The sequence below is a fragment of the Budorcas taxicolor genome, chromosome 21 (genome assembly GCF_023091745.1).
Source record: "Budorcas taxicolor isolate Tak-1 chromosome 21, Takin1.1, whole genome shotgun sequence".
Classification (NCBI taxonomy): Eukaryota; Metazoa; Chordata; class Mammalia; order Artiodactyla; family Bovidae; genus Budorcas; species Budorcas taxicolor.
The window spans coordinates 71,783,702-71,905,479 of NC_068930.1; the positions used below are offsets into that span (position 1 = coordinate 71,783,702).

The 121,778-nt window shown below is 43.1% G+C and overlaps 1 protein-coding gene across 7 annotated transcripts; it reads left to right on the forward strand.

The window, feature by feature from the left end:
- The first annotated feature begins 4,249 nt into the window (after positions 1 to 4,249).
- On the forward strand, positions 4,250 to 115,077 carry MARK3 (microtubule affinity regulating kinase 3). Of its 7 annotated transcripts, none has more exons than XM_052659984.1 (19): positions 4,250 to 4,382; positions 30,892 to 31,083; positions 46,664 to 46,717; positions 76,803 to 76,851; positions 79,110 to 79,175; positions 82,765 to 82,835; positions 87,471 to 87,527; positions 90,007 to 90,243; positions 90,402 to 90,521; positions 90,766 to 90,865; positions 91,390 to 91,502; positions 92,004 to 92,157; positions 96,433 to 96,650; positions 99,393 to 99,496; positions 105,271 to 105,432; positions 106,134 to 106,391; positions 110,320 to 110,346; positions 111,595 to 111,639; positions 114,190 to 115,077. In XM_052659984.1, exons 1-19 carry the CDS (start codon positions 4,332 to 4,334, stop codon positions 114,533 to 114,535), a joined length of 2,424 nt encoding a protein of 807 aa, XP_052515944.1. In that variant the 5' UTR covers positions 4,250 to 4,331; the 3' UTR covers positions 114,536 to 115,077. The 7 variants fall into 7 exon arrangements, with proteins under 7 accessions (XP_052515944.1, XP_052515946.1, XP_052515949.1 ...); XM_052659986.1 differs by having other exon boundaries at positions 92,052 to 92,157; XM_052659989.1 differs by having other exon boundaries at positions 114,212 to 114,376.
- Positions 115,078 to 121,778: the final 6,701 nt, after the last annotated feature.

A 121,778-nucleotide genomic window follows, 5' to 3' on the forward strand; every position in this document is an offset into this window, starting at 1 on the left:
TTTAAAAAAGAAACCGAATATTTAAAAAGATAATTTTATTTATTCACTTTTATTTACTTTATTATTACTTTGTAAAATAAAATATAAAATTACTCTTATTTACTTTATTATTTTATTTACACATTATTTATTTATTCATTTTTGGCTGTTCTGGGTTGGTTGCTGCAGGGGTTTTTCTCTAGTGGCAGCAAGCTGGGGCTACTCTAGTTGCGGTGTGCAGGCTTCTCATTGTGGTGGCTTTTCTTGTTGTGGCGCACAGGCTCCAGGCATGCAGGCTTCAGTAGTTGCAGCTCTCAGGCTCTGGAGCAGAGGTTCAATAGTTGTGGGACATGGGCTTAGTTGCTTCGCAGCATGTGGAATCTTCCCGAATCAGGGATCAAACCTGTGTCTCCTACATTGTCAGGAAGATTCTTTACCGCTGAGCCACCACGGAAGCCCCTCCTTCTCTTCTTGACTTTATTTATTGTAAGCGCTCAGCCTTCTGTTCCTTATCAGTTACACAGCAATGACAACAACACGCTTGCTCACACATGCTGAGGAATGGATCCTGGATCCCAGCAGTTCCCATACCCTCTCACATCAGAATTGTGCTTGTGAGTGCTGTGGTGTGATGGGCAGGCAGAAGCAGGTCTTTCCACCTCTGTCCGAACTGGGTGTGGTGCAGAGAACACAGGCGTGGGGATCAGGAGATCTGACCACTTGACATGATAGTATTGGTTAGGAATGCACTGAGCTGCAAGTAACAGCCAGCCTAAACTCTCCTGGATTTAACAAACAGGGGCTTATTTTTTCTGGCATAAGAAGTCTGGAGGAGGGCAGTTTCAGGACTGATCCAGTTGCTCTTTCTGGTGCTGGGATGGAGTGGGTGCTAAACAGATTATCCCACCACGTGCCCATAGTAGCTGTGGAGAAGGACACAAGTCTGGGGCTTCTGAAATCAGGGCCCATTCTGGCTCTACTGCTAATCAGCTGTGCAACTTCAGACAAGTCACTTCCCCTCACTCAGGCTCAGTTTCTCTTCTGGCCTACAGCAGCAAGGGGAGGACCAGATTATCTTACATGAAAGCAGGCACTATCTGTGCAAATACACAACTTGGTGTATTTAGTTACATCTTTTCAGTTCAAGGAGCCTGAGATAAAACTTATTTTAATATGAAGACAGGAAGGGCTTCCCTGGTGGCTCAGTGGTAAAGAAGCTGCCTGCCACTGCAGGAGACATGGGTTCGATCCCTGATCCAGGAAGTGCCCACACGTGACAAGTGAACTTGTGTGCTACAACTACACAGCCTGTGCCCTGGAGCCCGGGAGTCACAGCTACTGAGCCCACGCGCTGCAACTCCTGAAGCCTGAACATCCTGGAGCCTGTTCCCCGCAGTAAGAAAAGCCGCTGCGATGAGAAGCCCATGCACTGCAACTGGAGAGTGGTCCCCACTCGGCGCAACGAGAGAGAAGGCCACGCGGCAATGAAGACCCAGCACAGCCAAAAATAAACACGTAAATTATTAAAAAAATATGAAGACAGGAAATAGGAATATGAACAAGGACAGAAGACATGTCAAGAACAATTTCCAGATCCTACCCTTCCATCTCTTCCAGACAGATCCTTAGATGTACATAATTTAGGCTGCAGAGGGCCCTTCAGACAGAAAAGTGGGTGGTGTTTCTTTTTTTCTCCTCCTCCATTTTGCATGTCACGTGTACACCTTGCCTCCCATTTCCAGGTCTTTATAGTACAATCATATCATTTGACACAAGTGCTACGAAAATTTCAAAGTGTTTCTTTAATTCTAGCCTTTATGAAAACCAGAAGCATCTTGTTGAGTACTATCAGTTTCATTTCCTACCTCTTGGCATTCACTGACTCATTATTTAATGTGTGCCTTCAGTGAAAAAAGCGTTGAGGTGGAAATCTCATCCGCCAGCCACTTCTCTGGCCAACGTGGAATGTTCTGAATCGTCCAAACCCTTTCTCTCAGCTCCTGCCCCAGGCTGAAACCCTTCTGTGGGTCCTCCGGGTCTTTATGCAGCTGACCTAGTTAACATTCCTGTCATCAGGAGTGCCATGCTGTGTCCAAACCTGGCCTGGGCCTGGCCTAACCCTCCAGTCTCACCGCTCACCTCTTGACCTTTACCTAAACTACCACGTTGCTCCTCATCCGTACAGCTCATCCGGCTTGGCATCCCTTTTCGGCCACCCGCACCTGGCTAACTCGACTCATGCGTTTAGATGCAGCTTCACCACCACTCTTCCAGGAAGTTCTCCTGACCAACTTCCCAGGTTAGGGGCCAAACACGCCTACAGGGACCCTCACAGTCTTGTGCTCACCCGCATTGCTCAGTTGAACTGTGTGAAACACACGTTTAACTAACAAAAATCCAACCATCTCTGCTCGGCCAAAGAAAAGAGAAGGACATTTTCATTCAAACAGGGCAGTCTTTGGCCTGAACACTTTCCTGAGAGGAAGCGATGGAAGCCCTGACTGCATCTTAGTACTCCTATGTCCTAACATTGTGAGCATCTGTCCTTTCTGGGAGTGATTCTGGTGTTTAAAGACATATATGTCTCACAGGGCAGGAAATGTCCCAGACAGAGCAAGAGGAGTCACATCCTGGGGGACCAAAGGAGAAAACATTAAAAATAGAAAAAGAAAAGCAGGACATACCCACTACAAGCGCTTTTCTTTTATGGAAATTTTAGGATATGAGTTCAAATCCCAGCCTTGCAGCTAACCAACTTGAGTACTCCGGTCACGTCACTGTAACCTGTTTAGACTTGGGATCACTAGGTGTGTCTGCCCATCTTAGAGGGTTACCCCGAGGCTTGAATGAGGTAACAGATGTCTGGAGCCCACAAGGTAGACGCTGTTCACTGACTCCAGCTCATTCCGCCCTGCCTTCTCAGAACCCCACACCGAAGCATTCCATCCACCGCCGGCCAGACTCTGGGCAGGCCCACGGGACACATTCAGAGGCTCAGGAGCTAGGAAGGGCTCCAGGGGAGGTTCTATTTCCAATGTCCCAGTCTGCAAGGGTCCACCAAACTCCGCCCCAAGGTGGGACCCGGGGACGGAGTCCGGTCATAACCCTCCCCCGCGACGGGGGTTAGGCAGTGGTCTCAGGGGGACTCTAGGGCCCGGGCCCCCTTGTAGCGCTCTTCCTTCTGCAAGCTGCGTCCGGGTCTCTCTCCCTTCCGACCGCGAGTTCCTCGTGGGCGGGACGGGCCTGCTGCCCTCAGGATGCTGAGCTCAGCCCAGGGCTGCTCAGCGTGCTGGGGGCGGGAAAGGTGACTGAGTTCACGGTTCCCGGGTCACCGTTAACGATGCAGGAACTTGGCTCCTCCCCGCAGCCCTGGCCCCCAAACGACTGTCACGGCTCCATCTAGATGCGGCGCGCTCCCAGCTTTTGAGGGACGCGACCTCGGCTGTTGCACACAGCAGACGCTCCATCGACGCTACAAACGCCAGTCCAGCAGTCTTAGCTCAGGCCGCCGCCCAGGACCATTTGCCGACTCCTTCCCGAGGGCCGCGTGCTCAGGAACCCGCTGCCCTGGCCGCCCCAGCCGTCCGCCGGTACCAGCCTGCCCTTCCCAGCCATGGGTTCCGCCCCCTCGGCCCGGGAGTCGCCCCTAGCAACAGCAGTCCGGCCGGCTTCCTCGGGCCTCGCTGATTGGCCGAACTCCGGGAGGCGGCGGTGTCGTCACTTCCGGCATCCGGAGGCAGCAAAGGAAGCCGAGAGGTGGCCATCTTGGGTCCGTGAGGCTCGAAGGTGCCGGGAGCGGCGGTGTCGGCAGCCACCGGGCGGAGGCTGAGGCGGAAATCGAGCCGGAGGGAGAAGAGCAGCCAGGCGCAGGCGCCGCTTCCGCAGTCCCCTCCATGGTCGGCGCCCGCAGCTCGCGGGGACCTGTCTCGCACTCCACATCCTCTTCTTCAGGGGCCGCCGGCGGCGCTGTGTGGAGGCTCCGGCGCTGAAATCCGCGGCGCGACGGGCGGGGGCGGAGGCGGAGGAGGAGGCGAGGGGGTCCGGGCCTGCGGGGCGCCCTGAGGCGCGGGGACGCCCGCGGGCCGAGCCGCAGCCCGCCGCCGCCGCCGGCCCGGCCCCGCCACCGCCGACCGCGGGGCTCCTCGGCGCGGCCGCCGGGGCCGCGGGAGCATGAGCCCCGCGACCCTCCGGGGGACGGCCCGGGCCCGGCCCGGGTTCTAGACGGCCGTGGGGGAGGGGAGCCGCCCTCCCGCGGCGCCGCTCCGGAACCGCCGGCGCTCGACGCCGCGACGCCGGCCCCGGGGCCGCGCTGTTTTGTTTCGCCCTCGCGTTGTGAAGTGAAGTGAAGTAAAATGTCCACTAGGACCCCGTTGCCGACGGTGAATGAACGGGACACTGAGAACGTGAGTAACCTCGGCGGCCGCTCGGGTCGGGTCTCCGCGCGCCGCCCCCGGGAGCGCGGCCGCATCCCTGTCCTCGCCACCCGGGCTCCGGTGGGCGGCCCGTTTCCTGAACGCGCGGGGCGGGAAGCGCCTCCGGGACTACGCCGGGGGCTCTCTCGGAAGCGAAGCGTGGAGGCTGCAGCGTGGCCGCCCGCCGTCCTGAGAGGCGGTGCCGCGCAGTGGGCTCTCGGAGCGTGTGTCGGGTCTCCGCTACTAGACGCTTTTCAGATGAAGCAGGCAGCTCTTGAGAGGCTCTCGGGTTAAAAACTGGTTCGCCGTGTTGACTCAACGTACTTGATTGAACCAAGTGGACTGTGCTTTATGCCTCGTTCCGTAAATCGTCTGGAGCTGAGTTTAGTGACAGTCACTATAAGTAAGCGCCCTCTGAGGGATCTTTTCGGCCCCCTTAGGTGGAACTCCAGAGCTATTCAGAAGTTCTTGGAGAGAGTTTAGACTTAGCGAGGAGTAGCCGCGTTTCCAGACGACTCTGTTTTGAAGGAGTTGGTTAAGCACCTTTCAAAGGAAGGTGTGTAGTCAAGCTGCCTGCTTCGCACTGCTTAGGCGAGGGTCACCCACTCTGGGCTTAGCTCTTCTCCTTCCTCAAAAGAGCTTGGCTTAGATGAGCTCTCGGGTCCATCCTGGCACTCACATTCTATGATTCTGTAAAAGGAACCCTGGCTTTTGTTCGTGTGAACTTTTTGAAAAGGCAAGGAACACAGTTTTAGTGACTGACAACTTGTAGTGAGAATTCCACTGGAGAGATGCTGATCCTGTCCCAGTGCGATTGGAACTTTTGTCTAGCTCTGGCTTCAGGACTGTCCCAGTCTAGCTGTGAGTTATCGTCTGTTAAAAACCAAAACATCTATGTTGGGGGTGGGGAGGGAGGGATGGACTTGTACACACTGCTGTGTGGATAACCAGCAAGGACCTAATGTATAGCACATGAAACTGTTCAGTGTTGCGGAGCAGCCTAAATGGGAGGGGAGTTTGGAGGAGAACGGATACATGTATAGATAAGGCTGAGTCCCTCTCACCTGAAACTGTTCCAGCATTGCTAATCGGCTATACCCCAATACAAAATAAAAAGTTAAAAAAAAATCTAGAAAATAACTTGTAAAGAAACTTCACTGGCCTTTTATTATAAGTGTTATGAGGTAATTCCTGGCAAGAAAATGCTGTCACTTAGGAAAAGATTCCTTGCTCTGCGTGTTATCATGTTTTCAATAACGTCCTGAGACCTTGTGACTTAGTGGTATCAAATACCTTCATTTTAGTCTTCAAAATGCCACTTAATTTCCTGGATAACTATTAGGTGCTTTAATCTGTTAATGTAAATCTTGGCCTAAAGCATCGCATTGGTATTTTAATGGATGATATTTAATGTTCTTTAACCTGGTAAATCAGTAGCACAGTGATGTATGTACCTTTCCATGACATGGATTAGAAAATTACATAAACAGTAATAGAAAATCTATTACTAGAATAGAACTAGTAATAGAAAATTTATTAGTAATAGAAGATCTATTAGTAATAGAAAATCAAAAGGTGAATTGGTGAATTCATTTTCTCATAGAACCTAATTCTTCATTGTTTTCTTGTTCTTTGACTGTGTAGAGTGGAGCAAGCAAAAATGTGAGTTAACTTGCATCATTGATTTTCACTCAGAGAAGCACAGTCTTACATTGAACCAGAGCAGGAGGTCCATACTTTGTATTTTGTTACTATTATTATTTTTCTATTTTTTGACTGCACTGCCTGGCATGTGGGATCTTAGTTCCTTCACCAGGCATGGAACCTGGGCCCCCTGCAGTGGATGAGCGGAGTGTTAACCACTGGACCACCAGGGAAGTCCCAGGAGCTGCATAATTTCTAAGTAAACTATAATCAGAAACAATGATAGCAGATTTGTGATAATGAAGGGTTTACACCAAATGGGTCTTCACTGGTTCTCTGTTGAATTTGTTGAATTATGGTGTAATCTTTTTGTGTGTCATTAGAAATTACTAAGTTTAAAAAAAATATGGGGTATGGAGTGCCTTTATTCTCTTGGAATGTATTTAAAATTGGATTTCTGACAGTGGTAAAATAGAGGTTTGTAGCACATCATTGCATTATTTCACCTTGCCGTCTTTTTAACTCTGGTATTGACATGTTCTGAAAGTAGTTGTATATCTTTCACAGTGTGATACCTTGAGTGGTGTTTCATGTCTGGCATATACAATATTATTTACCCGATACTCCTGAACTGAGTATGAGACTTCCTGCCAATTGAGTGATGAGAGTTCAAGAATGAATGGGCGTTCTCAGTTTGATGGGCAGCTCTTTTAAGTTGTGTATGTTGAGATAGAACATTCACTCTTCCCAAGTGTGCAGTTTGATGAGTTTTGACAAATATATAGTTATGTAATCACTATCATGGTTAGAGAACTTTCCATTGCCCAAAAAGGTGCCCTGTGCTGCTTTACAGTTCCCTTTCCCCAGCTGTTGGCAACTATGGTCTGTTACCTGTCTCTGTAGTTTCTCCTTGTCTAAAACGTTACTTGAATGGCATCAAAGAGCCTATAATCTTGTGTCTAGCACCTTTAATTTGGCATTATTTTTGAGATTTGTGTTTGTGTGTATATCAGTTCATTCCTTTTTATGGCTGAGTAGTAAGTAGTTCATTGTTTAGGTATGTAACCGTTTTTTTTTTTTTTTTAATCTGTTCACCAGTTGATGGACAACTTTGGCTGATACGACAATTAGCTTTGTCTTTATATTTTGTAAGAAGATTCCATTTTGCTTACCCCCGAAATCTTATTTAAATTTTAAATAATTATATATAATTGTGTAAAGAATGGTGCTTATAGGTCAAGAATAATAAAAGGCAGATAATTTGCAAAAAGAAAAATCTCTTCATGCTGGTACACTACTCTATTTTCATTTATTTGATTTCCAGATTTGAATATCCACCTTTAGCTGATAGACTGTTTCCCTTTAAAACTTAAAAGGATAAAAAAAAAAAAGCCTCAAAAGGACTAGTCGAACAGTTGGACCTAATGAGGATGTTGAGGCTCAAAAAGGTGACAGGAGCGGCTTGCAACTATTGACTTTAGCAGCACAGCATCTACTAGGCCTCAGAGCTCCATCCCAGTCCTCTCTGCTTTTTTGTGTATCAGACTGTTTCTCTAAATTTTATGTAGTAATTATTCAACTAGGGAGATGCTGTTGTACCAATACATAGAGTATAATTAAAAGTAGACTTTTAAAAATATTTTTCTATGGAAAGCAAATAGAGAATTTAATAGGTATTTATCAGTGGTTCTCAACTGGGGACAAGTTTGGCCCCCAGTGGACATTGGACAGTGTTGGTTTTGGTTGTCATAACGGAAGAGGGTTGCTACTGACCAGGAATGCACCTAAACATTTTACAATACATAGCACAGTGCCCCTACCCCTCAACAAAGAAATAGCCAAAATGTCAGCAGAGCCAGAGTTCTCAAACCCTGTGGTGTATAGTTAGCACCCCCATTCCTATGTACTCAGCAGCTCAGTGACCAGACTAATTTTGTATGTTCTGTCTCTAAGAATCAAGCTCAGTACATATCATTTCATCTCTAAAGCTTTTAGAAGAGGTAAAGCTTCTTTAAAAATGTAATCTTAATCCTTTGTCATCATTTTTTAATATCAAATACCCAGTTAGCAGTGTTCAAGTTTCCTCAGTTGTCTTTTTTTTTTAACGGTTTGTTTAAATTAGAATCTATATTGGGGTCCACGTATTATAGATGGCCAATAAGTGAAACAAGGTGCTTTTTTTTAAAGGCAGCAAAAAGTTTGCATTTTAGTTTATGTTCCGCAGTTGACCTACATAGAGGTCATGAACAAATTATGTTTGTGTACTGGTAAATTTGAAATGTATTTTCCACTTACATTTCAAAGCATATGACACTTCGTAAGTAAGTACTTCCAGAGGCCCTGGAGTACTTTGCCAGGTAAACAGGTCCTGGTGTGCGTGCACATTGTGTCCTTACTTACTGCGTTGTTTGTTAATGCAAACAGTCATCACAATTTCTTATCTCTACGAAATAATAAACTGATGTCATTGTCTAGCCAGCCACTGGCTGTTTGACTATTACCCTGCTCAGACCTGAGTGCCTAATTGGTGTGTGGGCTCCATGGAGGATATACCTGGGAACTATATCACTCCTCTGCCTTTGGGCTCCCAGTCCCTGCAGAACACAGCACCCCGAGCCTGCTAACTCTCAAACTGGAGCAAACACTGCCTGGAAGGCTTATGGAATCTCTGATGGCTGGGCTTCACCCCCAGACCTTGATTCTAGCTTTGGGGTCCTAGAGTTTGCATTTCTAACAAGTTCTACCAGATGATGTTAATGCTTCAGATCTAGGGACCACACTTGAAAGAATTGCTATGTTAGTATTCAGTGAAGGCTTGCTGACTAAATTATGTTCCTTTAGATTGTATTGTGACTAAAGAAGAGATTTCGGTGGTTTCAATAACATTTTCAGGTTCCTTGAGTTTTAAAATTGGTACTTTGTTGAAAGTGAGGTTATTGAGAATAAAAATAGTTACTGGTTGTTGATTACTATGTATCAGGCAACAGTACTAAGTACTTTATACAGTATTTAATTTAAAACATGTAGTGTGATTTCATTTAATCTGCTAACTTCCAAGCACAACTGTCTATTGAATCAAGCTGTTTGGGCCTTTAAAAAAAAGGTTGCTTTCTGAAGAATTAATATTTTTTATTGGGTCGAAGTGTTTGGGAAAAGATCTTATTCAGTTTGAGAGTCGTTTTCGTTTGTTATGTAAATTAGGTGAAGGTGGAAATTTTCAATGAGTAGAATATTTGCCGTTTAGATTGTGTGTGTGTAGGCTTGATTGTGTCTGACTTCTTTGCAACCCCATGGGCTGTAGCCTTCCAGGCTCCTCTGTGGAATTCTCCAGGCAAGAACACTGGAGTGGGTTGCCGTTTCCTACTCCAGGGGGACCTTCCTGACCCAGGGATGGAACCCACGTCTCCTGTGCCTCCTGCAGCGCAGCTGGGTTCTTTCCCGCGCCTCCATCTGGGACGCCCTTTGACTGTGTAGTGCATGATTATTTGTATTGTACTTACTTTTAAGAGATTCATACACAGTTTAATATGAATTAATAGTACCTGTGACCTTTAATTTCAAAGAGGATTGCTCTGGATTCTAAAACATGGCTAGATTTTATCCCCGGAATTTGTTTCCAAGCTGGAAGTAAGGGTCAAGGAGTATAGCCACTTCTGATCACCACTGGGAAGATTGAAGTATAAATTCACTTGTCTCCTATCCATTTTAAACTTTCAAAATAATGAGAAAACAGATCTCTTCCTTGGGACTCTCCCAACTTTAATGTTGTCTTACATGGGAATTTAAAGAATGTGCTTGGAATTGGTCTACAAGTAGTCACAAAGGGTTTGTGCTGACCCACGTGCACCTGCCTGTACAGTAATTGAGAGGGCAGCTGGCGGCACTGGAAGAAAATGACTTTTGAGGCAAGTCCAGCTTTTTCTTCAAACTAGATTCTTTAGCACTGCCCTTAGGTCACCTGAGCTGCTTGGCAAAGGTTGGTTAGTCTTACACAGTGCTGTGTAGCCTAGACAAGGCATTGTTTCTACCTTACTGTATCTGGGTTACCTGGGATCTTGGTGTTCACAGCTGAAGCTTGAACAAAGCTTAAGATGTTTTGTTTGTATTTCTCACTAATAAGCAGTTGCTTGGGGGTGGAGGTTAAATCTTGTGGGACTTGTATTGCTTATTCACCTAATCATGTCTTTGACTCTCTGTGACTCCATGGACTGAGCACACCAGGCCTTCCTGTCCCTCACCATCTCCTAGGTTTGCCCAAGTTCATGTTCGTTGTATCGGTGAAGCCATCCAGCCTTCTCATCCTTTGACGCCCTCTTCTTCTGCCCTCAATTTCCCCCAGCGTCAGGGACTTTTCCAGTGAGTCGTCTGTTTACATCAGATGACAAAAATACTGGAGCTTCACCTTCAGCATTAGTCCTTCCAGTGAATATTTAGGGTTGATCTCACTTAAGATTGACTGGTTTGATATCCTTCCTGTCCGGGGGACTTTCAGGAGTCTTCTCCAGCACCACAGTTTGAAGGCATCCATTCTTTGGCGTTCTGCCTTCTTTATGATCCAGCTCTCACAACTGCACGTGACCATTAGGACATTTTATATGAAAATCTATTTTGGGAGAGTTTCATATGAAGTTTGAGTAAGCTGAACTCAAGGGTCTTATTCTAGAATTTTATATAGCCCCATTCTTTTTATAGTCAGTACCTTTATGACTTCATTGACCACGGTAGCAGATTAAAATGAGAATCCCAGAGAGGAGTAAACGTAGAACAATTTCCTAACATAGCCTTCTGCCCTCAGCCTTACCATTCTTTGTCCGGAAGCATGATTTAAGCTGGGCAGGCAACTTTGATTGTTGAAGGCACATGAGGTGTTTTTGGTGGCACTCCGTTCACATACTGTCTCCACCTCTTTCCGTGTCTTCCTTCCTTTCCGTAGCCCTTGCCTGTCCCAGACTTGCCTTGGTATTCATAGGCATGTGTTAGCTTCACTAGTGGAATGGACTAAAGGAACTTATATACTTTTTTTCTTAAAAGAAGGTTGCCTTCTAGACATTAAAGATTTTCAGTGATAAAGAACCTTCTACATACCATGGTAATGTATTCTAGTTACTTTTTATGTTTGTTAACTTAGGTCAGGTGCTTCACGTTTATTTCCTGCTTATTATATAGTTATCCTACTTATTGCTGTGAACCTAGCCACTCCACAACTTAGTAGTGTAAAACAACAACTGTTTCATTATACTCACAGATTTTGTGTGAGGAGTGTAATTCAAATGGGAATGACGTGTCTGGGACTTCACTTGGGATATCCGGAAAGGATTGGGGATTTGAACAGCTGGGTTGAAAGATGCATATCCTAAGTGAAAGTGAAAGTTGCTCAGTCGTGTCTGACTCTTTGCCACCCTGTGGACTACATACAGTCCATGGAATTGTCCAGGCCAGAATGCTGGAGTGGGTAGCTGTTCTGTTCTCCAGGAGAATCTTCCCAAACTGGGGATCGAACCCAGGTCTCCTGCATTGCAGGCAGATTCTTTACCAGCTGAGCCACCTAAGACCACTTCTTAATCTGGCACACTGACAGGTATTGTCAAAAGGCTGCTGGGGCTCTTGGTCAGAGCCACTACGTGGGCCTCTCCAGCCTGGAGACCTCTGATTAGACACGAGGTGGCTTGATATTTCAGCAAACAAAACAGAGCTGCTTGTCTTTTACGGCCTATCCTCAGAAGGCATGTAGTATCAGTTCTTAGAATGCTGAAGCAGTCATGGGCACCCAGACTCGAGTGGAAGGGACCGAGCCCTTTCCTTGTAATGGGAGTCAGAGACTTTGGGGTCATGTTTTCCAGACACTGTAATAGTAACTCTTGGAGTTGATAATCTGACCTAGCATTTTTTGTGTGACCTTTGAAGTTATTTAACTTCTTCATGCCTCATCTATAAAATCAGATTTTACCTCATCTATAAAATGGGATTGGTGGTAGTAATCACCTCATGGGGCTGTTATAAGATAATACCTTCCATGCCGCGGCCTCCCTTACCGCGCTGTTTTCATCTCCTGCCTTGTCTCACTCACTGCATCCATGGACCCGGGGCCTTCTCGCTGTTCTTTGAGTACACCAGGGACACTCCAGCCTCAGTGCCTTGGCGCTGGCTCTTCTCTTTGTCCGAACACTTTTCTTCCAGGTACCCACATGGGTAATTCTCTCACCTTCTCCTCTTCTCAAGCATCACCTCAGTAAGCCTTGCTCTAGCCATTGATGCCCCTCCCAACCTAACCCTGATCTAGTTTTTTTTTTTTTTTTTTATCCCTATTGTGTTGTTATCTTTAACACGGTATATAGTTTATATATTTCTTAGGTTTATTGTGTTTTGTCGGTTTCCTCTGGCATACTGAACACTCCAGGAGAGCAGGAATATTTGTTTTGTTTATTGATACTATTTCAAATACCTAGAACATGCTGGTCATTTATTACAGGTGATCAGTAAATAAATATTGGTTGAATTAGTGATTAAATGGGACAGTATGGGTAAAGCATTTAGAATGGTGCCTGACACATAATAAGTAATGGATAAATGCTAGCCGTCATTAGTGCTTGTTTATTGGTCTTTTCATCTCATATCTGTGTTGTCACTTCTTTCATCTCTCGTGTCTTATGTCTTTGGCCTCTTCTTTCTGTATGTAGTTCCAATGAATTCATCTTCTTTCTCCTTTTTTAAAACCTCAGATAGCTTTCTTAAAAGGAAGCTTAATGGAAAGAGTCTGGGCTTGGAAGTCAGAGGTAAAGATGGGAGCCTAAGACTGTGGTTGAGGGAGAGATTCTGAAGACACTTCTGATGTAGAGTGGACCAGATGTGGAGCCCAAAAGGAGGAGCAGCAAAACGTGAGAGAAATTCGGATTTGGAGTTAGAGGCTTGCGTTTGAACCTGGTCTTCCAATACTAATACAAGTAATCTGACCATGGGCAAGTTAATTACTTGTCTGTGCCTCATTTAGAATTTTTTAATATAATTAAAAACTTACTGATATAATTGACATGTAGCATCGTATTAGTTTCAGGTGTATAGCATAATGATTTGATATTTGTATATGCTGTGAAATGATCACCACAATGAGTCTAGTTAATATTCATCACCACATATAATTAAGGGTTTTTTTCTGTTCATGAGAATTTTAAAATCTACTCTTTTAGCTACTTTCAAATATATAATTTAGTATTAGGTATTCGGTATTATATAATGAGCATGCTATACATTACATCTTTTTATTTAACAGAAGAGAGTAACATCATCTATTCAGGGTTGTTGTGATTGAAGAAACTGAAACTGATTGAAGAAACCAAAAACTGCTTGGTCCAGTCTGCTCCACATGATGAGGATTCTGCATGTAAATGTCAAATTCCCTCTTCAGGTAGCTTTTGTAGTGTTATTCTAGAAAACTGGGTAATCTAAAGTCTGGTTTATTATTCAAAGTTACTGACCCACCTTTCTAGTTTTGTTTTTTTCTAACTGTGCACCTATTCTCCTGACTATTCACCTAGCAGTTCCACACCTTCTGGTTGCCGGGTCCTGTGTTCTAAGAATATGGAGCGAATTCTTACCATCAAAGAGCTCTTAGTCAAGTACTTCAGTGTAGAAATTAACTAAAGCAAGGGGATGCAAGACAGAAGTGCCAGCCTAGTCAAGAACAGAAAGAGAAGAAATTTCCAGCAGTCACAATGTCAAGGAATTTAGCCAATTTATTTTCATTGTTAGAGGTGTGTGAAAGAATTGTGAGAGGTGAAATCGGCTAGACCTTCAGGTTAAGGGATGTCTCTCCCAGTACCCTCCAAGCTTTTTAAGCTTTCCTAGTGCTCATGTCTGGCTTGAAATGGCCTTTATCTTCCTTTAAAACTCTGCTCCTTGTCTTTCAAAGACTCCATCCTCTTTCTTTTCCTTCCTCTTGGACACCCATTTTTCCTTCATCTAGCCTGAACGTGATCATGTTGTCTGAGTGCTTAGAGCTGCATTGTCCAGCACAGTAGCTACCAGCTATGTGTGGCTACTGAGCCCTTGACATGTGACTGGTCTGAGTTAAGATGTCTTGTGAGTATAAAGTATATTCCAGATTTTAAAGACAATATGAAAAAAGGAATGTAGAATCGTACTCTTTTTATATTAGGTGTTGAAATATTTGGGAATACATTTTAAAAAATAAATTAAAAATTGAATACAATTAACCTATCGCTTTAATAGAAAGATGAAAGCTCCACACATTTCTCACAAACCTGTTGGGTGGTGCTCGGAGTATTCGCACTTTGATTTTCTCATGGGGCAGGGATTGCCCCTCGTTTCAGTTACTGTTCTCCGTTAGCTCCCCAGCTCAACTGTGTGCATATGTTCTATTTGTTTTATTCCTCTGGAGAGCCTGTTATTTAATGAGTACTTAGCATATAATTAACTGGTCTAAAGCTACTGAGTCACTTTTCTAGAGCTACAGTTTGTGCTTTATTCTTCTGAGAGTAAATCAAGTAAATTAATTTTCAGTATGTTTCATTATTACGATGCTTCATCTGCTGTACCAGTAATCAGTTCAGTTCAGTCACTCAGTCGTCATGTTCAACTCTTTGCACCCCATGAACTGCAGCATGCCAGGCTTCCCTGTCCATCACCAACTCCTCTCATGTCCATCGAGTTGGTGATCCCATCCACCCGTCTCATCCTCTGTCGTCTCCTTCTCCTCTTGCCTTCAATCTTTCCCAGCACCAGGGTCTTTTCAAATGAGTCAGTTCTTCACAACAGGTGGCCAAAGCATTGGAGTTTCAGCTTCAGTCCTTCCAATGAATATTCAGGACTGATTTCCTTGAGGATTGACTGGTTTGATCTCCTTGCAGTCCAAGGGAGTCTCAAGAGTCTTCTCCAACACCACAGTTCAAAAGCATCATTCTTCGGTGCTCAGCTTTCTTTATGGTCCAGCTCTCACATGCATACTTGACTACTGAGAAAACCATAGCTTTGACTAGACAGACCTTTGTTGGAAAAGTAATGTCTCTGCTTTTTAATATGCTGTCTAGGTTTGTCATACTTTTCTTCCAAGGAGCAAGTGTCTTAATTTCATGGCTGCAGTCACCATCTGCAGTGATTTTGGAGCCCAAGAAAATGAAGTCTTTGTCACTGTTTCCATTGTTTCTCCATCTATTTGCCGTGAAGTGATGGGACTGGATGCCATGATCTTTGTTTTTTGAATGTTGAATTTTCAGCCAGCTTTTTTACTTCCCTCTTTCACTTTCATCAAGAGGCTCTTTGGTTCTTCTTCGCTTTCTGCCATAAGGGTGGTGTCATCTGCATATTTGAAGTTATTGATATTTCTCCCAGTAATCTTGATTCCAGCTCGTGCTTCATCCAGTCTGACATTTCCATGATGTACTCTGCATATAAGTTAAATAAGCAAGGTGACGGTGTACAGCCTTGCTGAACTCCTTTCCCAATTTGGAACTAGTCCGTTGTTCCATGTCTGGTTCTAACTGTTGCTTCTTGACCTGCATACAAATTTCTCAGGAATCAGGTCAGGTGGTCTGGTATTCCCATCTCTTTCAGAATTTTCCACAGTTTATTGTGATCCACACAGTCAAAGACTTTGGCATAGTCAATAAAGCAGAAATAGATGTCTTTCTGGAACTCTCTTGCTTTTTCCATGATCCAGCGGATGTTGGCAATTTGATCTCTGGTTCCTCTGCCTTTTCTAAATCCACCTTGAACATCTGGAACTTCTTGGTTCACATACTGTTGAAAGCCTCACTTAGAGAATTTTGATCATTACTTTGCTAGCGTGTGAGATGAGTGCAGTTGTGCGGTAGTTTAAACATTCTTTGGCATTGCCTTTCTTTGGGATTGGAATGAAAACCGACCTTTTCTAGTCCTGTGGCCACTGCTGAGTTTTCCAAATTTGTTGGCGTATTGAGCATCATCTTTTAGGATTTGAAATAGCTGAGCTGGAATTCCATCACCTCCACTAGCTTTGTTTGCAGTGATGCTTCCTAAGGCCTGCTTGACTTCAGACTCCAGGATGTCTGGCTCTGGGTGAGTGATCACACCATCGTGGTTATCTGGGTCATTTAAGATCTTTTTTGTGTAGTTCTTCTGTGTATTTGTGCCACCTTTTTATTTATTTATTTTTTTTTAAGTTTTTTATTTTTTTAATTTTAAAATCTTACCTGTGTTCCCAAACATGAACCCCCCTCCCACCTCCCTCCCCATAACATCTCTGTGGGTCATCCCCATGCACCAGCCCCAAGCATGCTGTATCCTGCGTCAGACATAGACTGTGCCACCTTTTTAAAAAAATATTTTCTGCCTCTGTTAGGTCCTGTTAGGTCTTAATACCAGTAATAAGTGTTTTATTACAAACAAAACCAAGTTGGCTGATTTTATGCATATGAACAATAATAGTTCCCTTTCCCTATTTTCATATTCTTGGAAACATTTTCATAAACTCAGCTGCAGAAGCCACATCTTGATGAGCGTGAGGCCATTCTCTTTATTCCTGTTAATCCCTATATAGCTTGTCCCTTATCTTCCCAAGATGTTAGTGTTCTTATATGTGTTCTTAAACGTATGTATTTTGTGCTTTGTGTAAATAGTCCAGTCTCATCTATGTATCAAACCTGTCGCCTCTAACTGTAGAATAGCACTTCTGTGGTATGAGTCTGCCATATTTTACCTACTTGCCGGGGGGAGACGTCTGCTGCATACATGCACACACACACAGTGCGACGATGAACATCTTCATACATGTCTCCTTGTGGAGCCGTGTAAGAAAATCTTGCAGATGTGTAGCTAGGAGTGGGTTTCCTGGGTCACAGGAAATGTCAGGCACTTGTGGCTTGCTCTTCTGGATGGCTCCGTCAGCCATACTCCCACTAGTAGTGCACAGGGGTTTTGTAACGCTGGTTCCTCCATCGTTAGAATTCTCCAGTTTTCTAATTTTTTTTTTGCCAGCCCTAAGTATAATGTGATACTTCATTGTTAATTTGTGTTTCTTTATGATTTTTCAGCTCAGTTCAGTCGCTCAGTCATGTCCGACTCTTTGCAACCCCGTGAATCACAGCACGCCAGGCCTCCCTGTCCATCACCAACTCCCAGAGTTCACTCAAACTCACGTCCATCGAGTCGGTGATGCCATCCAGCCATCTCATCCTCTGTCGTCCCCTTCTCCTCCTGCCCCCGACCCCTCCCAGCATCAGAGTCTTTTCCAGTGAGTCAACTCTTCGCATGAGGTGGCCAAAGTACTGGAGTTTCAGCTTCAGCATCATTCCTTCCAAAGAAATCCCAGGGCTGATCTCCTTCAGAATGGACTGGTTGGACCTCCTTGCAGTCTAAGGGACTCTCAAGAGTCTTCTCCAACACCAGAGTTCAAAAGCATCAATTCTTTGGCGCTCAGCCTTCTTCACGGTCCAACTCTCACATCCATAGATGACCACTGGAAAAACCATAGCCTTGCCTAGATGGACCTTTGTAGTACATCTGTATATTTCTTGGCTTTGGGGGCCTTTTATAAAATGCTGTTTTTTCTGTGTCCCTTTTCTACTTGATTATTTATTTCTTGTTGATTTTTAGATACTCTTTGATTTTCTAGGTATTAATCCGATGTAGGTTTTAGACATTTCATGTATCTTCTATCATTTTTGTAGAAGTCCCTTTGGACAGAAGCTCTTAATTTTGGTGTAACTCACATGAATGTTTGCCTTAAGTTTGTGCATTTGAGCTTTTGCTTAAATATCTGGCTCACAAGGATATTTTCTTAAATTTCATTTTATACTTCACATGTGGGTTTTTTTAGTCCCTTTAGATTAAAAGGGCACCTCCCTTCTGCGTGGGGACGTAGATAGGTGTCAGGTTCTTTGTTCCTCTGTGGCTGATCAGTGAGCCAGTTTTCCTCCTGCTGCCCACTCAGTAGTCCGTCTTTTCCCTGCTGGGTTATAGGATTGCTTTCATTGTATCTCGTGTTCCCATACATTCAGTGGCTTTTATCTTGGTGTTTAGTTGCATTGCCTATTTTTCTGTTGTGCCAGTAGCCTACAGGTTTTCTTTTCTTTAACAATTACTATCGCTTTAGAGACTATTGCAGTCTTTGTATCTTTATATGTATATGCTTATCAAACTTTTCATGTTAAAATCAGTTTTGACTTAAAATTGTGAGATTAGTACAGAGTACATGTGTGCTCTTCACTCATCTCCCCTGATGTCGAGCAAGCACTTAGATACCAGTGAGCCAGTGAAGTCGCTCAGTCGTGTCCGACTCTTTGTGACCCCATGGACTGTAGCCTACCAGGCTCCTCCATCCATGGAATTTTCTAGGCGAGAGTACTGGAGTGGGTTGCCATTTCCTTCTCCAGGGATTGAACCCAGGTCTCCTGCATTCCAGGCAGATGCTTTACTGTCGGAGCCATCAGGGAAGCCCAAACCGTGGTACAATTATGAAAACTAGAAAATTAACACTGGCCTAATACCGTTAACAAGGGCTGCAGAACTTACTTGAATTGTCACCTGCTTTTCTGCAGGGTTCTTTCCCTGTCTCAAGATCCAGTCAAAGATCCCACAATTTAAGTGTGTCTAATGTTGTCTCAAAATTAGGTTAAGGTTACATCCTTTTGGCAAGAATGCCACCGGAAAGATGCGTCACCCTTAGTGCATGCTCCTGAGGGTACAGTGTGATGCAGGTGTGTCTTGTTACTGGTTTTAACTTTGATCACTTCTTATTTCTGAGCTTTAACTCTTTTTTAAGGCTGACCTGGTAGCCATGAAATATTTGTCCGTGTACACTTAGAGTTCAGTTCAGTTCAGTCGCTCAGTCGTGTACGACTCTTTGCAACCCCATGAATCGCAGCATGCCAGGCCTCCCTGTCCATCACCAACTCCTGGAGTTCACTCAGACTCGTGTTCATCGAGTCAGTGATGCCATCCAGCCGTCTCATCCTCCGTCATCCCCTTCTCCTCCTGCCCCCAATCCCTCCCAGCATCAGTCTTTTCCAGTGAGTCAGCTCTTCGCATGAGGTGGCCAAAGTACTGGAGTTTCAGCTTCAGCATCATTCCTTCCAAAGAAATCCCAGGATTGATCTCCTTCAGAATGGACTGGTTGGATCTCCTTGCAGTCCAAGGGACTCTCAAGAGTCTTTTCCAACACCAGAGTTCAAAAGCATCAATTCTTTGGCGCTCAGCCTTCTTCACAGTTCAACTCTCACATCCATACATGACCACTGGAAAAACCATAGCCTTGACTGGATGGACCTTAGTCGGCAAAGTAATGTCTCGGCTTTTGAATATGCTATCTAGGTTGGTCATAACTTTTCTTCCAAGGAGTAAGCGTCTTTTAATTTCATGGCTGCAATCACCATCTGCAGTGATTTTGAAGCCCAAAAAAATAAAATCTGACACTGTTTCCACTGTTTCTCCATCTATTTTCCATGGAGTGATGGGACCGGATGCCATGATCTTCGTTTTCTGAATGTTGAGCTTTAAGCCAACTTTTTCACTCTCCTCTTTTACTTTCGTCAAGAGGCTTTTTAGTTCCTCTTCACTTTCTGTCATAAGGGTGGTGTCCTCTGAGGAGGTTATTGATATTCCTCCCGGCGATCTTGATTCCAGCTTGTGTTTCTTCCAGCCCAGCGTTTCTCATGATGTACTCTGCATATAAGTTAAATAAGCAGGGTGACAATATACAGCCTTGACGTACTCCTTTTCCTATTTGGAACCAGTCTGTTGTTTCATGTCTAGTTCTAACTGTTGCTTCCTGACCTGCATACAGATTTCTTAAGAGGCAGGTTAGGTGGTCTGGTATTCCCATCTCTTTCCGAATTTTCCACAGTTTATTGTGATCCACACAGTCAAAGGCTTTGGCATAGTCAATAAAGCAGAAATAGATGTTTTTCTGGAAGTCTCTTGCTTTTTCCATGATCCAGCGGATGTTGGCAATTTGATCTCTAGTTCCTCTGCCTTTTCTAAATCCAGCTTGACCATCAGGGAGTTCATGGTTCACGTATTGCTGAAGCCTGGCTTGGAGAGTTTTGAACATTACTTTACTAGCATGTGAGATGAGTGCAATTGTGTGGTAGTTTGAGCGTTCTTTGGCATTGCCTTTCTTTGGGATTGGAATGGAAACGGACCTTTTCCAGTCCTGTGGCCACTGCTGAGTTTTCCAAATTTGCTGGCATATTGAGTGCAGCACTTTCACAGCATCATCTTTCAGGATTTGAAACAGCTCAACTGGAATTCCATCACCTCCACTAGCTTTGTTCGTAGCGATGCTTTCTAAGGCCCACTTGACTTCACATTCCAGGATGTCTGGCTCTAGATGAGTGATCGCACCATCGTGATTATCCGGGTCGTGAAGATCCTTTTTGTACAGTTCTTCTGTGTATTCTTGCCATCTCTTAATATCTTCTGCTTCTGTTAGGTCCATACCATTTCTGTCCTTTATCGAGCCCATCTTTGCATGAAATGTTCCCTTGGTATCTCTAGTTTTCTCAAAGAGATCTCTAGTCTTTCCCGTTCTGTTTTCCTCCTCTGTTTCTTTGCATGGATCACTGAGGAAGGCTTTCTTATCTCTTTTTGCTATTCTCTGGAACTCTGCATTCAGATGGGTATATCTTTCCCTTTCTCCTTGGCTTTTCGCTTCTCTTCTTTTCAGAGCCATTTGTAAGGCCTCCCCAGACAGCCATTTTGCTTTTTTGCATTTCTTTTCCATGGGGATGGTCTTGATCCCTGTCTCCTGTACAGTGTCATGAACCTCATTCCATAGTTCATCAGGCACTCTATCTATCAGATCTAGGCCCTTAAATCTATTTCTCACTTCCACTGTATAATCATAAGGGATTTGATTGAGGTCATACCTGAATGGTCTAGTGGTTTTCCCTACTTTCTTCAATTTAAGTCTGAATTTGATAATAAGGAGTTCATCGTCTAGCCACAGTCAGCTCCTGGTCTTGTTTTTGTTGACTGTATGGAGCTTCTCCATCTTTGGCTGCAAAGAATATAATCAGTCTGATTTTGGTGTTGACCATCTGGTGATGTCCATGTGTAGAGTCTTCTCTTGTGTTGTTGGAAGAGGGTGTTTGCTATGACCAGTGCATTTTCTTGGCAAAAGTCTATTAGTCTTTGCCCTGCTTCATTCTGCATTCCAAGGCCAAATTTGCCTGTTACTCCAGGTGTTTCTTGCCTTCCTACTTTTGCCTTCCAGTCCCCTGTAATGGAAAGGACATCTTTTTTGGGTGTTAGTTCTAAAAGCTCTTGTAGGTCTTCATAGAACCGTTCAACTTCAGCTTCTTCAGCGTTACTGGTTGGGGCATAGACTTGGATAACTGTGATACTGAATGGTTTGCCTTGGAAACGAACAGAGATCATTCTGTTGTTTTTGAGATCACATCCAAGTACTGCATTTCGGACTCTTTTGTTGACCATGATGGCGACTCCATTTCTTCTGAGGGATTCCTGCCTGCAGTAGTAGATATAATGGTCATCTGAGATAAATTCACCCATTCCAGTCCATTTTAGTTCGCTGATTCCTAGAATGTCGACGCTCACCCTTGCCATCTCCTGTTTGACCACTTCCAATTTGCCTTGACTCATGGACCTGACATTCCAGGTTCCTATGCAATATTGCTCTTTACAGCATCGGACCTTGCTTCTATCACCAATCACATCCACAGCTGGGTATTGTTTTTGCTTTGGCTCCATCCCTTCATTCTTTCTGGAGTTATTTCTCCACCGATCTCCAGTAGCATATTGGGCACCTACTGACCTGGGGAGTTTCTCTTTCAGTATCCTATCATTTTGCCTTTTCATACTGTTCATGGGGTTCTCAAGGCAAGAATACTGAAGTGGTTTGCCATTCCCTTCTCCAGTGGACCACATTCTGTCAGACCTCTCCACCATGACCCGCCCGTCTTGGGTTGCCCTGGGGGCATAGCTTAGTTTCACTGAGTTAGACAAGGCTGTGGTCCTAGTGTGATTAGATTGACTAGTTTTCTGTGAGTATGGTTTCAGTGTGTCTGCTCTCTGATGCCCTCTTGCAACACCTACCATCTTACTTGGGTTTCTCTTACCTTGGGCGTGGGGTATCTCTTCACGGCTGCTCCGCAAAGCATAGCCACTGCTCCTTACACTTCAGAGTAAGTTTAAAATTACTCATAAACTACTGGCTGGAAATGTTGAGATTGCCTTGAACTTTCAGATAAATTTGGGTAGATTGTATAATTTTATCTGTCCAAGAGTGTGGAATTCCCATTTTACAGTATTTAGAGTATCTTTTATGTCTTTTATTAAAAATTTAAGGCTTTGTCCAGGGAGTTCTTGCATAGTCTTAAGTTAGTTTCTATTTACTTTTTAGTTTTTATTGCTATTATGAAGGTTATTTTTTAGTTAAATTTTGTGGTAGGTTACTACTAGTGTAGGGAACTTTTGTTATAGGTTGATCTTGCACCTTGCTAAGCTCTCTCTTGAGTTCCAGTGGTATTTCCAATTCTTTTGGTTTGCAGGTAGTTTATATCATCTACAAATAATGACATTTTCTCTCTTCTTAAGATTCTTATAAATTTTTCCTAAAAGTATGAGCCATGAGCTCCAGCTTTTTGTTAAATAATGGTAGTGATAATAGGCAGCTTTGTCTTGTATATGATGTTAAGAAAATGATTCTGAGTTTCTCTGTTTAGGACTTTCCTGGTGGTCCAGTGGTTAAGAATCTGCCTGCCCATGCAGGGGACACAGGTTTGATCCCTGGTCTGGGAAGATTCCACATGCCATGGGGCAGCTAAGCCCATGCGCTGCAACTGCTGAGCTGTCATGCCGTAGGGTCTGCTCCGCAACAAGAGAAGCCACTGCAATGAGAAGCTCATCCTCCACAACTGGAGGGTAGCCCCAGCTCTCTGCAGTCAGAGAAAGCCCATATGCAGCAGTGAAGACCCAGTGCAGCCAAAAAAGAAAAATAAAGTCTCTCTGTTTAGTGTAATATTTTTTGAAGGGTTTTTGGTCTATGATTTTTGTCAGATTGAGAAAGTTCCATTCTGTTCCCAGTTTGCTAAATTTTTTAAAGCACAAGTGATTAGTCCTAACAGATCTGCTTCCTTCAGTGAATGAAGTAACTGCTCAGTTGCTTTCAAAAGTAAATTTTGACTTTGTGAGTATCTCTGAAGTACAAAATACTTGAGAAGCAGCTTTTTACTGTCATAGTTTGGCTTTGTAGATTCCACCCCCACCCCCGCCCCCGCTTTTGTAAATTCCTCCCCCAACCCCACCTTTGAAAATCCTGCCCATGTGTTAATGAGGTGGCGTGTTATTTGAAGGATTAGAAAGGATGTGTGGGCACACATTTTATAGGAGGCCAAGCTCTGTTGAGGAAGAATTCAGATACAGCATAAAGTTGCTGTAGACATTTAAACCTGATTTCTTAAGTAGGCCTCTCAAATTTCAGGTTGGTGCTTTAGCAGGTAGATCCAAGGGCAAACCTGGAATCATACAGTTTAAAAAATCATATAGTTAAAAACATTTTTTTCAGTGTGCCTGTGTCTAAGGTATATTCTCATTTGTGTCGTCATAAGCACAGCAGTTCATGTTCTGCGGCTCTTTCTCCCTCTAGGTCTCCTTTACTGGAGTGCAGTCGTTCACAGTGTTGTGTTAGTTTCTACTGTGCAGCAGAGCGAGTCAGTCATACACGCCTACGCTCTGTTTTAGATTTCATTCCCATGCGGATGCTTACAGAGTTTTGAATCGTTTCCTGTGCTAGGCTGGTTCTTGCTGGTTGTGTGTATATGTCACTCCCGGTCTCCTCGTTTGTCCCCCACCCGCCTTCTCCCTCTGGTAACCATAGGTTTGTTTTCTACATGTGTATTTCTTTTTGGTAAATAGGTTCATTTTTACCATTTTTGTAAGATTCCACATACAGGTGATAACACCTAATACTTGTCATTCTGTTTGACCTACTTGACTCGGTAGGACAGTCTCTAGGTCCATCCATGCTGCTGCATGTGGCGTTGTTTCATTCTTTTTTTTTTTTTTTTATGGCTGAGTAATACTGCGTTATGGGGCTTCCCAGTTGGCGTGGTGATAAAGAACCAACCTGCCAATGCAGGAGACGCAAGAGACACAGGTTTGATGCCTGGGTTCCATAGGGTAGGAAATGGCAACCTGCTCCAGTATTTTTTTTTTTCTTTGTATTTTATATTGGTGTATAGCTGATAACAACGTTGTGATAGTTTCAGGTGGACAGCCAAGGGACTCAGCCATTAATATACATGTATCCATTTCCCCTCCAAACTCCCCTCCCATCTAAGCTGCCCTCACATTGAGTAGAGTCCCCTGTGGTGCACAGTAAGTCCTTGTTGGTTATCCTTTTTTTTTTGAAATTAAGTGTCCACTTTTAAATGATGGGTGTATCTAAGAAGCCATAACAAGGAAAATTAGGAAATATTTGTAACAGAATAAAAATGAGAAGATGATTTAGCAGAATATGTTGCATGCAGCTGAAACTGCTTGATGTGGTTAAGTACAACGGGGAGTCTTGCATAAGGCGTGAAAATAATGGACAGTAGCATAAAATTTTGTGAAATTTGAACAAAATCTGTACTTTAGTTAATATGGTGTCATGTTAATTTCCTGTTTTGTTTCTTTTTAACAACATAGTATTTCTTTATATTCTCAGAATTGGATTAAAAGTTTTAAACCTCATTCAAGTTTTTTTTTTAAGTCACTAAGATAATAAACTTTCTAGAGTTTTAGTAGTAACCGCTTCAGTATTCCTCCTTAGAAAATTCCATGGATAGAGGAGCCTGGCGGGCTACAGTCCATGGGGTTGCAAAGAGTCAGATAGATTGAGCGACTGAACACACACACACACTACTCTGTTTTATATATCTGTTTCATTGATGGACATTTAATTGGCTTCCGTGCTGCAGTGAACATTGGGGTTTTTGATGATGACCGTTCTGATTGGTGTGAGGTGATACCTCTTTGTGGTTTCTAGAGCTCTTCTACATGTAGACACATTTTTAAAGAAGAACTAATATGTATAACGAAACGGAGTGCATTCCTCATTCACGCTTTTTATTGCTTCTTTCTTCAGTATTGATACGGCACCTGGGACAATTTAGTAGTGCTTTGGCTAAAACTAACTCACTTATACCGTGGCTTAACCAAATAAGGGTTTGTCTCACAAAACAACTAGACAGCCTCTAGTTTCGGTTCAGCAATTCAATATTGTTGGAGTTGGTGGTTTTTAAAAATATTTTTGTCTTTTCTCTCATGTTTGAGACCTGCAGCTACAGGGTAACTTACAGAGCTGTAGCTCTTGTGGTTGCATTCAAGGCAGCAGAAGGGAGGAAGAGGCCGTATTAGTTAGTGTACCTGTCTGCCTTTATGAGAAACAAAATTTTTCCAGGACCACCCAGTAGACTTTCACTAATGAGAACTGACCAGAACCAAGCCATGTACTACCTCCAGCTACAGGGAAGTTTGGGGAAACAAGAATTTCACTGGCCATGTTTCCTCCCCAGAGTCACGTCTGGCTTCTGTTAGATAAGACGGGAGGCATGGATGTTGAGGAGATACCTGCAGTATTGCTCCACTCCTTAACAACATTACCTAGCAGCTTAAATATTTTGCATTAAACAGAAACTTCAGTGTGATAGTGAACACTTTATGAATTTGTTAATACTTCTCTCTTTGCCTTAATTCTGCATAATTTTTAGTAGCACTGCCCATGTTCTAGTTTTCTTGGTGGATAAAGTGGTTCAGCTCAATTCTCTGAGAGAAAGATCTGGACTCTCTTACTCTTTAATGAAGATTAAATTAAACAGCTTTGAGTGCCTGTTGGGTTTTTAGTGCTTCCACAGAAAGTGGCTACTATCAATGTCACTTTTTGTTGTCACCTTAGGGAGAAAAAAATTTATGGATAAATTGGCTAATAGTACAAGAATTTATTTGCTAAAACGCTAGGGAATTATTTCTTCTTTGGGGCTACTGATGGATGCGTGGGGAGGATGGAAGCCAAATAGAATCAAAATGCAGTTTAATTTGCTTCTGTTCTGAGAGAATTTTTTAGTTAACAACCTTAGATTTTAAAATTTAAGGAGTTTATCAAACTAAATATTCTGAGTTTAACGCAATAGGAATTTAGCAAACATCAGCTATTTCAATCTGTTATATGAGTTTATACTCTTGTGGGAAAATACAGGTTTCTTTTGGGGTTTGTATTACTGTTTATTTGCCTGAGGGTGTATTATGTAGGCTAGGTTATGCTGTGGCAACATACATGACCAGAATCTTAGTGGCTTAACATTGACTCCATGAAGCCTGATTTCCATTTCCAGGCCGTTTGGTCCTATGATCCTCACTCTTCGGACAAGATACTAAATTCAGGAGAACAGAAGAATACAGGGCTTGAGTCAAGCACTGTCAATAAATACTTCAGCATGAAAATTACGTATTCACTTTCACTCATATCTCATTGGCATTGGCCAAACTTGGGCAAATGACTGTGTGGAACCTCAAGTTGAGTGAGTTTCTCTAGGAAGTCTGAGTAATGTGGATAAGTGTCGATAACAAAGTAGCAAGATAGAGACAGATACAAGCAAAGTACATTGGGAGTCCAAAGAAAAAGCAGTTCTGCTGGGATGCAGGAAGAGTCAGGGAAGATGGTGACAAATGACTCAAGCATACGGGAAAGAGTAGGATGTCCTTAGGTTTGCATGGAAGAAAGGGCACTCAGACTGAGGGATGATCACGCTAGAGAATAGTGGTGATGTAGCGGCTGAGGAGTAATGGCTTAGATCAGAGAGGACCTTGACTTCATTTAATGTTCGTGCAGCAGCAGTCCGTAGTGGGCACTGTTACAGTTTCTGGGAATATCTGATGATGAACAACAGACAGAAATCTCTGTTCTCTTATAGGGCACCTACTAGTGGATGTAGTGCTAAGGAGTTAGTTTGGGGGGCGGTTGTTCGTGTTTTGTTTTTTTTTTTATGTTTTGGCTTTGCTTCACGCAGCATGTGTGATCTTAGTTCTCTGAGCAGGGATGGTCTGGGCCCCCTGCCGTGGAAGCACAGTGTCTTAACCACCAGACTGCCTGAGAAGTCTCAGGAGTTACTTTTTTATTGTAAATAGATTGTAGAGTAAGCAAAGGTATAAACTTCATGCCTGTGAATTTCAAGGTTCTTCTAATATTTCTATTTTACATGTAGTAGAAGACGGTTGATTTGTGCAAAAGTTAATATTTTGTCTACTTAACTGTGCCACACTCCAGAAAATTAATTTTCTATAAACTAATTAATACATGAAGGGTTGAATTTATGAACATATAAATTAAAAGTGTATGTTTGCATTTAAAAAGCTTTTATAACCAAAATTTTGAATAGTAGTTTAATAACTGTTTTCATTGCATAAATAGTAAAACCGCTAGCCATACACCTCATGGTTACAGGGACTTTGTTTTATGTACTGCTGGGTTTCTGACACTCAGAACAGTGCCCAGCTCATAATTATATAAAATTGATTATACATTATCATTCAATAAATATTTGAATAGAAGAAAGAAGTTTGGGAGATAAAAATTTCTTGTAATTTAACCATCTGAATGCTACGGTGATTAGTGTTTTGATATCATTTATTTTGTCATTCCAATATTTATTAGGGCTTCCCTGTGGCTAAGTTGCTAAAGAATCTGCCTGCAGTGCAGGAGACCCAGGTTTGATCCCTGGATCAGGAAGATACCCTGGAGAAGGAGATGGCAAACCTCTCTAGTACCCTTGCCTGGAAAATCCCATGGACAGAGGAGCCTGGTGGGCTGCTTTCCATGGAGTCACAAAGAGTTGGGCATGACTGAGCAACTAACACTTTTCACTTTCCACTGTTTATTAAGTACCTGTTACATATGTCAACTACTGTTCTAAGATACAAGGAATAGTAAATTACTGTCCTTGTTTTTATGAAACTTCTGTATAGTTTGGAAATAAGCATATATCAAACACATTTACCAAAATTATTTTAAAACCGTACTTTGTTGCTGTTCGGACTGCAGCATGCCAGGCTTTCCTGACCTTCACCACCTCCCAGAGTTTTCTTTAAACTCATGTCCATTGAATCGGTGATGGCCATCCAACCATCTCATCCTCTCCTGCCCCCTTCTTCTCCTGCTGTCAATCTTTCCCAGAATCAGGGTCTTTTTTACCAATGAGTTGGCTCTTCGCATCAGGTGGCCAAAACATTGGAGCTTCAGCATCCAGTCCTTCCAGTGAATATTCAGGGTTGATTTCCTTCTAAAACAGCCCCATAGCTTTGACTAGATGGACCTTTGTCAGCAAAGTGATGTCTCTGCCTTTTAATATGGTGTCTAGATTTGTCATAGCTTTCCTTCCAAGAAGCAGATGTCTTTTAATTTCATGGCTGCAGTCACCATCTGCAGTGATTTTTGGAGCCCAGGAAAGAAAATCTGTTACTGCTTCCACTTTTTCCCCTTCTATTTGCCATGAAGTGACTGGATGCCGTGATCTTTGTTTTTTGAATGTTGAGTTTTAAACCAGCTTTTTCACTCCTCTTTCACCCTCGTAAAGAGGCTCTTTAGTTCCTCTTCTCTTTCTGCCATTAGAGTGATAGCATCTGCATATCTGAGGTGGTGGTGGTTTCTCCCTGCAATCTTGATTCCAACTTGTGATTCATCCAGCCTGGCATTTCGCATGATGTATCCTGCATATAAGTTAAAGAAGCAGGTGACAATATATAGCCTTGACATACTCCTTGTCGTATTCCTTTCCCAATTTTGAACCAGGCAGTTGTTCTGTGTAAGGTTTTAAATAGCTGTTGCTTCTTGATCTGCATACAGATAGCTTTCTCAGGAGGCAGGTAAGGTAGTCTAATACTCCCAGCTCTAAGAATTTTCCACAGTTTATTGTGATCCACACAGTTAGAAGCTTTAGCCTAGTCACTGAAGCATAATAGCTGTTTTTCTGGGATTCTCTTGCTTTTTCTGTGATCCAGCAGATGCTGGCATTTGATCTCTGGTTCCTCTGCCTTTTCTAAATCCAGCTTGTACACCTGGAAGTTCTCGTTTTACGTACTGTTGAAGCCTAGCTTGAAGGGTTTTGAGCGTTACCTTGCTAGCGTGTGAGATGAGTGCAGTTGTACACAATGTACATTCTTTGGCACTGCCCTTCTTTGGGATTGGAATGAAAACTGACCTTTTCCAGCCCTGTGGCCACTGCTGCGTTTTTCAAATTTACCAACATATTGAGTGCAGCACTTTAATAGCATCATCTTTGAGGATCTTTCAGTAGCTCAGCTAGAATTCCATCACCTCCTCTAGCTTTGTTTGTCGTAATGCTCCCTAAGGCCCATTTAACTTCACACTCCAGGATGTCTGGCTCTAGGTGAGTGATCACACCATCATGGTTATCCTGGTCATTAAGACCTTTTTTGCACAGTTCTGTGTATTCTCGCCACCTCCTCTAAGTCTCCTGCTTCCATTCGGTCCTTGCCATTCTCTCCTTTATTGTGTCCATCCTTGCATGGAATGTTCCCTTGATATCTCCAGTTTTCTTGAAGAGATCTCTAGTCTTTCCCATTCTATTGTTTCCCACTACTTCTTTGCATTGTTCATTGAAGGCCTTATCTTTCCTTGCTATTCCTCGTTTGTAATGGGCTATTTTCCCAAAATTCTCATTTGAAAATTAGAATCTTTTTGCTACAGGAATAAAGTTGTTTAGATTTGTAACCAGTTTTTAAAAGTCTTTTTAACTTAAAATGAAGAAACGTATCTCAAAACTTGGTGCAGGAGCGACAGAGATTTACTTAGAGGAATATAAAAATGTAGATGGAAATTAACGTGGACATTCTGAAAAGGATATCTTTTGAGGAATTCAGAGGTTGGTGGCACAAATTCTTAAGCTTTCACTGTAAAACACTAGTTTTTTTCATTTTTCCTTGATAAGAATGTGTTATAAAGTGTAGTTTCTTACGTTTATCACCTAGAATCAATCTTGTTTTGACCTACAGTTAGAGAGAGAACGTGAGAAACAAGGGACGTTTTCCTGGACAAAAACTTTGAGAGGAGAAAGGGATGGAGGTGCTTGACAGTGTCCTGAGAGGAGAGGAAGCAGTTAGCGCTCATGCGAGGTAGGCAGTGGGGTGTGGCAGCCTTTGGGTGCCGGTGAGGAGAGAGGGAGTGCTGGGCAGCTGGCGGCTCATGTATGCAGAGCTGTCCCCGCCAGGCATGTGTAACTGGAGCACCTTTCTATTTAATGTGGTTAGAGGCGTTTATAATTTGTTTTACCTTTTTGGAGTATGTTGAGTACTGTATTCATCTGTTCAACAAATATTTATCAAGGGCTTTAGAGTCTGGCACACATTGTCTTAAACATCACTGCTAGCCGCATAGTTTAGAAAGAAGTTGGGAATCCATATTCTCTTTGGATTTCTCACTAGTGATTTGGTGGTGAATAAATCTCAAGGTATCCTCATCTGGTGAATGGTGATGTTACCTGTTCAACCTATATCAGAAGGTGTGTTAAGTATAATATGTGCTGGTATATTTAATAGCATGTGGGAAAGTTAGGTTCTTTATGACTGTAAGGCAGTCTTCTTTCTCCTATTTTATAGTATAGCCACATACAGAAAATAATCTCATCTATCTGAACACCCAGTTGAAGTTCAAGACTGGTATTTCTCTTCTCAGCATTTTATTTTCCTCATGAGTTTATATCACATGGGCAAGTCCCCATAAAGTGCCATATGTATTGGGATTAAAATTAAAGCAGTGATGTTTTGTTTCTTCAACTAGAGACTCTTAAACCCTGTCAACTGCTGTGGGTTCCTCATTTCCTGTCCTTTGTTGTCTGTTTGATTGTAGCACACGTCACATGGAGATGGGCGGCAGGAAGTAACCTCTCGCTCTGGGCGCTCTGGAGCACGGTGTAGAAACTCTATAGCTTCCTGTGCAGATGAACAGCCTCACATTGGAAACTACAGGCTGTTAAAAACTATCGGCAAGGGGAATTTTGCAAAAGTGAAGTTGGCAAGACACATCCTTACAGGCAGAGAGGTAAGTAACAAATTATGCTTGATTTCTGTTAATACACTTTTCTGTTTATTTCCATGTGAGAGAAAGAGGAACACAATGTATATATTTGGACTTTCTGTAAGCTAATTAAACATTTTTTAAGAATAGGAAGCTTATATATTAATTATCCTGGGAGTTCTTTTACTTTCTCATTTCTTTACCTGTTGTAAAGATTACATATTGAGTGTTTGAATGATCTTTGCCTTTATAAAGAGGTAGCATTCTTTTTCAGCAGTAAATGTGTACCACCACAGTAAAAATGTTTAACTTCATTACAAGCTCATGGTACTTGGAAAAATCAAGTGTTGACTGTTTTTATAGATTTATCCTCAAGAAGCTTCTTCATCTCCCGAAACATTTATCTCATAGCTTATGTTTGATAGGTTATTATGGAGAAAGGCACATGCTTTCCTAATTTTTGTCATATTTGCTTTCTGCTTAACCACATTCCATGTTTATCAAAAACACTTCCATTAAACTGCTCCTTAATTAACTCCCTCCTCCCATTCTTTTTGTGCAGCATAGAACTGTTTGGTTTTTGGCTGTGCTGGGTCTTCATTGAGACACACGGGCCATTTGCTGGTGTGCAGGCTTTTCTCTAGTTGTGGCACACAGGCTGAGTCGCTCTGCGGCATGTGGGGTCTTGGTTTCCCATCCAGGGATCAAACTTGTGACCTCTACATTGAACAGTGAATTCTTAACCACTGGACCACCAGGAAAGTCCCTGTTCTGCTTTTTTTTTTTTACATAGTTTCTTGGATTTGGATCTTTGTACCTGCTGTTTCTTGCCTAAAATACACTTCATCCTTTTGTGTTGGAGTCACTTCTTGGGGAAAGTAGTGATTGACAGACTCCCTTTCCCCAGGCATGGCACTCATGTTAAAAATCACGATACTTTTTCCCTAGATAGCATTTTTACCATTACAGTTACATAAATAATATGTTTTACTATTATAAGTACAATTATATTACAAATTGCTTATTTATCTGTCTTTCCCCTCTAATCTATAGGGAAGACATCAGCACTTAACCATATTTGGCACATAGCAGATACTCGTTTAGTCGATAAAGTTGTGTCTGACTCTTTTTCGACTCCATGGACTGTAACGCCCAGGCTCCTCTGTCCATGGGATTTTCCAGGCAGTGGATTTTCTGGAGTGGATTGCTTTTTCCTTCTCCAGGGAATCTTCCCAGACCAGGGATCGAACCTGCATCACCTGCATTGACAGATGGATTCTTTACCCCTGAGCCACCAGGGAAGCCTTATTAAGTACTTAGTAAATTTAAAAAAAAACTTTATTTTGTATTCGGATATAGCTGATTAACATAGTGTTGTGATAGTTTCAGGTGAATAGCAAAGGGACTCAGCCATACGTATCCATGTATCCGTTCTCCCCCTGTACTTGATAAATATTTATTGAATGAACTTAATGTTACTTTTGAAGGAAACTGTAAAGAAATGATTCCCATGTAGTGGAGCCTCCTGAGATGTGTGCCAAGGCAGTGTTAAGATGTGCTGAGGCCTGCGGTCCACTATGCAAGGGCCTGCTGGAGCAGGACCCACCCTGGGTAACTTCCTCTGTGTTCTGGGACCTGAAGAAGGTTGTGCATCATTGGTCTATTCTAACTGGAGTCTTAAGTAAAGACTGTAACTAAAAATTTGCCTCTTCACATTTCATCTCAATTTTAGTGGCAGTTCCCTGGTTAAGACTCCATAGAGATGCCGGGACTGCTTTTGGAATCAGTAAATAGCCTGAGTTAGTGGAGGTTTCTTTGCTGCCCGAGATCCAAACTTTTTGAAATAAGGAACAGAACCTCTGAGTTTATTTCCCCCAACCAGTTTCAGGTGGTTACTTGGCCAGTTTCCTTATACAGATGGGAGATGGTGGGTTAAAAGAGGAGTAAGATAGACAGACCCTCTCCCCTTTTACGTAACTTACGTGTGCTGGAGTGAGACTTGCCATGTTTACATCTAGTGTGTTCTCTCCGGAAATGCTTGAATTTGACTAGATAGTGGCTAACTTAAAACACTTTTTTTTTTTGAGGTCTGAAAAAATTGATTTTACTTTTTCCCCCCTATCGTAGGTCTTTACCCAGAATCATGTAAAATATAAACATTATAGGAATTCATTATGTAGAAAATAAAATTCCTTAAACTTTCTCTCTTCTCAGAGGATCACTTTGAGCAGTTTGGTATACATTACCACAGTTTTTTTATATACACAGTAATTTTTGTTTATTTTAACAAGAAAGGACATAATGGTAGTTTTTCTTAGCAAGTACTCTATCACGCCTTTATCACATCTGAATTTTAGTGCTTCTAGATCTGACATACTCTGTTTAATGGGACGTTGCCTTCTAGTGTGTGGTGGCACCATAGTTTACCTATATTGATGGGCATTGGGTGGTTTCTGATTTTTTTGCTATTGCAAACATCTGCGCTGAATGTCCTTAAACATAACTTTCTGTCCTTTATTAAGAGTGTTTCTGTAGGATGAATTTCTAGATGTCTGGAAGTCCTGGTTCAGAGGGAATGTGAGACTGTAGTTTGTTGCTGTTCAGGTGATAAGTTGTGTCTGACTTTTTGCGACCCCACGGAATGTAGCACACCAGGCTTCTCTGTCCTCCACTAACTCAGAGTTTGCTCAAATTCATGTCCATTGAATTAGTGATGCTGTCTAACCATCTCATCCTCTGCCACCCCTTCTCCTTTTGCCTTCAGTCTTTGCCAGCATCAGGGTCTTTTCCAGTGAGTCAGCTCTTGGCATCAAGTGGCCAAAGTATTGAAGCTTCACCATCACCATCAGTCCTTCCAATGAATATTCAGGGTTGATTTCCTTTAGGAGTGATTGATTTGATCTCCTTACAATCCAAGGGACTCCCAAGAGTCTTCTCCAGCACCACAGTTCAAAAGCATCAATTCTTTGGCCCGCAGCCTTTATGGTCCAGCTCTCACATCTGTACATGACTACTGAAAAAGTCATAGCTTTAACTATATGGACCTTTTGTTAGCAAAGTGATGTTTCTGCATTTTAATACTGTAATGCTGCTGCGTCGCTTCGGTCGTGTCCGACTCTGTGCGACCCCATAGACAGCCTCCCACGAGGCTCCCCCGTCCCTGGGATTCTCCAGGCAACAACACTGGCGTGGGTGCCATTTCCTTCTCCAGTGCATGAAAGTGAAAAGTGAAAGTGAAGTCACTTAGTTGTGTCCGACTCTTCGCGACCCCATGGACTGCAGCCCACCAGGCTCCTCCGTCCATGGGGTTTTCCAGGCAAGAGTACTAGGTACTGCTAAATTGGTTTTGAGAGAATGTCGTACTATTTTATTAACCTACCAAAATAAATGATAGTGCCTGTTTTTCTACACCCTTGCTAACACTGTAGATAATTTTTTGTCTGTCGGATAAACCAAAAAATGATATTTTTTTTAAAAAGATTGCTTTTTTGATAGCTACTTAAATTGATGATATTTTCATATATTTGTGTCATTTATATTTTCTTTTTAAAATAAGCTTCCTGTTGTATGTCCTATATCTGTGTTTCTTTTCTCTTTTACTCTTAGTGATTTAGACCTTTTATGTGTTTTTAGACATCAGTCTGATCTATCTGGGTTTCATGTCTTGGTGAGAACAGTTTACTTTTTTCCCAGACTGTAAAAATGATTCTGCTTTTTTCTTTAAATACTGCTGTGACTGGTATTTGAATGTTTAATTGACTTACTGTGTATTTTGGAGGATTAGTATGCGGTGTAGAGAACTTTTCCCCCCAGGTGCATTACTGCTTTCCCAGGATCACAGGAAAATTGGTTCTTTTCTCCCGACTGTTAAATTCCCTTTGGTTTCTCTGATTTAACTTATTTAGTTTTATACCCAGTCATGGTGTTTTTATTACTGCAGCTTTTGATTGTACATTTTTATTTTTTGAAATAGGGTAAAGTCCCCTGATGATGATTCTTATTTCTTAAGAATGTCATTCATCTTCGTGCCATTTGCTCTATCAGATGAATTTTTATTTCATTCCACTTTTTTTTTGGTGGGGGGGCCATACCATGTGGCATAAGGGATCTTAGTTCCCCACCAGGGGTTGAATCTGCACCCTGCATTGGGAATGTGGTAGAGTCTTAACCATTGGCCCACCAAAGAAGTCCCTGTACAGGTCTTTATGTGAGCATAAATTTTAATTTCTTTAGGATAATTAATCCAGGAGTGGGATTGCTGGGTCATATGGTAAAAAACTGAAGTTTTTTTAGACAGTTGATTTTATTATAGGTTTATTATAGTATATATTTTATTACAGGTTTATTATAATATTCCTAATAGATCAAAAGAAACCTAAAATCTATAGTCATTGTATTTTTATCACTTGGTACTGTTCTCCTGTCAGCCCATTGAAACGAAAGTTTTTCCATCAGCATTCTCTTGCCCTTTTATGGGAATGTGATGTGTCTTTCCTGTTGAGGTACTAAGACCTCTAAAGAAAACCCAGAGTGCTCCAGGAGGCGATTTTGGTAATTCAGAGACTTAATTCATTCAGTCAGTAGAAGATAAAGAGTTTCTATATGGTATGTTAAGAGACATCAAACCAGTCAACCCTAAAGGAAATCAGTCCTGAATATTCTTTGGAGAGACTGATGCTGAAGCTCCAATACTTTGGCCTCCTGATGCAAAGAGCTGACTTATTAGAAAAGACCCTGATGCTGGGAAAAGATTGAAGACAGGAGGAGAAGGGGACTACAGAGAATGAGATGGTTGGATGGTGTCGCTGACTCAATGGACATGAATTTGAGCAAGTCTGGGAGATAGTGAAGAACAGGGGAGCCTGGCGTACTGCAGTCCATGGGGTCTTTAGTTCCCTGACCAGGGATTGAACCAGCGCCCCCGTGCAGTGAAAGTGTGGATTCCTAACCACTGGACTACCAGGGAATTCCTTGGAGTTCTGTTTAATCAGAGATTGGAAGCCTTGAAAAGGGCCTTGATTTATATGATTTTTGATTGTGCCAACCGTCTTGTAGGATCTTAGTTCTGTGACCAGGGATTGAACCTGGGCCCTGGCAGTGAAAGTGCTGAGGCCTGACCACTGGACCACCGATGAGTTCTCAGGAGGCTTGATGTTTTTGTTTTGTTTTCTCTTTCTGTTTTGCTTTCTGGGAGATGTCTGTATCTTCCAGTGTTTCTCTTAAATGTGTGTGTGCTCCTGTGGGTGCCCTCCTCCCCCTAGTTCGTTCTTGTTCTCTGATTATTTGTCTTTCTAGTGTCCAGTCCTGCTATCAGTGCTGTTTCTTCTGTTAACTCCCTGAGGATAGTAAAAAGCATGATTTTTTTTGTTGTTCTTGTTCCCTACGTTGTTTCTCTTTTCACTGGGATTCATTGTTGGTGTCTCTCTTAGAGACTTCATCTGGAATCTTGTAAGTCTTGGTTGTCTGTCTTAGGTGGAACCCTAAGAAGCTGATCGGAAGCTGGGTTTGCATGCATGGAATATGTTTGACCACTTTCTTTTGGGAGTTGTCCAGTGCTTTTATTGGAGGATCCACGATCTCTGCCATCTTGTCGCTGGAACCCTTCTGTTCTCTGGATTAAGAATCCTCCGTTCTGCTTGGGAGGCTCCATGGTCCCACCCCTCCTTAGTGGCAGTCTGACACTTAATCCTCCCCTTTCCCTCTCCATGCCTCACTCCTGCCCTCTCCTGGCTTGTTGACTCGGAGTCCAGAGCCTCTTTAACTTCTGGAATCGGTGGTCATTGGTTGGCTGAGGAGCAGCAGCGTTCTTTATGCAGACTTTTGACTTTGGAATTAGCCCAGCAGCTCCTGCCACCTGGAACCTCCGGGTCTGGAGCCCTTTCCAAGCCATGGTGGGAATCACATTGTTTCTGGTTACAGTGTTCCTCCACCCTCTCGCCTTCAGAAAGTTTCTGGCATATATTTCCCACTGTGGTCTTCTCGGCTTGTTACTGCACTTTTGTGATTGTGTGCATTTACTGTCAGTCTGTGCCCTCTCTCCTACACTAGAGAGGAAACCAGAGAGGAGTGAGAGGAGTTTCAGGCTTGAACCTCATTTGTCCTCGGCCTCTGAGTACTCAATTAGTATTTGTTGTTGGTTGTAAGAATGATAAAACCTCAGCTTTTCATCCTTGAATGTGCTAAACTTCTTGAGATTTTAGTTTACAACTTTTTGTGTGTGTCAAGACTGTGTTAACAGCTTTACGGAAAGTTTGGAGACCAGAAAGGAAAAAAATTCCCACAATCAGAATATTCAGAATACCACTATTTTGGTATATCGTATCCTATATATTTTTTCAACATACTTTTGGCCCTGATTTTGTATGATGGTTTTTTCCCTTCAGAATTTTATCCTTAAGTTTTCCCCGATGCTGCATAATCATAAATTGTAGGTTTCAGTGGTTATATGCAGTTTCATTGATTTGAACAGTAGTTTTCAAATTTTTTTAATCTCACAGTTCCATTAAACTTTTTAAATTGAGGACTCAAAACAAGTTTTTGTTTATATGAGTTACATCTGTTGCTGTTTACTGTTTTAGAAGTTAGCACTAACAAACTTAAAATATATATTAATTTATTAAAAATAATAAACCTTTTACTTGTTAATATAAATAACATGTTTTTATGAAAAATGACTTATTTTCCAAAACAAATTACAAATAAGAATGACATTGTTTTAATTTTTTGAAATTCACTTTAGTATCTCATTTAATAGAAGGTAGCTGTATTTTAAGTCTGCTCTGCATTCAGACAATTTTGGTATGTGGTTATGGTTGAAGTCTGTGAAGAAAATCTGGCCCCACTCAGATAAGTAGTGAACAAAGAAAGGAAGACCTCATTATCTCTCTCAGGTGGTTCTGGGTATTGCCCTTTGCTGCTCTGTTAAAACTCAATAAGTAGTCATTTGCTGGGATTGGGGCAGTGATTAACAGAATGTTTCTTTAAAACAACTGTTGACACACAAAAAGAATATTTTGAACAGTTTGCTTTTATTGGAAATAATAGTAGCAGATTTGGAAGTAAGCAAGCAGAATGGTAAAAGATAGTGTTAGTAGTCTAATAACATAACTAAAAAGACCACCTAACCTGCCTCTTGAGAAACCTGCATGCAGGTCAGGAAGCAACAGTTACAACTGGACATGGAACAACAGACTGGTTCCAAATAGGAAAAGGAGTACATCAAGGCTGTATATTGTCACCCTGCTTATTTAACTTCTATGCAGAGTACATCATGAGAAACGCTGGGCTGGAAGACGCACAAGCTGGAATCAAGATTGCCGGGAGAAATATCAATAACCTCAGATATGCAGAGGACACCACCCTTACGGCAGAAAGTGAAGAGGAACTAAAAGGTCTCTTGAAAGTGAAAGAGGAGAGTGAAAAAGTTGGCTTAAAGCTCAACATTCAGAAAACGAAGATCATGGCATCTGGTCCCATCACTTCATGAGAAATAGATGGGGAAACAGTGGAAACAGTGTCAGACTTAATTTGGGGGGGCTCCAAAATCACTGCAGATGGTGATTGCAGCCATGAAATTAAAAGACGCTTACTCCTTGGAAGAAAAGTTATGACCAACCTAGATAGCATATTCAAAAGCAGAGACATTACTTTGCCAACAAAGGTCCGTCTAGTCAAGGCTATGGTTATTCCAGTGGTCATATATGGATGTGAGAGTTGGACTGTGAAGAAAGCAGAGCGCCGAAGAATTAATGCTTTTGAACTGTGGTGCTGGAGAAGACTTGAGAGTCCCTTGGACTGCAAGGAGATCCAACCAGTCCATCCTAAAGGAGACCAGTCCTGGGTATTCATTGGAAGGACTGATCCTGAGGCTGAAGCTCCTATGTTTTGGCCACCTCATGCGAAGAGTTGACTCATTGGAAAAGACCCTGATGCTGGGAGGGATTGGGGGCAGGAGGAGAAGGGGATGACAGAGGATGAGGTGGCTGGATGGCATCACCAACTCGATGGACATGAGTCTGAGTGAACTCCAGGAGTTGGTGATGGACAGGGAGGCCTGGCGTGCTGCGATTCATGGGGTCGCAAAGAGTCTGACACCGCTGAGCGACTGAACTGAAAAAGCATAAAGATGATTGTGGTTTATTGTGGAATATTTACAGTTAATGTGCAGAGAAAGAAACAAACTTGACATAAACCTAGTTCCTACAGATTAAAAAGCACTTAATTACATAATTGTGACACTTTTTTATTGTGGTAAAGTGTACATGGCATAAAGTTTACCATTTTGGCCATTTTTAAGCATGCAGCTCAGTGGCATTAAGTCATTTATACTGTTTGCAACCATCACCACTGTCCTTCTTCAGAGTAGACCCGCTAGTCAATCTCATTATTCACAAATCCCGTATTTGCAGATTTACACACTCTGCAAAATCTGTCTGCTATCCCCATGTCAATGCCAGCAGTGCGCTTGCAGTCTTTTTTGGCCGTGCATAGAGCAGTGCAAAGCTGGAATTGCTTTATGTGTGTTTCCTCCTACTGAGGTCCATCAAGGCCTTCTTGGCCTTCTTTCAGCTTTCATACTATTAACAAGTGCCTGTTTTGTGGTTATTTAATCCATATTTTCCACATTTTTTTGTGCATTTTGATGGTGATTTTGCTACTTAAAATGACCCCCAACTGTAGGGCTGAGGTAACTAGCCAGTGTTTCTAAAGGCAAAGGCTATGAGCGCCTTATAGAGAAAATATATTTGTTAGATAAGCTTCGTTCAGGCATGAGTTAGATAGTGCTGCTGCTGCTGCTAAGTTGCTTCAGTCGTGTCCGATTCTGTGCGACCCCATAGATGGCAGCTCACGAGGCTCCCCCGTCCCTGGGATTTTCCAGGCAAGGACGCTGGAGTGGGTTGCCATTTCCTTCTCCATAGATAGTGCTAGTCAGTGTTAATAAATCAATAACATATAGTGAATGAGATGTCCTTAAGCAGAAACATAAAACACGGTTATGTATTGGTCAGTTGATGAAAATGTTATGACTAGGGGCTCAAAGGAGCCTCTTCTAGAAACAGTGGTTCAGTATCCACTAATTCAGTGTTCACAGTGAATTTGTAGAATGGAATTACCATGGATAATGTGAATCAGCTGTCTGTCTTTGAAATAGGAGGAGGCTTAATTGTTATGATTTTTTTTGTGACAGCAGATACATGGGAAGGAATATTAGGAAAGATTGAAGGCAGAAGGAGAAGGGGACGACAGAGGATGAGATGATTGGATGGCATCACCGACTCCATGGATGAGTTTGAGTAAACTCTGGGAGTTGGTGACGGACAGGGAGGCCTGGTGTGCTGCAGTTCAATGGGGTCACAAAGAGTTGGACACGACTGAGCAACTGAACTGAACTCAAGTGTCTTAGTCTTGAAAACATTTTCAAGAGTGGAGGAATCAGAAGCACACTGAGAGCTCTTTACATGCGGTGTGTGGAGTTGGCTGGCTTAGCTTCACGGTGGCTTGGGTGAACGTTGGCCTCTCACTTGGACCTTCATTTACACAGCATTGAATTGTTTTCTCTGGTCAGTGACGTTTTCCTGGATTGTATCCTTCCTTGAGCATACCCTCGGCTTGTGTGTGCCCTGCTGTGTGCCCCTCTGACTTGTCTCCCAGAAATTGCTTCGGGTCTCTTGTTTGCTGGTGCTGCCTCTCCCATTCTTGTTGCCGTTTTTTAAAATCATTTTGTCTTTGTTTGACTGGACTGTCAGATGGGAGAAGAGAGAACGCAGATGACAAGTGCGCCATCTTTAACTGGGAGTACTCCCTATGGGTATAGAAGAGCTTGTTAATCAAACGGGGGTCTCCGGCATTGCAGGTGGATTCTTTACCAACTGAGCTATCAGGGAAGCCCTTTAGTTATTTTTATTCAAGTTAATTATCTATTACACAGTTTAAAGAATCAATGCTTGTTTTTTTTTTAAGTGTTCCCTGGCCCCACCCCAATTTCCTAATCACTTTCAGCCTTTTAAACTGTTTTTGAGGTTTTATTCTTATTTTTCAATTTGAGGCACCATCAACTATTGACTTTTGAACTGTAGTCTTTTAACAGTCGTGTCTGACTCTGTGCGACCCCATAGATGGCAGCCCACCAGGCTCCTTGCACACATCAAGAAAAAAATACAAGCATTTGCAAAACCATGACCCAGAGCAAAACTACACCATGACTTGAACCCCAGAAGTCCTCCCTTCTACCTCCTCCTAATCATTTCACTTTCCTTCCCACGAGATAACCACTATAATGACTTGTAAAACGCCACAGGTTATTCAGTCTGTTCTCTTAAAATCATGGAGCCGCACAGCATTCGTTAACTTGCGTGCCTCTGTTCCTCTGCCTTGCGCTCGTGACAGTCACTCATCCTGCTGTGTACTGTTAGGTGTAATTTGAAGTGGGTAGGCTTGTTCTCCATTGCTGTGGACTGAATTGTGTTGCCCAGAATTCAGATGTCAAAGCTTATTTGGAGATAGAGCCTTTGTGGAAATGATTAGGTTGAATTAGGTCATAAGGGGAGGCACCTGACCTGATAGGATTCGTGTGCTTCTAAGGGGCACCAGAGAGCTTGCTTGCTTCTCCCGCCTTGTAAGGGCGCAGTGAGAGGGCGAGTGTCTGGCCGCCACGGGAGCGGCCTGTGCTGGCGCCCTGAGTGCTGGCGTCCAGCCTCCCCAACTGTGAGAAGCTACGTTTCTGCTCTTTAAGCCACCCTGTCTGTGGTTTTTTTGCTGTGACAGCCTGAGCTGACTAATATGCCATTCTTCTGGATTACTGTGTCCTTTTAAAGGACTTGGGAGTGTTTCTTTCCCCTGCTGTTCTGGTGGTTGTGATGCTTTAACACCCGTCAGGAGCAGGGTATAAGGCTCTTTTGACCAGTAGTTAACTGACAGGAACTGGAAGATAAGGATTTTTCTCCAGTGGGTGTTTGCCACAGGTTTGTTGGACTCTTGATTTGAGGAATGTTGACGGAAGCCTTTCTTACATGTGAGCTCTCTTTTATTCCTATTTTGTAATTTTCCACTTTGCTTTAGGCATCCGGGGAACAAATAGAATTTCCCGGAACTTTACACAGCGGCAGGGACACTTCTGTTTCCTTGCCTAGTGAACCCCCGTGGCTTTTGTTGTGCAGGCGTGAGCTCACTTGTGAGCACACCCGTGCACACACACCCTCTACAGCCTTGGGCGTGGCTGAGTGCTCTGCCAGGCCTGCGTCTTTCTCAGGCACCTAGTGATGCCCCGCCGTTGCCTCTTTCAGAGCTCAGAAGGTTGGAGCTCTTCTCCTGGCTCCAGCTCTGGCCCTAGGTTATTTTGGTGGTTGAGTCATCCCAGCAGGGAACTGGAAGGAAGAAGGGATTAGGAGCTTCCCCTTCAGCTTTCATTGCCACACATATACACATTGTGTTAAATGAGGACACTTGGTTTTGATAAAGCCTCTCTTCCACAGTGAGATTTAGCTGAATGCAACATATTTTGAACTGTTTTTGCTTCAGATACTATTTGAACAGCTGCTGCTGCTAAGTCACTCCAGTCGTGTCTGACTCTTGTGCGACCCCATAGACGGCAGCCCACCAGGCTCTTCTGTCCCTGAGATTCTCCAGGCAAGAACACCGGAGTGGGTTACCATTTCCTTCTCCCATTTGAACAGCAGTACTTGAAAATGAAAATGTATACTAACAGAATCAGAATGGAATCTCTAGAAGGTGGATACTAAGCAGAGGCAGAAGAAATGAGTGAACAAGGGGCCTCCAAGGAGAATAGAGACTAAACTGGAAAGACAGCATTTATGTGGATTTGGGTGTGAGAAGAAGGAAGAAAGGATTGTGGCCAGAACAGTGTTACCAAAGGGGTTCCTTTGGGAATGGGCAGATCCAAGTATACCACGTGAAATTACTTATGAAAGTAAAGTTTGTGGGGTTTTTTCGCCACGCCACATGGCATGTGGGATGTTATTACCCCGACCATGCCCCCTGCAGTGGACCACTAGACTGTTGAGGAAGTCCCTTGACTGTAACATAATGTAATTTTAAAACCACACTGATGTTTGCTAAAACATCAGAAACCCCTTTCTTCACTCTGTCTCCGTCTCTCTGATGTGTCTGCGGTTACTGATGCGAGTGTTCAGGGCCTTGGGTCACCACAGTAAGCTTCACTGACTGCTTCCTGTGTACAGGTTGTGTGCTGGGGCTATAATAGGAGTCCTCTACCCAACTGAGGTATACACAGGGTGGTCATCGTTTGCGTACGTGAGAAGCCAGTATTTCCTTTTGCTTTATTTAGTTTCCATCAAGAGTTAAATTTTCTGAATACAAAATTAGAATTTCAGCTTTGCTTTTTCAGACATGTACACTCACTAACTCTCCCCTCCTCCATCAATTCTGATTTTTTTCCTCCCAGGCAAGGGGTGAAGGGGTGGTGGGTTTCTTCCACTCCAGGGTCAGACTCACTGGATGCCTTTCTTTAGCTCATTAGGAGGCTAATAGAGTCCTAGGAAGTAATCAAATATATGGGCAGATGAAGGCTTTAAACCACGTTAAGCAGTTTTTTAAAAAAGCATTAATATGAGTAATACAGGGTTTTTGAAGTAGCAGTGTGGACCCCTGTATGTGTTCTGAGATCCTTTTAATGGGAGTCTGCAAAATCAAAACTGTTTGGGTAACCATTAAGACATTATTTGCTTCTTTCATTCTTTTCCACAAGTGTAAAGTAGAATTTTCCAGAAGTGGTGTGACATGTGATTTAATAATTGACTGACTACAGGAGGTCATGTGAGAATTTTATTAAAATGTTATTTATATTAACATGCAGTGGACTTTTTCAGTTTTTTATTGTGATAACATGCACATAGTATAAAATGTATTAACTATTTTAAAATGTGTATTTCAGTCGTATTAAATACATCCATAATGTTGTGCAGCCATCACCACCATTTATCTCCTGAACTCTTCATCTTGTAAAACTGAAACTATATCCATTAAACTCGCCATTCCCTCTTCTCCCCAGCCCCTGGCATCCAGCATTCTGCTTTCTATCTCTATGCTTTTGAATATTCTAGGAACCTCATATAAGTGCAAGTATACAGTATATGTCTTTTTGCTGTTGATGTTGTTTAGTCGCTAAGTTGTGTCCGACTCTTTGCTACCCCATGGACTGTAGCCCACCAGGCTCCTCTGTCCATGGAATTTCCCAAGCAAGAATACTGGAGTGGATTGCCAATTCTTTCTCCAGGGAATCTTCCTGATCCAGGGATCGAACACACATCTCCAGCAGCTCCTGCATTGCAGGTGGATTCTTTACTGCTGAGCCAGCGAGGAAGCCCAAATATTGATAGATATAACCTGTATTTGGTTCAGCATAATCTTTAAGAATATAAAAGGGACCAAAAAGTGCAAGAAATGTTGACAAAGAATCTTTGAATCTGTGTTCTGAGGGACATGTGGTAGGAACACAGCCTTGTCAGTTTGGGTGAGATCATTTGTTGTTCTGGACCTCAGGTGTAAAGCTGGGTTAATTATGTATGTTCCCTAGTTCATGGTACAGCCTCTCTATTCACTTACGTCCCCTTCCATCCCCTGTCATCACCCCATCCCCGCTTCTCGCTGTCTGTAGCCCCTAGTTTTGGATATCCGTTGTTGTTCAGTTGCTAAGTCATGTCTTAACTCTTTGTGAGCCCGTGGACTTCAGCTTGCCAGGCTTCCATGTCCTTCACTGTCACCCGGAGTTTGCTCAATTCATGTCTATAGCGTCGGTGGTGCCATCTAACCATCTCTTCCTCTGCCACCCCCTTCTCGTCCTGCCCTCAGTCTTTCCCAATATGAGGTTCTTTTCAAATGAGTCAGCTCTTTGCATCAGGTGTGCAAAGTATTGGAGCTTCAGCATCAGTTGTTCCAATGAATATTCAGGGTTGATTTCCTGTAGGATTGACTGGTTTGATCTCTTTGCTGTTCAAGGAACTCTCAAGAGTCTTCTCCAGCGCCATAGTTCGAAAGCACCAGTTCTTTGGCGCTTAGCCTTCTTTATGTTCCAATTCTCACATCCCTACATGACTATCGGAGAAACCACAGTTTTGACTATATGGACCTTTGTTGGTAAAGTGATGTCTCTACCTTGTAATTACTGTCTAGGTTTGTCATTGCTTTTCTTCCAAGGAGCAGGGGTCTTTTAGTCTCATGACTGCAGTCATCATCCACAGTGATTTTAGATCCCAGGAAAAGAAAATCTGTCACTGTTCACTTTTCCCATCTATTTGCAATGAAGTGATGCCATAATCTTAGCTTTTTGAATATTGAGTTTTAAGCCAGATTTTTCACTCTCCTCTTTCATCTTCATCAAGAGGCTCCTCTTCACTTTCTGACATTAGAATGGTATCATCTGGATTTCTGAGGTTGTTGATACTTCTCCTGGCAGTCTTGATCCCCCTTGTGATTGAGCCATCCCAGCATTTTACATGGTGTACTCTGCATTTAAGTTAAATAAGCAGGGTGACAGTATATAGGCTGGGCATAATCCTTTCCCAATTTTGAACCAGTTTATTGTTCCATGTTCCATTGTCTTGCCTCTTGACTTGCATACAGGTTCCTTAGGAGGCAGGTAAGGTGGTCTGGTTTTTCCATCTCTTTAAGAATTTTCCACAGCTTGTTGTGATCCACACAGTTAAAGGCTTTGGTGTAGTCAGTAAAGCAGAAGTAGATGTTTTTCTGGAATTCTCTTGTTTTTTTCTATGAGCCAACGGATGTTGGCAATTTAATCTCTGGTTCCTCTGCCTTTTGTAAAGCCAGCTTAAACATCTGAAAGTTCTTGGTTCACATACTGTTGAAGCCTCACTTGGACAATTTTGAGCATTACTTTGCTAGCGTGTGAGATGAGTGCAGTTGTGCGGCAGTTTCAACATTCTTTGCATTGCCTTTCTTTTGGATTGGAATGAAAACTGACCTTTTCTAGTCCTGTGGCCACTGCTGAGTTTTCCAAATGTGCTGGCATATTGAGTGCAGCACTTTAATGGTATCATCTTTTAGGGTTTGAAATAGCTCAGCTGGAATTTGATTTGGATCCCAAATTAGATAAAAATGATGAATAATATTTTCATTATACAATCTCTCCCCCTTTTGGCGTGGTTTCTGGGAGTTTTTTTCCCCCCTTGTCTATTTAAATGTAAAATGTTGTAGCCATATTTGTATGAAGCCCCTCTTGTCAATTATAAAATATTTATAAAATGTAAAATAATTGTAACTAGTTGAGTTTTAAGTTTTTAAGGTTTGTTTAAGTACTTGTTTGTTAACAATGTCTCGTGTCTGGGTGTTTACAAAACTGTTACCAATTAATCTATGATTCCCAAATCCTTGGGCTTCCCTGGTGACTCAGCTGGTGAACAATCTGCCTGCAGTACAGGAGACCTGGATTCGATCCCTGGGTTGGGAAGATCACCTGGAGAACGGAAAGGCTACCCACTCCAGTATTCTGGCCTGGAGAATTCCATGGACTGTATAGTTCATGGAGTCACAAAGAGTTGGACATGAATGAGCAACTTTCACACCAAATTCTTAAAATCCTTAAATATTTATTAATTTATTTTTTTTCTAGGTTGCAATAAAAATAATCGACAAAACTCAGTTGAATCCAACAAGTCTACAAAAGGTAAGATTGGTCCAACAGCCAGTATTTTTTAAAAAATGATTTTCAGTGCTAATTGCCGTCTAATTTGTCCATTAATTACCTGTACTGTTATTTTTACTGTGTTTAGTACATAGTAAAGCTTCCTCTTCCTCAGACGACTACTTGAATGTAATATTGTTTAAATGCAGTATTGTTTGATTTTTTTCCTTCCTTTCCAGTTGAAGATAATGATTTTTAAATGTTCTTCATAGCACAAACTGAAGGCTGTACTTTCAAATTGAATTTTCTAAATATTGACTAGAATAGAACGTATTTCCGTGTAGTCTGTCTTATGCAGAGTCACTCACCTTTACAGCTCATGCTGTGCTCTTTTCTCACGTCAGCACCTCCGCTTCATTACGCTGCGCGTCCGCGTCTAGTTAAGGAGTGACGATTAATTCATAGGAAGGGAAAACGTAAACCTGACTTGATAGTTGAAAACGTGCTTGTGATGCACTGCGGCCCTTTGCATTTCCTAGTGTAGCTCAGAAGTTCTCAGTGTGCTGCACGGTAAAATCACCTGGCCCTCTTTTCAAGCTCCTCACGGCCCATGGGAAGATGCACTTGCTCAGGCAGGGCCTGGTCATAGGTATTTCACTGGTGCATCAGTGAATGGTTAGCACTCTGCATAAAAAGATCCTTCTAGTTCTTCTCAGTTTTGCAAAGCCTTTTTGCATTCTTTATTAGATTTCTAGACTTGGCCTGTGGTAGCTGGAAGGTACGGAGACCTAGAAATAAGAACAGGAAGTCCTCTGCCACTTAACTGAATGTCTAACTTGACCTTGAGCAAGTCACTTAACTTTCTGACATTGGGTTTCTCATCTTTAAAAACAGAGATAATTTCACTAAGTGAAATAAGTCAGACAAAGACAAGTACCATATGATCTCACTTATATGTGGAATTTTAAAAACAAATAGACAAAACAGAAACAGACTTACAGAGAGCAAAACTGTTGGTTGCCAGAGGGAAATTGAGTGAAATAGGTAAGGAAGACTTAAGTGGTAAAAACTTCTAGTTACGAAGTAAACGAGTCATGGGGGTATAACATATAGCATAAGGAACGAAGTCGATAATGTTACAATAATTTTATATGGTGACAGGTGGTTATTGGACTTACCATGGTGATCATTTCACAATGTATTTGATTGTCAGGTCACTATGTTGTACACCTGAAGCAAACATAATGTATGTCAACTAAACTTCAACTGAAAATAAAAAATAACTAATTAAATGAAGGTTTAGTCTTTTCATGATGGATTATATCAATGAAATAACACATATAAAAGTTTTGTAAACTGCAAAGCAATGTGTAAGGTATTTTAAGTATAATGCCTTATGTACATTTCTAATGTAGTTCCAATGGTTATTTTCCATTTACATCATGATTTTGAAATCTTATCCTTGAGGGGTGGGGTAGAGGTTTAGGTGGGAAGAGAGGTAGATTTTATCTTGCACTGAAAATGTTATTTAAACGAGTGGTTCTGCAGGGCATAGTGGGGCTTAAGGATTTTCGGGGTGGCCTTGAAAGGATCCAGAAATTCTGGTTCTTTGTTCTGAAGATGAGATTATATCCCTTTCCTTAAACTTTCATTTCTTCATGTACCTAGGGACTTGGTGCTAATTAATAGGTAAGGGGTTATAAAAATTTGGTATTCAGAACTAAAATTAGTATGTAAAGAGGTTTGCTGAGGATTCTAATGATGTTACAAATCTTGCATTGTTCAAGTGTACTTGTAAATAACTGGAATTCTGCCATTTTTCTAGGAAGAATTTTATCATAGTATTGAATTGATTGCAATTTTTGTTTCATGCTTGATTGCTTTTTTTCATTACTTTTTGTCATAATTTTTAATTGCCACTATTCTTTTTTATTATTATTACAAATTACAGTTTGTCATATCACTGTCAATTCAGTACATGATAGGTTGTCTGGTTAGCTTGATAGTGAGATGATGCAGATATGTTCAGCATTACTTTTGGCACATAAACAGTAGGTATGACTTTTAAGATCTGTTTGCTATAGTACAAGTGTGAACCATCCACAGAAGATTTATACTAGAGGAAGATCCATCCAAGTTAAATAATCTGAGGAGTGTAATGTTTTCAGTTTTAGGGCATTGTTTTAAACTGTAAATCCTGTGTTCATATTCTTTTCTTATAAATTAAAAGCATTCTATAAATATTTCCTTCAAAATTCTTTTTTGCTGAGTTCCTTTTCCGTGGAAAAGTGGCAGCAGAGTGGCACATATACCCGGCATCTTACGCCCCCGGAACAGTGGTTCTTGCATCTGGTTTCTTCCTCAGCATCACTTACAGTTGCCATCACACCTGCGTCAGCACCACAGCTCTTTATATTGTGAGCTTAACCTCTGGAGCTTGCTGTGCAGCCTTAGGAGCCAACGTTTACATTAAGGAGCATTCTGTCAACAGTATGTAATCTTTTTGTACTGCCACTGCCGAAACTATGTGGCCTGGCTCATTCAGGCAGTGTTTGAACACCGATGCTAAGATAGTTTAAAAGTGCTCACAGTGTCCTAGCTCACACATAGATCATGTCTGATGAGCACAGATAAGCAATCCTGAGGTGATTGCGTGTCTGTAAACTGATATTATTTTCACCGACAAGTTCCTCATTTTTCCTTTTAATTTTTCCAGCCACTGAGTGAATAAATGTAGATTCTAGTAAGATATATCTTTCTCCATTTTTTTTTTGTACTTCTTAATTTCTGAGTACTATCCCTGAGACATTTTGCTGTTTATAAATGTCTTTTAGGTCAGCCTTTAAAGAAAGGTGTCACGTTGTGTACTTATAATGCTGTTGAAAACAACAGGAGCTTAAAAAATGTTAGTTTTCTTCCTGGTTTTACAAAATCATTTTTAGCTTTGATTTGGTTACATGCTCTTGTTTTGTTTTGTGTGTCATTAAGAAGCAAGTTATGACTTGATTAAGACATGCCAGTACACTAAGTGTAACCCATCTAAAGTTATTTTCTCTTCTAATCTTGGAGTAGTACTAACAAAAAGAGAGGGAGTATAGAGTCATGGGTGGGAAAATGGTGAAGCCAGACTACATGGATTCAAGTTTAGGCTTCAGCCTAGCCTAGCTTTGTGACACGTCACCTCCCTGGATCTTCATTTCCCTGTTTTTAAAATGGAAATAATAACATTATCTCTAGGGCTGTGGTGAGAATTAAATAAGTTAACATTTAAAAGCCTTTAGAAGAGCTGAGTGTAGTTCTTGGCATATGCTAAGGACTGAGTGTTATTATTGTGTATCCTGCTGAATATTGATTTTGAGGGAGAGTAGATTTTCTTTTCTTTTTTTTGGAGTGTAGTTGACTTACAGTGTTGTTTTAGTTGCAGTGTACAGCAGAGTGAATCAGTTATACAAATATATGTATCTAGTCTCTCTCTCTTTTTAAAATTCTTTGCCCAGAGATATTTTTGTTTGTTTCTTTAATTTTACCCTCACAGGAAGTAGGTAAAGCTTAAGAACTGAATTGTGGGTTCTGACTTGGGTCTCATAGGACCTATTTGCTGTAGACTACTTCTGATAATGGCTTAAATTTAGTATAAAGTACTGTAGTAGTTTGCTCAAGCTGCTATAATAAAATACTGTAGACTGGGTGGCTTTATTTCACAAATTTGTGTTTATTTCACACAGTTCTAGAGGCTGGGAAGTCCAAAATCAGGGTTGCCGGCATGGTCGGGTTCTGGTGAGAGCTTTCTTTTTGGATTGCAGAGAGCTGCCATCTCACTGTGTCTTCACAGCAAAGTGGGGGGAAGGTGTGTGAGCACGTGTGCATGCTCTCTGATGTCTCTGCTTAAAAGGGCACTAATCCCATCATAAGGAAACACCCTCATGACCTCATCTAAACCGACTTAATTCCTGGATGCCCCGTCTCCACATCTCACATTGTGGAACAGTTTCGTGAGGTAAGCTGTTATTCAGGAGACAGAGGCCAGGAGGTAAAGAAACCTGCCCAGAGTCCCCTAACTGATAGATGTGCGAGCAGTCATTTTATGATGGGTGTAGTCAGCGTGGAGTTGAACGTTAGTGAACTCTTAAGTGAAAGCGTGTTTAGCAAGTTTAGGTAACAGAGCACTTGCTGTAAGCAGTGTCCTTGGGCCCCTCACTGGGTAGGAGCTCATGGTCCTCAGATGCTAGAGTGTGTGCTTCCTGCGTCCTCACATACAGAGGCTGCTCACACTAACTAGCCTGAGGGGTATCTTTCCCTCGTCACACTCTGTTGGGTGAGTATTGCTGCCGTCTTGATCCCATTGAGGAGGCAGGCTGAAAAGTGACTACTGTCCAGCTCTCCGGTCCGTAGGTGGCAGAGCAAAGGTGTAGCTCTTAGTCCAGCTCCAGAGCGTGGACCCACTGCATTTCCTTACGCTACCCTCCTGTGATTAAATCTCCCTCGCTGAGGTGGCAGCTAACCTGAGACTTGCTCTGTAGTGGTGGTGAAGAAGCTAGTTAATAATTTCAAGTTCGAAGAAATATTTCAAGTACATAAGAAAGCCTTGTTCCCCACCTCCCCTTCTGAACTTGGCATAACTCATGTCTTAATGCAAATTTGTTTACTTACACCTTCACTTAACAAGCACTTACTAGTAAATGCCTGCTGTGTGCCAGGCACTATTCTAAGTACTGAGGATAGACATTGAACCAAATGAACTTCTGGCTTTTGTGGACTTGACATCATAGTAGGGGAGCAGCAGTGAACAGATACATGGTGTCACATCATGTCAGTGCCATAAAGAAAAACAGAGCAAGATGTATTAACTGTATTTTCCTGATTTTTATATTCTCGATGCTCTGGCTGATCTGGGAGAGAGTACTCCCAGAATTCGCCAGCTCCTGGAAATAGAAAACGGCTGCCCCGTGCTCCAACCATGCTCTCTGCTTGATCTTAAACTCCAGGAGGCAGTTATTTCTCTGCCCTGCAGGTACTGGGCACCTAACAACTATACTTAGACCTGAGATCTGCTGAAATGATCCAAAGGAACCAGTCCTCAGCCTGCTCACCCTGCCTGGACTTGCCTTTCCTGTGGAAACCAGGATAAAAACTTGCCCATGCTTTCCCCTTGCTCTTTCTGCCTCCTGACCCATCCTGGTGCTCCCTCACAAGGCCCTGGATGGCACTGTGTGCCCCCGTTTTGGAAACTCTGAGTAACCATCCTTGGAGTGGTAGTCTGCTCCTAACCTCTTGGCTCACCATACCTGAATAATAACTTACATATTAAGATAACAGGGTGAGGAGATAGTGTTGCAAGGAATGTGTAGGGGTGTCCTCTTAGCAATTCATTTAAGAGACTTTATTGTTCTTCTGAACCAAGCCTTGCGATAAGTCAGACAAGTGCAATGGACTCTGGGTGAACCCATGTTCACCAGTAAAATTTTACCTAGGCCTTAAGGATCTGAATATTTTTCAGTAAGTAAGGAAGCATGGAAAGACATTTTCGGTCCTCATTGCAGTGTTGACATGGAGGTCCTCATTGAGCATTTGTGGAGGATTGCACAGACAATTTGAGGAGCAGCAACAGCAGTGGGCTACAGAGGCCTGTAAGGATGCAGGGCCATGTAAGGCCCTGAGCCAGAGGCTGTATCAGGCCGAACTGGGAGCCTCAAATGCCCTGGCTCTTTAAGGAACACTCATCTGTGTGTAATAAACTTTTTGGTGGTTCCCTAACCTTCCCCTGGGTTCTTCTGACTGAGATTGTGTTATTTTAGAAATAGTCTTGGGACTTAGCTGGTGGTCCAGTGGTTAAGAATCCACCTTGCAATACGGGGGATGCAGGTTTGATCCTTGGTCAGAGAACTAAGATCTCACATGCTGCGGAGCAACTAAACCTACGTCCCACAACTGCTAAACCTGGAGTGCCACAACTTGAGAGTCCATGCGCCACAACAAAAGATCCTGCTTGCCACAACTAAGACTCAACACGGCCAAATAAAATTTAAAAAAAAAAAAAAAAGGCTTCTTGATCACCATACTGTGACACCAATATAAGCAGTCCGTCATCTTTTTCTTAAACTGGAACCATTTAGTTAAAAACAAGAACTATGTAAGTTAATGAAATAATTGATTTTTTTCCCTTAGTATATGTTTGTGAAAGCTGGTTAGCCAGCTTTAGCGTTTCCATGGTGGCTCAGTGGTAAAGAATCTGCCTGCAATGCAGGAGACCTGGGTCAGGAAGATCCCCTGGAGCAGGGCATGGCTCCCCACTGCAGTATTCTTGCCTGAAGACTCCCATAGACAGAGGACCCTGGTGGGCTACAGTGCATAGGGTTGCAAAGAGCTGGACATGACTGAAGCAAGCGACTCAGCACTGAAGCAGCTTTAAACGTGTAGAGAGATGGAGGCATTCTTATTCCTGTGCCTCTCTGTTCCAGTGTCGATGACTCCGGTTATTGACCAGATTTTTTCTTTCCTAGTTGAGCATCTGTCGCCCAGAAACATGCACAGCACTGTTCTCTATTCTTCCATACGGGGCTGTGGTGGATATGGCAGTCCAGAAGGGAACCCAACACTGCTAATGCAGCATGGCCGCCTATTTTGAGTCTTACCGGTCCCATCTACAGAGTGAACACTGAGCCTCTTGGGCTAACTACAGGACTTGCCCTCAACACAGGGCTAGTTTATTCCATATCTATATTTGATTCTTTTTCTTATCTGAATTTATCTGATTTTTGCTAAAAACCAGTTAATTGGTTTCCTGCTGTAATTCCAGTCTGCTGAGGGTATTTTTGAAAAATTAGTGTTTTGTATTACCTGTCATTTCTATTCTGGTGCTCTGTGCTTTGGACAAGGATGTCTTTGTCCAGTTAAAGATCTGACAGGGCAGAGACAGAGCCCTTAATGGAGAATCCATGTGTTAGTTGGTCTTGCTGACCCAGGAAAACATTTTTTCAGTAAGATTCAAGCACCATTCTTCAATCCAGACTGTTAGAAAAGGAGATCCCTGTGTTTAAAAAATATTGATCAAAATTACAGAAGAAAAAGAAGAATGAAGCTTAAATTCAAGTATGTGCAAATTATGAGAATTCCCTGGTGTTCCATTGGTTAGAACTCTTGCCTTCCACTGCAGGGGGCATGGGCTTAGTCCCTGGTCAGGGAACTGACGTCCTGAGTAACAGCGCAGTTCAGTGCAGTCGCTCAGTTGTGTCCGACTCTTTGCGACTCCATGGACTGCAGCACATCAGGCCTCCCTATCCATCACCAACTCCCGGAGTTTACTCAAACTCATTCCCATCAAGTTTGTGATGCCGTCCAACCATCTCATCCTTTGTCCCCTTCTCCTGCCTTCAGTCTTCCCCAGCATCAGGATCTTTTCCAGTGAGTCAATTCTTCACATCAGGTGGCTGAAGTATTGGAGTTTCAGCTTCACCATCAGTCCTTTCAGTGAATAATCAGGACTGATTTCCTTTAGGACTGACTAGTTTGATCTCCTTGCAGTCCAAGGGACTCTCAAGAATCTTCAACACCACAGTTAGAAAGCATCAATTCTTCAGTTTTCAGCTTTCTTTGTAACACAGTGCAACCAAAGAGAAAATACGTGTAAGATACATACCAGTTTACTGAATGATTATTGACATATTGACTATAGCTTCCTTTTATCAGGGTATTTCTGGGAAATTCTGCTTACACCCACTCAAGTCTGTTTTCTTAAGTCGGGTGTTTTTTTTTTTTTTTGAAGCCACTATAATGCTTAGAGGTCTGTAAGTGACCTTTTCTTGGCATCCCAGGAAATTTTAGTTGTGGGACAAACCAAAGAACTGTATATTTGGAAGCAGAGAGAACCGGTTCATGCTTTTCATATAGTCTACAATGTAATTTACTTTTACTGTTAACCACGCTAGGTTATTTGGAGTACCTTTGCTTCAGTCTCCTTAGGCCAGTCTTTTTTAACCCTTGCTGTGCATTAGAATCATCTCTCGTGGAAGCCTCTGGCTCAACGGGTAAAGAATCAGCCTGCCATGCAGGAGACACGGGAGATGTGGTTCGACCCCTGGGTCGGAAAGATCCTGGAGGAGGGCATGGTGACCCACTTCAGTGTTCTTGCCTGGAAAATCCCACGGACAGAGTAGCTTGGAGGGCTACAGTCCATGGGGTCACAGCAAGTCTGACATGACTGGGTGACTGAACACACAGTGGAGTTTTAGGGGAACAAAAGGCCCATGTTTTCTTCAGAATACTCCACCCCCTGGAGGTGCCGACTGGTTGGGTCCAGGGTGAGGCAGGGGGATATGGGTGCACATCTCAGATGAGAATGGATCCCGGACTTCTTTGGTTCCCTGCAGGATTCTTAACTTCTCTCCTGTTTCTGAGGGTGCGCTTTGTTAAAGGTGACCCCTTCCTCCAGTGGTTTAAGTCTTGTAGGCTGGTACCACTACCAGTGCTGAATATCTCCTCCCTCTCAAACTCTTCCTAACCAAATTTCTGGATTTCTTGCCCATCTGGTGAAGCCCAGGTCATTTTTGGAATCTTTTTCATCAAGCAGCTCTGTTCATCTTTTCCTTTCTTAATAGCTTCCTCTTTCCATATTGACTTGTAAGAGGCTAAGTAGCTCAGGTCACTAACAAAAAGAGTTGTTAGAGTCATGGATTTTTTTTTTAAATTCATTTTTAAAAATTGAAGTATAGTTACTTATGATATAAGTTAAAGGTGTACAATATAGCAATACACAGTTTTTAAACTTTATACTCCCTTTACATTATAAAATATTGGTTATAGTGCCTATGTTGTACAGTAACCCTTGTAGCTTATTTCATACCTAATAGTTTGTACCTCTTACTTCCCTGCCCACTCCCCTCCCCCCATTGGTAACCACTAGTTTGTATCAGTGAGTCTGCTTCTGTTATATCCAGTTCGGTGTATTTTTAAGATTCCACATTTGAGTGATACACAATATGTCTTTGACTTTCTTAACTTAACATAATGCCCTCCAGGTCCATTCACGTCACTGGGATTGCAAAGTTTCATTCATTTTTATGGCTGAGTAGTAGTCTATATATACACACACACCACATCTTTATCCATTCATCTGTTGATGGACATTTGGGTTGCCCCCATATCTTGACAGATGTAAATAATGCTGTTGTGAACATTGAAGTGCATGTATCTTTTGGAATTAATGTTTTGAGGTTTTTAAAAATATGTACCCAGTGATGGAATTGGTTGTATATAGTTCTGTTTTTAGTTTTTTGAGAAACTCCATAGTTTTCCATAATGGCTGTACCAATTTACATTCCCATCAATAGTGTGTGATGGTTCTCTTTTCTCTTTTCTCCACATCCTGACCAACACTGATCTTTGTGTTGTTTTTGGTAGTAACCATTCTGACAGATATGAGGTAATAGTCATTGTGGTTTTGATTTGCGTTTCCTTGATGATAAGTGATATTGAGCATCTTTGCATGTGCCTTTTGGCCGTCTGCATTTCCTCTTTGGGAAAATACCTATTTAGTTCTTCTGCCCATTATTTAATTGAGTTTGTGTGTTTTTGATGCTGTATAATATGTGCTGTTCATATATATTGGATATTAGTTCTTTATTGGTCATATCATGAGCAAATGTTTCCTCCCATTCAGTAGGGTGCCTTTCCGTTTCGTCAGTAGTTGCCTTTGCTCTGTAAGAGCTTTCAGGGGCAATTAGGTCCCATCTGTCTATTTTTGCTTTTGTCTCCTTTACTTTAGGAGAAGTTCCAAAAAATAGTGCTGTGATTTATGTCAGAGTGTTCTAGTAGGTTTATAGTATCCAGTCCTACATTTCGGTCTTTAACCCATTTTGAATTTATTTTTTGTATATAGTTTTGGAGAATGTTCTGATTTCATTCTTCATTCAAACTGTAGCTGTCCAGTTTTCCCAGCACTAGTTATCAAAGAGACTGCCTTTTCTCTATTGTGTATTCTTGCCTTGTTTGTCATACATTACTTGACTGTAAGTGTGGGGGTTTATTTTTGGGCTCTCTATCTTGTTCCATTTATCTATGTTTATTTTTGTGCCAGTGCGATCCTGCTTTGATTACTATAGCTTTGTAATATAGTCTGAAGTCAAGGAGTGTGATTCCTCCAACTCTCTTCTTTCTCAAGATCGTTTTGGCTATATGAGGTCTTTTGTATCTCCATGCAGATTTTAAAGTTATTTTTTCTATTCTTTGAAAAACACCATTGGTATTTTAATAGAGATTTCATTGAATCTGTATATTGCCTTGGTCAGTATGGACATTTTAACAACATTGATTGCTTAGAGCACTCCATCTGAAAGCAGCAGAATACACATTCTCTTCAAGTGTACATAGAACATTTTCTAGAATAGATCGCATGCTGGGCAACAAAACAAGCCCTGGCAAATTTAGGAAAATGTGAATCATATCAAATGTCTTTTCTGACTGCAACACTGTGAGACTAGAAGACAACTACAAGAACAAAAAAAACTACAAAAAAACCCCAAAACACGTGGAGGCTGAACAATGTGGATCACTAAACCAGTGGATTCCCGAAGAAATCAGATAGGGAAAAAAAAAAAAACCTCGAGTCCTATTATTTACAATGGAGGATCTGCATTCGGATCAGTGTAATGAATCAGGTACAGGATACAAACTTTTACAACAGGATGTGGTAAATGAAATCTAAGACAAACCCTTCTTCATCTTAGTATTTAAAATACTGAGAATTAAAATATATTGTTAGATTTCAAAAGTGGTCATAGAAGTGAGAGAAAATATAGCTTCAGTGTTGCTGGTGCTTTAGAGGGAAAATTTCAATTTATTGCCTGACTTATTTTCACTTTGGTAGGAGGCTTAGAGTAGATTTTTTAATTGAGGATATTAGAATTTATTTTTAATTGTACCAGTGGTTCATTGTGCTATTTAGAAAAGTCACTGAAAAACCAAGTATGTTAACACATTATTGACTGGGAACGTACTAATACGTCTTTTGTTACCTGAAGGTTATTGACCAGAGACGTATTAATGCGTTTTTAGAGAATGGTGCCGTTAGCATCACCGTGAGAGCTGTTAGAGCTCAAAATCATCAAGGGTTCACTGGACATTATGATTGCCGTTGTCATTCACAGTTTGCTCTGTTAGGTTTTTCTTTCAACCAAAGTGTATGTTATAAACAAAAAATTTCCAAAAATGATGCATCATGATATTTTGAGTGTAGAAGAATTTTTCAGTGAGTTTTATGCAGATACTTTCTCTGATTGTCCGAGCAACATATATACTAGTGTCTCAGAAGATGGTAGTTCTTCGGAATATAGTTCTGATTCAGACAGTGTGAATGTTATACCAACAAAAAGAAAAACCTTAGTGATCGATTCTGATCCAGAAAGTGGAAATGAAACTCATGGTGCTGGAAAATGCTCCTTTGCTTCAGCAAAAGAGTGCAGAAGATATTTCACAAAAATTGGAAGACTTAACAGGTGTGTCAGGTATAACTGTTGAATGTAGTAACCTTCAGTGCTAGTGAAATAACAGAATTAATTTTTAGCTGACCAAAATAAAAATCACTGGCCATATGCATTAGTTTCTACAAAAATCCCCTGGTCAGTAGTGAGTTGAAGGGGTCAGACTTAGAGCCTGGCATGGAGAAATTCAGTTTGCAAAAAATTGAAAATAGGTTTAAAAACTAGACCTTTGGGAAAGAATCCTGGCAATAACAGCCAGAATCACAGCCGCATGTTGCTTACTGTGTGCCAGGCACTTTCCAAGATCTCTGCCTGTCAGATCCTTTATCCTGGGAGTACCAGAGGCCCAGGAGGTCCAGCCACCTTTGGTTCAGTCAGTGAGTGGCAGAGGCCCAGGTGGGGCCAGGTAGTGTGCTCCAGAGGTCAGATTCTTAATGGCTATGAACGGTCTGCATCACTCATTGCCTGTTGTCGCGGCAGCCCTGTGACATCGTTATTTTTATCTGTAGTTTACAAATGAGCAGTTCAGGTAATGTCACATCCTTGTCAAATTTTTGTCTGATTTTTCAGTTCTTGCCCATCTGGTAGATATAAAACTATGTCATTGTGGTTTTAATTTGTTTTCTGGTTCATTGCACAATTGCTATTTTAAAGACAGTTATTTTACATTTATTTTCTCATTTAAAATTTTTGTTTTCAATAGTAGAAGGGCAGATGATAAATAGAATCCCAAAATATGTGACAGGTAAAATCTGAGCTAAAAGTAGAAACACAAGAGTAACAAAGGAGGCTTAATCCCTCTCCGACTATGTATGGCACATTAAGTAGAGAGAAGAAGATACAGATCTTTATATAGAGCTCCTCCACTAGCCCATATTACAGACCTGTGCGTTTTAAATTTAAATTATTTGGCTACACCTTGTGGCATGCAGGATCTTAGTTCCCTGACCGGAGATGGAACTTGTGCCCCGTGCAGTGGAAGTAGAGAGCCTTCACCAGTTGACCACCAGGGAAGTCCCACAAATTTGTGAATTTTTTTTTAAAAGCATCCCTTTCTTAGGATACATTACTGCTATGTGGCAGGAAATTATTGTGATAACTATTCAAAACTATGATGACTGCAAGCAAAATGATTTCCTCAGGATCGGGCACTTGTGCAGCTAGCTATAAGCAGTGGTCCAGTTAATACAATTAATAAGCCTAACTAAGAGATATTTCCAGGCTACATTTTCTGAACAAGCAGTAAAAACAGAAACAGAAAGCACAAACATACGGAGCTTAAAGCACTCACAGAACTCATGGGGTCTAAGAGAAAGTGCAGATGAGGATTGCAGTGTACATAGGAAGTGACACTGGGTGTCAGCACCTGCAGAATCCTGCTTTTGTTGTTCATGAAAATTTGAAACCTTAAACATATTATTAACAAAAAATGACAGTACATTAACTATGTAGTAAATTAGAAGAAGGAACAGAATAAATCTCAGGAACTAGGAATAATGTAATAATAATGGACTTCCCAGGTGGCACAGTGGTTAAGAATCCGCCTGCCAGTACAGGAAGACACAGAGTCCTGAGTTTGATTCTTGGGTCAGGCAGATCCCCTGGAGAAGGAGATGGCAATCTGCTCCAGTATTCTTGCTTGGAAAATTCAATGGACAGAGGAACCTGGCCGTCTACAGTTCATGGGGTTGCAAAGAGTCAGACACGACTCAATACCTGGAGTTCACTGTGGCTCAGATCATGAAGTCCTTATTTCAAAATTCAGGCTTAAATTGAAGAAAGTAGGGGAAATCACTAGGCCATTCAGATATGACCTAAATCAAATCCCTTAAGATTATATAGTGGAGGTGACGAATAAATGCAAGAGATTAGATCTGGTAGCCAGGGTGCCTGAAGAACCATGGATGGAAGGTTGAAACACTGTACAGGAGGCGGTCACCAAGACCATCCTGAAGAGAAAGAAATGCGAGAATGCAAAGTGGTTGTGTGAGGAGGCCTTACAAATAGCTGAGAAAGGAAGAGAAGCGGAAGACAGAAGAAAGGGGAAAATATACCCAACTGAATGCAGAGTTCCAGAGAATAGCAAGGAGAGATAAGAAAGCCTTCTTCAGTGAACAATGCAAAGAAGTAGAGGAAAAGAGTAGAAAGGGAAAGACGAGATCTCTTCAGGAAAATTGGAGGGACTTTTCTGGTGGTCCAGGGGTTAAGAATCTGCCTTGCAATGCAGGAGATGCGGGTTCAGTCCCTAACTAGGGACTGAACTAAGATCCCACACGCCGTGGGGCAGCCGAGTCCCTGGACCACAGCTAGAGATCCCACATGCTGCAACTAAGACCTGCCACAGCCAGATAAGTAAAATATGCAAAAGAAAAGAAAGTTGGAGACACCCAAGGGAACGTTTCATGCAAGGACGGGCACGATAAAGGACAGAAGTGGTAAAGACCTAACAGAAGCAGAGGATACTAATAAGAGGTGGCAAGAATGCACAGAAATACTATACCCTTAATTACCCGGATAACCACGACAGCTGTCAAAATGCATCAGAAACAGGGAAGAAAGCTGTAGTTCAGTCTCACAACACCCGTTCAAAAATTGGGAATTAACATAGCATACAGGCCATCCAGTTAAACATTTATCTTTGCTTGTTCCTCCCACTCACTAAATAGTAGTAAAGGAATTTAAAAGGAGTGTCAAAAATAGAGAAGACTAGCAGACAAAGAATTAAACCAACTTTGCCAGATGGAAACAGATGGTGAATAGGCGCACATGTGTGTCTACACATTATTGTATGTTTTATTCACGTAATAGATTTTGTATATCATAGCTGAAACCAGTTCCCCAAAGGAAGCAGCTAGGGACAGGAATAGGTGGCTTGTCCAGCAAGAATCATGCTGAACCATGCCACAGAATTCAGAAAGTTTAAGAATGAGTTCTATTAGCTCCTTCTGTGGGTAGAGGTACAAGAAGAACTTAAGCAGGACTGGCTGAAAACCTGTAATTGACCTTATGTCACCTTAAGGCAACCCGCCCTCCTCTCCCCCCGTAGAAATTGGGCAGGTTGTTTTCCGAAGAGGTTCAGTCAAAGAGCGTTAGACTTCGGGACCCCCATACTAAAAACAGGAGCCTGCTGAGTGATGAAAGTCTTCCCACCTCCTTGCTTGCTTCCCAGAACTCTCTTAGCCCTTCTTGTTGCCTAAAAGGAGATTGGAGGATTCTTCTCCAGGAGAATTGAGCTAAATTAAAATATAGCTAAAGACATTTATATGTCTTTCAGTGAATCGACTAAATCTCTGCCTGGTCATCCTCTGGTCCAGCTCTTATATAACATTCGGTTTTGGTGCCTCTCTCAAATATGGGCGGACAGCCAAGAATCTCCAGATATTTGAGGATAACCTGAAGCAAACAGGAATAAGAGAAAGGAACACTAGAAGAGGAAACTCAACTACTTTAGAAACACACACTGTAATTGGTGTTTTCAAAGAGCTTAAAAAGAGGGAGACAGTGCAGCGACAGCTGTTGCCCTCATGAGAGAGGAACGTGGCGCATGGGGAAGCACTGCTGGGGAGAGGCGAGCTCATGCTGCTGGGAAGAGACTCAGTAAAGGGGTTAGAAAAGAAAGTCAGCCAAGGCTCTCAGTTCGTAGAGATGAAACTTAAGATACCACGTAAAACTGAAGTGCCAGTCTAGGAGGTCTAGTTTCTGATGAAGAGGAGTTGTAAGAACTGGGGATAGGAGGGAAGATTATCAAAGACATGTGATTTCCCAGAACTGGAGGACCTGCATTTCCAGATTGAAAGGCTTCGTGCCGGTGCAGTAGAGGACAGAAGATCTACGGTGTGTCTGGACTGAATGCTCGTGCACCGCAGAGACTGCGTCTGTGGGGCATTAAAGCATCTGTTCATCAGAATTGGAAGAAAGGGGGGGGGAGATAGGTCATAAAGAATTGTAACAGAATGTCATTGTGCCAGTCCGTATCACTGTAAACTGGAAGAAAATGGATCAAAGCCTTTAAAATTCTGAGAGAACTGAATATTCCTGTGTAAAAGAATGAAACTGGACCCCTGTCTTACACCACTGACAAAAATTAACTCAAAATGGATTAAGGATTTAAGTGGAAGATCTGAAAACAAAGTTCGTGGAAGAAAGCAGAGGGGAAAAGCTCCTTGACGTTGTTCTCAGCAATGGCTTTATATGACACTGAGCACAAGCACGGAAAGTGGGTCTACAAAACTTCTGCACAGCCAAGAAAAAAGCAGTCAACAAAATGAGAAGGCACCTGCGAAATGGAAGAGAAGGGGCTCTTAAAACCCAGCAGCAAAGGAGCAAAGGAAAAAGGAGCAAAGAAAACCCTAAAGAATCCAAGTTTAAAAAAACAAAGGATCTGAATAGAAATTTTTCCAAAGAAGACTTTTTCCGGGGTCCAGCCCCGGTGGATCCAGGGTGATTCGAAGGTGGGGACGGAGTCGGCGTCCTTGGAAAAGTACATATTTAATTACAGATATATAGAGAGATTAGAAACGGATAGTGCAGTAGGAAAATTAGTGGAGAAAAAGAGACTGAATAACTTGGTTTACGTGGAATAGCATCCATGCTCCAGATGGGAATTTAGCCAGAAAAACGGGGAGCAAGAAAGAACGACATGGGGGTATCAGTCTTTCTGGAAACTGATCCGATTTCTTTATTTTTGGGTTTGCTTATATACCTTTTGTTACACATAGGGATGAATACGGAGTCACGCTGGGGTCAGCAGTCCTGACCTTTATCAAAATCAGGTGCTTCACATAAATGTATAAAAAAAAGGTCTTAGGGATTTTACATCATCTTCTGGCCATGAGACCTGCTTACATTTTATGATCCTTTCTTTCTGATAACCAAAAAACTTACTTTTTCCAAGGGTGTTTTTTCTTAAACCAGGTACCACCCTCCAAATAAAGTTACATTCCTATAGGATGAGGGTGTAGTGAGTTACAATCAGGAAAGGAATTTATTTAACCCAAGGTTAACATGATTAATCTTAAAGGTTACTATTTATTTCTCCTATATGCTTAAAGGTTAATACTTATTTCTCCTATATGCTAGTTATATTCATTATAAGGGCAGGGAACATGGAGATTTAGCAGCAAACATCAGCCCAGCAAATGAAAATCCTTTCACCAATGTTCCCCTTAAGATCTGTTTAGTCTTAAGATAGTGATAAAGTTACATTTTTACACAGCAAAGACACAGTGATTTATAACAAAGTACAGTGATCTATTACAAAAGAGAAAATCCATTAACTCAAAAAGTCTAGTATTGCTAACCTTAAAAACTACTATATTTCCTTTCCTATATTCCAAATACATTGATTAATATATTCCCAGGTGCCTAAGGATATGGAGGCCTGGTGGCAATCATTGACTCAACAATGAGAAAAGCCCTATGCTAATTAAGACTCTCAAAATACTCCAAAACTCTCTGTGCTGTTTATGGTTGAGAGGTAGTAAACAATCATGTGCTTAGTGGCAGGAGTATGGATAATTCTGTCACACAAGCTAGTCTGTCAGCAGAGAGGTTTGACCTGAAACACCCTTGTCACACCCAAGGCAGGGAATTAGCAGCAATTATTGGCACAACAAATGAAAAACCCTTCACCAATATAATTCCTAACCAACCCACTATACTAATAATTTCCAACTCCCCAAAAGAACTTGCCTTTAGTAAGTCTAAACATCTCGTGCCTCTCAGGTTGGGAGGCTGTAAACAATCACATGTGGCCAGACGAACCTATACAGGCGGGCTAGATCACCTTCAGAGGAGTCCGTAAGCTGAAACACTCTTGTCACGCCCAGGAATTTTTATTGCCTTGGAGGTGCACGTTTACTCCTCCGAGAGAAACGGTTATGGGGGAGAGCCCCCCGAAAAGTCAGAGGTGTAGGTGAGAGCATAAAACAGACTCTGGTTTCGGGGGTAGATGCTCGGGAACAGGGTTTCCTGAGGCTTGATCACACCTTTGCGTATGCCAAGCCTCCTTCCTCATGACCTTTGCCATGGGCGGAGTTCCTCACTCTGGCCCCTGGCAGACTTTCAAATAACCAACAAGTACATGAAAAGGTGTTTAACATCACTAACCATCAGGGGAATGCAAACTGAAACCACAGTGAGATATCACTTCACACCTGTTAGAACCGTTACACTCTATGCTCAAAAGAGTGTAGAGAAATGGGAAATGTGTACTGTTGGTCAGAATCTAAACAACTACTATGGAAAACAGTGTGGAGGTTTCTCAAAAAATTAAAAATAGAGCTATCATACAACTCAGCAATCCATTTCTGAGTGTATATCCAAAGGAAATACAGTTACCATCTCGGAGAGGTGCTGACCTCCCATGCTTGTTGCAGTGTCGCTCTCAGTAGCCAAGTCAGGGCAACGGCCTAAGTGTTCATTGACAGATGAGTGGATCAAAAAGGTGTGAGGGGTATTGTTATTCTATATTCCACAATTTTATACATAACATGTATTATATAATAATAAGAATATTATTCAGCTGTAAAAATGGAAATCCTGCCTTCTGTGACAACATGGATGGACCTTAAGTGCATTATGCTGAGTTAGACCAGACAAAGACCAACACTTGTGGCTCAGTCGCTCAGTTGTGTCGACTCTTTGCGACCCCATGGACTGCAGCACGCCAGGCTTCCCTGTCCTTCACCATCTCCTGGAGTTTGCTCAGACTCACGTCCATTGGGCTGGTGATGCCATCCAACCATCTCATTCTCTGTCATTCCCTTTTCCTCCTGCCTTCAATCTTTCCCAGCATCAAAGTCTTTTCTAATGAGTTGGCCCTTTGCATCAGGTGGCCAAAGTATTGGAGCTTATGATATCAATTATGTGGAATCTGAAAAAAAGAAGAAAAAAATGAATTCATATAAACAGTGTTCATAGTGGTTACCAGGGAGTGGGAGGTTGAGGGAAATTGGGGTCAGAGGGTACAGACTTCAGTTGTAGGATGGGTAAGTTCCAGGTTTCTAATGTACAGCATGGGGACTGTGGTTAACAAGTATTGGGTACTTGAAAGTTGCTGTGAGAATGGATCTTAAATATTCTCACCATAACAACAACAAAAAAAATGGTAATCGTGTGAGGTGAAGGACATGTTAACTAACTTTATTGTGGTAAAGATTTCACAGTATCTGTGTGTATCGAATCATCACATTGTACACCTTAGACTTAATATATATTATATGTCAAGTATATCTCTTTAAAATGGGGGTGGGGCCCTTTCAGAGAAAACTTCACTGTTACCAACTTTTTGGTACCAAAAAGTTACCAGAGAAAACTTTAGAATTCTTTACCCAGCCAAATGTCAATCTAATCTGAAGGTAGAATCAGAACATTGTGGGCCATGCAAGGTCTTGAATTTAGACATCTGCTTACCCTTCCTCAGGAATATTGGTGGGACTAGCAAGAGAGAATATTAACAAGTGGGAAAGTATAGGATCCAGAACAGGAAGTCCAATACAGCGAGTCTTAAGAACAGAACAAAGGTCTCCAAAATACTAATATCTTCAGAGAGGGAAAAATAATACTTGACTATTTGAAAGTATTTGAGAGGAGATATGCGCTTCCGTTATTGATATTTCTCCCGGCAATCTTGATTCCAGCTTGTGTTTCTTCCAGTCCAGCGTTTCTCATGATGTACTCTGCATTAAGTTAAATAAGCAGGGTGACAATATACAGCCTTGACGTACTCCTTTTCCTACTTGCAACCAGTCTGTTGTTCCATGTCCAGTTCTAACTGTTGCTTCCTGACCTGCATACAGATTTCTCAGGAGGCAGGTCAGGTGGTCTGGTATTCCCATCTTTTGAAGAATTTTCCGGTTTATTGTGATCCACACAGTCAAAGGCTTTGGCATAGTCAATAAAGCAGAAATAGATGTTTTTCTGGAAGTCTCTTGCTTTTTCCATGATCCAGCGGATGTTGGCAATTTGATCTCCGGTTCCTCTGCCTTTTCAAAAACCAGCTTGAACATCAGGAAGTTCACAGTTCAGGTATTGCTGAAGCCTGGCTTGGAGAATTTTGAGCATTACTTTACTACTAGCATGTGAGATGAGTGCAGTTGTGTGGTAGTTTGAGCATTCTTTGGCATTGCCTTTCTTTGGGATTGGAATGAAAACGGACATTTTCCAGTCCTGTGGACACTGCTGAGTTTCCCAAATTTGCTGGCATATAGAGGGCATCACTTTCACAGCATCATCTTTCAGGATTTGAAACAGCTCTACTGGAATTCCATCATCTCCACTAGCTTTGTTCATAGCGATGCTTTCTAAGGCCCACTTGACTTCACATTCCAGGATGTCTGGCTCTAGATGAGTGATCACACCATCGTGGTTATCTGGGTCGTGAAGATCTTTTTTGTACAGTTCTTCTGTGTAGTCTTACCATCTCTTCTTAATATCTTCTGCTTCTGTTAGGTCCGTACCATTTCTGTCCTTTATCGAGCCCATCTTTGCATGAAATGTTCCCTTGGTATCTCTGATTTTCTTGAAGAGATGTCTGGTCTTTCCCATTCTGTTGTTTTCCTCTATTTCTTTGCATTGATCACTGAAGAAGGCTTTCTTATCTCTTCTTGCTGTTCTTTGGAACTCTGCATTCAGATGCTTATATCTTTCCTTTTCTCCTTGGCTTTTCGCTTCTCTTCTTTTCACAGCTATTTGTAAGGCCTCCCCAGACAGCCATTTTGCTTTTTGCATTTTTTTTCTATGGGGATGGTCTGACAGAATGTGGTCCACTGCAGAAGGGAATGCCAAACCACTTCAGTATTCTTTCCTTGAGAACCCCATGAACAGTATGAAAAGGCAAAATAATAGGATACTGAAAGAGGTACTCCCCAGGTCAGTAGGTGCCCAATATGCTACTGGAGGTCAGTGGAGAAATAACTCCAGAAAGAATGAAGGGATGGAGCCAAAGCAAAAACAATACCCAGCTGTGGATGTGACTGGTGATAGAAGCAAGGTCCGATGCTGTAAAGAGCAATATTGCATAGAAACCTGGAATGTCAGGTCCATGAATCAAGGCAAATTGGAAGTGGTCAAACAAGAGATGGCAAGAGTGAACGTCGACATTCTAGGAATCAGCGAATGAAAATGGACTGGAATAGGTGAATTTAACTCAGATGACCATTATATCTACTACTGCAGGCAGGTTATATCAATAACCTCAGATATGCAGAGGACACCACCCTTATGGCAGAAAGTGAAAAGGAACTAAAAAGCCTCTTGATGAAAGTGAAAGAGGAAAGTAAAAATGTTGGCTTAAAGCTCAACATTCAGAAAACGAAGATCATGGCATCCGGTCCCATCACTTCATGGGAAATAGATGGGGAAACAGTGGAAACAGTGTCAGACTTAATTTTGGGGGACTCCAAAATCACTGCAGATGGTGACTGCAGCCATGAAATTAAAAGATGCTTCCTCCTTGGAACAAAAGTTATGACCAACCTAGATAACATATTCAAAAGCAGAGACATTACTTTGCCGACTAAGGTCCATCTAGTCAAGGCTGTGGTTTTTCCAGTGGTCGTGTATGGATGTGAGAGTTGGACTATGAAGAAGGCTGAGCGCCAAAGAATTGATGCTTTTGAACTGTGGTGTTGGAGAAGACTCTTGAGAGTCCCTTGGACTGCAAGGAGATCCAACCAGTCCATTCTGAAGGAGATCAATCCTGGGATTTCTTTGGAAGGAATGATGCTAAAGCTGAAGCTCCAGTACTTTGGCCACCTCATGCAAAGAGCTGACTCACTGGAAAAGACTCTGATGCTGGGAGGGATTGGGGGCAGGAGGAGAAGGGTACGACCGAGGATGAGATGGCTGGATGGCATCACTGACTCGATGGTCTTGAGTCTGAGTGAACTCCGGAAGTTGGTGATGGACAGGGAGGCCTGGCGTGCTGCGATTCATGGGGTCGCAAAGAGTCGGACACGACTGAGGGACTGAACTGAACTGAACTGAACTGATACACTTCTGTTACAAAGCTTAAGGATGGACCAGTAAAGTGAGAGATATATAGAAAACCTAAGTGAACAAAATAACTAAAGCAATTATTAGCTCAAAGGAAATCAAAACATTTTTGATAAATAAAGAATAGAGATGCATTCCTAGTGTGGCTGTAAAGAATATTTATAATGCAAACTGAATAGTTTAGCCAAATATTATGGTGACTGATCAGAGGAAGGAGGGAAGGGATGTGGGGTGGGGAGGCAGGATGTAAGAGCAGTCTTCACTGCTAATATTACCAAGTCAATAGTTAATCAAGAGGGAGGAGTTAAGAAATGATATAGACTAGTGGCACTTCTGTTCCGAAGTAAGGCAGCTCAAATACCTGAGATAAGTGGGCTTGTTGCTGTGAACAAGGGTTGAGGGTGGAGAGAGAGACTACATTACACAGTTTGACTTTCAAAGCTGCATATATGTACTACTTTATCAATAAAAATTAAACAATATTTATTTAGCCAAAACTATAATAGAACCTCATGAAGAGGTTGGAGAAGGAAAGCGTAAGTCTGTTTGGAAAGGCTTTAGGAAAGCTAAATCCACAGTGGGAAATCAAGGAAGCCATATAGTCTGGCGTTTTAGAAATATGTAGGTGAACAATAGATGACATAGCTAAAGAAGCTGAAACGATTGTTTCTGAGAAGCCAGCAAAGAAAGAGTCGGGATGAATTTGGATAGGTACCCAACATTGTCTGCTATTGCAGACAAAGATCCTATTTCCTAACTATAGAAAAAGTCTTGGAAATTGAGGCGAAACAGGAGTATATAACCTAATAGAAAATAGTCAGAAGATATACTCAGGCAATTAATAGGACAAATGGTCAGTGTTCAAGTAAAAATGTTCAACATCCACATCTGAAAAGATAATGTGTTTTTCACATCAGATTTGCAAAAAGCTGATAATTAATATTGGCAAGAGTGTGGAGAATCAGGAACTCTCTTATTGGCAGTAATGTAAAGTAATATATTTTTAGAGAATAATATAGTACTGACAAAATTTTAAAAGCATGTATGCCCTTTGGCTTCCATTCAGTTCTAGGAATCTGCTCTGCCAAGAGAGTTTCAGAAGTGTATGAGGATGTATATATACAAGGATGCTCACTGTAATAGTTCAGTAGCCAAAAGTTAGCAATAACCCTACGTGATATCAGTAAACTGCTGGTTAATTACATGTAGTACACCTACACATGGGCTTCCCTGGTGACTCAGTAAAGAGTCTGCCTGCCAAGCAGGAGACTCTGGTTTGCTCCCTGGGTTGGGAAGATTCCCCTGGAGAAATATATGGCAACCCACTCCAGTGCTCTTGCCTGAGAAATCCCATGGACAGAGAAGCCTGGTAGACTGTAGTCCATAGGGTCACAAGGACATAGAGGCTGAGCAGCAACAACACCCACACATTTGTCTCCCCTCATCTGTAGGCAGCTCTTCCTGGGTGGGAGACAGGTCGCGGCTTTTGCCTAGTGTTAGACAAACAGATTTTAATAATGCTTTTAATTATTTTCTCTGTCATGTGTTAGCTTTCCTATTCTGTTGTTTATTTTCATGTTAGGGTGGTTCTGAGAGTAATGAAACTCTCTTTAAGCTCCTTAGGTTTTGCCTTACTGTGCTGGCTCTCATATTTGCTGGTCTTTAAAGACATTCCCTGGAAAACTTGCTTGCCTTCCACCCACCGGCAGCTTTGGCCCACACCATGAAAAAAATAGTAAACTCTGTTGTTAACAGTCCTTAGAATAGAGCAACTTTCCCCTTTTATCAAAAAAAAAAAAGTGCACACTTTATTTTCAACCTTTTTCTTAAAATTAATTGGAGAAAAGGAGATAGATAATTAGATATTTAGATCTAATTTAGATAAATAGATAATTAAATAGATAATTCAGTTGTGCTTCAGAGTTCACAGGACAGATAAAAGTCAAAGTCTTTACCTGTCCAGATGCCTGCCCAGAGACAGCCAGTGGCATCAGAAATACCCTGTTTATAGAGAGGCGAAGACATGTATGTGTTTTTCTTTGTCACACCAGTGCCTTTTCTTGATGGTTCCTTCTCCATGAACTCTGGCGCTTGCCAGGCTCTCTCCCTCAGGGCTGTCTGAGGGTCTTTGATTTGTCCTTTCGTTCAGCAGAAGTTCTGTGATCGGTGTGGTGAGTGAGACAGAGGGACATACTGAGGAGAAGTAGGTGATCCTCCTTCCCTCCTTCCTTCATGAAGTACCCCAGAGATGTTAGGGCCAAGGAGGCTGCTTATAAATCAAGGTTTGTGACCCCGCTTGTCAGTCTAGGGGGACACTGGATGCCGGTGTCTGGGTTTCGTTCGGTCAGTCCAGCTGCGTTTTCCTGTGTCTGTATTGTGGCCCCCATCTTGTTTTCACTCTGAGATGCTTGTTCGTTGATGTTTCTATCTTTCCATTTTTCAGGTAGGCGGTTGTCATTTCCTTCCAAGGATACTATCCCTATGCTGATAATTCTGCAGAATAGCCCAGATTTCTTCCTGAGCTTCAAACCAAAATGCCAGCTGCTGAGCTTTGTTCTCACTGTCGTCACTTAATTGCCCTTCACATGGTGTGTCCTAAACCAGACTCGGCCTGCCACCCTTCTTCACTGCAGCTTGAGTCTTCTCTGTCTCACAGTGGCAGCCAATGGCAGCCACATTCACAAACATGGGTGTCAGCTTCAACTCTGCCTTCCTCTCCCTTGCTCACTGAGTGTTTCTTATTTAGAACCTTGGGTTTACAGTACAGCTCTTTCCTAGTAAAGAAGACGTTGGTGACTGTATGCCTGTTCATTATTTGTAACACATAAGTTGTCTTCCAGTCAGTTGCCCAGCTGACAGGCTCTCAACCTTTGGCCTGTCTCATACCTGTGTATTCAGAGAAGCCAGTCGGGTCACTTTTGCCGCAGTTTGATGACTGTGACAATACCTCACCCCATGCCCTCTCTGATAATGCTTATTTTATCTTTTTAATTTTATGTATTTATATTTGGCTGTGCTGGGTCTTTGTTGCTGCATGGGTTTTCTGTCTCGTTGCGAAGCACAGGCTTCTCGGTGCGGTGGCTTCTCTTGTTCAGAGCACAGGCTCTAGGAGCTCGGGCTTCAGGAGCTGCGGCTCCGGGGCTCTAGAGCCCAGCTCAGCAGTTGACACACAGGCTTGGTTGCTCTCTGGCACGTGCGATCTTCCTGGGTGAGGGATTGAACCCGTGTCTCCTGCGTGGGCAGGCAAATTCCTCACCACTGAGCCCCCAGTAAAGACCCTGCTCATTTTATTTTTAGGTCAATTGATAAAATTGTTTTTTCCCAAGGATAATTTCTGTATGTCCTCGGTCCTACATTTGGGGACGTTTGGTTTTTCTGTGGTACTGTAGGCTTGGTGTCTCTTCAGTATTCTCACCACCAGGATCCAGGTCTTTGCCTTCAGAAATGTTTGTTCTCCTCCTATCTGCCAGTTCCTAAAGGACGTAAAAATGGGAAGATGTGTAGAACAGGGGTCCCCAAACTCCAAGATCTAGTGCCTGATGATCTGAGGTGGAGCTGATGTAATAACAGTAATAGAAATAAAGTGCATGATAAATGTAATGTGCTTGAATCATCCTGAAACAACCCCCACCCCACCATCCATTGAAAACTTGTCTTCCGCAAAATTGGCTCCTAGTGCCAAAAAGGTTGGGGACCGCTAGTGTAGAAGATGGAGATTAATGAAGAGAGGGGAATTCTTTCACTTTACGCATTTTTGTGTTATTTCATTTTATTTTTTACAACTAGCACCTGCATAAGGTTGAAAAGGAATGTAGAGAAGTAAGATAGTAGAAATCGGTGAGCTTCTTATTTAAATGTCCTTTTATAGTAGCAAAACTTAAAAAAAATATTGTACTATTCTAGTGAGGCCTTTCCTTAAAGTGCATGTTTTCAGCAAATTATTTCTACCCAAATTTATCTTCAGCCATCAGGTTCACAGTTGATGGCAATGAGATCTCTGGCATGTTAATCACATACGCAAATTGTCAACTTTAAAAAAAATTCTGTGCCAGTACCCACCTGTTGCTCTGGAGTTTTCTGTATTGCCGACTTGTAATGTATCCATTGTTTTACTTGTACATTTCAAAGGTGGCTGTTTGGAATCATGAGATGAGTTAGGACTTTGGAGTCAGACAACTCAGACTTTGAACTCTGGCATGTGTTAGCTGGGAAAACTTGGACTGGTTTCTTAACTTTCTCAGTACTCCTTTCCTGTGCACTGGAGATGATCCTAGTCGCCTGACAAGAGTTGTGAAAATTCAGTCAGATCATAGCCATGGAGCACCTAGCGCTGAACTTCAGACACAGGTGACACCCGGCAGCTACTAGCTTCACGCCTCTTCTCCCCACCCGCTTCGATTGAGTTGGTATAGAGTTGATTCTAGTTTCTGCCTAATATGTAATTCTGCTGCTGCTGCTAAGTCACTTCAGTCGTGTCCGACTCTGTGCGACCCCATAGAGGGCAGCCCAAAAGGCTCCCCCGTCCCTGGGATTCTCCAGGCAAGAACACTGGAGTGGGTTGCCATTTCCTTCTCCAGTGCGTGAAGGTGAAGTCGCTCAGTCGTGTCCGACCCTCAGCGACCCCATGGACTGCAGCCTTCCAGGCTCCTCCATCCATAGGATTTTCCAGGCGAGAGTGCTGGAGTGGGTGCCATTGCTTCTCCGGTGTAATTCTGACAGAGGTAAATACATAGAGCTATTTGGTGATCCCTGACGCCGCCCAGCTGGGAGACCTTCGGCTACTCTGTCTGCCTACAGAAAGAGACTTGTGCTGTTCATCGCTCTGTCTGGTCCCACTCACCTACCCTGTGTGTTTTCACAACACACCCCTTGGTGTGGCCTCTGCTGTGTGTAACTCACTTCAGTCGCTCAGTCCTGTCTGACTCTTTGCGACCCCGTGGACGGCAGCACACCAGGCCTCCCTGCCCATCACCAACTCCCGGAGCTTGCTCAAACTCAGGTCCATGGAGTCGGTGATGCCATCCAACCATCTCATCCTCTTTCGTCCCCTTCTCCTCCTGTGTTCAATCTTTCCCAGCATCAAGGTCTTTTCCAGAGAGTCAGTTCTTCATATCAGGTGTCTAAGTACTAGAGCTTCAGTTTCAGCATCAGTCCTTCCAGTGAACATTCAGGACTGATTTCCTTTAGGACTCTGTAATTGGATCTCCTTGCAGTCCAAGGGACACTCAAGAGTCTTCTCTGACACCACAGTTCAAAAGCATCAATTCTTTGGCCCTCAGCTTTCTTTATAGCATGGCCACAGGAAAAACCATAGCTTTGATTAGACGGACCTTTGTTGCTAAAGTAATGTCTCTGCTTTTTAATATGCTATCTAGGTTGGTCATAGCTTTTCTTCCAAGGAGCAAGCATCTTTTATTTTCATGGCTGCAGTTACCATCTGTACTGATTTTTGGATCCCCCCCCAAAAAGATAAAGTCTGTCACTGTTACCTTTGTTTCCCCATCTGTTTGCCATGAAGTGATGGGACCAGATGCCATGATCTTATTTTTTTGAATGTTGAGTTTAAGCCAACTTTTTCACTCTTCTCTCTCACCTTCATCAAGAGGCTCTTTGGTTCCTCTTCACTTTCTGCCGTAAGGGTGGTATCATATGCGTATCTGAGGTTATTGATACTTCTCCCGACAATCTTGACTCCAGCTTGTGCTTCATCCAGCCCAGCGTTTCTCATGATGTCCTCTGCATGTAAATTAAATAAGCAGGGTGACAATGTGCAGCCTTGACGTGCTCCTTCCCCAGTTTGGAACCAGTCTGCTGCTCCATGCCCTGCTCTGACTGTCGCTCCCTGGCCTGCGCACGGGTTTGGTTTCCAGCTTCAGTGTGTTTCCTCTCGTGTGTTACCTACTCCTGCTCTCTAAGAATTACTCTAAAACTCAGCAACTTAGAACCTGTGTGATCGCAGTTTCTTTGAGTCAGCTGTTTGCGGGTAACTTAGTTGGATGGTTCTGGCTCAGATGCTGTCAAGATATTTTGGGGAAGAGCCGCAGTTGCAGGTGCCCACAGGTTTGATTGGGGCTGGTGCATCTGCTTCTAGAAGGCCCTATCACCTGGCTTTTGTCTAGGGCCTGCGGTTCCTCACCAGCCACAGGTATGAGTCCTCGTTTCCTTGCCATCTGGGCCTGTCCATTGAGGTACTTAATGTCCTTAGGACCTGCCCATCAGTGATCTGTGAGAGCAAGGAGGGCGGCCCGGTGCCTTTACAGCTTAGTCTCTGAAGCCCCCTCCCTACCGCTCTGCTTTCCTCTCCTCATGAAAAGTGAGCCACTAAGTGCAGTCCACACTGAAACGGAGGAATATTAAGTTCTGCCTTTTAAGAGGAGGATTGTCAGAGTATTTGTGGACCTGTTTTAAAAGCACCACACCAGGGGTGCAGGTTGAAATGTAAAATTCTCAAAGCTCATTTCAGATCTAGTGATAGGTAGAACCCAGGAACCTGTAGTTTGCACAGATACCCTAATGTTCTGATGCCTGTGGCGTAAAGTCCACACCTGGAAACCCGCGCTCTGCCAGATGGAGCACCCGGTGGTCTTGAAATAGTCTTCACTGGTTGCACCCCCCTGTCTTGCTCAGATCCCCAGCCCATTCTGAACCGCATAAATCCAGTTACCTCCATGGTGCCCATCTCCGCAGCAGAGGTGAGCTCTCTGTCCCTTGGGTCCCTGCAGGCCTCCATCTTTCTCCTGCTCTCTGGTTCTGATGTTGGAGTGCTGTGCTGCTAGTAGGATGTAAGTTGTTTTTATTGGGCCTCTTTTGCCAGCAGAACTGTGACAACCCTGTCATAGGCATTCTGCTACTCAGGATCTAAAAGCAGTGTGGTCATTAGAATGCGAAGGAGACTGGCTCAAACCACACTTCTTGGTAGTCAGTACTTTCTTGCAGGCATTTATCAAACAAATGAGTTCCTGTTGTGTGCCAGGCTGGGTTTCGAGGTTCCGCTGGTGACAGGAGGCAGACACACTCCCTGTAGATGAGGCGGCAGAAATGAACTGATAAACACAATATATTATCACAATGTGAAAGACATTCTGGGAAAGAAGTGCTGTGATGTAAAACAAAGGAAACCTACTTAGATAAGGTTTTCAGAGAATCTGCCTGAGACTTGAAGGATGAAAAGGAGAAAAAATTGTAAGGAAAGGAGTTAGTATGTTCTGGGAGAAATCAGAGTGCCTGGAGGTGAGGCTGAAAGTGTAGGCAGTCTGCCATGGCCATGGTCAGGGCTTCATTCTAAACACAGTGTCCTGAGCTGAGTTAGTGTGATAGCCAGCCTGTCGCTCTCCTAATTTAACAGTCATAGAAATAACTGGGAGGCTCAAATCATAGGTACAAGTCCAGCTGTAATGAATTGGGAAAGCAGGGCTCCTGTGTTTGCTTAACAGAGGGAGACGAAGAAGGAGCCCACGCCCTTAGTGGATGATCCAGGATTCTAGGTGGTCCTGTTTAGTTGCTTCAGGCGTGTCCGATTCTTGGCAACCCTATGGACTTACAGCCTGCCAGGCTCCTGTGTCCATGGCATTTCCCAGGCAAGAATACTGCAGTGGGTTGTCATTTCCTTCTCCAGGGGAATCTTCCCAACCTAGGGATCGAACCTGGGTCTCTTGTGTCTCCTATTTGGCAGGCAGATTCTTTACCACTGCACCACCTGGGAAGCCCAGTCTTGTAGACAGAAAGGCTGTTGATCTTGATTCCATTTTTTAAGCTCTGAGCTGTTTGTAGGTCAGATGCTGTGCCTCCATGCCTCTGGTTGCTGATGCATTTCTAGATTAGACCCGGTGGACAAAGACAAGTGCAGGGAGAGTCCCAGCTTCTCGGCCCATAGGCAGCTGCTCCTTGTTTCTCAGACCTCTTTCCAGCCTTGCCTCCTCCAGGCTGTGATACCCCGGGTGCTAGGAGACTAGTTCTAACCACATTCCCCATAGAAAGATAGGGGAACCTTGGAATATCTTTCCTCTCTTTTTCTGGTTTCCACTGGTTTGCAGGAGGGTTGTCTTAAGATGGCCTTTAAAATTCTGTTATTTTATGAGATCTCATATTAGCCCAGATCATGATGCTGTGACCCGCCTCTGAATTCACAGCATGTTTGTACAGCAACAGTTTAATATTCTGCCTTATTCTGTGTGATGGCTAGGCAGCTTGAAGTGGTTTTATTTAAAGCCTTATAGAATTACTTGGAATTATCAATCTAATACACTCATGATACAGTTCATTGGGACTGTACAAGTTTTGATTTGCAGAATTACAATTCCTCGATAGATACTGAATCGGACTAAGTCTAATAACAAACTGTTCTGCTTAAATCTGATTTCTGTGTTCAAGATAGCAAAATATAACTCACAGTAGCAAAATATCATCCTCCTCTGGGAACTCTGCTTTTTCATACGATAAAACTGACGCATTAGTATTGGAGCATTAAATGGACTCATTTAGTATTAGACAACAAAACTACATCATAATTACTCTGAATTTCCATGTCTTAGATGTGGACTACTAAACATTATCAGTGAATCGGTTATCTAAGAGAAAAATTTAATTTATATTGCTACTGTGGAATATAATGTTTAATAATGTGTGTTGGGGGGATTGTGTGTGTGTTTGTTTTTTAGCTCTTCAGAGAAGTAAGAATAATGAAGATTTTAAATCATCCAAACATAGGTACTTTCTGCTTTCTTAAATACTTTTGGGTCTAAATGCATTCTTGAAAGTTTTTCATAAAGTTAAACATATATTCCAGAAGTGACAGGAGATTTCTTCCCTTCTCCCATTCCAGGTACACTTTTAGAATGTGTGTGTGTGTGTGTGTGTGTGTGTGTGTGTGTGTGTGTGTGTGTGTAGTTGATCATTTCTGTTAACTTTTTGAAATTGCTGAAGATAGGTTAAAAGATTCAGTATTAAACATTTAAATGTAAAGCTTTAATTTAGTAGAAACGTCTGTAATCAGATTGTAATTTTCTAAATTTTAGTATATCAAAATGTCATAATTGTACCTAAATTTTAGATAGAGGGAATTACAGTAAGCTAAAGTTTTCAGGGGTGTTTTTTGCTCTGGCTGTATCCCTAAGAAAATAATGATGCATTGAAACATATCTTAAAAAATGAAGGGAATTTCCTGTCAGTCCAGTGGTTAGGACTCCGTGCTTCCAGTGCAGGGGGCGCAGGTTCGATCCCAGGTGAGGGAACTGAGATCCTACATGCTGCTCAGCACAGCCAGGGAAACATACAGGGTGCTTGCTATCTGACACAGGGCTTTGGTGTGAATTGTTATACACTGTGCAGACCTGCTTTCTGTGTCCTCTTGCTTTATGCAGTGAGGTGTGTCTAAAGATGAGGGTGGGTCATGGTCCTGCCCTCCTCATAGTTGTAGGAACAACATGAAAGCTGACCCTGTGTACACACCTCAGTGAAAAGTTTTGATTCCATCCATAATGCAGATCTTTTAAAATAATACAACTGCTTTCTTATATAGTAATAGGTCCTACAATCTAGAAATATTTGAAATGCTACCAAGCCATTATCCCCTTATTGGTGATGTTAGTTAAGATGTGAACGATCCATATCTGGGTTGTGACAGGGCTAGGGAGAATAGAGAGGGTTGTGGCAGGATACGGCAGCGCAGAGAGGCCTCCATATTGCCCTGCAGCTGTGTGAGGGCAGCCAGCCAGCGCTGGACTGCAAACTCCAACTCCCCGCCGCCAACGCACTGCCAAGAGCCAGCCAGTTTGTTTTGTTTTTTCTTAATTTGTACCCTGATTGAAGTTCTCTGCTTACTACTAAATGACATATCTTTGAAAATATAAATTCCCATTGGATTAAAATAGTTTTCCTAGAAGAGCCAGTATTTGCATTGGAATTTTATTTTTTAATTCATTTTTGGCTTGGCAGGTCTGAGTTTCCCAACCAGGGATCAAACCCAGGCCCCCTGCAGTGAAAGCTCAGAGTCCTGACCACTGCACTGCCAGGGGATTCCCCCTGCATTGGAATTACAGAATTTACTAACATGTTGACAGTTTACCAGCATATGCCTGAAATTTATTTAGATAATTTTTCTTAACAACCTGAACATATGCCATCTTAGAAATGATATGATAGTTTTAACTCACCAGGTCGACAAACACATCAAATACTGTGCAAGCTACTGATTTGATTTAATATTCTGTATTAAAGCATCAGAAAATAACCCACAATAGAAGAGACTAGCATTCTCCCTCACTGCTCTCCTTTTTGCTGAATTTAACTGTAACATATGTATTAACAAAATAGATACAGGACATAGTGATTTGATAGTTTTAGAAATCAACTTCAGTTTTATTTAAAAATTACATATTTCTGATTGATTTTTTATGGTTTTATGAATTAGCAGTAATGGAAATATTAGTTTTATCTGTAATAAGAGACTGCTATAGCAGTCACACTGACCCATTGAAAATAATTAAAAAGTTCTTTTCAGTATAACCTGTTCTATTTTTCAATCTCTGGCTTTATAATAGAAACAAAGGAATCTTAGGAATTCCCTGGTGGTCCAGTGGTTAGGACCCTGCACGCTCACTGACAGGGCCCAGGTTGGATCCCTGGTCAGATCCCTGGTGAAGGAACTAAGATTCTGCATGCTGCATGGCTTGGACAAACAAAAATAAAATATACATCATTAAAAAAGAAAGGAATCTTTTTCTCTGAGAATTGTGATAAATTTCTTAAGCAACAAAAGTCTCAAGTGGAATTCTGTGTATCCTTAAACCCACAATGACAGGTGAATGGACCTGAACATGCAGGAGTAGGATAAAGTTTCTTAAAATCATTTTTTTTTAGAGGGCCAGGTATTGACAGGGAAAAAGTTAACTTTTTGTGGTTAGTTTATATGTATAAACATACAGACATTTGTTTCTTTTTCTCCTGTATCTTCTCTCCTCTCCTAGTGAAGTTATTCGAAGTCATTGAAACTGACAAAACACTCTACCTAATCATGGAGTATGCAAGTGGAGGTAAGGCAATTATAAATTGTTTTTCTTTCGTCTCTCTCTTTTAGAAGAATATGCAACCTCACTGCCCATATAGATAATTGATAGAGTTTCATGTAACCTTCAGAATCATAATACACTAGGATGAGAATCAGAAAAGCTGATTCCTGGCAGTTCAGTGGGTTGCTGTTAAGCATTTCATTGTTACCATCGTTAATTGATAATATGCAAATACTTGGATTTTTTTATGGTATAACATAAAGTTTACCGTTTTAACCATTTCAGGTGTACAGTTCTGTGGCATTAAGTACGTTCACATTTTTAACCAATACCATCATCCATCTCCAGAACTTTTTCATTTTCCCAGAATGAAACTCTGTTCCTATTAAACAATAATTCCCCATCCTCCCTCCTTGTAGCCCCTGGCAACCACCATTCTGCTGTCTGTATGAATTTGACTACTCTAGGGAGCTCATCTGAGTGGACTCGTACAGTATTTTTCTTTTCTGTGACTTCCTATGTCACAGTGTCCTTAAGGTTTATCCATGTTGTAGCGTGTGTCAGAATTTCCTTCCCTGTTAAAGCAGAGTAATATTCCATTGTTTATAGCACTTTTTTTTATTCCAGTACTTGAATTTTCAAAAGCATCAGTGCATTAGCCTGTTTGAAATAAATGTGTACTACATGTTGGATGGATTTGTTTATCAGATTTTTGCATCAGTGGTGCCCATTGTTTCCCAAGGCCAGAAATGGTGGTCACAGTGTATATGATTAGATTTCCTTAAAGATTAAAGACTAGTAATTCCTTGCCTGTAAGGATATATAAATGTAGACATTTTTATGAAATGAATGTATAGCTGCTCTTTTTCACAGAGATTCTTATTTCACGATTACGGCTGGGCTGTGCTGTAGGCTTTGGACCAAGCGTGACCTTTCATTGTGAAAGGCAGAAGCTTTGCTGTTTGTCTTTATGTTTTCCCTGCCTCTAGTACAGTGCCTGGCACATAGCAGACTCTGAGCAAATAAGAATTGAGTTGAATTAATGAAATTTTAAACTACTAGAGACATGTTCTGTTTAACTCCACAGTATCGATTTCAAGCCCTATGATCCAGAATGTAAAACCTGGAGACAGAAAGTTGAATCACAGCCTCGTTGTGATGAGTTGACCACTAAATAAAAGATTGTAAATCTGTTGTGAGCAGAGCAGGCACACCCCTGACACCACTTTTTCATACTCCTAATTCATTATTTGGAGAAGGAAATGGCAACCCGCGCCAGTATTCTTGCCTAGAGAATCCCGTGGACAGAGGAGCCTCGTGGGCTGCTGTCCATAGGATCTCACAGAGTCGGACACAACTGAAGCGACTTAGCAGCAGCAGCAGAAGCAGTTCATTATTAGTTGTGTGCTTCGTATTTTAAATGTGTAGTTTGAGATTTTAGTTGGGATTTCCACAGTTGAGGAGGAGTAGGGAGAGCTGAATTCAGTTCGTGAATTGTGGGAGTTCCGTGCTCTCTACTCCTCTTACCGTTCGTAACCCTCCCCTTTGTGGGGCCTCCACAGTGTACAAGTGCTTCTTCCTCTTACTGGATCTCCTTCGACTTCCACAATGGGCCCGTGATGTGGCGGGCAGGGAGTGAGGAGATGGAGGCTAGGAAATATCCCTGTGGTCATGTTGCCAGGCCTGGAGCCCCAGCCTTCTAATACCACATAGCCTCTCCCGATTGGTCAGTCAGTCATGGCTTTTTGTTTCATCTATTTTAGGTCACAGGGTCATAGCAGTTGCTCTGTATTGGAGAAGTGTCCATCCCGAAAGGATGGGCTCTGAAAAAGACAAACATGGAGTCCATATAGCCAGTGCCCCTCATTGGCAGTGTGACCTTAAGAAGTTGCATGTTTCTGAACTACTCAGTGGGCATGGCCACACAGTCCTCCTTCAGGGGCTCAGTGCGTTGCTTAACATTATAACAGCACTGATCAGTGGTGGTTTATTGGCTTGGGCCATTTGTTTTAATCAGCTCAACAAAGCACCTTCTGTCTCCAAGGCAGCTGTTTATTGTTGATACGTTTGCCAGTTTGAACAACTAAGTTTCATTAAATTGGCTACCTACTCCTCCCTAGCCTCATATTTTTCAGTTTTATAGAATCATAGAATTTTAGAATTGGAAAGAATCTCAGAAAGTCATCCAGGGCAACTGGCCTAGTTTTTACAGGTGAACGTCTGAAAAGTTGATCTGATGCCCTTGGTTTCATCACTGGTTACAGTGAATGACAGGACCTAAACCAAGGGCTTTCTGAACTGTCTTGACATGGGTGGGGAGAACCACTGTTTGCTGTTTTTTCTACTAGTAAATAATATCATGCAGAGATTTTTAATTTAGTTGCTTACCCTGGATGCTAGTGCATTTTTAATGGGAGTGGCGGGTGAGTCTGGGTTGTATGCCTGGTTTATAACAGTGATTGTGAGTATGACTTTATGGCTCCAAAATCTCTTAACAGGTTTATATTGCATTGGAATCCTAAAATATTTTAAAATTACATTGACATTATCTGTGTGACTGTACAACTACTGGGTTTAATCCATAAATTTTTTTAAAAGTCAAAACTGTTCCATGTGGTATGCACACATCTTTGTCTTTTCACTTTTTTTGACATATTTTTTATTCTGCAGATAGAATGGCATTCTTGGAGAAGATACTGACACTTAATTTTATAATTCATAGTTAAATGTATTGCGTAGTATAAATTAACAATATGTAATTCCTTTCAAAAGATCATTATGCAATCAGTAATAACTTGAAAATATTTATGCCCATTTATTATTTTAAAATTTATTTAGAGTTAGGGCTGAAAGTTCAAAAGTCAGAGATACTAATGTACAGTTCAGAATAACGTTTTCCTCAGAAATACTTAAGTTCTGAAACTAAGCTTTTCAAGCATCGAAATACTTGAGCTGACTACAGCATGCACTCCTCACAGTGGGCACACAGTGCTCACGCGTGCACACGCACGCACACCCTGGTTCTTTCCCCTGACTCTTCTCCACAGTAGGTTTTATCATCTGATACACTGTATATTTACTTATTTGCTTATTATCTGTCTACCCCCTCCTGCAATGTAAACTCCATGAGGAGAAGGACTTTGGTCTGTTCACTTCTGTATTTCCCCAGAGCCGAGAACAGTTCTCATCAGTTAGTATACTCTAAGTAATTATTTGTTGCATGAATGAATTTAGGAAACGCTTTTTGTCATAATCCTGTAGTGAAAACACCTTCTTTGAACACAAATAACATTTCCATTTTAACTTTCAGTTTTCATTACCAAGTTTTTACTAAAGCATACTGGAAACAAAATCTTTAAAGTAAAAGTGTCACAGTTGAAATATATGAGAATTTAATGTTAAGGCTTTTCTATAACTTAAAAGATTTTATCAGTAAACTTCTCCGATAGTTAAGGCTGGGTTAGTTCAGATTCCACATATTTCTGTTTATCTTCATAACTGTATTTTAAAAATTAAAATTACAGCATTGCTAAAAGTGAAGCATCTTTAATTTATGGGAAAGTTAATGCTCAGAAATAGGACCTCTGCTTACTTCTATTTTTCTCAATTATAGGTGAAGTGTTTGACTATTTGGTTGCACATGGAAGAATGAAGGAAAAAGAAGCAAGAGCTAAATTTAGACAGGTATGGCTTGTTGCACGTTTAGTTTATTGATTAAATAACATTATCTGGCTTAAACCCTGAAGCAAACAAGTGTTTGCCTCTATAAATGTCATAAGGCCCATTGGATGGAGCAGGGGTTGGCCATTCAGTTCAATGCAACAAAATTTATTAATTTATTAAATGCTTTCATGCCTAAAGCACTTTGCTAGAGACAGCTATGAGTTCTATTTATAGCTTTGTAATTGGAATTAAAGTCTCACTGTTAACCTTAGTTTTTTGACAGTTGAGCCTTAAAAACATAAGTCTTTGAGTAGTTGTGATTGCATTAAAACTGTTTCCAATTTTTAGCAAAAGTGTTACAATCTCAAAATTCATTATAGGTTTTGTCTTACATAAGCCAAAACCAAACAGAACTTAACCTGTGAATTAATGACTTACTTTCTTGCTTTGTCTCTGCCCATTGCCTTAAAGAGACTCATTTTAATATGTAGGTTTTGAGCATAAATGTGATATAAGTCTCTAATAAAGGTAACTATTGATTGATCCTTACCCACTAATATTGGATTAAATCCTTCATCTTCATTAATGTAAATCTTGCAGCAGCCTTGTGAGTAAAGATCATCGTAAGTAAGTGAAGTCGCTCAGGCGTGTCCGACTCTTTTTGCACCCCCATGGACTGTGGCCCGCCAGGCTTCTCTAGAGGTCCATGGGATTCTCCTGGCAAGAATACTGGAGTGGGCTGCCATTTCCTTCTCCAGCGGATCTTCCCGACCCAGGGATTGAATCCGGGTCTCCCGCATTGCAGGCAGATGCTTTAACCTCTGAGCCACGAGGGAAATCCAAAAGATCATTGTGCTCATTTGTTAAAGATAAGGAAACTGAGGCACAGGAAGATTACATAATTTGCCCAAAATTTGATGCCTGGCAAATAGCAGACCTTCCATTGATTCAGAGCCAGGACCTGTGATTCCAAACTAAAATTCTTAATCGTTACGGTGTGGTCTTACTTAGAGTAGGCATCATCAAACTCTTTCTGTAAAGTACCAGATAGTAAATTTTAGGCTTTGTAGGCCATTCAGTCTTTTGCAACTATTTAATTCTGCTGTTGTAGCGTAGAAGCAGCTTAGACAATATCTAGATGAATACACTCATATGATGTGTTCCCAACAATACTTTCTTGGCAGAAACGAGTGGTGGGCCATATTCAGCCTACAGGCCATAATTTGCCCACCTCAGATTCAGATAAAAGGAAGGAGCAGGTACTTTATTACTTTTAAACTAACTATCCTCCCACAGTTTGAAGTTCTGTATGTAAATTGCAGTAGAGCCTCGTTTCTTTTAGAAACTTAAAATTTTTGTCCTATTCACATGTGAAGTTGTTAAGGTGGAAGTACAGGCAGGAGTCTTTAAGGGTTTCACAATATTTATAAAGGCAGGTTTAACTGATTTTCAAGATTTTGATCTGCGTAGTCTAGTGTTTACAGTTAAGGACTTACAAATAAGTGTCTTAACTTTTGCTGTTGCTTAAATTTACTTTTAAAATCTTAAGACATCCTAATGATACTTTAAAACCTGTTACATATCAGACTTTGACCATCATTTAACTTTTCTGATCCTCAGTTTTCCTAACTATAAAAAGAGGAAGTTCTACTTGATTAATTCTGAAGTCCTTTCCAGTTTTGATATCACTTATTCTGTGGTCTGTGGAAGGAAGCTCAAATTTCTCTTTGTTACAAAACAAGTCTGTCTGGCCCTTTCCGTATCTGTACTCTTAATTTTTATAAATTGGCCACCTGAAAATCAAGATTTTTTTGCCTTATAAACTGGAATTCCTTTCCACTCAGATGAGTGTGACTTGCAAGTGTTTATGTGAGTGTGATTTATTGACTCTGAGGAAAGGGCTCCCGCCAGCCCTCATATCAGCTGTGAGCCTGGACCTTCTGCAGGGAAGCAGTGCGGCGCTTGGGTCTCTGGCCCCTCTCTTCTTGCTTCTCCACCCATCTCCCAGCTAGGATCGGGCTTGTCAAGGAGACGTGGACATTTATCACTGTCTAATTTTAATTTTCTGACCGTTCTGGGTCTTCATTGCTTTGCTTGGGCCCTCTTTCTCTAGTTGTGGTGGGCGGGGCTCCTGTTCCTCGTGGTGCTCGGGCTTCTGTTATCGCAGAGCACGGGCTGCAGGCTTGCCGGCTCAGTAGTTGTGGCGCAGGCGCTTAATTGCTCCACAGCATGTGGGGTTTTCCCGGACCATTGATGGGACTTGTGTCTTCTGTATTGGCAGGCAGATTCCCACCCACTGTACCAGGGAAGTCACACAGCTTTTCATCTTTTCATCTTAAAAATTTCCGGCACAAATTCTGAAGTATGTAGTTGAGAAATGTATTAGTTTATGTGCTTTTACAAGTTAATGACTTGATTCACAGGGCTTATAATTAATGGCGTCTTTTCTCCTTGCCATAGTGTTTCCTTAAGTCCGTGCATGTAAACCTGGAAAGGTCAGGCATGATATTGGTGCCTCCACTTTGCTGTTTCTAATTGCCATGCTTTCCAAAAGCATGTTGTTTTTGTTTTATTGGAGGATCTAAAAACTTTAGTCCTCATTACTTTGACTAAACAGAAAGTTTTCCTGTTTACAGCAAAGACAAAGGTATGCCACACACACAGAGTACACTGTGCTTCATCTGTTTTCTGTCAGAAATAGGCCCTTCTTTCCATATTCATCAGCAGATGGTCTTTCCTCTTCCCACCTCCTTCGCCACTCTCATCCTAGTCACTGATTATGCTGCTTTAGTTTTTTATTTCCAGAGAAGAATAGATTCCTGGCTCCGCCCTCTTTCCTTGCTCTTCCTTGGGGGGTTGCTTGTGTTGCTGCCTCTGCTTTTTCGTGTGTGACTAGAAGTGAATTAGGCTTGCATTCTTATTTTAACCTGGGACTCAACCTAGGTTCTCAGCCTTCCATAGAAATAACTACTTTCACATTAAAAGCAGAATGTGAAAAAGCAATAATTTAAAGTGGAATACTTTCAAGTTGTTGTGGCATTTGCAGTGTTTGGAGGTAAAAGAAGAGAAATTCTCTTTGAGAAATGGTAGGTAAGTGTCAAATCTGGTTCAAAAGTAGAATTTGAAAATAACTTATGAGAGAAATCTGACGATGGGGGCAGGGGGCGGGGCGAAGGGACCGGGAAGGTTGGATCAGGCAGAAGTAAGGTAACATTGTGGCCTCGGCAATAAACCTGTTCCTTTGGGGAAACAAATCCATTTCACTTTCCCAGTTTTCATGCTGACAGCATGGAGCAACATTGTTGCTAACAGATGCTCTAGAACCGGTGTCTTGGCTTGGGATTTGTGTGCCTCTAGGTGACTGAGTGGGTCTGATCTTCGTATTCACTTTATAAAGTAGGAAGCTGCTTAGTGAAGCCTTGATTCTGGCATCATTCCCAACCCCAGTCTAGCTTATCCTTGCTGCTTATTTTGAACCAATATCAACCAATAGATCAGTCCTCTCTGAGTTTTTGTGTCCAGTATAGTTAGGTGCATGTTGCTTAAACTGAAAGTTGATGATTTGGAGAAACAAGCAGTATTTTCATTATAGCCGCAGTTTTGTATGTATGTAGTCATATATATTAAAGTACACATACATAATACCAAAGTAAAGACTTGAAGCAAATACAACCAAAATAACAGGAAATGTCATCTCTGTTTGATGGTTATAAAAGCAGATTCTTGTATGTACTTCCTGTATTTCCTAAAATTATTATAATTGTATAAAACTTTAATAAAGCTTATAAAGTTTTAGAAAAAGAGTCTTGAAAGTTGGTAGTAAGTGTGAAATTTCTAGAGCAGTTATTTAACAGTGCCAATCAGGGAATTCCCTGGCAGTCCAGTGTTTGGGACTTGGCACTGTCACAGCTGAGGACCCAGGTTCGATCCCTAGGGTTGGGAAACGAAAATCAGCTGTGCAGCTGAAAATAATAGTAATAATAGTAGTGCTAATCCCAGGAGTAATCCTAAGGTAGCTAAATAAAAGGGTATCATTTGCTAAGTGTAGAAGAGATTCTTATTGATAAAGCACATAATAGTTTTAAGAGTTTGCAGTTCACATACATTGCAACATTTTTTCTTCCATTTTAAGAAAGGACGCTGGTCATTAGAGAGGTGAAGTCACTTTTGCTGTCCTTGAACCTACATTAGCCAAAAGGAAGAGAGTGTGGTCAGGAGCAGCCTGGCAGAGGAGAGCCAACCTGATTAAACACCCAGTGTGGCGGGTCTGCGACTGCTGGCTTGGCTCTGAGCTGATGACGTGGGCATGGAGAGCCTTCTGATTCTGGGCCTGAGCAGCCAGGGCCCTCTGGGTCCCACTGGTTTGCTGGGCCCTGGCACCACACTTAGAAATAACTGGAATGTTGAGGGACAGGGCCTGAGAAGAGACTTTATAGTTAAAACTGGAAAGAACAGCCTCGCCTAGCTCTTCTTGCACTCACCCCTCAGTCTCTCCAAATTGAAAGGTATGAAGCATAAGAAAATTATCTTTAGAGACCCACATAGCCGTTGAAGTGCCCACTGAGTGCTTTGCATATGTGAACCTTAGAGGCATGCTTCCATCTTGGTCGCGAGTCTGCAGCAGTAACGATCATGACCTTGCCTCTCTTCATCCAGATCGTGTCTGCAGTGCAGTACTGCCACCAGAAGCGGATCGTTCACAGAGACCTCAAGGTGAGCCACGTTGCCCTCACTCGTGTACACTCTCCTCGTGTGTGTTCAGCTCCTGCTGCTCACGACATGGATGAGGGACATACTAGGTTGTGTTACTAAATTTAAAAAAAATCCTAAGGCTTAGTTTCCATTTTAGTTAAAGCAGTGCATTGTTGGTCTTTGGAGAAAATCGCCCACCACCCAACAGCTGAGCGCACCCAGAAATGCACGCCTGCCCTGGACAGCACGCTCGGGGCTGCCCGCGCCCGTCTGTCTCCCCAGCCAGCGTTCTCTCCCGCTAACAGCAGCGGCTGTTTGAGACCTGCTGCACGGTTCTCCGCCTTTGCCCGCATTCCTGGCATAGGCTCAGGTTTCCTATTTCACAGAGAAAATAGAAACAGCAGGCAGAAACTCCCTGTTTCCCAGCAGGCCCTCCAACTTAGCTGCACCTGCGTCCACCCTTGACCTTGCGGAGTTTTCCTCTGTTACAGGACAGCACAGCACTGCTGCAGACCCCGCTGGCGTTCAGGATCTGTGTCTCTCCCTCCCAGGCTGCTGTGCTGCCTCCTCCGACCCCTCCTTCACCTCCTGTCTCTGCTGGTGCCTCACTAGCAGCATGTGTAAAACGTGCTTACATCCACACTCTGTTCTACCTAAGAACCTCCCACCCCAGTTCTTCTTCCCAATATACCCTTTTATTCTCTTCCCCTTCACAGCCGTTTTTCTCCAAACATTGCCTAGATTCTTTCCTAACTTGCCGTCACTTCCTCTCTCTCCTCACATAGCTGTTACTGACTGATTTGCTTGTTGCTCTGTTCACCCACCCTGCTGCATTCACACTCACTCCATCACCTCTGGTTTGCTAATCCCCAGATCTGTTCCTGCATCCAGAGCTCTCTTCCAGGACCCAGTGTCCAGCTGACAGAAGGACACCTCCTCAGCACCCCTCAGGCAGCTTGATTTAGCATGTTAAATACCTAAACTCTTCCTTGCTAAACTTAAATTTGTATTTCTCATTGTGGCGACTGATGTACCCCAGGTGCCTCTGTCTCCTTTGCTCTGACACCCCTCGGTCCCCAGGTCCCTGCTGCTGCTCCCTGGGTGTTGCTGAGCTTGCTTTTCTCTGTCCCCGCTCGCACTGTCCAGTTCTAGTCCCCTGGTGTCCGGGACCGTATCACTACAGTAGCCTCTTGCCTGGTCCTCCCTGCTTCCAATTTTGCCTCTTTCCTACATTGCAACCAGAATGGTCCTTTAAAAACATAAATAAAATTGTCATGGGACTTCCCTGGAGGTCCAGTGGCTAAGATTCTGGGCCCCCTGCATTGGGCGTCCAGGTTTAATCCCTGGTCAGGGAACTAGATCCCACATGCTGCAACTAAGACCCAGCACAGCCAAATAAGTAAGTAAATGTTTTTTAAAAAACCACACACACACACACAAGTAAAACTTGTCATTTCCCTGCTTGAAATGACTTTTCCGTGGCTTCCCATTGCCCTTAGGATAAAAAGCTAAACTTCCTGAATATAAGTCGCTCAACTGGCCATTTGTAATTCAGCCATAACCATGTCTCCCGCCTTCTCTACTGTACTCTGCCTTTCAGTTTCTTGAGCAAACTGTGTTCTCTCTCACCCTATGGGTTTTCAGACTGTTACTCTGCTTGAACTCTCTCGCGTTGACACACCCACTGCCGTCACCTAATCCTCGCAGTGGTTTCAGTCCATCTGGTTCGCACCTCTCAGTGCCGGGCCCACCACTCCCCTCTTCTCGGTCACAGCACTGAGGGCCCGGGGTGTAGCAGCAGGTTTTCCTCCCCTCCCTTTGTAAACTGTGAGCTTTCTGAGGCCAGGACCCTGTCTGTCTTTGCATCCAGACAATAATATAACACCTGGTGTATAATTGCCATGTGATAAATGTCTGTTAAGACAAGCAGGCATGACTGTGATCTCTGTCTTAAATGAAGTTTAGGATACCCTTCTCAGTAATAGCCATTATACACCTTATTTAGCAGTGTTTGTGAAATGTGACTGTCCACTTAGAAGGATACTTAGAAGGATCTGTTTTTTAAAAGCCCCTTATTCTTTGCTGAAAAAGCTCTTCCAGTATTGTTCTGTCATGAACATTTGCTGTTTAAATTGGTGCTGGAATTGATCTATACAGTTGGGCCCCCATATCCCCAGGTTCTGCATCTGTGGCTTAGGAGGGCTGGCTGGCTGGACCGTTTTATATGATGGTGGAGGATGGTGTCCACAGGGTCCGAGCCAGTGCCCTCAGAAGACCGAGGGACCACTGCACCGTGCACCTCTTGTTGGTTGTTAATGCTAGAACATTAGGTATTCTGAATTATCTCCTCTTTTTTTCTCTCTAGAAAAAATGTTTTCTTATTCATTAGGATATATTAAGTTTATATCATTACAAAAAGGTTTTATGAAATGCCTAATTCTATCACAGTTCATTATATTTTTTGTTAAATTTCATTTTTGTCTTGATGTTTTCCCTCTAGGCTGAAAATCTATTGTTAGATGCTGATATGAACATTAAAATAGCTGACTTTGGTTTTAGCAATGAATTTACTGTTGGCAGTAAACTGGATACGTTTTGTGGCAGTCCTCCGTATGCGGCCCCAGAGCTCTTCCAGGGCAAGAAATACGACGGGCCAGAAGTGGACGTGTGGAGCCTCGGCGTCATTCTTTACACTCTAGTCAGCGGGTCGCTCCCCTTTGATGGGCAGAACCTAAAGGTAAATGAAGCACTTGCATCCTTGTCCTTCAGAAAGCTTTAAGGATTTTGTCAAATGATAAGAGGTAACGTGTCAGTGTTGTTTCAGTGGGGGAGTTGGGTTCTTTTTTAACCTAAAAGTTGACTTAGAGGTTTTCTTTCCTCTCTACCTCCCCAAAGGAACTGAGAGAGCGAGTATTAAGAGGGAAATACAGAATCCCTTTCTACATGTCCACAGACTGTGAAAACCTTCTCAAACGTTTCCTGGTGCTAAATCCAATAAAACGAGGCACTCTAGAGGTAATCACATAAGTGGAAATAAAGAGCAACTTTGGAGAGTCTTTAAAAGTATTTTTAGAATTTTGCTTAGTTTGTATGACGTATTGAATACTATCCTGGTTTTTTTTTTTAAGCAAGATTGAGACATTTTTAAAAAGTTATCGTTTGAACCATAATTGATGAAATGTTGAGAATGAATTTCCCTAAATATTGTGATTATCAGAATGCTTCATTTATACTGCTAACGACCCAGTTCACGTTTCAGCAAATCATGAAGGACAGGTGGATCAACGCAGGGCATGAGGATGATGAGCTGAAACCGTTTGTTGAACCAGAACTGGACATCTCAGACCAGAAAAGAATAGGTAATTACTCTGTGCCTGCATGCTGGTGTGTGTGCCAGTGACATACTTTTCCCTTCATTTATATGTGTACACCCAAAACAGGGATGGGCTTCCCTGATGGCTCAGTCAGTAAAGAACCTGCCTGCAGTGCAGGAGACCCAGGTTTAATCCCTGAGTCGGGAAGATCCCCTGGAGAAGGAAATGGCAAATTGCTCCACTATTCCTGCCTGGAATATCCCATGGACAGAGGAGCTTGGTGGGCTACAGTCCATGGGATCACAAGAGTGGGACACAATCCACCAAAGCGGGGATAATAACGGGGATAAGTATAGATTACATGAAGCAGCTAATATGTTTTGTCATATTTAGGAAGTCATCTTCAGGCCCTGTAATAGTACTCAGTAACTCAGAAATAAGCCAGCTGCCCATTTATGTTAAAACAATGTGTGATTTTTTCGGTCAGATAAAGGAAATTAGTTTACCCTGTAATGTAATGATTTCTTAACCAAAGGAAACCCGTAAACTGTATTATGCCCTTCTTTTAGACATTATGGTGGGAATGGGATACACACAAGAAGAAATTCAAGAATCTCTTAGTAAGATGAAATATGATGAAATCACAGCTACATATTTATTGTTGGGGAGAAAATCTTCAGAGGTAAGTATAACCAGATAAAAATGTATAATATCCTTTTTGCAAATTATCAGCTCATGTAATAATTAGTTTTGGGGTTTTTTTAGTGTGTATAACATTAATAATATTTTTAAATTTACCTTCAAATGACTGATCTAACTCCTATGACTATTATGAGCTACTATTTTAGCTTTAAGATAATAACCTTTAATAACTTGGCTTTTGTTAAGTTAACCTATATAGTCAGTAATAGTTTTAAAATGATGTAAAGTATCAGATGAAATAGAGCATTTTTAGTTTTTTGAAAAAGCCTAGAAGAACATAAATATCTATCCATGTGTGAATTTTTCCAGTAGTTAGAAAAACACTTTTGCCTGAGTTTAGGGTTGTCTCTTTTGTACACTGAGGTTTTTCTCTCTAAATGAACAATTTGTAAGAGGTTTGTGTGTTACAAGAAGTTTAGTTTCATAATAAACCATTTGGGCTCGTGTTGTGGTTTGCTCTGTTCTTCTCATTTTCTCTTAGCTGGATGCTAGTGATTCCAGTTCTAGCAGCAATCTTTCACTTGCTAAGGTTAGGCCGAGCAGCGACCTCAGCAACAGTACTGGCCAGTCTCCTCACCACAAAGTGCAGAGAAGTGTCTCTTCAAGCCAGAAGCAGAGGCGGTACAGTGACCATGGTAAGTAAGTTTGAGATCATTCCAGCATTTTCCAGGCCTCCCGTTAACCAAGAGGCCTCCTGACATTGCCAAGCATCCTTTTGCTTATGGCCTCCTGGGGTTAAGGTTGCTTGATTGCCCTTCCTAGCGTTTCTTGCAAAGCAGTCCTGCAGGCGCTGCAGGCCCTGATCGCCTTGGTACACTCAGTAGTCTTGGTTTGACTAAGGCCTGGCTGGGTAGAAACCTGAGCCACGTGGGAATTTATCAAGCACTTGAACTGAGAAAGTGATTTTCAGTTTTGTTGAAGTTAAATTTATAAAGCCACATGTGGCCAGTGGCTACCACAATGGACAGCACAGCCCTGGAAAATGTATAGTACACCAGTTTTGCCTTAATTGGTCTAAATTTTTGACTCATGTCATTCTCAACCACACTCTTAACTGTCCATGTGTCTAAACACCCTCACTCTTACATTTTCACCATAGAGTGAATCTTTCATGAGACTTAGGACCCAGAAGGATGCTTACCAAACGTGACAATTACTCTGCCTTCAAGGCAGCCCCGTTTGTTGGGATCCAGAGACTCTAGCAGATTGCATTTATTCACATGTTAATTCCTTTCATTCCAGTGCACAAATTTATGTTGGCCTAGTCTTGACTTTTAAAAATACATCCTCACGTGGAATCCTCGTTCATTTCTTTGTTCAGTTCACTTCCCTTCCCTGGGCTTTGTCCTCCTGTGTTCTTCCACCTTGAGAGTTGGCGCTTAGAACTGTACGAAGTATTCCAGGTGTCTGCAGCTTTGGCTTTGTACCGAAAGTGATGACCCTTTGCTTGGTTTCCATTTCTCTTCCTGCTGCCAATGCCTCTGTGTGGTTTAGGCTGAAGCAGCACATTGTGCTGATGCTGTCCGTAAGCTGTCTGCACGTCTGCTGTTTTCCAGGGTGTAACTGAAGAGCTCAGAGCTTGTCTGATGCCAGAATTTTGCAGATGGCATTTGTAAATCAAGTGTTGATCTGGGTCTCAGTCTTTTGTGTTCATATTAGTTGCTAGCAAGGAGGGGTTTTTCTGTGTACTAAATACAGAGCAATTAGTGAAATGCCTATGTGTTGCTCTGAATTTAAAGAGAATTGTTCCTAAATCCTGGAAGAAACCTGGTATTAGTTTTCTCATGTCCCTAATGACTGTCTTAGTAAGTTCATTCTTCCTTAAGCAGAATCTGTCTGGATGAGTAATGCCCTTTTTCCCAACTCAGAAGATTGTAGAGCTAAAAAGAGATCACCAAACCCCCGTGTTGGCAATAAAGAAATAGGTCAGGATTGCTCACCAGGTCTTCTGAGGTGAAGTGGAAGTGCTCGAGACAGAATCCAGCACTCCTGGTCCCTGGTTTCGGGGGCTCAGTCCACTAATCCACCCGTTGCCTCTTGCAGTAGTGCTTTTACGGTAATAATCATCCTACCTTCTTGGAGCCTTTAATACTAAAAAGAAATTCACAAAGGAACATTTCAGGAAATTCTGTACATAGATCACAGACCCAGTTCCACATTGTTTTTTACTTTTGGGGGGGATGAAGATAGTGGTCAGCAATAAAAGGAGAACTGATTATGCCTCTGGCACTGTTCATACAAGCGCTAAGACTGGGCTGGGCCCCAAGGACTAGGGTCTAGCAGAGCACACCCACTCGGCGCCAGGTGCAGCAGGCAGCCTGGCCCGTCCAGCTGCAGCCCGGCCTCCCACCCTCGTCTCTCCTCACGCCCGCTAGCTCTCAGCGCGGCGGACTCGTATATGCCTGCTTCAGTGAGACTGCGACAGATTTTGTGTGTGTTTTTCGTTTGGGTCCCACGTGTGAACACCCCCCACCCTGCTGCCATGTGTGTGTATTTTTCCTCGGAAGGGAGCTCTTCATCAGATTTGTAAGGGATTCTTTTATTAAAAAAAAAAGAAAAGGCTGAAGACTCACTATTCTGTTAATAAATGGTACTAGGGTAGTTGGTAGTGATCAAAAAAAAAGAATGCATCCATTTCTCACATCCTATACAAGGTTGGATTCCAATTGAAATAAAGATGTAAATATATAAACAGCAGAAAAATGTTAAAAGAAAAAAAATGAGATAATTTCTTTGTAATTTGGACTTGTTAAGGACTAAAAGCCACAAAAGAAAAGACTTAACAAATTGGACTATATAACAGTCATATGTGGGGGAATTCCCTGGTGGTCCGGTGGTTAGTCAAGACTCTAGACACTTTGATGGTGCAGATTCAGTTCCTGGTTAGGGAACTAAGATCTGGAAAGCTGTGCAGTACACCCCACTCCACCCCTAAAAGATAAAAAAGAACAGTCACTTTTTTGTGTGATATGGAACACAGCAAGAAACACTCCTCAGCAATGAAAAGGAGGAAATTGTTGATAAATACAACAATGTGGATGGATCTTGGAGGAGTTATGCTGAGTAGGGGGAAACAATCTCAGAAGGTTACATTGACTATTCACATAGCATTCTTGAAATGAGGGAGTTACAGAGGTGAGAACGGATTGGCCAGGATTTAGCAAAGGGACTTGTGGAAGGAATAGAGGTGGCTGTGAAGGGTCGCCCTCGAAATCCTTGAGACAGAACTGTTCTGTGTCTTGGCGGAGGGTGAACGCATGAATCTGTGCATGTGGGTAGAGTGTGTAGGACTGAACACGCTGCACACGATGCAGGTGAAACCGGAGTGGCCTGAAGGAAAGAGGCCAGTGGGCTGTGTCAACAGCCATCTCCATGCACAGTCTCAAATCCTAAAATGGAAAAAAAAATTATTTTCTTAATCAAAGTAGTAGATGTTCAAAACAAATTGATATAGTAATCGTAAAGGTTTAGAATGTCATTGGATGTATCATGATAGTGAGAATAAATAAGTATTAAGGGTAGTATCCTACATTTGGCTGATTCTTTGTTTTATATGTTAAAATTGCCAGACTGGGAGCTTAATTGTTCTCTTCCCATAAATGAAATCAAATTTCTGTTCATTTTTAATTCATTTCCAAATAGATGTACTGTTTATATATTTATTATTTATTGGTCACACTGAGTGGCTTGTGAGATCTTAGTTCCCCACCCAGGGATAGAACCCAAGTCCTTGGCAATGAAAGTGCAGTGTCCTAACCACTGTACCACCTGGGAATTCTCTAGGCTTACCATTTAGATTTTTGTCCAAGAGGTAGCTTTTCTGTACCCCACTTCATCCTATTTTTTTTATTGATTTATTTTTCTATTGAAATATACTTGATTTGCAATGTTGTGTTAATTTCTGCTGTACAGCAGAGTGACTCTATTATGCATAAATATACACTGTTTTTTATACTCTTTTCCGTTATGGTTTATCTCAGGGTATTGACTGCAGTTCCCTTTGCTGTACAGTAAGGCCCTGTTGTTTGCCCATCCTGTGTGTATAGTCAAGAGGACTGTGACGCAAACTCAAAGTCCCTCCCTTCCCCTCCCATCCATTTTTTTAATAGACCTAAGTATATAAAAATCTTTTCTCAACATAATTGTTGAGCATTTGGTGCTGTGTCTTAAGATCACCACTGGACATTATATATAATGAACATGCAAGTTATCTTGTTCATCTCCAAAATTCTTTGAACTCCAGATCTCCTGTGTCATCACAGTTTCTAGATGATTTCTTGCAAGACATCAGTTACTTGCCACCTGGGATGCCCCTGAGCGCCCTCCTGGGAGTGGACGCCAGCTGCAGCACCCCGCACCCCTGTCCTCCCAGTCACTTGCATGAGGAACATGCTTTCCTCTGCTTGTACTGCCTTTCCTCATCGACTCAAATTCCTGTTTATCTAGACGAGCATGAGTGCTTTAAAAAAGATGCAAGATAAAGTGTCAAGAGAAATGGCCTGTAAATCTGTACTGTTCTTTCCAAAAGCTGAAGGCATCTCTTGTACAGCAAGGGTGAGATTCACGCAGATGTGCCAGGTTGGAGCAGTTACTCTGCACGATGTGTGTGCTTACTGATCTGTCCAGGAACACCTGTGGAGGTGTTTCAGGACCACTGTATAAGCTTACTAGGTTACAAAAACCCTTTTAGAAAGTTGGGGACTAGTAAGTAAAATTTTAAAATTTAATTCATTGCATAGGGAAAGCATACATAAATGGGAATCATCTTAGAAGATTTTACTGTTTTATATTAGATGAATAGAAATCTTGGATCATCTTATAAAGTTTATTTTCATGATAAAATATAAAATTTTAAAAATATTCAGAATATAAAATACTCTGACTTTTAAAAAGTGAATTCTTTATTTTAGCTGGACCAGCTATTCCTTCAGTTGTGGCATATCCAAAAAGGAGTCAGACCAGCACTGCAGACAGTGACCTCAAGGAAGACGGAGTTCCCTGCCGGAAACCAGGCACCAGTGCTGTTGGAGGAAAGGGGGTTGCTCCAGCCAGTCCCATGCTCGGGAACGCAAGTAACCCTAACAAGGCGGATATCCCGGAACGGAAGAAGAGCTCCACTGTCCCTAGTGTAAGTGTTGTGGGACTGTATAGCCTGCCTAGGATTGTAGCATTGAAATGACACAACATTTTGCTCCTCTGTTCTTATGCCTACAAAGCCCTGCCCCCTGGGCCCCTGTGTACAGTGTCACCCTGTTGGGATCACTAGCTCTGTTGCAGATGTTTCTTATTGCACTCTATTCCACTGGATGAGATCCTCCATGTCAAGGGCTGTTTCTAGTTACTCCAAAAATGTCTGTGAGATGGAAAGACTGCATAGTCTGAGAAGAAATAAATAAAACCAGTGGTGACGGTGCAGACAGGTGGTCGCAGCCTGGAGTCTGTCCAGGGCACTGTGGGGCCTAACTACAAGGCAGGAACATGGTGTTTGCCCAGCATGTCAGAGGGCTCTGTCAGTACAGAACCTTGACTGAGTCCTGACCTTGTGCCAGGGGCCCTGCCGAGTGCTTTGCCACGTGTCAGCTACATCTTAAGGCGAAGAACTCGAAGAAAAGTTAGGTAATTGTCCAAAATTATACTACTGACCTAAATCCATCTCTTAATTCCTGCACGTAACAAAATCTCCCTAGAGAGCAGGTAGTGTTTGCTAAGTTGAATCTGTTCAGTTTCAGAAACTTTTCATGGGTTGAAATGTGTTCTCTTCTGAGCTAAAAAAATAATCACTCTTCTTAGCACTCTACAGAATTTTTTTTACTTGTGATGAGAGCTTCTTAGGTTTACTCTCTTAGCAACTTCCAAATACACAATACAGTATTACCAACTATAGTCAACCTGCTGTATATTGCATCCCCATGACTTATAACTGGAAGACTCCAAAAGTAATTTTGACAAGAATTTGCAGAGAATGAACAATTTTAAGGATATTCTGTAATCACATTTTCCCTGAAAGTTAACAGTGACGCAGCCTTCCTTCAACCCTAAAGAAACCCCAGAGTCGGGAGCCTGCACTGTGCGGCTCCCTTGTCCTGGTTTGGGGAGGGTTCATACAGGAGCCCGAAGAGTCTTGTTTGCTCTGTCCGCCGACCTTGTGCTTCATCAGAATAAATGCTGTGTGGAAAGGCTTTCTATTTCGACTTCAGTCGTCATTCCATAGCCCTGCAGTTTAAATCCAGCCTTAAAGAAACTTGTTCCTTGCCTTCATAACTTCTGTTCCTTGGCTGTACTCATCAGCACATCCCCCTTTTGAAAATATATCCCAAGCATTGTTAGCCGCTCATATTTATTTAGAAAGGAAAAAAGTATGTTGCTTTAATTGTCTCCCATTTGTCTTCAGAGTTTCCTTATACGTGACCTGCTCATGCTGTGGTAAAGGTGGCTGCCGTTAGTCTTTTTTTTTAAATTCCCTGATAAAAGTTGTCCTGTGACTGTTGTTCTCCTTTTTTTAAAATTTTGAAAGTACTAACTTTTGAAAATTGATGTGACGTTCACCTACATACAGTTAACCATTTGAAGCATTTATTCAGCACATCTGGTACATGTTCAGCCTCTGCCTCTCTGGCTCCCAAACACCGCAGATCGCCCTGCGCTCATTGAGGGGTTCATCCCCAGGCCTCCCTTCCAGCCCCTGCAGCCTCCAGCCTCTCTCTCTCCCAGTAGATTGGCCTCTTCTGGACGTGTCAGAGACGGGCACTTACACAAGCCTTCTGTGTCCGGCTTCTTTCACTCACCATAATATTTTCAAGTTTCATCCAAGGATTCATTCCTCTTTATATGCCACAGTTTATCTCCTTACCTGTCGATGGACATTTAGTGTGTTCCTGCCCTTTGGTTATTATAAATAATGTTGCTATAAGTGTTTGTGTACAAGTTTGTGTACCACAGCTGCACTTTTTTATATCCTTACACATTCGCATGCTTGTTTCTCCACATTCTTGATGTATTTGTTATTTTCTGGGGTTTTTTTTTTTTGATTGTAGCTCTCCTAGTGGATGTGAAATGGTATCTTATTGTGGATTTGATTTGCATTTCCTAAATGACCAGTGGTATTCAGCATCTTTTCATACGTTTATTGGCCATTAGTATGCCTTCATTGGAAAACTGTCTGTTCTGTCCTTTGCCCTGTGTGACATATCTGAATCTCTTGTCAAATCCAAGATCATGCAGATTTATCTGGTTTTTTTTTTAAATTTTTTCTAGTTGTTTTGCAGTTTTAATTCTGATATTGTTTTATTTTTGTTTCATTTGTATATTTACCTCATAATCCTTGCTTTTTAATGTTTTAGTTTGAAATTATTACCTTTTAAAAAGTGAATTTCTCTATCTTCCTTGTTCATTTAAAATAATCCTTGAGTTATTACTCTATAGATTATTGTAGCCAGCTTTTCAAAGTCACTTTGCCATAGCCATTTTTCATTATTGCAGAAATACTGGAAGTTAGGAAAGAAGGTAGAGGTTGCTGCCTTCATCTTCTTTTCTGACCCAGTGCCCAGTGCTGTTAATACAATGCTGTTCTTCAGTCGCTAAGTCATATCCGACTCTTGTGACGCCTTGGACTGTAGCCCTTTGGGCTCCTTTGTCCATGGGATTTCCCTAGCAAGAATACTGGAGTGGGTTGCCATTTCCTTCTCCACGGTACCTTCTCAAACTTGCATCAGCACATGGATTCTTTACCACTGAGCCACCTGGAGAGCCCGTTAATAATTCAGGTTTATTTAAAGACTAAGTACTCATGTTTATTTAAATGGGATTTCTTTGCCTGTTGTATTATGCTTACTGAATCGTTTAAGACCAAAATGCCCTTTTTTTTAAATAGAGTAATATGGCATCTGGTGGAATGACGCGACGGAATACTTATGTTTGCAGTGAAAGAACTACAGCTGATAGACATTCAGTAATTCAGAATGGCAAAGAAAACAGGTATGAAATTTTACTTGTTTTCAAGAAAATGTGTTTTTCCCAAGAGAAGTGGAAGGATGATATTTACTTCTTAGTGTTTATAATCAAAATTCAAATAATAGTGGTAAGTATTCTCTAATGGTAAGTTAAATTTAAATGCAGTTCTAGTGAGATCCTAGCCAAATTCCTCTCCTGATCCCGAGCTTATTCTCCTGGCCGGCTGAGTATGATGATTGGAAGGGTTGAGTTAAACCAGGGAGCTTTCCCAGGTGAAATAGGTGGTAAGCTGCGCATTAATGGTAGAACTGTGAACAGGGAAATGGAGATTGCTTTGTGCACATGAATACTTGAACCAGGACTGGAAGCGGGGAAGGATGATGGCCTGAGACAGGGAGCCACGCCTCAGGGACGAGGAGCACCAGATGGGGTGGGCGAGCCGTCTGTTACAGGTCAGCAGTGTGCCAGAAGGGCCGGGTAGATGAGTAACACTTTAAAGGTGGTCTTCACCTTAAAAGAGACACACTTGAATATCCAGAGAAATGGAGAGTTCAGTCTTCTCAATGGTTTTAATCTGGTAGAGAGGCAATCTTACGTTGAATAAGCATGATTTTAAAATACTAATAGTAGTATATCAGTAAGGAATCAGATCATACAGAGCCCTTTCTAGGGGTTTCAAAATAAGAAATAGAAAAGTGGGATTAAGTAGATCAGCAGCCATGCAGCAGAGTTCAGTTTGGGTGGAGAGAAGAGAGGAGAACGGTGCTTGGCAGAGCAGCTGAATACATTCTGTGTAGAAAAGATTTCTCAGCTGGGCATGGTTTTCCTTCTTTTGTTTTGGAAGAGTAGTATAAAACTAAATTCAGAATGATGAGATAAAGTGAGCAGAAAAGTTCTGAAATAGAAATCCATAAAATAAATTCACATCATCATTCATTGTCCCCTGGCCTCTCAACTTGAACATTATTTCATCAGCGCTTTCTCATGTGTAGCATCAAAATTGTTTTTCTTCTTTTTCTGACATTTACTTTCTGAAATTGCACTGTGAAGTTTCTGTTTCCTTAGATCTCACCAATCAAATGAAATGTTTGATCACTAACTTCTCTAACAACCTAAACAGAAATTCTATCATTTTTCATCCTGAAAACCAGACTATTTTGTCATTCCCTTCTTCCACAGACCACTTATGTTTGAATTGACATGAAGGGAAAAGCTTGTTCTGTGAGATTACATTCACTCATTTTTTTTTTCAGTGACTTTTTAGAAATATTCACATCTCGGTGTTCTGTCTTTTGAATCCTGTCTGTGTTTGTTCTCTCCTAATAACTTGAGTAGAGCCACTGGGCTGGATAACTACAGATTAATGATTGGTATGTTTATTTTTTTAATAGTAGTCTGTTCTTTGGTAAATTTTCTTTTATTACAGTTGCTTTCTCAAATCTATCAAATTGCTTATAGTTTAGGGGACTGAGTAGGAGATACCAATAGAAGACTTAATTAGACAGAAGTTTCTTTCTTTTTCTTTGGGCTCCACAGGAGCCAGGATTGATCCCGGGTCCCTGCAGTGAAAGCGCCGAGGCCTAACCCCTGGGTCACTGGGGAGTTCCCAGACATTTCTGTTAAGAATCTTAATCTGTAGAACTAGAAGAATGTTGTTTCATGACTATTGTTTTTTAAAAATTCTTCTAAATTGTTGAACTGCTCTCCCAGATTCCTCTTGAACTTTAGAATATACACCTCTCTGAGGTACAGAGTCAGACTTTGCTTTAAAAGGCTGTTACGACCGTGATCTCTCTGCTCCCTCGACTTGGGATTGTGCACACGGCTTCTCTGATTCTCCTCTCTTGCAGCTACACAGTTCACTCCTTGGAGACAGTTTTAAGAATACTCTTGATTTCTTTGGAGTCATTACCTGGTTTCTGCCTACAGATACCTTCCTCAGTGGGGCTGCCCCCTCCTTATCCAAACCTGGGCCTCGTTGCTCTGTTGGCATCAGTTACAGTGCTCGCCTTCTGAAAGTATTGTCTTTATCTTTAGTTAAACAGCCTCCTGCCACGCAAAATGGGGCACATAATTTTAATAATACCTGGATTTTGTTTTCGTATCTTATAAATGAATTGAAAAATTATATTGGAGGTTTGAGTTCCAAACTAGTGGTCATATTTTTTTTTTTTACTTTCAGTTAAGGAAGACAGTAAATGTGACAACTTTTCCACCCTTAAAATAGATGCTTGAGTCATAAATTATTCACAGAGCCTTCTCTGTGCACAGAAGATTGTTGCTTTTTCCTTTCCTGTAGATATATGTATATATACACACACACACACACATCTTATTCCTTGACTAAAATACTAGTGAGGTACAGGATGCCTGGATCTATGTTAACTTCTGGAAGAAAGACATGAATTCCTATTTTAGCCTTTAGTATGTTCGACTTTTTTCTTAAATATGTGAGTGTTGTTACAGAAATCCAACATAAGAATGATCACGGCTAACAAAAATTAGATGAATAAAGAAGGTTTTGTCACAGTTAACACATGAATCTTTGGGTTATATTTTTAATTCTGCTTTTGCCCAATCACTGAGTGTGCTTTCCATCAGCATCCAGAATGTTTCATATTGGAATGTTCCAGTATGGAGTAAAAGTCATGTTAGACATATTTAAATATAAAGGCAAAAGGTCAATAGGAACTTCACACAGTCTGAATTCTAAGAAATAGTGCTCGTTCTTTAAATAATGATTTTTTTTCCCTTGGACCCAGAACTGCTAAAAATATGATACAACTACTGTTTTGTTTGTGTAAATTTTTGTGGGATAGTCTGTGGAACATAACCAGCCTTTTTGCCACATTACTGAGGAAAAAATTTTGTCCAGCTTTCACAGCAACCAACTTGATGCAGCCCGTTGTGAGTTGGGGTGGTTTGTTGTAAATAGAACTTTTGTGAGTTTGTACAAACATGAAATTCCACAAACATTTCTTGAGTTTACTGATTCCTAAATTGAAGTCCTAGGCCTGCTTTGAGAGTTTTTAAAAAAAAAATCTATTTTGTTGCTTGCTTTGTGGAACTTGTGATATGACATGATTAAATTTCTAAAGAAATAATTCGTTTCATTGCTTTTAAGATTATGCCCAAAATTGAATAATTTATAGTGAATATATCAATTTGCACTTCCTTTTTAAGAAGGTCTCTGACTCTAAGGAAGGTCATTTTTTTTTTCAAAGTACCTGTTCACGGCGTCTTGCCTGCACTCTCCAGCCAGGGGGATAGCTCAGGGCGAACAGACTGAGCCTCTCCCTGCTCGGGATTCTGACTAAAAGCCATTTCCTCATCTGAGTCTTTGGGACCACTTATATATTCTCCAGAGAACAGGCCAGGTAACCCCTACCACCTCTTCTTCCCCTGCTTTTTTTAATGCACTTACTGATCCTAGGTCCTAATTTGGGCAAGAGAACGTCAGCTGCTGGGCAGGGGAATAAAGCATGTTGACCCTTGAGCTGCTCTGAGCAGACAGTAGAGCATAGAGGACAGTTGCGTTTATCTGTAGGGCCTCCCTGGTGGCCCAGCTGGTGAAGTTATTTATCTGTAGCTTAGTAAAGTGAAAGTGTATGTGTCTCCGTGTGTGTGTGTCTATCTGTGCATATTGGAAACAACGAAGCATTGTTGAGGTGACAGAAACTCAGTCCAAACAAATTTAAGTTAAAGGGCATCTATGAATTCTTGTAACTGAAAAAGTCCTGGGATGGAGTCAGGGTTTGTCTCCTAGTTTTGCTGCGTCTGCAGGAGTTCCTTGCTGGGCTCAGCAACATCAGCCTTGATGTTGTCCCATACTCAGCTCTGCTCAAGCAGAAGCCCTGGGGCAGTGTTGGTTTGGCTATGGCCTGCCCATGTCTAAATCTGTCACTGGCCAGGATAGCGGGAAAATCCAGCAGGGAGTCAGCGACATGAGGAGACGGAGACCAAGAACCTATTTCTCCCAACACAGATTCAGGTGCCAAAGGGAAAAAAATGTCAGAAACAAAAAACCAAATCCATGTTTATCTTTATAAGGTGTTTGTACAGTTCTGTGACTGTATTCAAGTCACACTCACCCAAGTCAGAGGGCAGATTGTCAAAGAGAGAGGGGCGAGCAGATCTTCTTGAGTAGTTTGTTACACAGACCTGTCTCCTTCATATTGGGACTGCTGGAATTCCAGAGGCTCACCTCCGTAATGTGCCTTTTCAGTTATTGAATATGCTTGAGCACCTGCTCTATCTGAGGCATACTGCTGACTGCAAAGTACCTGTCCACATAGTCTTGCACATACAGTGTGGGGCCACATTGAGGCTGCAGGCTGTGTTTCCAGAGCACACAAGCAGACGGGAGTCACTGCGGCACCGTGGGGTGTGCCTAGCAGGTGCCGTCACTGAGTACATAGAGGGAAAGGAGTAACTCCTGGTGAAGCCCTCATGGAGGGGATAACCTCAGAGGTGGAATTTTGATGAAAAGAGAAAGATGTCAGCTCTCCAGACAAGACTAGCTCCTGCAAAAGTTCTTTGACCTGATGCATGACCAAGAGGTGGCAGGTCAGCAGATGGGCCAGAAAGTTAAATTCCGGGAAGTAACAGTGGAAGGTCAAGCCTGGAGAGGTGGCAGGGGCGCAGCCAGATGGGCGCCTGAGGATGCGGCTCGGGTGCCAGGGTGAGCAGTCTGAACTTCATCCTGAAGACGCCGTGTGCTTTGCAAGGTTAAAAGCAGATAAGCAACAAGGACGAGGTCAGGTGTGTGTTTTAGGAAGTTCACAGCTGGTATGGTGGACAGACTGGAAAGTGTGAGGTTGGAGAGCAGTGAAGACAGGTGGCTGAGGTCTGGGCCTGGGAGAGACAAAGCTCTGCACAGGGACCCTCAGGTGGGGAGGTGCAGGCCCAGTGAAGTGCTGTGAGGGGTTGACACCAACCGGATGATCCAGCTGCTCTGTATGTCAGGCGTGAGAGGAAAAACCTGATGGTTTCTAGGTATCAGGCTTTGAGAGGATTTCTGCAGAGAGGCACTGAAAGAGTATGGTCAGAATTCCAAATCCCTGATTATCCTTAACTGCTCCCTTTGAAATTCCATGGCCATGGTGGCTGAGCAGGCATTAAGAATGAGAAAAGCCCTGGGTCGCTATGGCCTGTAGCTAGCTGTACCAGGTGGATCTGCAGGTGTGTGGCCTCTGTGTCACTCTTTCTCTGTCTATAAACAATTAATTTACTCTTATTAGTTTTCCCACCTTGAAAAAATGGGGCTTTGTTGACCTCTTAAGAATTGTGAGTGTTTTTTATAAAGAAGTCAGTGTGCTTTGAGTAGGAATGGTTTGATAACAGGATACTTTGATAAGTACAACTAGTTACTACTATAGCCGTAATTTTTCTAGTCCATTTAATGTATGACAGTGTGCTTTGAGAACGGGTTGAGAGCACAGTGTACGTGTTACAGATTCACTTTGATTTGAATGCAGACATCTTTTAAGACAAGCTTTATTTTTACACATAGCTCGGAGATCATCATCACTCTCACATAAATATTCAAACATGTACAGTGTTACTTTCTTTTCTTTAAAGCTAATAAACTTTTAAAAATTACTGGTTTTTAAAAAGCAGATACAGATTAGCAATTGCTCCAGAATCCCCAAAATGAGTTCAAGAGATTTTTGTTCTTTGCCAGAAATGAGATGGTTTGGGGAGGAAGGTAATGTGCTTTGAACAACAGGTTGCTCTTTTTGTCACTGGTCCATCATACTGTTGTTTCTGCCTCTGCCTGAACCCAAACCCCCTCCCAGCCTGACAGAAATGTTCGCTTACGCAGCTAGCCCTGCCTCTGTTTGTAAGACATCTTCCACCTGTCGGCTGAGACATCAGAAGTCGATGTCCATGTCAGCCTCTGGGCACCCCAAGATGATGTTACCTCCAATAGACAGTGAAGGAGATAACTTCAAGGCTATGTAAGAAAAATGCACATTCCTTGTGAAACTAATGTGTACCCACTGCTTCTTAATTTTGTGCTGTGGATATTATAGTCCAAGGTTTTGTTCCAGTTGTCCACAAAGTGTCCTTCCTGTGTGTGGTTTTAGTTAAGCACATCCTGTCTCATGGTGTCCCTGGTCATCTTTGTATCTTCGTGCCTCTTCATACTATAAAGGATGTAAGAAATTCCCCTTTCTCTCCAAGTTGCTTTCAGCATGTGGAATTTTATAATACTTATGCCATTTTTGTGCTTCCAAACTTTTTAGTTGCCTATTCTTCAGTTTCACCTGCATAGCCTTTGTTTCTTTTGTATTGGCAGGGTTCTCTGCATGTAAGCAATTTGAGAGGGAAGCAAAGGAAAAGAAGCTTGAGTTAGCTGTTCTTTGTTCTAGAATTTCCCTGCATTAATCTTGTCCTTGAAAATATGTATGTATCGTTCCCTTCAACTCCATAAGGTGTTGTTTCACTGTGTACTATTCCTTTGGTACCCTTTGCCATTTAACTTACCTTTTGCTCTTAAGTCCTATAAAATACCCCTTGGATCTGGGTTTATATACTGGTTATCTCTACTCTATATCAAAGGTATATCATGACTATAAATGTTTGTGTGCCCTGTTTGCTACGAAGCCAGGATTTTGTGAACGAAGATGTAAGAATCTGTCATTTGCTGATCTCCTAGCACTGTTCCTGGCCAGAGAGCTCCGGTTGCTTCAACACACAGTATTAGCAGCACCACCACCCCAGATCGAGCCCGGTTCCCGAGAGGTACCGCCAGCCGTAGCACTTTCCACGGTCAGCCCCGGGAGCGGCGCACTGCCACGTACAATGGCCCACCTGCCTCGCCCAGCCTGTCCCACGAAGCCACACCGTTGTCACAGACTCGAAGCCGGGGCTCCACTAATCTTTTTAGTAAATTAACTTCCAAACTCACAAGGAGGTAAGTGCCAGGTGGTGCTGGTTGGTTGGACCAAACACAAGGGCAAAAGGAGAAGTGTTTTCCCCTCCATTATGTGAAGCCACTGCCCAGATGCTTTTCATTCTGTCTTTAGCTCACATTTTTCTGGTTTGTATATCTAACGCTGTACTTCTAAAACCTTTTAGAAGAGAAATTATAGAGCCCTGAGTCCTTTCACAACACTGAAAGTTCTCTAGCGCTTGGGAAATTGTTCCTTAATTACCATTTCTGTTAATCATACGCTACTCCACATGGCGTGTGCACTGCAATTTAGCAAAACCCCAGATCTATTGTCGTCCAACGGCTGGTGCCCTGCAAGCTGCCACTGAGGAAGACTGTGTGGTCTCATCCCCCGTAGACGCAGAGGAGAGACACAATGCCTCTTCTCTCATTTCATTCCAGTGTCACGGAGGAGCACCAAGTTTCTGGGAGCTTAGGTCTTGAAATCGTTCTCTCTGTTGGCCTAAGGTATAATGAGAACAAAGCAGCCTTCTTCTATTGTGTAGTTTTGGAGATAAAATCCCTGCTTTATTCCCAGGAAGAAGCTAGTATCTGGTCATGTATGAAATCTTTTGTTTGTCCAGTTGACTGTCAGCTGGGGCCTTGGGAGATCTCCAAGGCGCTTTCCTTGCGGAAGCTAGTCTAGAGGTTGCTAAGCCGGGAAACATTGGCCGCTACGAGAGGACGGAGAGAAGGCGGCACTGCACGCAAGTAAGCAAGGGCACCTTTAGCCGGACCACTCGCCGGGAGCCTCCAGGCCCTGCAGTTCCGGATGCCCGGAGGAAACTCTCTGTACTGGAGCCTCTCTTTGCAGTAGTCTCTCCTCCAGCTGTCCGGCAGATTTGCCTGTTAGAGACCCTCACAGGACAGTGGTGGGACCTGCCCAGAGTCTGGAATGATAGATGCCCTCCTCACTCCTCATTTCTCTGCACTTTCTCTGGTGCATTATCCTGCTGATCGGTTCCGTTCCATCTTTGTTACTTCACTGTAAGCTGGATATCACTTGGCAGTCTCCTTAATGCCTCCAGTAATGTTATTTTAAATCAACCATCTAAAACTTAGACAAAACGGGACTTCCCTGGCAGTCCAGTAATTAAGACTTCACCTTCCAATGCAGGGGCTGAGGGTTCAATCCCTGGTAGGAGATCTAAGCCCCCACATGCCTCAGGGCCAAAAACACAAATTGTGAGATTAAACACATAGTAACAAATTCAGTAAAGACTTTGAAAATGGTCCACATCAAAAATAAAAAAAAAAATCAGACAAGTCACATTAAGCTGTCTTTCCCCAGATTATCTGTTCATTGTCAGGATGTTGAATACCAGATTGAGGAGGACTTCAGATACCCACTGGCGATTGACTAGAGGTCAGAGGAGTAAAATGTTTCTGGTCTATCCTCATTCTCTTCTGAGGCCTTTTGCTGAGACCTCCCATTCCAGGATGGGCTAAAGAACAGAGTGGTCCAAGGGGCCTTGCCAGATTTGGGGCACCCATTTTTGAGCAGCAGGAGAGACAGTGAGTTCAAACCAAGGAGAGTCTGATGACCCCAGAATAATGCATTGCTTCCTTTCAGGGTCATTCCAGGGGCTCTCCCAAGCCTCCCTGTGCCTTAGCTCCTTCCTCAGAGACGAGGCTGCTTAGTATCAACTGGTATTTTACCTTCTGGTCCCCGAGCGCAGAGTAGGGTGTGGCAGTCAGGTCTGTCTAAGCTCCAGTCACAGGATGATCAGCTTTGTGTCCTTAGGCTTTGGTCTCAGTTGGGCTCTTTAAATAAAGCCTTGCACATCATAAAATCCTTGCCTTTACTTGTCTCCTTTGTGTTCTTTTTCTTTTGTCTTCTGAATTCTGTCATTGATAAAAGGTAATATCAGCCACAATACACCAAATGCTTATTATGTGCTAACAAATAGATGTCTGTACATTTATCGATATGGAGATATTTGTTTTATATACCTATGTATGTGCGTATACACACATACATTCTCTCTCACACACATATTTAATCTCCACAGTCTACCCTGTGGAGTACACATTATCCCAGTTTTATAGAAGAAACTGGGGGTAAGATTCAGAGAGAATAAGGCATGTGTTCAGGATCCTACGGTAGAAGAATGCTGAGTCAGGTCCATGGTTCCAGGAGAGGCCCTTGATCCCCACTACATAGTGTCCCCGGGAGGGAACAGTGAAGGGCTGTTGTGGACGTGAGTCCTTTTCCCTCGTTTTCTAATTGTTTGTTTTATGTATTTGAATTGAAATTGAGGGCTGGGGCTTAATGTTCGAGAGGGGGTCGTCTAACTGATTTCCACCCTCGAGTGTTTTCAGAGAGGCTTCTGTTCATTGGTTTGCACTCAGACTTGCAGCCTCCTGTGGTGCTGTCCTCCTTGTTGAGACCTGTTACCCTTCTGTTGAGCCAGTTCATTCTTAAGAGCAGTCAGAGTCCTTGCGGCTCCAGCAGCATCTTATCCTCCCCTAATAATTGTGCTGATCAAAGTGCTAATGCCTGAAAGGCTCAGGTGTTGGCACTCAAATGCCGCAGGGGAGACCTGCCGGGACGTGGCAAAACAGGGTCTGGTGCCGAGCTCGCCCTCTGCCCCCGGCTGCGCGGTGGGTAGTCTGAGTGCTGCAGAGAGCCCGTTCCCCGCAGGCGGGAGAGCCCGGTGCACGCGCGGGGCCCAGTGCTCCCGGGGCTGGCGCCTCTTCATCCCTCAAGGGGTGTGTGAGAGGACAAGTTAAAATCAGTCCTATGACTGCTGAGCAGTCCCCTTGACTTTTCTCAGGGAGAAAAATTGGAAATGAAAATAGGTCTTAAAGACCTTTTAATCAGTTTTCACAGGTGTCTTTCCTACTGTGTGTAATCCAAAGTGTACTACTGTTGATCTGAGTATGGAGTAGATGGCGGTTATCTCCAGAAGTTACATACTTTTCAAATTGGTAGGCATCTGAAGTAGTGTCAAAGTCATCCCAAATTAGAGAAAAATAAAACAACAAAAAGAAGACTATTAATTCAGTCACTCAACAAAATACTTATGGGTACTTCCTGTGCTGTCACAGAACTGAGATTTAGAAATATCAGTAGTTTTAACAAGCCCAGGACGCATTCACCCAGGAATGCTTATCGTGTGATCATACCGGCCTGAGCCATAGCTGGAAGTTTCTTTTCTCAAATTCAGTTCCGTACAACCTAAACATTTCCTTAAATTTTTTAATGAGCAGTCAGTTCTTTTAAATACAGCTCTTTCAGTGTATTACTTAAAAATGAAACCCCCAATGTTATCATTTAATTTTCTGTCATTTTGGTATAAAAGCTTTAAAAAGTCTACTTTAAACTCCCAGGAACTTATTACAGTGTTGTATGTCAATTATATCAAAACTGGAAGGGAAAAAAATAACTTTCCATTGACTTTTTTTTCCCCTCTCCTTAAAAAGTGATTTATATTGAGCCATTGTAATAAGTGTTGATTCTCTTCATGGATAAACATTTTATAATGAAATTCTTAATGTTTCTGAATAAGGTGATATTTTTTGTTCAAAGATATTTTGACGAAAATTGAGAAATGTTACTTTATTTCTAGTATATTGAAAATAGCTTTTCTTTAATACAAGATGTTGAATTTTATTATCTTGAGGTGTACCCATCTGAAGAACCTTAAAAAATTTAATTGTAGATACTGTCAATATTTACTGCTAAATTTTTTCTTATTAGTACAGATTTTTTAATATTTCTATTTAAAAGACACTCAGTTATTTGTGATAATTTTACTTTTTCATCAGATGTTATTGTTTTCATTGTTCATTGGGCAGGAAAGGAGCCCTGTTTTACTTGCTGGTTTTATTCTATCTGTAATTAACTATTTAACTTGTGCAAGTCATTTTTGTTAATTTTTTTTTTTTTTGGCTTAATTTCTTTTAGAAACATGTCATTCAGGTTTATCAAAAGGTAGGATTTATATATACACATTTTTTTTTCAATCTCACCCCGAAATGGCTCCTGCAATTAACATCAGGTTTGGCTTTGTAGCCCTGTTTTTTTCCTTGAAAACTAAACTTTCTGCTGAGAACTAAATACTTATTTCTTTGAAAGGAAATTGGAGAGAAAGAGATTAACTCTGTCAGGCATCTTAAAAGGGACTGTTGCACCCATGTAACAAGAGGCCTACGCATGCTCTGTGCATTTTCTTCCTTTGGTAGAATTGTTAGCATCCAAATAATTCTTTCTTCATACTAATAACACTTGGCATGCTTCTGTTTGAAGAATGAGATGTTCAGTAACAATATGCAATTAATGGTTAGCTCCAGGCATGCAAAAGGTAAGTGGTAATTGTGTTGGGTTTTTTTTTTTTAATTTCATGGAGGATTGCATAAGGGAAAGGCTGAGTTGAAGAGTAAATAGTATTGTATCTAAAAGGCACTTTCCACCAACCTCTGAAGAAAGTATGTCTTACTGTAGTAAATGTTACTCTTACCAGGTGGATGTTTTGTGATGTGACAGTCAAGAGGCCAGGGCATTGCTCACACTCAGGACACACGCCCTCCAGGGGAAGGTGGCCCCTGCAGCCTTGTCGTGCCCGAGCCTCCCAGCGCCCAGAGGCCAGGCCATGGGTTCACCTGAGATGCCACAAGTGGGTCACAGAGAGGCCTTATTCACGGGAGCTCTTTGTCAGAAACCACAGGAAGAGTGCTTTCTTCCTTTGTTCCACTCTGTGATGATTTCATTGGAAACCCACTGTACTTCGGGGCTGGAGATGGAAATGGCAACCCACTCCAGTATTCTTGGCTGGAGAATCCCTTGGACAGAGGAGCCTGGTGGGCTACTGTTCATAGGGTCACAAAGAGTCGGACACGACTGAGTGACTAAGCACATACTTTGGGGAGTGATTAAAAAGTCAGAATAACTCCAGTCGAAAGCCATGCGTGTGCACAGTTTCCAGAGCTGGGCAGGAATGCCTGCTGTGTATATGAACCAGGTGTGCAGCCTGCCTCCTGCACAGCCTTCCTGGGCACACAGATGGGTTTTGGCTGAGTCACACCTACGAGAGTAAGAGTCGTAATGAGCTCAACAGGTGACCAAAAAGTGCTTTGGGTTCATTTTATAATGTCTGTTTATATTTGGGTTGGTCGTGTACTGGTGTGTAAGATTTCTTTTCTCTTTCCCACTTCTCTGTGCTTCTGCATTCTATTCATTGAGGCTTCCAACTGAATATGAGAGGAACGGGAGATATGAGGGCTCCAGGTGAGGGAAATGATTTTTACTTAAAATATTTTATAGGTATTTACTTCATTTCTGTGGCAGAGGCAACACGTCTCGATTGTTCTGCGTCATATCCTTGTTCCACGTGGGGTTGCTTGGGGCGGGTAGCAATCTGCGGTCAGGAAGCGTGTGTGCGGACGCCCGGCGGCCACGCGAGGGCGCTGCGGCGGCGCGGCCGCCTGCACATCGCCCAGCCCCGTCGCGTTCATGCCACCGGTCAGGCGTTAAGGTGCCGTTCCTCCTGCCTGCGCGCCCCTGAGGTCCGGGAGTCTGTGGCAGCACTGTCGACGTGTGAATACTCCTGGCCTAGTTCTGGTCTCGAGGAAGGAAAGCAGAATATTCAGGAGAATGTTCTTTTCTCTTTTTTTGGCCTTGCAACGTGGCTTGTGGGATCTTAGTTCCCAGAACAGGGATTGAACTCCAACCCTGGCCCCAGCAGTAAAAACACTGGGTCCTAACCACTGGACCTCCAGGGAGTTCCCTAGGAGAATTTTCACATTTCAAATTAAGTGTCTTTTTTTCATATATATATAAATAATAATAATGTGGGGCATTCCCAGGAGGTCCAGTGGTTAGGACTCTGAACTTTCACTGCCAACAGCCTGAATTCAGTCCCTGCTTGGGGAACTAAGATCCCACAAGCCATACAGTGCAGCCAAAAAAAAAGAAAAAAGAATGATTATGTGGTTGAGTGGTTTTTGCTTTTAAGTTTTGTTTAGCTGTCAGTGCATGGATTTGGCTACAGAGAGAGTGACCAGATGGGCTCAGGACTCTAGATTTCTTCCACTTGGGCCCTTTTTTATACCGGTCACTATTGAGGTCCTTGTTAGCGCATTGCTCTCTTCCTGAGGCACAACTCTGGTCATATGACTTCCCTGAATGAAAGCCTACAGTGGCCCCATCGCCTGCTCGAGCCTGCCCACACGAGGCCCTGTGTGGCCTCAGCAGCTTCAGTTTCCCGCACACACAACCTCCTCAGCTGAGCAAGTGTCTGGGGCGAGAGGCAGGCAGCACCCCCAGCCTGCCCTGGAGCAGGTCTAGCTGCCCTGAGTTTGTTTCCAGCCCTGGGTGGGGGGCGGGACAGAACCTTCCTCCTGGTGTGCTGAGGATCAGGGGCTCAGGACGCATTCTGTGCTTCCGTACCTCCTTGCCTGCCTTAGATTGCCTCTGCTCAGCAGGCAGGCTTAAACCACCTCCATCATGTTGTTGAAAGCCCCCCGGCTTTTCATAGCACTCCTCAGACACTGCTCCCCACCCCTGCCCTTCCTGTCCCTTCTCTCAGTCCTCCCGCGAGACGGGCTCTGCCTCTCTGCTACTCTAGCAGACTGCCCGCGCCTCACCTCTGCTGCGGCTGTGTCCCTGAAGTTTAGTCTCTCCTCCTCTGACCCCAGCTCTGAGTGCTTTTGCTTTTTTTTAATAACCTATGTCATATTTAACAGCACTTTATACTTAGGAAGCTTTCAGTTTTGGTAGATGTGAACCAAACTGCGTATTCTCCTAGCAGGTGGATGACAGGGAGAGCTACGTACATAGTAAAACCCGTGGCCCACCCTTAGTGCTGATGAATTTCCCAAAGGATTGAGTGTGTTAAATACATACACTGGGAGGTTTTAATGATCGAGAGTGATAGGTATTCACCGTCCTCATTGAGACCTCCGGAAACACACAGGAGAACGTAAGTATTGGTTCCTGGCAGTAGTGATCAAATGCCACGGAGCAGACCTGGTAGGCACCTGTTGGGAATCCTCAGAGAGCCGTGCCTGGGGTCACAGCCTGCACTGTGTGAGTCTGTACGGTGTGCATTTGGACCAGTCCTTTTAGTGCTCAGCAGCAAATTAGTCCCAACATGTCACTTTCCTGTTTCAGTAGAAAGAATTGTTTTTAACTGTGATGTATTAGAAGTTTAAAGGAACAGAAGAGAAGGAAAAGTGCTGAGGTTTTTGTAGGGGTCTGAGAGAATGGCCCACCTGCCACCCAGCTCTGTTTAGCAACTGGGGCCATTTACTGGGAAAGTGATTTTAAACTCTGTTGTCACTGATTGTCCTGAATAACAGTGACAGTGGAGGTTATGATGAGTTGAATTTTTAAAAACTGGTAGGAAAATCAGCCAGGCGGGGCAGAACTGGAGGCTGGCCTGCTAACGCCACCTCCCTGAGCTGGGCCTGTGAAGGGCTGTGATGGGCCTTGCCGCCTGCAGCCAGCCCAGATGACAAGGGCTGGGCTCTTGGAGAGGTGCTCAGATCACTCTCTACCTTGCCTGACTCCCAAGGATTCCGTTTAACAAATTATTTTCTTAATGTTCACCAGATGACTGGTGAAGATTTTTCAGCCAGGTGGATTTTTTGTGTCTCGGCTTGTGATGGGGTGGGAGAAGTTTAGATGAAAGCTTCTTAGAGAAGGAACTGATTACCAACGGTGAGCCTCTGCAGGAACGACCCAGGAATCGTTTATTATGCTGCATTGAGCTAGCTAGGGTACAGAAGGTGGGGTTTCCTGTGCCATTAAGAATAAACCTGCCACTGTGCGTTTCAGTCGCAACGTGTCTGCTGAGCAGAAGGAGGAAAACAAAGACGCAAAACCTCGTTCCCTGCGCTTCACCTGGAGCATGAAAACCACTAGTTCCATGGATCCCAATGACATGATGCGGGAAATCCGCAAAGTGCTGGACGCCAATAACTGCGACTATGAGCAGAGAGAGCGCTTCTTACTCTTCTGTGTCCACGGCGATGGGCACGCGGAGAACCTCGTGCAGTGGGAGATGGAGGTGTGCAAGCTGCCAAGACTGTCTCTGAACGGGGTCCGGTTTAAGCGGATATCAGGGACGTCCATAGCTTTCAAAAATATCGCTTCCAAAATTGCCAATGAGCTAAAGCTGTAACCCAGTATAATTATGGTGTAAATTAAGTAGCAATTTAAAGTGTTTTCCTGAACACTGATGGAAATGTATAGAATAATATTTAGGCAATAACGTCTGCATCTTCTAAATCATGATATTAAAGTATAAGGACGAGCGCACGCCTGGGAGCGAAAGCTGGCCTTTTTTCTACGAATGCACTACATTAAAGACGTGTGACACGCGTGCCCTCTGTCTTCTTTCCGTTGCCTGAAGTCAGTGTGTGACACCCGTCCCCACGGGCCTCCTGTCTGTGCGGGTGTGAGAGCAGACGCTGTGCGTGTGTGTCGTCTACAGAAGCATCTCCGTACACTGGCAACCAGAGTTTCTATGAGTACCTCTGTGGGAGATTATTTGGTGCTAAAACATTAAAATTGCCAAGGAGGAAAATACTGAATTACTACTAAGAATTAACTTTAAGACTAGTTGATAATTAATGCAGGTTTACAGTTCATGCCTGTGGTTTTGTGTTTGATGTTTTGTGTTTTTTTGTTTTTTTTTTTTAGTGCAAAAGGTTTAAATTTATAGTTGTGAACATTGCTTGTGTGTTTTTCTAAGTAGATTCACAAGATAATTAAAAATTCACTTTTTCTCAGTAAAATCTTGCTTTGTCTCCTGATGCTGTATTTAAGACTCAGATTAAGGCAGTGACTAAAGGTGCATGGTTTTGCCTTCACCGCCACCTTGAACAAGAGCAGATGGAGCGTGTGAAGGCTAGGCCACTTTTTCCTTATTGTGGACCCTAACATTCTGTCATTTCTAGCATCTTCTTTCCCCAAAGGCGCTGAAGGGAGAAGACAGCCCACATGGCAACCAGAGCTGGATGGGAGTGGGCGTGGCTGTCCGCCTCACCCTTGGGAGTCACGCGCGCCCCTGCGTGGAGAAACGCCAGGCCTTGGCTGTTCTGGGTGTTCTCCAAGAAGTATGTAATTTTCCTCTCTTGTTCGTTGTGATTCAGGACATGAATTAGACCCGCAGCCTTTTCCCAGCTGCTGCATGATTACGCAGAGAGGATACTCAGGTCGTCGGTCAGTTTGACGTCTCAGTCTCGTGGGAATGCTGTGGGTTCTGGGCTTGGTGGTGGTGGTCCAGATATGACAGTCTGGACACAAGGTCATCAGTGCTTACTGTCCACACAGGCAGGGAGGTGGTGTAGGTGTTTGGGATGCATCCCTGACCTCTTGAAGTTTATGTCCTAATAGGGCAGCAGTCAGTAAACAGTAATTAAGTGTCTAGTACAGAACAAAGGGGTCAATGACATGAAGAAAAACAGTGCAGCGTGAGGCATCCAGAGGTCCCGGGGTTTGAGTGGTGCCATGTTAAATGGGTGATGCGTGAGGATGACGTGCTTTAGCCGAGATGTGGCTGCAAGCGAGGCACCCGAATCTGTGTCTGGCTGAGGCCAGAGTGCACCCTGTGTGCTGGAGCAGAGTGGTGGGAGGTCAGAATGCCCACCTGGGCCACGGAGGCCACGCCAGTGTGTCTACTCTGAGATGGGAGATGGGGAGTGGGGTTTCAAATGGAAGAAGAGTGGCCTCAGGCTTTCAAATGCTTGTGCTGGCAGCTGTGTTGCAAAAAAGGCCAGAAAAGCCATTTGCAGGCTGTTGGCAGTAATGAGGTAAGAAGTGATGCTGTCCTGGTGAGACAGTGGTTGGATCCTGGGTATGTTTTGAAATAAGAGTCCATTTGCTCTTGGATTGGAAGTGGGTGAGAAAGAGCCAGAATGGTTGTCCCTTTTTTTTTTTTTGGCCAGAGTAGCAGAAAGTACAGGGTTGCTGTCCATGGAATGGGGCAAGTTGTGGGAAAGTTTAGGGGTGAGAGAGCAGGTGCAGACAGTTTGAGGGACCTTCAGGTATAGGTGGTGCCTGGGGGGAAGACCCCAGGAGCCCTCCGCAAGTGAGAGGAGCAGAGGAGAGGACCAGCGCCGAGCCCTGAGCTGGGAGCTGGGGGAGGCCAGGAGAAGAAGGGGGCCCGGCGGGAGTGCCCTGTGGTTGGGGGAGGCCAGACCAGTGGGCCTGAGTCAGGCATCAGGGAAGGGTGGTGGGGTGGATGCCCTGTGACCTAACAGCAGAGCAGGTCCTTTTCACCTTCCTGGAACTTCATGCTCTCAAGGACAAACGGAATACAAAGTTCTCTTAAAGGAGTTTAATTTCTCTGATTGCTCATCTGTCATAAGCTATCTCCGTATTTTAGTATGTTACTGATCCAACGAGAACTGGTGTCTTTAGCACCAGTGTTCACCTGCAGAAGTCGTCGCAACTGGTCATATTTAAAGGGCTCCAACCGAGCGACTGAACTGAACGATACAGGTTTGATTTTAGTCGCAGCATAGATATTGTTACCTTTACTGAGGTTAAAATGTGAAATATCATCCATTGCTGAAGGACCCATGTCCTTCCTTGAGATACTGTACCCTCGAGATAGAGCATTTTTATTCTTCATACAGTGAGTTTTGAAAGAGAATATTCTAGAGTACTTCAGTCACTTGAGACAAAGCCATATTTTTTTGTATCCCCAGAAGTGAGGTAAGATAGCTGACGGGGCCATGCTACTGTTTTTATTTACCCGACACCCAAAATGTGTTCTTATTCCTGCTGCTGCTGCTATTAAGTCACTTCAGTCGTGTCTGACTCTTAGCGACCCCATAGACGGCAGCCCACCAGGCTCCCCCGTCCCTGGGATTCTCCAGGCAAGAACACTGGAGTGGGTTGCCATTTCCTTCTCCAATGCATGAAAGTGAAAAGTGAAAGGGAAGTCGCTCAGTCGTGTCTGACTCTGAGCGACCCCGCAGACTGCAGCCCACCAGGCTCCTCCATCCATAGGATTTTCCAGGCAAGAGTACTGGAGTGGGTTGCCATTGCCTTCTCCGTCTTATTCCTCAAAATAAGGCTTACTTCCTAGTTAGGTTGACTTCCCGCTCATCTAGATCAGGCACATTGGGGGAACCAAGACAACGTTCTTTAATGACAGGCCTTGTCCTCAAACTGTCTTTTTCATTTCCAAAAGTGAGGACCCGTGCAGAAAACTGTTAAGAAACATGACTGAAACTTTCAGAAGAACAGCTGTGAGCGCTTTCACAGCATATTGCTCCAGAAACCTAGAGAAAATGATGTTTAAAAGAAAAATTTCCGTCTGTGCAGTATGAACAAGTTACCATTGCCATGGAAACCGTCCCTGGAACACCCTCTCCCAGCAGTTCTTGCTCAGTGAGTGATACTTGGTGACCATGGGATCCACGGAGCTCATGTGGCTCCGTGAGCAGCATCAGGGATGCCGGGGGGCATGTCTGTGAGGCCCTGCCTCCTGGTCCGGCTCAGGCAAGAGTGGCAGCAGGCATAGGAAGGGCTTGGAGTGCAGGGCCCAGAACTTTGCTCTTTTGGGTTTTGTTGTTGGAATGGGCTTTATTACTAATTGGCTGTGAAATCCTTTAGACAGCTCAGCAGCCCTTTAAGTGGGGAGAAAAGTGGTAGCTTTGAAGGGAGCAATGTGAAGAGCAAGGCATGCCTTGCAGGCGTTCTGATGGTGCACAGGTGAGTCCAGGTGGGTCTGTCCCCCAGCTGTCCCCGCCAGTCCACGAGGAGGCCAGAGGCCAGCAGCTCTGTGAATTGGTCTTCGTTTGCCTCTTGAGAGAGCAGAGGCCAGCCAGAGGTGACAGGAAACCTGGGCCTCACTTCTGTCCCCAGGGGAGGGAGCTCAGCAGGCGAGGGGGACATTTGGAAAATGGGTTTTGCTGGGAGAGCCTGAGACTTTTCTTCAGTTTGGGCCCAACTCTCAGGATGCTGAGTGCAGGGATGGCCTTAGGGCCCAGGATGGATAGTAGATGGGGCATTTTGAGGAAGCCTGTATGAACTCAAAAGTGAATGTCCTCTGCCAGGAAGTGGGCCACTGGCCACCGTGGGGCCTCTGCCTGCTCCTTGCCATGGCGGGATTGGTGCCGCCAGGGGGTCCCAGGTGGAGCAGGTAGGGACTGGGGTCCCTCCCTGTGGTCCTCAGAGCCCTGTTCAGATGTGGGTCGGGCAGCGTGCCCTCGCGTTGTATGCCCTGCACCTGGGTGGCCTGTTTCCAGATCCCAGCTTCTTAACCTCAGCATTCCTCCCCGAGAAAGTCGGCATGTTTGAGGTGTCTCATGCTGGGATGCGGGCTGGGGCCCCCAGATGGCACGTGCAAAGCAGGGCTTTTGGCAGCTGTCTGGAGGTCAGCAGCTCCCCAGGCTCAGGCCCTGTTAGGCGGGAACACGGGCTAGTCCTCGTCTCTCCCCTCCCGGCTTGCCTAGAACGCAGAAGTCCCTGAACAGCGCTCTCTGGTGCTTAGGAGGGGACCCTTCCCTTCCTGCAGAGACTTTGTGAAGACAATCCCCCCCGTGTCTATAGGGCTCTGGGCTCAGAGCCCGCTGTGAGAAAAGTTGATAGGCCCGTGCCAGTGTGCCCAGAGGACGGGGAGAAGCGGTGGGCCAGGTGTGAGTGCCAGACAGGAAGCTGAGGACGCCTCACCGCTGGACTCGAGTCTCCTCCTCCGCCGATGCCGGCCACTCCCAGGCCTGCCTGCCCCGTGCAGCCCTCGGTGGCCAGTGTGCTCTGCCACCCCGACAGCCAACAGCAGTCACAGGCTTCTCTTGTCTGTTTGCTGTTACTAGACTGTAAGCCCCATGGGGTTTCCTTCCTGTAACCCAAGGGCCTAGCGTGGTGCCTGGTACATAGTACAAAAGGTATTCATTGGCGACAGTGACGGAGCGCAGGCCCGAGGGTCTGGAACACAGGAGGCGGCTGTTCTGAGTCTCCCCCTGAGCCGCCTCTCCCCCGTCGGCCCAGGCTAAGACAGGCTGACACAGGCCACAGCTGCAGGAAGCGGTGTTTGGTCTGGACAAGGCCCATCCTGCTTGATCTCCAGCAACTCTCTGGGCCCTTCCTGTGTTGCAGACAAGGCCCGGCGGTGGGGTGAGAATGGAGCCCGTGGTCCTGCTTGGGCCGGTGCTCTTTGCTCTTGACCCGCCTGCCTGTACTGATGCCTGTGTGGTGTCATTCAGCCCAGACCATGCAGGTTCCTGCAGACGCCAAGGCGGAGGCCACCTGGTGAGAAATCGGCCATGAGATGCGAACCTTCAAATTGAAATGCTTGGGTGAGCACCTTACTCTGGGCCTGGCCGTGTAGCGTCACACGGTCAGCATGGCATTTGGGTTTCAGTTCCTTGAAAGAGTAGTGACCTGAGGCTCGCCAGCGTGTGAGGTGTGTTCAATCAGGAGGTTAGTCAGGATTTGCTTGGGCATTAACAGTGGCCCCCATCATTACCTCTGTTTAGAGGTGGCCCCCACCGTTAACTCTGATTAACATTGGCCGCCACCAGTTACCTCTGACTGCTTAGTCACAAGCCAGAGCCTCCTGCAGAGCAAGGTCACCCTGGGGTGGAGGTTAGACCAGACCACACTTGCCGAGACGACCCAGTCTCAGGGTGACAGCAGGGGCCACTGGGGCCGGATCGGCAGGTCTGATGCCGTCAGCATGGGTTTGGTTGCCTTGTGGATTTTTTGCTGTGGCTTTTTTGTGGCTGGCCATGTGAGAGGGCTGAGTGGTTATATGCTCTGAGGTTCTCGTGCCCTCCCCAGCTCCCTGGTATTCATTGCTGAAGTTTCTGACTGCGGTGATACACAGAGGCCTTCGTGGGGGTGTCACCGAGGGAAGAGCCGGCGGAGCATCCCTCCCCAGCCTGTGCTGTGCCTCCTTCCTGCCCCCTCTCCGCCTGCCCTCTTAGAAAGGAAGCCTGCAGCTGCTCATCAGCAACTTCTGCTCTGGGGGCCTCCGGTGCCCGGGTCTGTGGGGAGTTCCGGCGGCTGCTGCGTCTTCCTGACGTGTCGCAGCTTCCTACACCGCCCCTGCGTGCTCCTCTCCTCGGCAGCCTAATGCTCCAGGCTCCAGTGTTTGAAGATCAAAACTGTACCCCTTCCCTGAGTGTCACCACTCCAGGCGATACCTGCCTGGTTCTTTTCTAGTGTTTCAGGACAGGATGGGGAGAGCCTCTCGTCGTTTCTACGTTTGTATGTTCACTTAGCAACAATCGCACTAGGGGGTTCAAGGTGGGACAGCTGCTCTCAGCGGGCCCTGTGCTGAGCTCTGAGGATCCAGCCATGTTCTTTAGAAGGTTCCCTCACAGGAAGAGGGACACAAGCACAGCTGCGAAGCCTGGCATGGCCAGTGCTTCGTGAAGGGACGCCGGGCTCAGGGCTGAGCAGGAAGCCCAGTCCGGGTGGAGGAGGCAGGTGGAGACGAAGGAACAGCCGGACGCCCCAGGTAGCCCAGTGGAAGGGAGGGGCTGAGTAGCCTGCGCCAAGGCAGGCACAGCGGACTCACCGCGTCCCCGAGTCGTGGGGCGAATGTCGGGGCAGCAGTGGGCTCAGCGCCGCTCTGTTCCGTTGAGGGGACTCGGGTTCAACACTTCTTAGTGACTTGAGAGGCTTTGGGGCACAGTGCTGCCTCCAGACCAAATCAGACCGTGCTGCCCCAGGCAGCCAGGTGCTGGGGGCCAGACCGGAGGTATCCGGTGTGGTCCTCCCGCCGTTTCCAGAGCGAGGGCTGCAATGGCTGCCCGTCCCCCTCGGGAGGGGCAGGTGCGAATCCATTCCCGTGCAGGCATGCTCTGCATGGGAGGAAGCCGGCAAGGGGGAGCATATGCAGTCAGTCCTCCGTGTGGGACCAGGAGGACTTGGTAGAGGGGCCCCTGGGGGTCATGTCCCAGCACCAGAGCTGCAGCCCACTCCACCAGCCCCAGACGCACCCCTTTCCCTAAGGACCGTGTGCTGGCCCCTCCTCTGTCGGCCTGCAGCATCCAGCCCCACTGGCACCCACTGCCTCCTGCCTTTGGTGTCCTCCCCTTTAGCCCAGCTGGCTTCTCTCTGCAGCCCCAATGCCCTGGGTCCCTGGGTCCTCTCCCCGCCCCTCCTTCTCTGAGCTCTGGAGACTCCGCATGGGCTTATCTTGTGGCTTAGCCTGTGAGTAGAGGATGGGAGTCGTGTTATCCTGAAAGAGCATGCCGGACATCCTCTTGTCCTTTTGCTGGGTTGAGTTTCCTAGTCTCGCAGTATTAATGAATTGAACCAAAACACTGGAACGGGACTAGAGAGACAAAGTTGTGTTAGCGTCCTTCGTTGATGCTGGAGAATAGAGGAAAGACGTCGGCACCTGCATCCTCTCTAGTCTCGAGGAAGGGGGAGGCGGCAGCACCCTGGCCCCCCCGCTC

Coding starts and splice junctions, on each gene's coding strand:
- MARK3 (XM_052659984.1), top strand. CDS start 4,332: ATGTCCACTAGGACCCCGTTGCCGACGGTGAATGAACGGGACACTGAG. Junction 106,392..110,319: donor ACTTCCAAACTCACAAGGAG/GTAAGTGCCAGG, acceptor AATTTCTTTTAG/AAACATGTCATTCAGGTTTA. Junction 110,347..111,594: donor TCATTCAGGTTTATCAAAAG/GTAGGATTTATA, acceptor CTATTCATTGAG/GCTTCCAACTGAATATGAGA.